The 143,515-nt window shown below is 43.7% G+C and overlaps 4 protein-coding genes and 1 non-coding gene across 15 annotated transcripts in view; 2 read left to right on the top strand and 3 right to left on the bottom strand.

Moving 5' to 3' along the window:
• Positions 1 to 1,669: 1,669 nt before the first annotated feature.
• Positions 1,670 to 49,861, bottom strand: STX12 (syntaxin 12). Of its 5 annotated transcripts, none has more exons than XM_036256306.1 (9): positions 25,499 to 25,555; positions 24,884 to 24,957; positions 23,672 to 23,771; positions 16,366 to 16,503; positions 12,548 to 12,591; positions 10,963 to 11,068; positions 7,333 to 7,405; positions 4,349 to 4,431; positions 1,670 to 3,209 (listed from the first exon to the last, which is right to left on the bottom strand). In XM_036256306.1, the coding sequence occupies exons 2-9, from the start codon at positions 24,937 to 24,939 to the stop codon at positions 3,114 to 3,116; spliced, it is 696 nt and encodes a 231-aa protein (XP_036112199.1). In that variant the 5' UTR covers positions 24,940 to 24,957; positions 25,499 to 25,555; the 3' UTR covers positions 1,670 to 3,113. The 5 variants fall into 5 exon arrangements, with proteins under 5 accessions (XP_036112199.1, XP_036112195.1, XP_036112197.1 ...); XM_036256302.1 differs by lacking the exon at positions 24,884 to 24,957 and adding an exon at positions 49,651 to 49,861 and having other exon boundaries at positions 1,672 to 3,209; positions 25,499 to 25,568; XM_036256304.1 differs by lacking the exon at positions 24,884 to 24,957 and adding an exon at positions 45,844 to 45,918 and having other exon boundaries at positions 1,672 to 3,209; positions 25,499 to 25,568.
• A 5,501-nt stretch (positions 49,862 to 55,362) lies between these two features.
• Positions 55,363 to 80,156, bottom strand: FAM76A (family with sequence similarity 76 member A). 2 transcript variants are annotated; one of them, XM_036256733.1, is made up of 9 exons: positions 79,965 to 80,156; positions 78,813 to 78,877; positions 75,108 to 75,162; positions 73,975 to 74,127; positions 67,744 to 67,898; positions 63,616 to 63,702; positions 60,408 to 60,543; positions 57,471 to 57,572; positions 55,363 to 56,461 (listed from the first exon to the last, which is right to left on the bottom strand). In XM_036256733.1, the coding sequence occupies exons 1-9, from the start codon at positions 80,043 to 80,045 to the stop codon at positions 56,375 to 56,377; spliced, it is 921 nt and encodes a 306-aa protein (XP_036112626.1). In that variant the 5' UTR covers positions 80,046 to 80,156; the 3' UTR covers positions 55,363 to 56,374. The 2 variants fall into 2 exon arrangements, 1 of the variants encoding a protein (XP_036112626.1); XR_004958933.1 differs by lacking the exon at positions 55,363 to 56,461 and adding an exon at positions 59,827 to 59,935 and having other exon boundaries at positions 57,477 to 57,572; positions 79,965 to 80,126.
• On the bottom strand, positions 59,636 to 59,741 carry LOC118627321. Its single transcript, XR_004959083.1, has one exon. It is a non-coding gene; the product is annotated as a U6 spliceosomal RNA (small nuclear RNA).
• Positions 80,157 to 95,332: 15,176 nt separating the features above from the next.
• On the top strand, positions 95,333 to 99,838 carry IFI6 (interferon alpha inducible protein 6). Its single transcript, XM_036256417.1, has 5 exons — positions 95,333 to 95,440; positions 97,281 to 97,381; positions 97,856 to 97,927; positions 98,011 to 98,160; positions 99,628 to 99,838. Exons 2-5 carry the CDS (start codon positions 97,312 to 97,314, stop codon positions 99,729 to 99,731), a joined length of 396 nt encoding a protein of 131 aa, XP_036112310.1. The 5' UTR covers positions 95,333 to 95,440; positions 97,281 to 97,311; the 3' UTR covers positions 99,732 to 99,838.
• Positions 99,839 to 131,357: 31,519 nt separating this feature from the next.
• Positions 131,358 to 143,515, top strand: part of FGR (FGR proto-oncogene, Src family tyrosine kinase) — a 20,243-nt gene continuing 8,085 nt past the window's right edge. Inside the window, exons 1-5 of one of the 6 annotated variants that reach the window (XM_036256295.1) lie at positions 131,358 to 131,533; positions 138,806 to 138,868; positions 139,927 to 140,156; positions 140,642 to 140,744; positions 141,551 to 141,649. In XM_036256295.1, the coding sequence (XP_036112188.1) occupies positions 139,937 to 140,156; positions 140,642 to 140,744; positions 141,551 to 141,649 (422 nt within the window). In that variant the 5' untranslated portion in view covers positions 131,358 to 131,533; positions 138,806 to 138,868; positions 139,927 to 139,936. Of the gene's footprint in view, positions 131,534 to 132,641; positions 134,472 to 137,529; positions 137,753 to 137,887; positions 138,152 to 138,805; positions 138,869 to 139,923; positions 140,157 to 140,641; positions 140,745 to 141,550; positions 141,650 to 143,515 lie in introns of those variants that run through there. The other 5 variants (XM_036256290.1, XM_036256294.1, XM_036256293.1 and 2 more) reach the window with 5 other exon arrangements.

A 143,515-nucleotide genomic window follows, 5' to 3' on the forward strand; every position in this document is an offset into this window, starting at 1 on the left:
TGACCGTGAACCAAAGGGTCAAGGGCTTGATTCCAGTCAAGGTCATGTACGTGGGTTGCAGGTTCGAGCCCCAGTCCAGGCAGGGATAGTACGAGAGGCAACCAATTGATGTGTCTCTTTCACATCAATGTCTCTCTCTCTCTCCCTCCCTCCCTTCCACTCCATCTAAAAATCAATGGAGCCCTGGCCAAATTGGCTCAGTGGTTAGAGCGTTGGCCTGCGGTCCAGAGAGACCCGGGTTCTGTTCCCGCTTTGGGCATGTACCTCGTTTGCAGTTTGTCCCTGGCCCTGGTTGGTCATGCGGGTGGCAACCACTCGATGTGTCCCTTTCACGTTGATGTTTCTTTCTCTCCCTCCCACTCTATCTGAACAAAAAATGGAAAAATTGTCCTCGGGTGAGGATAAAAAAAAATAAAAATCAATGGAAAAATACTCTCAGGTGAGGATGAACAACAACAAAATACTGAATGGAGGACACTCAGGGTGTTTTACTTTGCACTGACTGAACGATAATTTCATTTTGATATTTTTGCCCCATCGTAAGGCAGTGTATCACCACCCCTTAGCAAAACAAAACAAACCTACTCTAGAAGCATCAGTCTAGCACCTGGCAAATTCTTGTTCCAATACATTCCTAGAGAAAGTAGCCAGCCTGACATTTCTAATTTACCATATACAGTACTACAATTTTAATTCACTTGAACAGAGAATGCTAGATCTGTCTAGTACTTCTAGAACATTCCATATAGGAAAGAGAAGAGGAAAAGAAAAGGAATATAGAGGCAAACAGAATTTGCTTGTTTGGACCAAACTCCTGTGGTCCTTATAATCAGAGAATTTTGCAGCTAGAAGAGAGTTGAGAAAGCTTGGGATATATGGGTTAAACGACTTGTCCAAATACCTATGCAAGTTAATGGCAGAGCTAATCCAGGCCTTCAGTACCTTAGTCTAGTTTTTGACCTCCAAATCAATGGTTCTCATTAATTGTCTGGAGCTTTTAAAAGTCCCTATGCTTAGGCTATATTCCAAACTAAATTAGAATCTTGTGTCAGGGGCACCCAGGTATCAGTAATTTTCTAAGTTTCTAACGTGAAGCCATGGTTAAGAGCAATTTTCCTAGACCATGGTGTCCCACTGATGAACAAAACACAGTTAAAAATTCTATGAATAGCTTTTCAGGACCATCTAGCAGAACTCCTTGGCAACTGCCACAAATTCCAGGCCATTCAAATTCTAGGCCAAGAATTCCAGGCCATTCAAATTCTATTTGCTACCTCTGGCCACTATTACCACTACCTCTGGGTTACACAATATTATAGAACAGGACTATGGTGGCTTCATTTTACCCAACCTGAAAATAGTTTTTCACAATCAACACTTTTTCTTGCCTGGAATGTTACAAATGATGTACCCAAGTTCAGCTGGAATTTGGAGCTTAAGGGGCAGTGATCACAGAACCAAAATATGGGCTCTGAAGCAGCTACTTGGGTCACTGTGACACCCCAATAGCTCTATCTTGCTTTTCAAGGAAGGGACTGCAGCAGCATCCATTCCACCCCCAAACCAATCCTCCCCTGATCTCCAGTCTTCTTGCAGGACTCAATTTTTCTAACGGACGGCACATTATCTAATTGCTACAGCATTAGGATGTTAACTCATAATAACTTACTACAAAAGTTTTTTAAATGTTTATTTGAATTAGGTGGGTAGAATGGTGCAAGAGTGCAAAGAAACTTATGCATTTGGGCCCTTGTTTCCCTACTGTTCACATTAGTTTAGTAAAAGAAGATTAAGTAACATTAAAAAGAGTGGAAGAAACTGATATAAATATATCCAGGGTAGTCAAATTCTCTAATTCACTAACGGATGAACTAAAATTGTTGGCCCAATTCACATTTATGTGAGAGCCTAAAGAAATTACATTCTCTTTAACTATTCTAGACCTGTGAAAAAGGTAAGTGAACAATATTTATATTACAATACAACAATCTTTTATTGAAACTTTTTTTTTTGTCTAAAACTATGCATGGAGAGATTAATTTCTTGTTCATAAATTAAGATAAGTCTAACATCACTATTCCAAACTAGTATTGTTTACAAAAATGAACCTTTTCTTTGCTTTATCGCCAGGTTCACAGGACTAAATTTTAAAGCAACTTCAGTCTAGCTTTTAAAATCTTCCTGCCATCAAATGCCCAGCAAACCTTATTAAGGGCGGGACAGCATTTTGACAGCAACATTCATCATTCACCAGGAATGCAGAACCACAACTGAACAACAACAACAAAAGGATTAAATCATTCCAAACAACTCCTATTTGCTTTCCAAAAGCATGCTTTGTCTTATTATCCCTTTCTTTACAAGCAGGTGGGAGAGGAACTCCTTGGAGTACAGCAATGTTAATTAAATTAATCTATTCAAAAAGTGAACATAATGTTTTAGTGTGTATATAGATGAACTGCTGCAGATGACACTAGCAGATAATAAAAGAAACTTTAAATCCAGATTAACATGTACCTCCACAACTGGCCAGCTCAAATAGATACTTCTCATTCAATCTGGATCACGTGCAATGTTTACTTTCTAGTTAAATACATTACCAAAATCTTTCAAAGCAGATAAAGAATAGGATTCTTACAAATTTAAATTAAAATGTTAAACAATAAAAACTGCTGGCTTATTACACAGTTTCTGACAGATTCAAATATGCTGGGTGCCAAAAAGTAATTCTATATCAGTTGCTAGTAAAAAAGGCAAAGCTTATATACACATAAAAAGACAATTTACAAGACTGTAGTGTCACCTGTTAAAACAAGAATATCTAAAATGGAATTTTCAGTGAACCTTTGAAATGAAGGGTAATCAGAAGAGAAGAGAAAACAAAATCCACATAAATTAATTCCTAATTTGATAAATCAATAAAATGTATACATAAATTGATAAATACTATCTCCATAGGTCACTAATTCCAAGGACTGGTTAGTAGTTAGTTTCTAACTAAATTATTACAGGATGTTCTGATGGATGCTCTCTTCTGTGATCAGTTTGTTCTGGCAGACTCCAGCAAGCACTTGCCCTTGAAAACAGTTCCGTGGGAGAAGGCTCTGAGGCAATCACTTTCCATAAACTAGCCACATAATAAGTCCAAAGATAGCAGCGATCACTGACAGGACAAGCACAAGGATACAGATCTTCTTGCGAGATTTTTTCTGAGAAGAGAAATATGTACAGAAGACATTCATGAAACAAGTACAATTTTTTATTCCAAGAGTGCTTCATAAATCTGCTTCCTGGTAATTCAAAATCAACTCTATCCATGAATGAATACACAGAGACTTGCCCAAAACCTTAAGTTACCAGAGCTAGGTAGTAGCACAAATTTTAATTTCAAGCTCCCAAATTTAGCAAAAGAACTCTTATAGCAATACTGCTAGGTATTATGTGCAATAAGTTATTTGTGCATGTATATATTAATAAATATAATATATTTATACCTATTACAAAATTGTATGTTCAATGTAAAAAATGCAGACGAGCAGAAAGAAAACAATCACCCACAGATAAAACTGTTGACATTTTGATAGTTCCTCCTGATCATTTATCTATGCAAATTGTTACCTGATATAATTGGGATCAAACTGTATGATGTTCGCTGTTTTTCTCACTTAACACTTTAGCATAAAAACTTTGTTATTATAAACTCTTCATAAACATCTCCTTTAATTTCCACATAATATAACATTGAATGGATGTAAATAATTTACTTAATTATTCCTTTTTCTGTTGGATACTAAAGTCATCACTCAATTTAAAAAAGGAAACACAATTATTAAATACAGATTTCTTTAAGAACATTCCCAGCCCTGGCCAGTTTGGCTCAGCGGTTAGAGCGCCGGCCTGCTGTCCAGAGAGACCCGGGTTCAGTTCCCGCTAAAGGGATGTACCTCGGTTGCAGTTTGTCCCTGGCCCTGGTTGGGTCGTGCAGGTGGCAGCCACTCGATGTGTCCCTTTCACGTCGATGTTTTTCTCTCTCTCTCCCCCTCCCACTCTATCTGAACAAAAAATGGAAAAATGTCCTCAGGTGAGGATAAAAAAAAAAATGACTACAGCCAACACAACAAAAGCCATCCAGTGTGAATGAATAAAAATTAATACTATGTTTTGGTAAAAAAACAAAGGAAAAAAACCCACCTAAATTATACCTATTTTATATTTTTTGGTGCGCTGCACAATTTTAGTAATTAATTTATATGTGCCATGAGATGAAAAAGGTTGAAAATCACTGGTGTATTCTAATGGCCCATAAAGTCTGTAGCATGGAGTAACTTTCTCTGGTACCTGCTTTTACCTGATAGTAAGCAGCTCGCTGTAACTGGTCAGTGGCTCTTTCCACATGTACCTCTGAGCTTTCCACATTGGCTTCTATGCTATCTGCAAAAAAGAAAGGCAGTGGATGTTTTACAAAACTCAGATGTTTCAAAACTGAAAACTGAACAAACTTCTGATGTTATAGGTCCTGGTTTCACCATCACCATTCCAACTATCCAGCTATGAAATCAGAAGTTACTAACTCCAGCCCTGATGAGTGTGGGTCATTTGGTTGAGCACTGTCCCATGCACCGAAAGGTCACCAATTTGATTCGGGTTGCAGACCTGATCCCCAGTTGGGGTGCATATGGAAGGCAACCAATAGATGCTTCTCTCTCATTACAACAGTGTTTCTGTCTCTCCCTCCCTCTCCCTTCCTGTATCTTTAAAATCAATAATTTCAAAAAAGTTACCTTGGCCAGTGTTCTCAGTGGTTAGAGTATCAGGCCATTAAACAGAGGGTCTTGGGTTCAATTGCTGATCAAGAGTAAGTACCTGGTTTGCAGGTTCAATCCCTGGCCAGGTTGGGGCACATGTGGGAGGAAACCAATCCATGTGCCTCTCACATTGATGTCTTCCCCCACCCCCTGCCCGGCAATCCCTTGCTCCCTTCCACTCTCTCTAAAAATCAATGAAAAAAAATCCTTGGGTGAGGATAACAAAAACAAACAAAACAAAACAAAAAATTACTAATTCCATAAGAGAATAGCCCTATTCTTTGGAACTAAACACTGGAGTATTTATGGGAAAGGGTTATGAAGTATGCAACTCACCCACAAATAGTTCAGAAAAAATTATGTGTACACATATGACAAGAAAAAAATTTCTAAGATGTTCTAAATTAAAATTATAACAGTCACAGAGTAAGAGAAAGAGACACAACAGTTAACCTGTTGATAGCCATGGACCAGCTGACAAAAGACAGCTCACATTTGTGTATATCTGTTGGAATTTAGGATTAATTTCCAGATGGCTATTTCTACAATTATCTAAAAGAGAGAATAACCAGGTGCCATAGAACCCCAGAAGCCTCTGCATCTTATTTACACACAAACTTTCCAATCTAACGCCCATAGCTAATTCACAGGAGTGGATACTTCTTCCTTGGAGACTTTGTTGCACCTACTCCAGAACTAGCCCTGCGTCACCTTCTCCCACTCCTTTGCCTAAAGCTCATGTAAATTCTTTCAGAATACCTCTTTCTTCCCCTTCCCCCCTACATGATGTATAAAAATGCTTGCAAAACTCTGAAGCAATGCATAGGCTGTCTTTTCTACCTAGCCATGCTGCTGGTGGTTTAGACTCCATGCCCCAAGACCAGTCTTTTTTGCTAGCAATGGTCTAATAAACCCCCGCCCCCCCCTTTTTTTGTTAATCCTCATCCAAGTATATTCTTTCCATTGATTTTTAGATAGAGTGGGAGGGAGGGAGTGGGGGAGAGAGAGAGAGAGAGAGAGAGAAAAAGAGAGAGAGAGAGATGTGAGAGAGACACATAGATCAGCTGTCTTCCAAACGCACCTCAACTGCAGCTGGGGATTGAACCTGTAACCCAGGTATGTGCGTTTGACCTGGAATCGAACCTGTGAACCTTTGGTCTGTGGTATGACACTCTTAACTGCTGAGCCAACCTGGCCAGGGCTAAACTCTTTTCTTTTAAAAAGACATGCCCTGCCCTGGCCGGTTTGGCTCAGCGGTTAGAGTGTTGGCCCATGGGCCAGAGAGTCCTGGGTTCGGTTCCCGCTAGGGCCACGTACCTCAGTTACAGTTTGTCCCCAGCCCTGACTGGGGTCGTGTGGGTGGCAACCACTCGATGTGTCTCTTTCACATCGATGTTTCTCTCTCTTCCTCCCTCTCTCCCTCCCACTCTATCTGAAGATAAATGCAAAAAAAGTGTCCTCAGGTGAGGATAAAAAAAAAGACATGCCCTGGCCGGTTTGGCTCAGCAATTAGTGTGTATCTCAGTTGTGTTCGATCCCCAGCCCTGGTTGGGGTCGTGTGGGAGGCAACCAATGGGTGTGTCTCTCTCACACCGATGTTATATTCTCTCTCTCTCTCTCTCTCTCTCTCTCTCTCTCTCCCTCCCTCTCCCTCTCTCTCTCTCTCTCTCTCCCTCCCTCTCCCCTCTCCCTCTCCCTCTCTCTCTCTCTCTCTCTCTCTCTCTCTCTCTCTCTCTCTCCCCTTCCCACTGTATCTGAAAATCAGTGGAAAAATATCCTTGGGTGAGGATTAAAAAAACAAAAAAAGACTTTCAGCCATGGAAGTTAAACTTTTTTTTTGTTTAGCACATTATATAGAAAGAAAGAGTGAGAGTAAATTAAAAGCAAATGGGGTAGCCCGGTAGGTGTGGCTCAGTGGCTGAGTGTCAACCGATGCACCAAGAGGTCACCAGTTCGATTCCCAGTCAGGGCACATGCCCAGGTTGTGGGCCAAATCCCCAGTGGGGGACATGCAGGAGGCAGCCAATCGATGTTTCTGTCTCTCCCTCTGCCTTCCTCTTTCTCTAAAATCAATAAAGATTAAAAAATAAATTTAAAATAAATAAATAAAAGCAAATGGGGTAGAATGTTAGCAAGAGCTTATTCTGGGCAAAGGTTATAAGGGAATTCCTTGTAGTTACTTTCATTTTTGCAACTTTTTAGAAACGAGATTATTTCCAAATAAAAAGTTCTACAAAGGAGTTACTAATCCCATAATTGTACAAGTTTCTAGAAATAAAGCTGGGAAGCTGACGGCTATTCTCCTAAACAGCCATACTTACCAAGAGGCTATAGCAAGTGAATGGAGCTGAATATTCATTGAGGCCTTACTTTAACGTCTATATTTGACAACATAAGAAAATTGTAAGGAATTGAACTTAATGATTTTTAAATGGCATTCCTAAATTCCTAAGACACATTTTACTGACTTCTTTGCACACAAATACTATCAACTCACCTTTATGTTAAAGGGATTAATAATACGTACCAATCAGATCACCCTGGTCATGGATCATCATAGCCAAATCTTTAAATATCTGATTGACATCCAAAATGTCAGCCTAAGGGACACAAAAAACAATGAACTAACATTAAGCAATATGTTAGAGATTCATTTCCTCTACTTACCTAAAGTTAGTAAAATACCTAAAGCTATTAATATAACATGTGTTTTTAAGGCTTATAAATCATATATAAAGTTCTTAGACCTTTGCAATAAGCACTTTATAGTGTTAGCTATTATTTATTACTTAATTGGTTTTCATGACACCCAATGAGACATGTATTATCCCCATTCTATAGAAGAGAAAATTGGGGCTCAGAGAGGTTTATTGACTTGTTCCAAGGTCTTACCACTAACAAGTGGCCAAACTGAAAATTGAAAGTTCATGATGTTTTCATCATTATCCCTCCTTTATATTTAAATTAATTACTCAGTAACTCTATAAAGTAAGTATCTTTGAGGATAATGAGGCTCAGAGAGGTTATGTAACTTGTCTAGTCACACAGCTTATTAGTGAGAAAACTAAGTGTTGCAGCTACAATATCTCTAAACCCAATCTCTTTTGACTGCCTCTCAGAATGCTACAATAAAAACTGATACCTTGAAAGCAGTATTTCCTAATCATAACTTGGCTGGGACAGTTTGCTAGTTGCTGTAGATACAAAAGGGCTTAATAGCTAACTGGGAATTGAGGGGATCAACACACAAGATAAATAAAAAGGGATTTATATAGGAAATGACTAATAAATGGTACAGAACATTGTGCAGAGGAGAAAGCTTTTGCAGGAGAGATAGGACTTGAGTTGTGCCTTAAAGCAAAAGAGAAGCCATATGAACAGAAAGGTAACTGAGTTAAAGAGCAAATAGCCCAGCTTAGCTATAACATAGATGTGATATTGTGATTTATAATAAATATATATTTGGTCTTCATCCCATTCCCATCCAGAGTTCCTAAAACCCTTGGAATTTCCTAAGTGATAAAGATAAAGATGTCTTGTTATTCCAATAAGCCTCATTCAACCATACCAGAGTTTATGTTAAAGATGTGACTTTTGGATAACCCTTAAGAATGGGACATGGTTTCCAGGGAAACCAACCTTATGATTAGAGGGTTGGAACTTTCAGCCCCACTCTGGGGAGGTGAGGGGTACTGGAGGCTGAATCAATCCCCAAAGGCCAATAATTTAATCAGTCAAACCACAAAATGAAGTCTCCATAAAAATCCTAAATAACAGGTTCTAAAAGTTCTGGGTTGATGAACACATGCAGGCCCTGGGAGAATGGCATACCTGCAGAAGGGACGCTCTGCACCCCTTCCCACACACCTTGCCCTAAGCATCTCTTTCATTTGGCTATTCCTGAGTTGTATTCTTCTATAATAAATCAGTAATCTAGTTAAGTAAATTGTCTCCTTGAGTTCTGTGAGACACTCTAGCAAATCAATCAAAACCATGGAGGGGGCTATGGGAACCTCCAATTTAGAGCCTGTCAGTCAGAAGCACAGGTAACAACCAGGACTTGACGCTGGCATCTGAAGTGTGAGAATGAACCCAACCTGTGGGATCTGATGCTCACTCCAGGTAGACAGTATCAGAATTGAGTTAAATTGCAGGACACCCAGCTAGAGTGGCAGAATTACTTGATGTGAAAAAAATACCCACACATTTGGTGGCTAGAAGGGTCAGAAGTGTAGAATGAGAGTACAGGAGACACAGAAGAGTGTATTGTTTTCCATTTGAACAGGGTTTGCATGTTAAATGTAAGAAAAGACTGGACATGCCCTGGCTGGTTTGGCTCAGCAGTTAGAGCGTCAGCCCATGGACCAGAGAGTCCCGGGTTCAGTTCCCGCGAGGGGCACGTACCTCAGTTACAATTTATCCCCAGCCTAGTTGGGGTCGTGTGGGTGGCAACCACACGATGTGTCTCTCTCGCATAGATGTTTCTCTCTCCCTCTTCCTCCCTCTCTCCCTCCCACTCTATCTGAAGATAAATGCAAAAAAAGTGTCCTCAGGTGAGGATAAAAAAAAAAATGAAAAGACTGGACATGAAAATTGAGCCTGGCTAAGGAATCTGGACTTAATTCTGTTGAATGTGACGTGCCTATTACATTCCTGACATCCACTAAGTTACATTGCTTTCCTTAGCTCAATATGTCTCATTCCCTGCTATAATAGTATTTCTGTTAGAGAACCAAGTCAATGATTAGTAGCAGTATGTGAGAAAAAGAAAGATATAATATCTTTAAAGGAAATTAAATAATCAAACTTCAGGATGAACTGTCTCATCAGGGACCAGATACTGGTGGGATCCAGGTCAGTAGGTCTCAACCCTGATTATATATTATCATCTGGGAAATTAAAAAGAAAAAAATCCATGCCCAGGACTTCTTGTGGATATTTGCCCATTTTTAACCTACAAAAAATAGGAGTTTCACATAGTCCAAACTAACAAATGGTGTGTGGGGGAAGAGAGCTAGGGCATAAAAAAAAAAGTCCAGCCCTGGCCAGTGTTGGCTTAGTTGGTTTAGTGTTGTTCCATATAAGAGAGGTCATGGGTTTGATTACTGGTCAGGGCACATGCCCAGGTTGCAGCCCATTGATGTTTCTCTCTCTTTTGTTGTTCTCTCTCCCTCTCCCTTCCTCTCTAAAAAATCAATATAAACACACTTTTAAAAAAGGTCCAAGTGGTTCTAATGTACAGTCAAGATTTGGAACTACTGCTACAGATGAAGGTCAAGGAGGAGCTCAAAGTTTCTCTTCTCTATAACCCTCCTTTCCCCACTGCCCTCAGGGATGGCAGTCTTCTACCTTCATGGTGGAAAAAACTCAGGTTTAAGGATATTTAATTGGTCACTGTGCAAAATTAAAGTTGGAAACTCAGGTAATAAAGGCTTCAAGACCTCTCAACCCCCACTTAAAAAACTGTTCCAATTTCTCTGACCCACTGAAGTGATATCTACAACTTGAGATTAGACTTTGGGATGCACAAAAATGGAGCAAACCTTTTGGCCTGCCTTTTTTTTTTTTGTACAGATAGAGTGGGAGGGAGAGAGAGGAAGAGAGAGAGAGAGAGAAACATCGACGTGAAAGGGACACATCGAGTGGCTGTCACCCACACGACCAACCAGGGCCGGGGACAAACCGCAACCGAGGTACGTGCCCTCAGCGGGAACCGAACCCAGGTCTCTCCGGACCGCAGGCCGACGCTCTAACCGCTGAGCCAAACCGGCCAGGGCTGGCCTGCCTTTATTCTGGGCTATTCAGACTAAGTAAAGAGGCTCCCTGTAGAGCCCTGCCTAACCTAAGGATTGGTACTGAGGTTTGGGAGTAAAGTCTTAATGAGTGATACAATATTTGTTTGCCTTGTTCTGTTCTCCAAGCATATTCTTAGGGAGATCAGAGAAGATATGATGCTTGAGCAAAGGATTTGGGTGTTCTTGGGCACCAATAAATACCATCATAAACATAATGCAGATTCACCATGATTACATTGAAACTTAATATCCAAATCACATAATGACTCCTTTTGTTTTTTCATAATCACTGAGAGAAAATCAAAGTGCATTATACAGTGCAGCTATATTGAGTCAAACAAAAAACATGACCTGGCTCTCACCTCCAGCTGCCGAATCGCCGTTTCCCTCTCCTTAATAAGTTCCAGGTCCTGCTCGGTGATGGCCACCTCATCCTCCTGGCTCTGCATCTGGTTCCACTCCTCATGGCTGCAGGGAGACAAGCACTCTAGTTGATTCCTCCTCTCAAAGGTGTGCATGAGACATCTATAGCATCTCTACTGCCAGCGGAGCCTATTTGAGGACATCACGGGGCTCTAAGTCTTCTGCTATCAATCAAGACAAAGTCCCCGAGGGCTACAATCTTCATATGCAGAGGCAAAGTGCTGATAGCACCAAGAAAACCAAGTCCCAGCTTTCATGGGAAAGACTGAGATGAAGCAGAATTTTGAGGGATGGGACTCCTTGCTATTTCCATTTAGGGGTATACTCTGCAATCTTGCTAGGGTTTGCTAGACAAGGAAAGTAGGTAGAGATCTTAAGTCAATGAAGTACACCAACCCATTCTCTTCCAGGGTACTCTCAAGGTGCAAGCTGTGTTGGTATCCTGGGTAATGCATGAGTGGAGAAGAACAGGCTAAATGACCTGGCAGTCTAACAGAATAACATCTCCTGGTTTTCAGAAATCTTAAGATTATGCTTTGGGTTAAATACCTCTTAACAGAAAACTAAAGTAAAAAGTTAGTAAAATGTTATGTCCTCTTTCCAGGCACCATATTTAGAAGAATGGTAGGTATGTGATACATTATACTAGACAGGAAACACTTTGAAAATCCAGTATTAAGCATTTTCCCAACAGTATGTCTAAATCATATGTCATCTTCACATTATTTTAAAAATTTCCATGTGGAGATACAAAGCTGAATAATACAGCACTCCAGGCCTCTGAGGAGCTCACAATATAGCGGGGGTGGGGGAGGGAGATAGATATCTATCTATGACAAAACAGTTTAAATTCTAAACTAATACGGTGAATATATTTCTATGGAATTACAGCAAATCCTCAATGTTGATAGGTTCTGTGACTTTTAGCAAAATGATATATAATGAAACCAACTTGACCATAGGCTAATCAATTTAAACAAGAATTAAGTTCCTATGGCACCTCATCAAGGTTATAAGGAAATGACGAGCAAAACGGTGTCATTCGAGGACCTACTATAGTTGAAGAAGTTTGAGAAAGGAGACATCTTTCAAATATAAACTGTTTGCTTTCCCTTTTAATACTCCAGAAAAATGAACTGCCTCTATTTTAGAGGGGAATAAACAGAGACCCAATAACTTTGAAGAATTAGAGATAAAATGGTAAATCCTAATTAAAGATTAAAATATTTAGACCTCTTAATCTGTAGATTTGTGGCTTTAGTTATTCCTAGTGAGCCAGGTTCTCTATCCAACACAGAGTTTCCTGGAATTTTGAATTCACCTTGAAATTATTCCTTACATAATTCAAAGACCTTGGAAAAACACATGGTTTTAACATTTTTGTTTTACTTAGTGGATTATAAATTAACTACCTCAGGTCTCCCTTTATTTTTCCTTTTTTTCTCACTGATTTTTAAAATTAAAAACATAAACAACAGAATCCCATCTCAACTATTCAGAAGGTTGTCTGATCAATTCTTTTACCTGTCAAATGAGACGAGTTGCTCCTCTCTTTGCCTCTCTTCCGCCTAGAAAGCAGAGGATATTATTGCTGCTGTTATCCAGAAAAATGGCACAGACACACAAAACAACAGCTTCTCTTAGCTAGAGTATAAAGAAGCAATAGCCTTTTGCCTCAACAGAATCTGCTACAGAAAGGCACAGGACTGTGGGAATCTGCCTTGACTAGGAAATGGGTGAGAAAGAAAATCTTTCCAGTTTGGGCTCCGAAGAGAAATCATACTAAACAAGATGGAGAGAACATGGGCAGGAGAGAGGATTAAAAAGTAATAATGAATGATAACCTATTTTAAAATTTGGAGGGAGATGGATTAAGGGACATTTGAAAATTTGAAATACATTTTTAGAATATGTAGATATATTTTTTAAATGGACATTTGCAGCATCGTAGGCACTAAAGTGGCAAATTCACTTTAAAAATCAGTCAAGCCTTGGTCAGTTTTGCTCAGTGGTTAGAGCATCAGCCCGCAGACCAGAGTCCCGGGTTCAGTTCCCACTAAGGGCACGTACCTCGGTTGCAGTTTGTCCCCGCCCCGGTTGGTGTCGTGTGGGTGGCAACCACTCGATGTGTCTCTCTCACACTGATGTTTCTCTCTTTCTCTTTTCCCCTTCTCTCCTGCTCTATCTGAAGATAAATGCAAAAATGTCCTCTGGTGAGGTTAAAAAAAAAAAAAGTCTAATGGCTGGGGAGGGGAGGAAGAAACATCTGTAACAACAACAAAATAAAAATAAAAATAAAAAAATAAATAAATAAGGACATCCTGTAAAGTGGGCAAAAAAAAAAAATCAGTCTAATGGCCATGGCCAGTTTGCCTCAGCAGTTAGAGCATCAGCCCATGGACCAAAGGGTCGAGGGTTTGATCCCCAGTCAAGGGTACATACTTGGGTTGCAAGCTCGATCCCCAGCCCCAGTTGGGGTAGTGCAAGAGGCAACCAATAGATGTGCCTCTCTCACATCAATGTTTCTCTCTCTCTCCCACCACTCCCCCCTTTCCACGCTATCTAAAATTTAATGGATAAATATCCTTAGTTGAGGATTAACAAAAAATAAATACAGTAACCATTATCCTGACTTTGTGATAATCATTTTCTTGTATTTTATATATCTAGTGATATGTATTGTTATTTAATATCATTTCACCTGATTTTGAACTTTACATGAACGTGGTTACGTTGTTTGTATTCTTTCATGCTTTGACTGGATCACACCAGATTATGCTACATCATCCTGATGATGAAATGTAACTGTGGTTCCTTCATTTTCTTTGTGATATGATATTATAACATATGAATAAAACACAATGTATGGATCTATTCTACAGTTGCTGGACATGTGGATGTTCCCAAATTTGAGTACTATAAATTATGCTGCTACAAATGAACATTCCTATACACATATTTTGGTACCAACATACAGTTTTTTTTTCTCTAGGGTAGAACTACTGAGTCATAAGGTATGCATGTGTTCTGAAGTTACAGACAAAATGTTTTCCAGTGATTGTTCCAATTCATACTACCACCGTCCAGGTAGAAAGTTCCTGTTGCATCATAGCCGTAACAACCACCCTTGGTGTTTACAGAAATTACCATTTTTGACCTTCTTTTGGACATGAAATAGTACGTCATTGGGGTTTTAACCTGCAATTCCAAAAGAGATATTGTCCTTCATAACATTAAAGAGGGCACTCCACTGGCTTCCACTGTTGCTGTTGAGAAATCAACCCTCAATCTAACTATTGTGTCTTTAAAATATTCTATTATTTTTACCTTGCTAATTTTATGATTTTTGTCTTTGTCTTTGATGTTCTAAAGTATCTCTTTGTTGTAACTATATGAGAGTTTTTAATTTAGCCCTTCTGAGATTGGTTGGGCTTCCTGAAACTACAAATTAGTGTCTTTAATCAGTTCTGAAATATTACCACCCATTAACTCTTCAAATATCATCTGTTCTGTTTGCTCTGTAACTCCAATTAAAACTGTTAGATCCGTTCACTTTATCCTCCATTTCTCATTATCTTTCTTCCCTATTTAACTTCTTAACCCCCTGTCCTACATGTTGGATAATATCTTCTAACCTATATTCTAGGTAAACCACCTATCCATTAAGTTTTTAATTTCCATATATTTTCCAATTCTAGAAAATCTTTTGATGTTTTTCCAAAGCTCTGTGTAGTTTCCTGCTTCCTGCAGATGTTTCGATTTTTTCTTTTATTTCCTTAAACACAGTAAGTATAGTTATCTTGTAATTCTAATAATAAGAAGTCTCTGTAAGTCTGTTTCACCTTACTGTTGTTTCTATTTGTTCTCATTCAGGGTTATTTGTTTCTTTGTGTACCTGCTTATTTTTAACACTATGCTGTTCACAGAAACTGAAGGTATTATTTCAGGGCTAGGATAAAGATGTCTAATCAGAAACGATTTTTCTTTTTTTCTTTTTTTTTATCCTCACCCGAGGATATTTTTCCATTTTTTGTACAGATAGAGTGGGAGGGAGAGAGAGAGAGAGAAACATCGACGTGAAGGGACACATCGAGTGGCTGCCACCCGCACAACCAACCAGGGCTGGGGACAAACTGCAACCGAACTACGTGCCCTTAGCGGGAACCGAACCCAGGTCTCTCCGGACCGCAGGCCGACGCTCTAACCGCTGAGCCAAACTGGCCAGGGCAGAAAGGATTTTTCTATTTGCTTCTTCCTGGCACCTGAGTATACTCTACCAGTTCTGGACTACTTGAAGCTTAAGGTTTTTGCACCATTCAAGTAGTATGAATTTGTGAAATCTGCTTAAAGGTTACTCTGTGGTATAGCTTGTCTGGATTTCTCCTCCCTTCTGCTGTCCTCTACCTGCTCAGCTCAGTGCTAATGTAATTTTTTTGCAGTCCATTTGGGGATATATTTTTCTAGGGGCCTAGTTTAATTTGAGGAGCATCTTCCTTTAGATCTCCACCTTACATGGACCTTGGGCTTCGACTTTAGTCCACCCTCATGCAATGAGAACATTAAAAATGAAGCTCAAATTTGTCTTAGTAAATGTACTCAGTACAAAAGCAGTTTCAGTGCTCTGCACACCACTATAGCTTCTTCTCACGTTCTCTTAGATTTTGACCTTAATATTTCCATGGCTCTTAAGTACTTTTGAGAAGCTGGGTTGTTAAAATCTAGTGTTTGGACCTGGCCGGTTTGGCTCCGTGGTTAGAGCGTCGGCCTGCGGTCCAGAGAGACGCGGGTTCGGTTCCCGCTAAGGGCATGTACCTCGGTTGCAGTTTGTCCCCGGCCATGGTTGGGTCGTGTGGGTGGCAACCACTCGATGTGTTCCTTTCATGTCGATGTTTCTCTCTCTCTCTCCCCCTCCCACTCTATCTGAACAAAATACCGAAAAATGTCCTCGGGTGAGGATAAAAAAAAAAAAATCTAGTGTTTGGTGATTCTTTTCAAAGAGAAGATGAATCCAAATAAACTAGCCTACTATACTCTAAGAAACAGATTCATTCTTTCTTCTTTTTTAAAGTTTTTAACAGAAGACCAATATAACAATAAAAAGAAAATACACATAAATCTACCTGTCACTTTTTAAAACCTTTGTATACATTCCTTTTTAGTCTTTGACCATATGCACAAATTTTTTTTTTTACATAGGTTATACCAATCTGGCATTCTCATATCAGCTAATGTCTATATTATTTGTGGGGATAGCAAACAAAGGCTAATGGTCAGAGGGGAAAAAAACCCTAGGAAACGACATCCTGAAATTTGCAAAGGTCTTCTTTAGGGAATAAACTTACAGAAAGTCGAGATCCAGCTCTTGCTCTGGCAATACTCTCCTTTTCCTTTTCAGACACCCTTCTCTGCACAGCCTGGAAATTGTTTAATGCTGCAGAGAAATCGTTCATGAGGCGTTCTTTTTGAAGTCTCTGCTGGCGCTAAAGGAATTAAACAAAAATGTGAAAGTTCATTTAACTAGTCCCATCATTTGGTTTTAATACCCATTAAAAGCAATATTATACCCCCTAAAGATTCCCTATTAGAAAAATTATTATGGCCTGGCCAGTGTGGTTCAATTGATTGAGCGTCATCCCATGTACCAGGAGGTCACCCATTTAATTCCTAGTCAGGGCACATGCCTGGGCTGTGAGCTTAATTCCCAGTAGGCGGCATGCAGGGGGCAGCTGATCAATGTTTCTCTCTCACCAATGTTTCTATCTCTTTCTCCCTCTCCCTTCTTCTTTCTGAAACCAATAAAAACATATTTAAAAAATAAATAAATAAAATTACTATGAAATAGGAACTTCCTTAAATTAATAAATATGCTCTTTGCTAACTCAAATCCCTGGTTAATACTATAGGCCACATCAGAATTTTCATTCTGACAAATCTGGGAACTGGATGTCATTTACCTTATAAGGTAATCTCAGAGGGAATTGCAATTCAGAATTTTGGTTCCCTAAAGGATCAAAAACCAAATAATTACTGTTGAACTCAGAATGGACCCAGAGATTGTTTTTATTAAAATGTTAAAACTGGCTCAGCCAGTGTGGCTCACTGGTTGAGCATCAACCCATGCACCAAGTGGTTGCCGGTTCGATTCCTGGTCAGGGCACATGCCCAGGTTGTGGGCCCGCCTCAGTGGGGGGCATGCAGGAGGCGGCCAATCAATGTTCTTGCTTATCGATGTTTCTATCTCCCTCTCCCTTTAAAAATCAATAAAGAAAAAAATATTTAAAAAATAATAACCCTAAGAAGCCTGAAACACCAATCAGAAAGAATAGATGTACCCCCATGTTCGTAGCAGCACTATTTACAATAGCTAAGATCTAGAAACAGCCCAAATGTCCATCAGTAGACGAATGAATAAAAAAGATGTGGTACAAAAAAAAAAAAAAAAAAAAAAAAAAGCCCTGGCCGGTTTGGTTCAGCGGTTAGAGCATCCGCCTGCGCTCCGGAGAGACCTGGGTTCGGTTCCCGCTAAGGGCGTGTACCTCGGTTGCAGTTTGTCCCCGGCCCTGGTTGGTCGTGCGGGTGGCGGCCACTCGATGTGTCCCTTTCACATCGATGTTTCCCTCTCTCTCTCTTCCTCTCTCTCCCTCCCACTCTATCTGTGCAAAAAATGGAAAAATGTCCTCGGGTGAGGATTAAAAAAAAAAAAGAAAAAGGTGTGGTACATATACACAATGGAATACTATGCAGCTGTAAGAAAGAAAGCTCTCTTATCCTTTGAGACGACATAGAGGGACCTGGAAAGTATTATCCTAAGCGAAACAAGCCAAATAGAGAAAGACAAGTATCATATGATCTCACTTATTTCTGGAATATAATGAACATAACAGTCTGAGGAATGGGGTAGTCCCAGAGACGTGGAAGTGGGGTACAGACTGACAATTCCCAGAAGAGGGGGTGGTGGGGAGAGATAAACCACAGAATTTATATGCATGTATGCATGAACAATGGACATAGACAACAAAGCTGGGGACAGGGCGGGGAGGAGGGGAAGGGAGAATCAGTGGGGGGGGGGGGGAGAGAAACATCTGTAACAAAAATAAATTAATTCATTAATTAAAAAAATAATAAAAATAAATAAAATGTTAAAACTGCATTCACCTATGCCTAGTTCACAGCTTCCCTAAAACCACAGGGTAATTTTCCTTTACACTATGGTGAGGTTTTAAATCTTTGAGAACCTGAAAATTAGTTTCTATAGTTACAGGCCACCTTAACTAAGCTTACTAAGTCTATGTCTCAAAAAACACATAATTAGCCCTGGCCGGTTTGGCTCAGCGGTTAGAGGATCGGCCTGCGGTTCGGAGAGACCCGGGTTCGGTTCCCGCTAAGGGCATGTACCTCGGTTGCAGTTTGTCCCCGGCCCTGGTTGGTTGTGCGGGTGGCGACCACTCGATGTGTCCCTTTCACATCGATGTTTCTCTCTTTCTCTGTTCCTCTCTCTCCCTCCCACTCTACCTGAACAACAATAACAAAAAAAAAAAAAAAAAAAGGAAAAAAAGGTCCTCGGGTGAGGATGATAAAAAAATTTAAAAAAAACAACACATAATTAGAGCACTTGCTGTATGCTGAGAATATAGAAATAAAATCTCATCCCTGACCTCAAACAGTTTACCATGTATATTTATAGATAAAGGATATAGACATACAAGTAACAAATTATTATAAAAAATTGCTATATCCAATCAGTACTATAAGTGTTCTTAGGTAGATATAATCAGTAAGAACTCAAGGGATCAAAAAGGTCTCAAGAGGAGGTGGTCACTAAAGAAAAAGTAAGGCATGAGAGAAGGGGTTAGGCAAATTCAGGCAGGAGAACAGTGTGAGCAAAGGCAAGGTGGTAGAAATTTGAAGAGGATCTATAAGGGGATATTTTGGATGGAACCAAAGGTGTGTTTTTTTGTTTTAATTTTTTTTCTTTATTGACTTTAGAGAGAGAGGAAGGGAGAGGGAGAGAGAGATAGAGGCATCGATGAGAGAGAACATCGATTGGCCACCTCCTGCATGCCCTCAACTGGGGATCAGGTCTACAACCTGGGCATGTGCCCTGACCGGGAATCGAACCGGTGACCTCTTGGTGCATGGGTCGATACTCACCCTCTGAGCCACAGAAGCCACGCTGGAACCAAAGGTGTTTTCACAAGAATAGCTAAAAGATGAAATTGGAAAGGGGAAGGCTCAGACCACAGCAGGTTTTAAGTGCCAAGCTAAAGACTTTGGGACCTAATCTCTAAAGAACAAAGAACAATGAAGATTTTTGTGCAGGGAACATGATGGGAACAAAATGATAACTTAGAAAAATTAGTCTGTGATGGTGTAGAAGATAGAATGGAAAAAAGAAACGCGTCAGAAAGATTACTGCAATAGTCTAGGTTTAAGGTTAGGAGAATATAGTATCTGTCAGTAATGGGAACAGAAAGAAATTAATTTAAGAAACATTATGACTTAGTGAGTGGCTACAGGGGAAGGGGGTAATGTCAAGAATGACTCAAATTTCACTCCTAAGAGAGTGATGGTAATACTGAAAGCAAATTTAGATGAGGAACTTTTTTTCCCTTTTCTGAGATTTTTTTTATTTTTTTATCCTCACCCGAGGACATTTTCCCATTTTTTGTACAGATAGAGTGGGAGGGAGAGAGAGGAAGAGACAGAGAGAGAGAAACATCGATGTGAAAGGGACACATTGAGTGGCTGCCACCACACGACCAACCAGGGCCAGGGACAAACTGCAACCGAAGTACGTGCCCTTAGCGGGAACCAAACCCGGGTCTCTCCGACCGCAGGCCGATGCTCTAACCGCTGAGCCAAACCGGCCAGGGCCCTTTTCTGAGATTTTTATTTGTTCACAAATATTGCAACAATTAGAAAGAAAAAAAAATCATCCCCTAATCTCACTATCCAAAAAATACTATCTTTTAAGTACATCATAAATGTTTTCCATGTTATCATCCTCTTCACAATTACTATCCTTGTTACATAATATTCCATCAAACTGATCTAGTAAATTTATTTTTCTTTATTGATTTTAGAGAGAGACAAGGGAGAGGGAGAGTGATAGAAACATCAATAAGAGAGAATATTGACTGGTCGCCTCCTGTATGCCCCCCACTGGAGATTTGGCCCACAACCTGGGCATGTGCCCTGACTGAGAATCAAACTAGCAACATCTTGGTGCATGGGTCGACACTCAACCAGTGAGCCACACTGGCTGAGCCAGTTTTAACATTTTAATAAAAAACAATCTCTGGGTCCATTCTGAGTTCAACAGTAATTATTTGGTTTTTGATCCTTTAGGGAACCAAAATTCTGAATTGCAATTCCCTCTGAGATTACCACTGGCCGGACTGATGTAGTAAATTTTATGTAAACATTCCTTCTAGATTGTTCCCACTTTTTAACTATTATAAATAAAGCTAAAGTGAGCCCCAGTGATAGCTAATATTTATATAGTGCTTACCACGTGCGTGTACTATGATATAAGTACTTCATATAATAATCTATTTAATCTATACAAGAACCTATATTAGTTAGATACTATTATAGTTCCTATTTTACAGATCAGAAAACCGAGGCACAGAGATTGGTTAAGTAATTTGCCAGGGTGCCCTGGCTGGTCTGGCTCAGAGGTTAGAGTGTTGGCCCGCAGACTAGAGAGTCCCGGGTTTGGTTCCCGCTAGGGGCACATACCTTGGTTGCAGTTTGTCCCCGACCCCGGCTGGGTTGTGTGGGAGGCAGCCACTCGATGTGTCCCTTTCACGTAGATGTTTCTCTCTCTCTCTCTTCCTCCCACTCTATCTGAACAAAAAATGGAAAAATGTCCTCTGGTGAAGATTTTTTTTATCCTCACCTAAGGACATTTTTACATTCATCTTGAGATGGGGGGAGGGGAGAAACATTGATGTGAGAGAGACACATCGACTGGCTGCCACCCGCACGACCCCAACTGGGGCAGGGGACAAGCTGCAACCGAGGTACGTGCCCTTAGTGGGAACCCGGGACTCTTTGGACCACAGGCCGATGCTCTAACCACTGAGCCAAACCGGCCAGGGCAACACACTAAATTTTAAATGAGGGTATTATATTCAAAAGGAAAGTTCAGAACAGGAATTGGCAGTAGAGGTTTAGAGTCTTAGCAGCTAGGGCTAGAAAAAGATCTGGGCATCATGTTCATAAAGGCAGGGAGCCTATAAAAATAGATAGGACTCCTGAGGGAGAAAGCATAGAGTGAGAAAATTACAGAATCAATGGCAGAGCCTTAGGGCATGCCCACTTCTAGGAAATTAGAGTCAGAGAAGGAGGCTGAGACTCAACCTGGGATAAGAAAAACAGGCCAGAAAGGGATCACCAGAATTGGGGGACAGAATGAAAGGGAATCATGGAAAGAAAAGTTTCAGTGGAGACAGGATGGGCAAGATCAAATGTATCAGAGAAGTGAGTAAAAACCAAAAAATGCCACTGGATTTAGCAGCTAGAAGATCACTAATGATAGTACAAGTATGAAAAAATACTGAAAGTAGAATATATGGCATGATGTATAGGACAGTAGCAAAAGATGAGTGATGTGGCAAAGATTAATTAGATGAAGAAAGATTTGAAAGGAAAAGAGTATTTAGCGCTACAGGAGGAAGGGAATCACCAGAGAAAGTATGTCTGTAGATCTATTTCGTGTTCTTTATGATCCAAGATAATGGAAGGAAAAAATAGCATGCATAATCCAAAAATAACTTCCATCTGATTTTAGAATACATTAGATCCATTTTTTTTTTGTAGATTTAACTTTCTACTTATATTTTGCTTAGGCTACTATTTAACTCTTAAGTACTTTCAATACTCTGGATCAGACCTTTAGACTCCTTTTTTACTAGTACTATTACAAGTGTGTATTCCCTAAATGCACACCTGGGAGGAAGAGAAGGGTAGTTTGTCCATAATTAAAGATCAGCATGAGTAACAACTAAAACAGACAGCACATATGGATAACCAAAAGGTGAGTACATAAAGATTACTTTTTATTTTAACTACTTTGTAGCAGGATGAGAAAGCATCTAGCCCTGGATCCTCTTGTGCAAGGGGTGCCAAAACACCTAAGACTGAACATATACTTCATTAAATAGCTTGCCAGGTGTAGGTTAAACTAATGATCTTCAAACTTTTTCGATGGATACACAGCAAGAATATGACATCTTGATCCAGTATCATATACATGATATATACATGATATCATATACAAGTTTCATGTAATAATCACACACTCCATTTCTACTCAATGTCAAAATGATGGTCATAACATACTAATATTATTTTATGTTCCAATAGCCACAATTCACAGATAACCCCTGGACAGGGAAATTGTAACTTCATCTTTGGAGCCATTCATCAGAGATAGGACATCACCATTTAAAAAGTTCAATAATAGGCCCTGGCCAGGTAGCTCAGTTGGTTAGAGCATTGTCACAATACACCAAGGTTGTAGGTTTGATCCCTAGTCAGGGCACATATACAAAACAACCAATGAATGCATAAATAAGTAGAACAACAAATTGATATTTCTCTCTCTCTTCCCCTTTCTCTATCTAAAATAAAAAAAAGTAATATGGCCCTGGCCGGTTTTGCTCAGTGGTTAGAACATCAGCCCATGGACCAAAGAGTCTCGGGTTTGATTCTGGTCAAAGGCACGTACCTCAGTTGTGGTTTGGTCCCCGGCCCTGGTCAGGTCGTACGGGAGGCAACCAGCTGATGTGTCTCTCTCACATTGATGTTTCTCTCTCATTCTCTCTCTTTCTTCCTCCCACTCTATCTGAAGATAAATGAAAAAATATCCTCAGGTGAGGAGTAAAAAGAATTTAAAAAGTAATATAAGTTAAGTGCCCCCCATGAATGGTGTAGAAGCTAAAAGCAAAAAGAAGTCACAACAGGCTTAGGTAGATAAAGTTTTTTTTCCCTGGAAGAGAGAGGAATTGAAGTAGACCATGAATGACAGGTAAAAGAGTCAAGCCACAGAGGAGGGACACAGCTGACTTCATGAATGTGTGAAAAAAAGGCAGGTCATATCAAGGGAACAATGAATCCCTATAAAAAGTGTGTTTTTAAAGGATTTAAATGGCCACTGAATAAAATTACTTAAAAAGAGAAGTCTTTTTTCCCTGAGCATTTCCCCAACCAGAGACCTATGAATGACTCACAATGGGAAATGAAAGTGACTGCAAAATATAAAAGACATATGATTGAAATTTATAGATACTGGATCAAGCCTGAAAACATAAAACTGCTAGCTAAAACACAAAAAGATATAAATACTAAGATTCTTTTTTAGTTAAACCTATTTTATTAATATATTAGTATGTTATTACTAATAATGGCAGCAGCCACCACATACTGAGTACCTACTAAGTGCCAGACACTTTGTAAGATCTGGTGCATACATTCTTTCTCTTGTCACAGTGGCCACTTACCCCATTTTACTGATAATGATGCTGAGGTTTAGAGAAGGTCTATCTAGCATCAAAGGCCAAGTTACTTTTATTTCATATACTGTGTTTCCATTCAAACAAAGTCCTTTCTTATTAAAAAACAAAATAATCAGAAAATACCTACCTGTTCTGAAGTAGATAAGGGAAGGGGCAAGGATCCTAATTCCTTCAGTAATTCATTTGTTTCCTTGGCAAGTTGATTTGTAGAGTGTTGTAACTGCTGCCTAAGAGAGAAAAGACATGTTTCAGGATATTCTCATTTTCTGAGAACTGTTATAATTAGTATCAGCTTGTTCTCAAAGTGTCTCACAATACAGGGAATGAAGGGGCACTTGAAGAAACAGGTTTCTAGATGCCCAGGTTCACAACAAACCCACTTCAAGGCTTCTTCATATTACTGAGTAGAAAGAACCTGCCTCAGTGTAATCTGATGATCTGGTATTTTAACTCTTTGGAAGAAAAGAAAAGCATATCAGCAGTTTTGATAGAAATATAAGAACAATTGCCCCCACAGCTAAATCTAATAGTTTTAACACACTGAAATAAACTCTCTCACAAAACTCTCACACTGAGTTGCCCAGGAGTCCTGCATAGTTACTGTCACAGTTCACTGCCTAAAGACAGAATACTGGTGGTTCAATGAAATGTGCATTAAAGCTCAGCTCCCGCCTGGCCAGTATGGCTCAGTGGTCAACCCATGCACCAAGAGATCACTAGTTCGATTCCCAGTCAGGGCACATGCCCAGGTTGTGGGCCAAACCCCAGTGGGGGGCATGCAGGAGGCAGCCAATCAATGTTCTCTCTCATCGATGTTTGTATCTCTCTCTCCCTCTCCCTTCCTCTCTCTCTAAAAAAAAAAAAAAAAATCAATAAAAAAATAATAAAAATTAAAAAATAAATAAATAAAAACTCAGCTCCTACCCCTTGGAACAACCTTCAAAGATCTACTCCCAAGTTCTTGCTTAAAGCTGGTGCTTTTTTAGCTTTAGCTTTGACTCCTTACCAGTCCTGTATGCTTGACTTTCTGCTTCTTCCCTCTAAAACAAAAAAACCCTATAGTGTGTGAACATATATGAGGAGTAAAAAGAGAAGCACATGAAAGAGGAAAGAATATGCAATATATTAGGTAGGATTGAAAAGTAGTGGAAATACAAAAAGAGTCATGATTTCCTCTGCTATCTGGACATTTCTACAAAGGTCTTAAGGGAGGACAGAGAAACCACACTACTAATTATTAATGTTTTTTTCACTGCAAAGGGGCCTCCAAGATAAAAACAAGGGAGTCAGAAACAAGAGGGAGTCAATGAGGAGTCTGAACATCCCAGAAAATACTAACATATCCAGAGATATTTCACATCTCCCTGGAAAAAGCTCCAAGTAGTAGTAGGTCATTCTCTTACTTCACAATGTCTAGGACAGGAAACAAAGAACACTGTTCAGGATATTTTAAAGAGAAAGAATAGAACTTCTAAAAGCAGAAATGTACTCAAGAAGAATGTGATAAAAAAATCACGTATCCCTACTACCAGTCTACTATTCTCTCAGACTCCCCTGGGGTCATTCAGAATAAATGTTTCTAATAATGTATGTAGTTGAAAATCCAACTAGATGAGATGAGCTCTGCAGATCATCGAGTCCTCTACAAACAGGGAGGTTCATTTAGGCAAAATATAGCTTAAGAAGTAGGGGTTCCCTTTTCTATTTCCCTCAACTGTTCTATTAAACTGCCCAAGGGAAGAAAGAACCAGAGATCAAGGACTTTAAGAGGCAGGGAAGATCATAATCCCTTAATAAATTTTGTTGCCCCCCCTTCTAGATCCAGCTATTACCTCAAGTCCCACTGCCTCTCATTCTGACTTCACAGGCCTGACACCTAAGGTGCCATGCAGCAATGACAAGTGTGTCCTCAAAGGGCCCTCACAAAACCCAGCCTTGTTAGGAAGCTACTCACAGATTTTCCTGTAGCTTGGTGGAGTCCTGCTTAGTTCCTAGTTGGCTCATCAAATTCTTCATCTGAGCAGCTGAGGAGAAGTGGGGGGTGAGGGGAGAGATTTGTTAAAAGAAAAACAGATTCATCATGAACACCCTATGTCTAAGATCACCAGTTTCTTTCCACATCCTGAACAAGTACATGCAACTAATAGAAAGCTTGCTATGAACAAACCCTTGGCACATACATTCTCTTACAACTAATTCCAGGGTTTGCCTTTGTTCTATAGAGTAACTACATCTCTAAGTGGAGGATGGTGGTTTTGTTCATCTCCCCCAAAGAACTTCAGAATTTTTCCAGATTCCCCATGGCACTGGATAAATAATCACCTTTAGAAGGGCCTTAATACTAAATAGCAATTCACAGTAAAAACTACAATCCATCAGTACACAATAATCTTTTTTCTTGTTAATCTTCACCCAAGGATATTTTTTCCATTGATCTTCAGAGAGAGCAATATCGATGTGAGAGACACATTGATTGGTTGCCTCCCGCACACACCCCAACCAGAGCCAGGGATCAAACCTGCAACCCAGGTACATGCCCTTGACAGGAATCAAACCATCAACCCTTCAGTGTGCAGGCTGGTGCTCTAACCACCGAGCCACATGGGCCAGGACTACAATAATTATGTTTGTTGTTGTTCAGATAGAGTGGGAGGGAGAGAGAGAGAGAGAGAAATATCGACATGAAAGGGACACATCGAGTGGTTGCCACCCGCACGACCCAACCAGGGCCGGGGACAAACTTCAACCAAGGTACGTGCCCTTAGCGGGAACTGAACCCGGGTCTCTCTGGACCACAGGCTGACACTCTAACCGCTGAGCCAAATCGACCAGGGCTAATTATGTTTGTTTTTGCATTTATCTTTATAGAGCGGGAGGGAGAGAGGGAGGAAGAGAGAGAAACATCAATGTGAGAGAGACACATCGACTGGCTGCCACCCACACAACCCCAGGAACTAGGGACAAACTGCAACTGAAGAACGTGCCCTTAATGAGAACTGAACCCGGGACTCTCTGGACCACGGGCTGACACTAACCACTGAGGAAAACCTGTCAGGGCCACAATAAATTTTTATAGTAAACATTTTTGGAAAAACAATGTATATTTACTATTAAAAAAAAGTTACTGCCCTGGCCGGTTTGGCTCAGTGGTTAGAGCGCCGGCCTGCGGTCCCGAGAGACCCGGGTTCGGTTCCTGCTAAGGGCATGTACCTCAGTTGCAGTTTGTCCCCGGCCCTGGTAGGTCGTGTGGGTGGCGGCTACTCGATGTGTCCCTTTCACATCGATGTTTCTCTCTCTCTTCCTCTCTCCCCCTCCCACTCTACCTGAATAAAAAATAGAAAAATGTCCTCAGGTGAGGATAAAAAAAAAAAAAGTTACTGCCCTGGCCGGTTTGGCTCAGCAGTTAGAGCGTCGGCCTGCGGTCCGGAGAGACCCGGGTTCGGTTCCCGCTAAGGGCACGTACCTCGGTTGCAGTTTGTCCCCGGCCCTGATTGGGTTGTGCGGGTGGCAGCCACTCGATGTGTCCCTTTCACGTCGATGTTTCTCTCTCTCTCTCTCTCTCTCTCTCTCTCTCTCCCCCCACTTCCACTCTATCTGAACAACAAAATGGAAAGGTGTCCTCAGGTGAAGAGAAAAAAAAAAAAAGTTACCGCCTGGCCAGTGTGGCACAGTGGTTGAGCGTTGACCCATGCACCAAGAGGTCACCAGTTCAGTTCCTGGCCAGCGCACATGCCCAGGTTGTGGGCCAAATCCCCAGTGGGAGGCATGCAGGTAGCAGCCAACCAATGTTCTCTCTCATTGCTGTTTCTTTCTCCCTCTCCTTTCCCCTCTCTCTAAAAATCAATAAAGAAAAAAAAAAGTTACCACTGACTGAGCACCTCTATGTGCCAGGCACTTTGGATATATTACCTTATTAATTTTCACAGCAACAATCTGAAGTAGATATATCTTCATTTTGCAGGTGAGGAAATGTATTTAAAGCAGTATCTTACATAAGGGTACACAATAAGTAGAAGGTCAAAAAGTCAACCACAGGGACATACCTATGTTCTTTCAACTATGCTGTCTATAGTCAAATACAAAGTGTTGTTCAGATAATTCTACTTTTTCCTAGATATTTTGCTAAGACTAGGAATGATCATGTTTGAATCCTGGATGTGTAAGTCCCTACCCTAGACCAGCAGCGATCCAAAGGAACTGATTATCAGTAAGGAGGAGCACTCCTAACACCAGCCTGCCTGAGAATCTGAACACCTCACCTGTCCTCACTGATTTCTGCAACAGGAATAAAGCCCTCGATTTCTTTTGTGTCCTGCTTTCTATTTTCTCTTTCTGTTTGGCAAGGAAGGTAAGGGAGAGTTATTCATTCACTCATCATTCATTTGTAGAGGCTTCAATTTTATTGTATAATTTCCTTCTTTGTTGGCTTGCTTGCTTTTTGGGGGGCATTCACTGTTTTTTATTACAAATAGCTAGAGAACTGAACACAATAATAGAGTACTCTTTGCCCAGAGGAAACACAATTATCTTCAAGCTTCATTAGAACTTCAACATAATATAACACAATAGGTATATGTGTTGGTAGTGATAATGGTGCCATATGTTAGACAAGTGAAGTCACACTGGACCTTGGTTCAGCAGTCTCAGTACTTAAGTTCTGGCTAAGAAAGAATTCAGAACCAAGACTGAATGTATGTAAGACAGTTTATTTAGAAAGTCACAGAGCCTGGCCGGAGTGGCTCACTGGACTGAGCGACCTCCCAAAGACTGAGAGGTCCCCAGTTCGATTCCCAGTAGGGAGCATGCAGAAGGCATCCAATCAATGTTTCTCTCATATCAATGTTTCTATCTCTCCCTCTCTCTCTAAAAACAAAACAAAACAAAAAAATCAATAAAAACATATTTAAAACAAAAAAAGAAAGTCACAGAGGTAGGATTAGGCTCAGGAAACAAGCTATAGAGGCTAAAAAAGGGCCCTTAGAGCCTTAGAGAAAGACAAGGAAAACAGGCCTGGGAGAAGCGGGTGGGGGAAGGCACAGACTGCTCCTATAGAGAGAGCTGCGATGGGTTCTCTGTCTTGAGGGTATTCATCTGGAGGTCTAGAGAGGAGGGGAGAGGATCCCAAGAGAATATTCATCATCTTTCTTCCCCTTTGTGTCCTTTCAAGGTTGTGGTCTCTACTGATTAGTCAGCACCAGGGTAGGGGATCATTAGTCAACACAGCTGAACTTTTTTAATCCTCATCCAATGACACAGAGAGAGACAGAGAAATAGAGACATCTATGTGAGAGAGAAACATGAATAGGCTGTGCTCCACAGGTGCCTGAACTGGAGACCAAACCCAAAACCCAGGTAGGCACCCTGACCAGGAATCAAACTGGCAACATTTCAGGGCAAAGGACGACTCAACCAACTGAGCCACCCAACCAGGGCCCGTCATTATTTTTCAAATAGGTTTTCAATTTCTTGCTCTTTCTCTTATCCTTCTGGCACCCCCATGTTGGCATGCTTGAAGTTGTCCCATAGGCTCCTTACACTATCCTCATTTTTGTGGATTCTATTTTCTTTTTGATTGGGTATTTTTTGCTTCCTTATATTCCAAATCACTGATTTGATTCTTGGATTCATCTAATTGTACTCTGTAAATTATTCTTCGTTTCAGTTAGTGTATCCTTCATTTCTGACTCGTTCTTTTTTATGGTTCCCATGTCCTTTTTATGCTGTTGAAGTTCTCACTAAATTCCCTGAGCATCCTTATAACCAGTGTTTTGAACTCTAAATCTAGTAGATTGCATGTCTCATTTTATTTATTTGTTTCTTGAGTTTGGTTCTGTTGTTTCATTTGAGACATGTTTCTTTGTCTCCTCATCTTGACAGCCTCTCTCTGTTTGTTTCTATGTATTAGGTACAGCTGCTATGTCTCCTGGGCTTGGAATAGTACCTAATGCAGTAGGTGTTCTGTAGGGTTCAGTGCTACAGCCTTCTCCATCACCCAAGCTGGGCACCCCAACGTGAACTGTACACCTTCCTGTTGTAGTTGAGCCTTGATTGCTGTTGGCATGTCAATGGAAGGGACCCCCAGGCCAAAAGACTGCAAGGACTGGCGGCAACCACTGATTACCAATCACCAACCACCATGCAGGATCGACTGTGCACGGTCCCACCCCATGGAGCAAGATTTACTTCATGGGGGTTTGGTGCCTACTGAGTACGCCCCTGCTGTGTTGCTTGCTTGGGTGGTGCTTCAAAGTGGTCTGAAACTGTCCACCGGGTGTGCTAGGGCCTCCGAAAGGTGCAGGCCAAGGTCAGCCACTGCCTATGTTCTGCCTGGGGCCACCCAGCATGAGCTATAAAGTGATCTACAGATGGCTACTACTTGTGCTGGGCTTAGAGGTGCCCAGGAAAGGTCCAGCTGTGAACCAAGACTGGCTGCCGCTACTGCCTGGCCTGGGGCCGCTTATCCTGAGGTATAGGGCATGCTGAGGCCAGATGCTACCCTTTTGAGAGATTTTAGGAAAGTCTGAAGCATAAACCAAGACAAGCCATTCATATAAAAAGCCACTGGAGCGTATCTCAGTGGTTGAGCATCAGCCCACACACCAAGAGGTCGCCGGTTCAATTCCTGGTGAGGGCAACATGCCCAGGTTGTGGGCCAAATCCCTAGTGGGGGGCATGCAGGAGGCAGCCTTTCTCATCAATGTTTCTCTCTCTCTCTCCCTAAAAAAAAAAATCAGTAATAGAAAAAAAAAAGCCACTGGTAACAGAATGGGTGGGCCCCAACTGGATGGGTGGGGTAGGGTCTTAGGGAATCACCAGGGCAGGGCAAACAGTATGAGCCTGGTTGATAGAGACTCAGATGTGGTGCCCCCTTGCCAGCTCTATCTGTGTGTTTGCAGCGGGGGAGTCTCAGAAAAGGAACAATGGCCTCTGCCAGCACTTTTTTCTGGCAGAAAGCTCCCACCCTCACCCTGATGACAGACAATTCAGTTCCTCCCTGTATGTCCTTGCTGCCTTTTAAGCTGCTGCCCCAGTGCTGGAACTCAGAGGGAGTGAGTCTGATAAAGTCCATGTGTGATCCCTTTAAGAGGAACTGCTTGAGACTCCATCAGCCTTCCATCTCACTCAGACACAACCCTCTCTGGTTTTTACAGCCAGAAGTTATAAGGATTTCTCTTCCTGACACTGGATCCCTGAGATCAGGGGCTGGTGTGAGGTTGGGACCCATCACTCCTCAGGAAGAACCTCCACAGCCAAAATATCCCTTCCTATTTTTATCTGCCACACATGGGTGTAGAAACAGTCTGACCTCTTTGTCCATCCTACCAGACTCGATGTAGCTTCTTTAAATCTCTAGTTGTAGGACTTCCATTCAGCTAGATTTCAGGTGTTCTAAATGATGGTTGTTCTGTAGTTTAGTTGTAATTTTGGTGTGGTTGTGGGAGGGTGAGTACTGCATTTACCTTCACTATCATGTTGACCAGTAGTCTCCTATCTACTGTCTTTTTGTATCTACAATAACATACCTTTGGAATGTCCAAGTAATCTCCTTTTCCAGACCTCTCAGGACACAGCCATTACACCAGAGCATGAAACTACAGAATCCCTCCTTATTGTCTTATTGTCCACATACCATCTCTATGTTGTAACTGATAACTGTCCTGTATATGTGTCTCTGTTTTATTTTTTATCCAATCTCAGAGATTTCCCTTTGCTTTCTCCCACATCTCTAATCTACCACCAATGAACTTCACATAACCTGCCTAAAGTCTCCTCCTTTGATTCGTTTGTTATTGTTGTTGTTAATCCTTACCCGAGGATATTTTTATTTATTTATTTTTTTACCTGAGGATATTTTTACATTGATTTTGTTTAGATAGAGTATAAGGGAGAGGGAGAGAGAGGGAGAGAGAGGGAAGAGAGAGGGAGGGAGGGAGGGAGGGAGGGAGGGAGGGAGAGAGAGAGAGAGAGAGAGAGAGAGAGAGAGAGAAACATCATGTGACAGAAACACATCGATTGGTTGCCTCCTACACAACTTCAACAGGGGCTGGGATCAAACCTGCAACCTAGGTACATGCCCTTGACTGGGAATTGAACCCTTGACTCTTCAGTCTACAGGTCAGTGCTCTAACTGCTGCGCCAAAATGGCCAGAGCATCTCCTTTGACTGTAATGTATAAAATAAGCTGTAAAAAACTGCCATTCTCTGGAGCATTTTCTCAATCCACTGAAATTTTGCTTCCAGCAACTTCATCAGTTTGGCTTAAATAAACTCTTCTAAGACTTTTTTTCATGGACAGCCTCTAAGTCTAATAAGAAACAATGATTAAGCAAAATCTTCTAATTGATTGGTGGGTGACTGTACTCCTGAGTGGAAATTGAACAACTAGTCCTTAGCAATGTGCACAAGTTATTTCTCCCTAGCCAAAACAATCACTATATCATGGATGTTTCGACCCAAATTTTCTAAAGTCAAGAATATATAGGTTTATAGCACTTTTAATTATGATTTAATCTTATTTTGAGACCATGTTTTTCTAGCAAAAATGTAACTCCTAGTTTATAATGGAAATACAAGATTCACTTGATTATAGAAAGCGGTAACCACTATAATTACTGCATTCTGTTAAGATAGCATTATATAAGCTATAAATAATTTTTCACAACTAACATGTGGAATTTCCTTCTTATCTAAGTCAAATGAGAATCACCGTATTACTAAAGCTATCAACTGGCTAGCCATACAACTAATTTATGAAAGAGGGCAGACATTCAAATTTACTAAGCATTTACTATGTGCCATTGGGCTATATACTTGATATGGTATAATAAAAAGTATATTTGGTCTTTGTCCCTGATTCCTGGCACAAAGCTCCTAAAACCCTTGGGATTTCCTGGTAGGGGTGTCTTTTGTTATTCATAAAGAGCCCCTTTTGAGCACAGTCAAGTTTATGCTAAGAGGTGACTTGGGTGGGGCCTCTAGTTAACCTTAGATTGGGTGGGGCAGGTCACCAGAACGACCAAGTGATAAGAAGGTTGGAACTTTCAGCCAGACCCAGGGACTTCAAAAAGGAGAAATGGTGGGGGGAGGGGTATAACTTAAGCTCTATATAAAGTCTTAAACTAGCCCTGGCTGGTTTGGCTTTGTGGTAGAGTGTCAGCCAGCGAACCAATGAGTCGTGGGTTCAATTCCAGCAAAGGGCACGTACCTCAATTACAGCCGGACCAAGGCTGGGGATGTGCAGGAGGCAACAAGTCCACATGTCTCTTTCACATCGATGTTTCTCCCTCTCTCTTTCCATCTCTCCCTCCCTCCTACTCTATCTGAAGATAAATGAAAAAATATCCTCAAGTGAGGATTAAAAAAAAAAAGGTCTTGAACTAGATTTGATAAACTTATGGTAAGTAGAAAGGGTGCCTTGAGCTCTGAGGTGGCAAGGTAGCTCATAACCCTTTCTTAGATACCTTGCCTGCGGCATCTCTTCCATCTGGCTCTTTCTGAATTAAATCCTTTTATAATAAACTGGTAACTTAGTGTTTTCCTGAGTTCTGTGAGCCACTCTAGCAAGTTAATAGAACCTGAGGAGGTGGTTATGGGAACTTGTTTCTGATTTGCAATTGGTGTGGAATGGGTGGGAGGCAGTCTTGTGGGAGTGAGCCCTTACTTAACCTGTGGAATCTGATGCTAACTCCAGGTAGTCAATGTAGGAATTGAGTTAAATTGTAGGACACCTAAATGGTGTCTGGAGAAGATGATTATTGCTTGGTGTGTGGAAAACTCACACATCTAATGTCAGAAGTAATTTATTGAGTAGAGGAAACAGGAGGAGTTTCCTTCCGTTACACTTGATAAGCATGACTTTATTTGATCCAACAATCCTTTAAATGAGCATTACTATCCCAATATTACAGATGGACATACTGAAGACCATGAAAGTGTTGACCAAAATTAATTTTAGACTGTAATAAGGAATAAAAGCATTTACTTGAGCAAAAAGAGCTGCAGCCCAGGAGACACAGATTCAGACTGCAACTAAATTGTGCTCCCACAAGACAAAAGAGAGGTCATCTTTTATAAAACATTCTCCTGCCCATGCCTGGCCAGTGTGCCTCAGTGGCTGAGTGTTGACCCATGCACCAAGAGGTCACCAGTTCAATTCCTAGTCAGGGCATATGCCTCGGTTGCGGGTCCGATCCCCAGTGGGGGGCCTACAGAAGGCAGTCAATTGATGTTCTCTCTCATCAATGCTTCTATCTGTCTCTTCCTCTCTCGCTAAAAAAAAAATTAAATTAAAAAAAAAAAGAATCTGCCCAGGCCAGTTTGGTTTAGCAGTTAGAGCGTCGGCCTGTGGTTCAGAGAGAACAGGGTTCGGTTCCCACTAAGGGCGCATATCTCGGTTGCAGTTTGTCCCCAGCCCTGGTTGGGTTGTGCGGGTGGCAGCCACTCGATGTGTCCCTTTCACATCGATCTTCCTCTCTCTCCCTCCCACGCTATCTGAACAAAAAATGGGAAAATGTCCTCAGGTGAGGATAAAAAAATAAATAAAACAAAGAATTTTCCTGCCCACAGTTCCTATTTTGGCCTATTTCATGTAAATGAGGTTTCCAAATTATATAGTTCTGATTGGTGTAAATCATGCAGTTATGATTGGTTGGTATAGATGCAAATGAGGATATTATTTGCATAGTTCTGATTGAACAGGGCAGGTCCCAGTCCCTTGGTAGAAAGACTAAAACCATGCCCTGGCCGGTTTGGCTCAGCAGTTAGAAAGTTGGCCTGCAGTCCAGAGACACCCGGGTTAGGTTCCTTCTAAGGGCATGTACCTCGGTTGCAGTTTGTCACCGGCCTTGGTTGGGCGTGTGGGTGGCAGCCACTCAATGCATCCCTTTCATGTCGATGTTTCTCTCTCACTCCCTCTCTCCCCCTCCTACTCTATCTGAACAAAAAATGAAAAAATGTCCTCAGGTGAGGATAAAAAAAAATTTCTTTTAATTAATTAATAAAAAAAAAAAGACTAAAGCTAGGGCTTCCCTGCAGTAGTTGACTCAGGCAGCACAAACAAATGGGGGGCATAGTGCAGAGAGTTCAGTCTGAGGTTTGTCCCAGTATTGAGTACATAAGGAGCTCTTGTCAGCAAATGGCTGTTAGATAATTCTTATTCATAAATTTTGGGCCATCAGTTGACCATGGGAGTCCATCTCAGCAGATAAATTACTTCTCAGGGTTCACAAGAGCTACAGAATTCATTCATTCAGAGTAGCTACTCTACCCTGTTCTATCTATGCTCTAGGAGACATCTGCTCTCAATAAGCTTACATTTTAAGGAAAAGAATAAAGAATAGCATATATCAGGTAGTGATAAGTACTATAAAGAAAAATTCACATAAGGGCTGGAATGACAGGGTATGGGGAGTGGGTACTAGTTTATATAGGGTGGCCAGAGACTTCTGCCAAGGTGACACTGAGTAGAGATCTTAGAGGAAGTGAAAGATCAAGACACATAAATATCTGGGGGAGAAGCTTTCTAGCAGAGAGTATTAAGTACAAAGTCCCCAAGGCAAGAGCACTTGGTGTGATGGAGGAACAGAGAGGAGGCCAGTGTGACTAGAACAGAGAGAGACAACAGAAGTAGCCAAAGAGAGGGAGGGGAGGGCAGACTGTATAGGGCCTTATAAACTAGTGCAAGGACTTTGGATTTTACTGAAATGGGAAGCCACTGATGAGTTTTGAGCAGAGTGTCATAATAACCAGAATTCAAACCCAGGGCTATTTTCAATGGCTATATTCTTTGTGCCATGTTATGTTCTCTCAAAAGGCTGACGCTTAAAGGAAATAGAATGTAGTAACACAGGGCAGGCCTCCAATAGTTCCCAGTGTTCCACTTAACCCCACCCCTGACTGTCTGATACCTCTTTAACTTAATAGCTCTCTGCTCTAGATAGGCTAATGTCCTTGCTCTAACCTGCTCCTTCCCCAGCTTCCTCCCACCTTGGAGAATATTCTTGTGTACTCAACAGAGTTCAGCATAGTACCAGGCACTTAGTGGGTATATAAATAATTACTGATTAATTGAGTTAGCCTCCCTTTTATACCATGACACTTTAAGACAGAAGATATGAATGAACATGAGCTAGCAATAATGAGATCTGAACTCTAAACCAGACTTGACCACTAACTAGGTGTGTGGCATCACTCATGTCATTTCATGTGCTGAGCCTCTTTCACCAACTGTATATGATATTCAGGTTGAACTACCATATACTGAGTACTTACTATTTGTCATAGTATCTTCTATTTGTGTGGGTGGATTTGTTTTTCTCATTAAAACTTTACAACTCTGTTAGGACTAAATGATCTCTAAGTACACCCACCGCTGCTCAAAGCTAAAATTCAGTAATAACAAAAAAGCTCCAGTCCCAGAATGATGCTGTGTAACCAAGGAATGTTTTTGTAAGCCAGAGTTTGGCTTAGAGAGGCTCCACCTGTGTACAAATGGACTGGACTGATTATATGCCTCTGAAGATCAGGGACCACATTCTACTCATTTTTGTATTTGCATAACCACATACTCATACACACACACCTCTAGATGACACATAAAGGTAGATCTTACAAAAGTTCAAGGAAACAGATCTCATTTTATTGAAGGTCTTTATAAAGTAGAGCATTTTCCTTAGAAACTATAGTGATATATCAAAGTATCAAGTTATTAATCATCTATCAAAACTTTTTTTAAAAAATAGAGGTCCTTTTATTTATTTTTTTATTTATTTATCCTCACCCAAGGACACTTTTCCATTTTTTCATTTTTTGTTCAGATAGAGTGGGAGGGAGAGAAGGGGGGGGGAGAGAGAGAGAGAGAGAGAGAGAGAAACAAACATCGACGTGTAAGGGACACATCGAGTGGCTGCCACCGCATGACCAACCAGGGCCAGGCACAAACTGCAACCGAGGTACACGCCCTTAGCAGAAACTGAACCCGGGTCTCTCTGGACCTCAGACCGACGCTCTAACCGCTGAGCCAAACCAGCCAGGGCTATCAAAACTTTTTAAAAAATTTTTTTCTTCATTGTTTAGAGAGAGAGGAAGAGAGAGAGAGAGAGAGAGATGGAAACATCAATTAGAGAGAAGATTGGCCGCCTCCTGCATACCCTCCACTGGGGATTTGGCCCACAACCTGGGCATGTGCCCTGACCGGGAATCGAACTGGCAACCTCTTGGTGCATAGGTCAATGCTCAACCACTGAGTCACAACAGCCAGGCCTATCAAAACTTATTAAATATTAGCCCTGGTCAGTTTGTCTCAGCGGTTAGAGTGTTGGCCTGCAGTCCAGAGAGACTCGGGTTCGGTTCCCGCTAAGGGCGCATGCCTCGGTTGCAGTTTGTCCCCGGCCCTGGATGGGTCGTATGGGTGGCAACCACTCGATGTGTCCCTTTCACGTCGATGTTTCTCTCTCTCTCTTCCTCTCTCTCCCACTCTATCTGAACAAAAAATGGAAAAATGTCCTCGGGTGAGGATAAAAAAAAAACACCTTATTAAATATGCCCTGGCTGGTATTGTTCAGTGGTTAGAGTGTCGGCCACATACCAAAGGGTCTTGGGTTTGATTCCCAGTCAAAGGCACATACCTGGGTTGCAGGTTCAATCCCCAGTCCCAGTAGGGGCACATGTGGGAAGGATGGAAGGAAGGAAGGAAGGAAGGAAGGAAGGAAGGAAGGAAGGAAGGAAGGAAGGAAGGAAGGAAGGAAGGAAGGAAGGAAGGAAGGAAGGAAGGAAGGAAGTCTGTCTGCCTGCCTGCCTTGCTGGGCCAGTGTGGCTCACAGTAGATTGAGCATTGCCCCATAGACGGAGGTCCTGGTTTGATTCCCAGTCAGGGCACATGCCTGGGTTTCAGGCTCGATCCCCAGTAGGGGGCATGCAGGATGCAGCCCATCAGTGTTTCTCTCTCACATAGATATTTCTATCTCTCTCACCCTTTTCGCTAAAAAATCAATAAAACATGTATTTTTTAAAAAGTGTCTCAACGACCCTTTTATTTTACATTTAAGAATTGTGTCCCTTAATAAACCTAAAGCCCAAAAAGAAACAGAATGTTTACATATATACTTATTTTTACTAGAGTGTATTTAAAATGTCAAAAAGTAAAGTGATACTCTTAGGAGAGATTTTTTATCAAAATAAATTGAGTCTAAAGGGTTTTCTAGTCAACTTGGTTAATAAGAAAACTCTTTTCTAAGTATTCTAGTAAATAAAAATTTTACTTTGGGTTAATTTGCTGCAACATTTTGGATGAAAATAATTGGGTATCTTCTCTGAAATGCTACATAATCCTGGAAACCACATAACTGGGTGAAATATAAAGACAATCAGTCAGTTCCATGAAGGCAATTTTGTTATTTTTAAAACTAGGTTTTGATTTTTCCTATTAATGACTTCATTTTTTAAAGGATGTCCTGGCTAAAATTTTTAAAAGACTACAAAGCAAATAAATTTATTTTACATTACAGCTAACATCCATACTAGGAACTACTCTAAATTGAACACTCTTTATGTGCTTTTAGCTGATATCAGCTGTAAGCAGAATCTGAATCTCCAAATGAACATTACTCCAAATCAAAGTCTAGTCATATCAAAATCAAGTGTCGCCTTAGCTGGTTTAGCTCAGCAGTTAGAGCGTCGACCCTCAACCAAAGAGTGGAGGGTTCCATTCTGGTCAAGGGCACGTGCCTCGGTTGTGGTTTGGTCCCTGGCCCTCGTTGGGGTCATGTGGGAAGCAACCAATCGATGTTTCTCTCTTTCTCTCTCTCCTTCCCACTCTGTCTGAAAATAAAGAGAAAAATATCCTTAGGTAAGGATTAAAAAAAAAAAAAAGCAAGTGTCATCAGAGGTGGGAAAAAAGATGTATCATCATTTGACAGACTCTAATGCTCTAATTCAGTATTTAAAACAAACAGCCCAGTCCAGCTGGTGTGGCTCAGTGGTTGAGCATCGACCCATGCACCAAGAGGTTGCCAGTTTAATTCCCAGTCAGGACACATGCCCAGGTTGTGGGCCTAATCCCCAGTGTGGGGCATGCAGGAGGTGGCCAACCAATGTTCTCTCTCATTGATGTTTCCATCTCTCTCTCCGTCTCACTTCCTCTCTCTCTAAAGTCAATAAAGAAAAAAAATTTTTTTTAATAAATAAATAAGTAAGTAAATAAAACAGCCCAGCCAGTGTGGCTCAGTGAATTGAGCATCATCCCAAGGGACTGAGAAGTCCCAGTTCAATTCCTGGTCAGAGCACATGCCTGGGTTGTGGGCTCAATCTCCCATGGAGGGTGTGTGGGAGGCAGCCAATCAATGTGTCTCTCATATCAGTTTCTATCTCTTTTTCCCTTTCTCGTTCTATCTAAAAAATTAATAAAAATATATTTAAAAAACAAACAAATATAACTTCAACAATAAAACATTATTTACAAAAAATTAGCCCTGGCCAGTTTAGTTCAGCGGTTAAAGCATCGGCCCGTGGACCAGACAGTCCCTGGTTTGGTTCCTGCTAAGGGCACGTACTTTGGTTGCAGTTTGTCCCCGGCCCTGGTTGGGGTCGTATGGGTGGCAACCAGTCGATGTGTCTCTCTCACGTGGATGTTTCTTCCTCTTTCCCTCCCGCTCTATCTGAAGATAAATGCAAAAATGTCCTCAGGTGAGGATAAAAAAAAAAAAAAAGAGAAAATGATGGCCTATGAGGTGATTATGACAACATTATCATTTCAAATCTTATTCTGAAAATTAGGTTTACATTGTTTTTATATAGCTTCAGTGTAAATGACCTCACTTTTAAATATATATATTTTTTCTTTACTGATTTTAGAGAGGAAGGGAGAGGGAGAGAGAGATAGAAACAATTGATGAGAGAGAAACATTGATCAACTGCCCAGTCATGCCCCCACTTGGGATCAGCCTGCAACCTGGGCATGTGCTCTGACTGGTAATCAAACACGTGACCTCCCAGAGCATGGGTCTATGTTCAACCACTGAGCCACACTGGCTGGGCAAAATGACCTGACTTTTAAAAATTAACCACCATTGGCCCTGGCAGGGTAGCTCAATTGGTTAGAGCATCATCCCATATGCCAAGATTGTGGGTTTGATCTCCAGTCAGGGTACATACAAGAATCAACCAGTGAATGCATTAATAAGTGCAACAACAAATTGATGTTTTTCTCTCTCAAATCAACAAATAAACATTTTTAAAAGTAACCACTGCATTACAATAGCAGAGCTACAAACTAAACTGAACATGAGTACTAAATATCAAAGGTATAATCTTTCATTTATCATACCAGTGACAGAATTGTAACGGTTAAGAGCACAGACTTTGAATTACAACTGCTTATGTGTTATTCCTGGTTCCACCACTTCCTAGCTTCATGATCTTGAGCAATTCCTCTGTGCCTCAGTTTCCTCACCTTAAAATGAGACTAACAAGAGAACTCTCATGTGGTTGTTGTGAGGATGAGATGAGATAATATGAAGCTAAATTTAGAATAGTGTCTAGCACATAAAAGAAGTCAATTAAGGACAGCTATTATTATCAAACTCAAGACCAAGAAAAATGTATTAAGCAATGATAAAACCAATTAAGTACATATTGACTGCCAACTACATATCCATTGCTGTGCATGGCACAGTAGCTAACTAAAGAGAAATGTACAATGCATGGTCTCTCTATTCCCACAAAACTAATAATGATCTCTCTGGTTGGAATGACAAGGTCAAAAAGCATAGATTAGCCCTGGCCAGTTTTCAGTTTTGCTCAGTGGTTGGAGCGTTGGCCTGCGAACCAGAGAGTCCTGGGTTTGGTTCCCAATAGGGGCACATACCAAAAAAAAAAAAGAAAAGCATAAATTAATTAAAGAATTCAGAATACAGTATTAAACTGTGAAAAGAAATTGCCTGCAAATTCAAAGAAAAAGATAGCTAACATTTCATAAACACTATGTTGTAGGCACTATTTAAATACATTACATAAATTACTTCATTTAATCCCCACAATCCTATGAAGTAGACATTATTACTAACTCTATTTAATAGATAAGAAAATTGATAAATAGAGAGCTAAACTAATATATCACAAAGCTAGTAAGAAGCAGATCTAGGATTCAAACCCAGGCAGCCTGACTCCTGAGCCTGTTCATCTAACTACTAAACTATAGTGGGGCAGAGAACTAAACTAATTAATACCATCATTTACTGAATGGCTACTATGTACCAGACACTATACTAGGTACTTTCAAACATCCCATTTTTATTTATTTATTTATTATGTTTTAATCCTCACCAGAGGACACTTTTTGCGTTCACAGAGCAAGAGGGAGAGAGAGAGAGAGAAACATCGATGTGAGAGAGATACATCAAGTGGTTGCCACCCACACAACCCCAACTGGGGCTGGGGACAAACCGCAACCAAGGTATGTGCCCTTAGCGGGAACTGAACCTGGGTCTCTCCCGACCCTGGGCTGACACTCTAATCATTGAGCCAAACCGGCCAGGGCCAAACATCCCATTTTAACAATACTATGCATTTTACAGATAACAGACAAAAAGAGGAAATAACCTGTTCAAGGTTAACAGTACCAGAGGAGCTGGGACTCAGTCACAGATCTACTGACCCTAAAGCTCATGCTTTCTGACTTCACTGTCAAAAGCAAAGGAAGGCTTAGTGCTTAGTTGTAATTAGCAGGACTTGAGTACAACCAAAAGAATTTGTATAATTTGGTTAGATAGTGAGGTCAGGAAAGATATTAAAGAAAGAAGGAACAGAGACTTCCGGTCAAGATGGTGGGTAGGTAAACGCGGTATCGCGTCCTCCCACAACCACATCAAAGTTACAACTAAACTACAGAACTACCATCATTCAAAACCGCCTGAAATCAAGCTGAATGGAAGTCCTACAACTACGGAATTAAAGCAGCAGCCACATCCAGACTAAAAGAGGGGTGGCGGCGCGACGGGCTGGTCCCACACCCACATGTGGCGGATAAAAATCAGGAGGATACCTCGGTTGGGAAGGTCCTTCCTGAAGACTGAGGGGGTCCCTGCCCCATACCAGGTGCCCCGCTCAAGGTTCCAGTGCCAGGAAGAGAATCCCCATAACTTCTGGCTGGAAAAACCAGCGGGAACTGAGGCTCAGGGAAGCTGACGCGGCTGGAGCCCCAGGTAGCTCCCTAAAGGGCCCGCGCACGGACTTATCGGACTCTCTCCCTCTAAGCTCGGAGGGGAGGCAGCTCGAGGGGCACCAGAGACATACAGGGAAGAACTGAGCTGTTTGGCACTGGAGAGAGGGCTGGAGAGGGGGCTTTCTCCGGGACAAACGTGCTGTCAGAGGCCTTTGTTCCTTTGGTGAGCCCTTCCCTGGGGCGGCAGACAGAAGCCATATCTGGGACTCCAGCAACCTGGCTCACACTGGTAGCCCCGCCCTGGTGACTCCCTGAGGCCCCACCCCACCCCACCCAACTCACCCAACTTTCAAGCCCACCCAACTTTCAAGTGCACCCAAGCTGTTGCCACTTGCTTAACCATAGGATTGGCCTGTCTTGGATCCTGCTTCAGGTTTTTCCTAAATTCTTTCAAACGAGCAGCATCTGGTCTCAGCGAGCCCCATACCTCTCGTTAAGTAATACACTGAAACAAATACAGGGAGGCAGCCAAAATGAGGAGACAAAGAAACAGGTCCCAAATGAAAGAACAGAACAAAACCCCAATAAAAGAACTAAGCAAAATGGAATTAAGCAACCTAACAGATACTGAGTTCAAAATACTGCTTATAAGGATGCTCAATGAACTTAGTGAGAACCTCAGTGAACTTAGGGAGGGCCTCAAGAGCATAAAAAAGGACCAGTCAGAAATCATGGATACACAGAATTGAAGGAGGTATTAACTGAAATAAAGAATAATTTACACAGCTTCAATAATAGAGTACGTAAATCCAAGGAGCAAACCATCAATTTGGAATATAAGGAAGCAAAAAATGCCCAATCAGAACAGCAAAAAGAAAAAAGAATCCAAAAAAATGAGGATAATGTAAGGAGCCTCTGGGACAACTTCATGCGTGCCAACATTCGCATCTTGGGGGTTCCAGAAGGAGAAGAGCGAGAACAAGAAATCGAAAACCTGTTTGAAACAATAATGGCAGAAAACTTTCCTAACTTGGTGAAGGAAACAGACATACAAGTCCAGGAAGCACAGAGAGTCCCAAACAAGATGAACCCCAAGAGGCTCACACCAAGACACATCATCATCAAAATGCAAAAGGTTCAAGACAAAGAGAGAATCTTAAAAGCAGCAAGAGAAAGGCAGCTAGTTACCTACAAGGGAGTTCCCATTAGGCTGTCAGCTGATTTCTCAAAAGAAACTCTGCAGGCCAGAAGGGAGTGGCAAGAAATATTCAGAGTGATGAAAAGCAAGAACCTACAACCAAGATTACTCTATCCTGCAAAGCTGTCATTTAGAATCGATGGACATATAAAAACTTTCCCAGACAAGAAAAAGTTAAAGGAGTTCTTCACCACCAAACCGTTATTATATGAAATGATGAAGGGTCTTTTTGAAGAAAAAGATAAAATATATGAACAAACAAAATGGCAATGAATGCATATCTATCAACAATGGAATCTACAAACAAAATGAACAGGTAGAACAGAAACATTCTCATAGATACAGAGAACATTTTGTTGGTTGCCAGTTGGGAGGGGAGTTGGGGGAATGGGTGAAAAAGGTGAAGGGATTAAGAAGTACAAATTCATTGCTAGACTGACAAACCTCAAAGGGAAAGGGGTTGGGGAGGTGGGAAGAAATAAACCAAAGAACTTATATGCATAACCAATGGACACAGACAATAGTGTGGGAAAAGGTGGGAGGGGGGCGGGAGAGGGGAGGAGGGGGTCAATGGGGGAAAAATGTGGAACATCTGTAATACATTTTATATCCAACAATAAAGATTTAAAAAAAGAGCCCTGGCCGGTTTGGCTCAGCGGTTAGAGCGTCGGCCTGCGGTCCGGAGAGACCCGGGTTCGGTTCCCGCTAAGGGCACGTACTTCGGTTGCAGTTTGTCCCCGGTCCTGGTTGGTCGTGCGGGTGGCAGCCACTCGATGTGTCCCTTCACGTCGATGTTTCTCTCTCTCTCTCCCTTCCTCTCTCTCTCCCTCCCACTCTATCTGTACAAAAAAAAAAAAAAAGGAAAATATCCTCGGGTGAGGATAAAAAAAAAAAAAAAAAGATTTAAAAAAAGAAAGAAAGACAGAAAGAAGGAACAGAATGAACAAAAGCCTGGAGCAAAAGCCAGTGTTTAGAGATGTTAAGAAAGAAAACATGCCTGTAGCAAAAGGTGAAGAGAAGTAGATGATATGGCTAATTTGGGTTAAGATGACAGAGAGGTAAAAGCAAAGTGGAATGTAAAGATTTGATGTAGCAACAACACAGAACCACTGTATGTTCTTGAGGATGTGAGTGGTACAATGAAAACAGAATTTTAGACACACTGCTGATAGTATTATCAAATGGATGAACTAGAATGGGAATAGAGACACTGAGAGAATGCTACTGGAATACAGATGTTGAGGCCATGAAAACTTAAGAGGATGGCAATAAAATAAAAAGCAATGGGCAAATATGAAAAAAAACTTCTAAAAAAAAAACCTACAGAATTTCATGATAATCAATTTTAAAAGTTCAACTGCTTTTTATTTTTTTTAGTAAACAAAATAGTATCAATAAATAAGCAACATTTAAAAACAGAAATACATTTTGCCCTGGCCGGTTTGGCTCAGCGGTTGGAGGGTCGGCCTGCAGACCAGAGAGTCCCGGGTTCGGTTCCTGCTAGGGGCACATACCAAAAACAAAATAAAACACGAAAACAAAAAAAAAACACAGAAATACTTTTCTTTAATTTCTTCAGAGATAACTTGGAGGCTATTAGGTTTTTTCCTGTACTTGCCTTAGCAGTACCTGCTCAGACCCTTCATTCCACAACAGGCAGAGTCAAGTATTTTTCTTCTGTACCCCACACATACTGACAACAACCCTCTGTACCAGGCAGTCAACCTTAGCTGTACCTGTAACAACCCACACAATGGCCTCACAGTGGCCTGCCATATTTCAGGCTGATATGCTCAGCTATTCCAAACCCACGTCTGTTGGCTGGACAAGAAAGAAAAAGAAGAGTTATTCTCTCATACTTTCAATGGGTACAGGTGCTTCCGGTGTTGGAAAGATGTGGGTATATGTATGAGCTCACGTTCAGAGTGTATACTTACATATGATGGCCATGTTTTGAGAGGTTTGGGGAACAGGTACTAGCCTGATAGCACTAACTGGATAGAAGCAATGTCAACCTACCAATTTCAAATTCCCAGTTCCTCACCAAACAACCCCAAGGAAGAATTCTAACTCATATGGCCTAGGGTAAATAAGATGTGGCATGTACCACACAGTACAAGGAGAATGCAGCAAGAAGAGTTCCAAGGTGATAGAAAAACTTCATTCATTCATTCAAACCTACTAAACACAATTTATTAAGCATCAAGACTATATGATATGATCCCTGGCTACCTTCCTGACCTCTTCCTACCATGCTCTTCTCTAACCTGCAGTGAAACCACACTAGCCTCCCTGCTATTCTTTGAACATACCAAGATCTTTGCTCTTGCTATTCCTTCTGCCTAGAATGCCTTCCCCCAGCTACTCACATGGCTCTCTCCCTCACTTCATTCTACTCAATGTCACCTTCTCAGAGAGGCCTTCCTTGACCAACTTATCTCAAATAGCACTTCCACCCTTTTTCTCCTCACTCTCCATCTATCCCCTTATCCTGCTTTTCCTTCAGAGCATTTATTATTCAATATTATTTATATGTGTGTAGGTATGCATTTGTACACACACACACACACACACACACACACATATAATATCAGGGAAGGGATTTTGTCTGTCTTATTTATCATTCCATCCCCAGCACAGAGCAAGTGCTCAAAGAATATTTGTTGAGCAGTAAATGAATGAAACTATCATATGCTTGGGACTGAGATAAGTACTAGAAATGTAAAGATGAATTAAGTCATGTCCCATGTTTCTAAGTAGCTAACAATCTAGCAAGGGAGGTAGACACACCACAAGACAAAGTTTGACAGCCTCAGCTATTCTCCATAGTTTCCTATGGAGGGTAAAAAAAAAGTCACTTGTAACTTGAAGTGTTAACTGCAACAAAACTGTAATATTAATTAAAAATTATAAAAAGGCTAATTGCTCATTATAAGAGACAGACCTGGTTTCAAATTCAGGTATTGCCATGTTAGCTGGGTAATTATTTAATCTTTCTCAGCCTGTTTCCTAATCTGCAAAATAAAAATAATATTGGTAATTACTTTACAGGGTTGTTATAAAATTAAGTAACATAATGCATGTAAAGAATTTTTCATACCACCTGGCATATACTATGTACCTAAAGGTTAGGTTTTTCTTTGTTTTTTTTATCCTCACCCGAGGACACTTTTGCATTCATCTTCAGATCGAGCGAGAGGAAGAGAGGGAGAGAAACATTGATGTGAGAGAGACACATCAAATGACCCCAACCGGGGCCGGGGACAAACTACAACCGAAGTGGTGCCCTTGGCGGAACCGAACCTGGGTCTCTCTGGACCACAAGCAGATGCTCTAACCGCTGAGCCAAACCAGCCAGGGCTAAATGCTAGTTATTAATGTTATTAATGGTTGGCTCCAATGTCCCTTGGGCCCAATTCCCAACCAACAGTTAAATCTTATCAATTATATCACCAAAACCTCTTCTATCCTTCCCTTCCATTCTTTTTTGGTACGTGCCCCTAGCAAGAACCGAACCCAGGACTTTCTGGTCCGCAGGCCGATGCTGCAACTGCTGAGCCAAATCGGCCAGAGTTTTTCCTTCCTTTTTATTTTCACAGTCCCTAACTGGTGTCTTTGATTCCAGTATCTCCCTTCTAATTTTATATATAAATGCCTAAAGAATTAAATCCACCCCTCCCTCAGTTTAGCATGTAAAGCCCTTCTTGTTTGGTCCGAACTTACCTTTCTCACCCTATTTTCCACTACTTTCTAGAGTCTACCACTCTAGTCAAATTAAATCATTCTACTTTTCTTTTTTTTTTTATCCTCACCCGAGGACATTTTTTGATATTTTGTTCAGATAGAGTGGGAGGAAGAGAGAGACATCGGCGTGAAAGGGACACATCGAGTGGCCGCCACCCACACGACCTAACCAGGGCCAGGGACAAATTGCAACCGAGGTATGTGCCCTTAGCGGGAACCGAACCCAGATCTCTCTGGACCACAGGCCAACGCTCAACCGCTGAGCCAAACCAGCCAGGGCATAAATCATTCTACTTTTCTATACATACCCCATGTTTTCTCATTACCATGTGTAGTTCATTTTATTCCTTCCTGAAATACTCTACCATTCCTTACTGTCAAAAGTTCAAATCCTTGCTGGCAGGTGTAGCTCAGTGGATTGAGTGTTGTCCCACGGACTGAGAAGTCCCAGTTCGATTCTGGGTCAGGGCACATGCCTGGGTTGCGGGCTCCATCCCCAGTAGGGGGTGTGCAAGAGGCAGCCAATCGATATTTCTATCTCTTTCTCCCTTCCTCTCTCTCTAACAATTCAATAAAAATGTATCTTTTAAAAAAAGTTCAAATCCGCCCTGGCCGGTTTGGCGTAGCGGTTGGAGCGTCGGCCTACGGTACTGAGAGACCCGGGTTCGGTTCCCACTAAGGGCACGTACCTCGGTTGCAGTTTGTCCCCGGCCCTGGTTGGTCGTGCGGGTGGCAACCACTCGATGTGTCCCTTCACGTCGATGTTTCTCTCTCTCTCTCTTCCTCTCTCTTCCTCCCGCTCTATCTGAACAAAAAATGGAAAAATGTCCTCGGGTGAGGATAAAAAAAAAAAAAAAAAAGTTCAAATCCTTTCCACCATCTTTCCAGACCTAGCTCAAATGCCCTAATGCCTTTCCTGATCCTTCCCAATTGAAAATGATCTCTCTCTTCCCTAAATACCTACATAATGTTTATACCTCTTCTATAACACTGATCTCTTTAAACTTTGTATTTTGGTTATACACTCCACAGAAACCTTTTAAAAGAACTGGTGCCGCCCTGGCTGGTTTGGCTCAACGGTTGGAGCATTGGCCTGCGGACCAGAGAGTCCAGGTTTGGTTCCCGCAATGGGCACATACCAAAAAAACAAAAACAAAAACAAGAGAACTGGTGCCAGTTCCTATGGTACTCACTACATAGACTGATATGTAGAATGATTTCACAGACATTAAAATTAGATTTTGCTGCCCTGGACGATTGCTCAATGGTTAGAGCATTGGCCCGAGCACAGAAGGGTCTCAGGTTCGAGTCCGGGTCAAGGGCATGTACCTGGGATGCAGGTTTAATCCCCAGCCCAGTTGGGTCACATGAGAAAGGACGCTAATCAGTATGTCTCTCTCAGATAATGTGTTTTTTTTCTCTCTCCCCCTCCCTTCCTTCCTCCATTCCACTCTAGTTGAAAAAAATATTCTCAGGTGAGAATTAACAACAAAAAATAAAAAATTAGATTTAGCCCCAGCAGAAAACTTTAAGCCTTGAGCCAGAATTTTGTGATCTAACCTGTATTACAGCTCCCTCACAAAGAGAAATTGGAACACAAAGTACTATATTTCTAGCCAGTCTCAATCCCTTCAGAGCAGAAATGTCCCACCTCTCACATTCTACACTGTGTATTTAAATTTAAAAGCAAAGTGATAGACTGTTCTTTAAAATGCCAAAAATAATTGTAATTCAGGATCAGCTAGTTCTGCCTACTAACAGAGTACAGCCAAGCTCACAAAAACACAATAACAACAAGAATGATGATCACCATTTTTCCAAGTAAAGTTGCTGTTGCTGACCTCCTGTTTATAAGACTCTGAGCTGATCTCCAGGCACAAGAAATAGCCTGTATTTGACTCATTCATCTAGTCTCACTCAGACCCTACTTGTGGTGACAGTTTTAAGACAAACAATGACATTCTGAAATCCACCACCAGCTCTACCATGTCTTACTTGTTATGTGATTGTGGCCAAGTCCCTGAGTTTCTCTGTGTATCAGATTTGTTAAGAGTAGCTAAATAGGGCCCAGCTGGTGTGGCTCAGTGGCTGAGCTTTGACCCATGCACCAAGAGGTTGCTGGTTGGATACCCCATCAGGGCACATGCCCAGGTTGTGGGCCAAATCTCCAATGGGGGGCATGAAGGAGGTGGCCAATCGATGTTCTTTCTCATCAATGTTTCTGTCTCTCTCTTCCTCTTCCTTCCTCTCTCTAGAGTCAAGAAAGAAAAAAAAAATTTTTTTAAAGAGTAGCTAAATAGGGAAGGAAAACAAAAGCCTCATCGATTTGAAATACAAAAATATATGTAAATCTTTTGCTACAAAGGCAGAATTATGTCTTTCGTTTCCAGTGAATTCTCTTCGTTAAGACAAGTCATCTCACCCCTCAAATACAAGTCACTGTATCTGATTTCCGAATACATTTAAAGGAAGAACTCTGTTTTAAGTCACCCAAACACATTCACCCACCACTTCCCTTCATTGAAAGCTGCTGATTTCCAAGGAGCCAGAGCTGAGCAGAAAGTAAACTTTAAGTCTAAATCAGTAAACAACCACCGACACAAACTGGCCAAAGAGGAAAGAGAGTTGGGGGGCGGGGAGTTAGGGGGCGGATGACAGGAAATTTTCGGCTGACCACTGCGCCAACTCAACTCACTCACGGATCTCCAGGTGACACACACACACACCTTCCCATCCTGGGACTGTCAGACTGCTGTTTTGGTCCCAACACCAGGAGGGCATAACTCTTAAGAGACTCGAGCTTCCTTATAGCTAGGGATCAGGACTCTACGGGAGTCTGGGCCTGGCAAGACTGGGGGATGACAGCTCGCCGCCCCCAGAGTGGAAGCCCGACACGGTTTCAGGTGTGGCCTTGGCCGCAGCCCCAGCCTGGCTCCGTGTGCCAGCAGCCTCACCAAGACCTGTCCCCGGGAGGCCCCCGCCCCCTCAGCTCTGTCCCCCGACTCACTGGCTTGGCTGATTCGCTGGATATTGCCGCTGCATGTCTGGATGATGCTGCTGAAGTCCCGAAGCTGGGGCCCCGAGGGCCCTGGGTTCCGGTACATGTCTAAGGGACCGTAGGACATGACGAGAAGCTGAGACCGACTCGCCCTGCACGGAGGTCCAACCGGAAGCAGCTACCAAACCAGACCGCAGGCTGACGGGGAAACCGGGAAGAGAAAGGGCGGAGAAGGGGCTGAGGCTGCGTGCGCACTAACCCCGCCCTCCACATTGCGCACGCGTCGGCCCCGCCCTACCCGACAGTGCGCCTGCGCCCCTGAAATTAGTGCGGTGGATAGAGGCTTAGAGACTGGACTCCCTGAGCCTGGGGATACGGGGCGGGGCTATGACGTCACACCGTTGGACCTGTGATTGGAGTAGCTGCGGTGGTGGTGGTGGTGGTTCTCACCAGGGCACGGTGACAGAAGGCAAGAGTTTTCAATTAGCATAAAATTGTACCAGATGATCTCAGCCCTAACATCCTATTCTGTTCTGTTACAAGGATTCAGACCCAAATACAGGAGTATTCGACAACGTTGAAACTCAGATCCTTAACCAAATTCCTGAAATACCTCATTCTACTTCCATCCTCTATGGCTTTGTTAGTATTTGGGGAGTACTTTTATGTTTTATAAACCACTTTCATTTCTCCTTCCACCCCTCTTTTAATCAAAACAATAAAATAATATTTATTGAGCACGTAATATGTGTGAATCATCACTGCAATTCAATTGTTCATAAGCTTTTTCACCTCGAGAGACCATGTTTTAACTATATTTCTGCCTTCAGAATAGATAATGAACAATTGATTTTTGAAATATTAAGGTAAAGTAACTTTTGCAATTGAGAAAATTAAGATCACAGAGGTTAATTTGCTTTTCTGAGATTTGACTGCTAATCCCAAACACTACGCTAACTCCATTGTCATCTCACTACTTTCCTAAAATGCATTCTCATATTCCCAAATTCATTCTTCATCTAAATCTCTCCCAAGTTGCCTCTTCATCTATAGCCCAAATCAGTATTTCTTGGAGAACTGGACCCTCAAAAAATTTAACCCATTTCCTTAAGTAATTTGGAATGTATAACTTCAATGTTCCTGTAGAAGACTGCATTTTGTAGCTTATGGTAAATGGAAAGACATGGGTAGAATTTTGGTTTGAAAGATCAAGATAGGGAGACTTGAAGGGGAACTGGCAGTGTTTGTTTCCTATGTTCACCCCACCCCACCTCAGCCTGCTTTGCAATCTCTAGAGAATGACAAAAAGAAGCTGCTGCTTGCCTGTGCCAGAGGGGACCCCAAATGGGTGAATGAACCTGCATTCAGCCTAAGAACTTTTGTAAGCTAGTCTATCTTTACTTTTTGTTGGAGCATGTCTTTCTCTATGGAAAGGGACAGATAATTTGGGGGGTTCTCACTCTGGTTAAAATCCTACCATTTCTTAGAATCTATCGCTTTATGTCATCTTGTAGTAAATTGTACTTTTTTAAACTATAAAATAGTCTTTAGAATGTTTTCATTTACATTTGACTCTCTGTAAAGTGAAGTTCAATAAAGATATTTTTTTTCCTAGTAACTGAAGACAGAGTGGTTGTTGTTACTGTTTTCTTTCTCCATCTAAAATAAAAAGTGGTTGCCCTGGCCGGTTTGGCTCAGCGGTTAGAGCGTCGGCCTGCGGTCCACAGAGACCGGGGTTCGGTTCCCGCTAAGGGCACGTACCTCGGTTGCAGTTTGTCCCCGGCCCTGCTTGGTCGTGCGGGTGGCAGCCACTCGATGTGTCCCTTTCACATCGATGTTTCTCTCTCTCTCTCTCTCTCTCTCTCTCTCTTCCTCTCTCTCCCTCCCACTCTACCTGAACAAAAAATGGAAAAATGTCCTCGGGTGAGGATAAAAAAAAGTGGTTATTTGCCCTGGCATGATAGCTCAATTGGTTGGAGCATTGTTCCCCTATGCCAAGGTTGTGGGCTTGATCCGGAGTTAGCGACATATAATAAGCGACCAATGAATGCATAAATACATGGAACAACAAATCAGTGTCTTTCTCTCTCTCTCAAATCAATTTAAAAAGAAAGGCTAGCCCTGGCCGGTTTGGCTCAGCGGTTAGAGCGTCGACCTGCGGTCCTGAGAGACCCGGGTTCGGTTCCCGCTATGGGCGCGTATCTCGGTTGCAGTTTGTCCCCGGCCCTGGTCGGTCGTGCGGGTGGCGGCCACTCGATGTGTCCCTTTCACATCGATGTTTTTCTCTCTCTCTCTCTGTTCCTCTCTCTCCCTCCCACTCTGAACAAATAAAAAAATAAAAAGAAAGGCTAGCACAGGACACGGATAACTACTTTTATTTGATTTGGTTTTTTGTTTTGTCTTGTTTTGTTTTTATCCTCACCCGAGGATGTTTTTCCATTTTTTGTTCAGATAGAGTGGGAGGGAGAGAGGAAGATAGAGAAAAATCAACGTGAAAGGGACACATCAAGTGGCTGCCACCTGCACAACCAACCAGGGCCGGGGACAAACTGCAACTGAGATACGCGCTCTTAGTGGGAACCGAACCCGGGTCTCTCTGGACTGCAGGCTGACACTCTAACCGCTGAGCCAAAACGGCCAGGGCTGATTTTGTATATACATGCTACCACCACCCAAAACAAGATATAGAGCATTTTCATCATCCCAGAAAGTTTTCTTAAGCTATGCTCCTTTCTAATCAATTCCACTTATCCCCAGAAATCAGTTTCTGATTTTTATCACTACAAATTAGTTTTACCTGTTCTTGGACTTCATAGTGATGAAATCATATCTCATGTATTTTTAGTGTTTGGTTTGTTTCAATTAACGTGATATTTTTTAGATTTATCTATCATGTTGCATGTGTATATATATATATATATATACACACACACACACACACACACACACACACACATACATATTTATCACTCCAGGATATATTTTTTTAATTGATTTGAAAGAGAGAGGGTAAGTGAAACATCAATATGAAATATCAATTGGTTGCCTCCTACACGTGATCGAATGGCAACCTGGGTATGTGTCCTGACCAGGGATCAAACCCATGCTCCTTTGGTGCATAGGACCACACTCCAACCAACTGAGCCACACCAGCCAGGGCTTTGGTCTTTTTTATTGCTAAATAAATGTATAAGGCTGAATAAATGTATAAATTAATATAAATTTACACAATAAAGGTGGTCATAAACATAGTCTTAGTCTGTTTGGGATGCTCTAATAAAAATCACAGACTAGGTGGCTTATAAACAACAGAAATTTCTCCCAGTTCTGGAGGCTGGAAAGTCCAAGATCAAGATGCCAGCATGTTTGTCTTAATAATAAGGGCCCTCTTTCTAGTTCACAGCCAACTCCCTCTGGCTGTGTTAGAAGGTACAAGGGAACCTATCTCAGGAACCTCCTTTATAAAGGGTTATAAAGGCATTAATTCTATTCACGAGGACGGAGACTAAGCACCTCCCAAAGGCCGCAACTCCTAATACTATCATGTTTGGAGATTTGGATTTTAACATATGAATTTTGGGGAGAACATAAACATTCAGATCATAGCACCTACAAAATGAAACTGTCTTCAATATTTTTAGAGAAAATAAGTTGTCACTGAGTCTATAAAATAGAATGACAAGGATGTGATGATAATACCTGAAAGGTACGTTATTAATTTAAACTGCTAATACCAAGGTTTCAAATTAACACATTCTTCTCCTTCTTGAGATGGTTTCTCAAAAATCTTTCACTCGTACCTTAAGATTCATCCTATATATTTTGAATAATAATGATAAATATAAAATCAAGGAACAATGGTGTTATTCAATATTCTAAAAGGAAGCCCCATGAGATCACTGTTTTCTTCACTGCTGTATCCTCATTGCCTAGCACAGTGCTTATAACCAAGCAAGCACTTAAACTGGATAAATAAAATCACAGAAGAAAAAGAATGAGCTATTCTCTGATGGACATGAAACTCCCTATTACCACAGTTATGCTTTTTAATTAAAAAAAATGTCTTTTATTGATTTTTTTAGAGAGGGGAAGGGAAAAGGAGAAAGAGAGAGAGAAACATCGATGTGAGAGCGGAACACCAATTTGGATGATCCCTGTACACCGCCTTCCAACCCGGGGAACAAGCTAGAAACCCACACATATGCCCTGATAGGGAATCAAACCAGCAACCACTAGTGCATGGGATGCTGCCCATCCAACTGAGCCAAACCAGCCAGGGCAGGCCTTTAACTTTTTAAGTCAACAGCAAAAGAAACTGACTGTGCCCTGGCCAGTTTGGCTCAGCGGTTGAGTGTTGGCCTGTGGACCAGAGAGTCCCAGGTTCAGTTCCCACTAGGGGCACATACCACAAAAAAAAAAGAAAGAAAGAAACTGCTTTCTAGGTTGTAGGGGATAATAGGATTTATTGGTGAACCAGCAAGAAACAAATGAGAAAAAAAACACAAACAAGTATACTTGAGTCAATATGAATTTTTATTAACACATTTGTCAAAGTCTGTACAAACCAAAACATTCCTATGTTTTAAAATGTCCATTATTACAAACATACAAATAAACAAAAGGTGTTACCAAAAGTTAGCTACTCAATTTCATGGTAAAACAGTGTTGTGATTTTAAAAAAACAAAATTGTAAGACTGAGGTTTCTTCCTCCCCGTTTTTAGAACTTGTGGAAAGTTAGAAAATGCATGAATTTGCTTTATATTAAGTGCCAATATCTTAAAAAAAGATTCAGTATAAAACTAAATATATTTTATATTGTCATGTCATGTAACAGAATTTCTCAAGTCTTTAAAATTAAAAAACAAACAAAACCACAACTGTAACTTTTTTTTGTAATCTTTTCCCCACATTAAATGTATATGCATTTGAAAAATATTATCTGACGGTTTGTCTTTACCTAAAAGTTTCTCATTCAAAAAGTTATAAAACTATTTAGCACTGCCTTTTCCCTTGCTTGGAAGGAAAAATTATATCCCCTACTACAGTGATATAGAAACAACATGGCCCATTGTTTCTCTTATCAGAAGGAAGCCACCCATTTCCACATCTTTGTTCCATTATAAACATGGCTCCACTTGTGAGAATGCTATCACAACTTGTAAGTGTCTGCTTCTAGGAAATGCCTAGTAAGTTAAACTTACTGCTACAATTTTGGTAGACTGAGGTACAAATGTCATCTGCCCTCATGATCACCTCTAACTCAAGTATCCCCCTGCATTAATGATTCCAAGGTAGTTGGTTTTACTGTTTCATGGCACAATACACATCTGTAATTTCTTTCACAAATATATAGAGGACCTGAGAGTATGGCTAGACATGCAAACTTATCCCCTCTCCTAGAAAATTAAATCCATGTGCCCTCTTTACTGGGTTAAGAAAGGAAAACACGACATGAACAATTCTGGCTAAGACCAAGCTGCTTCTGAGAAGCAACTGTTTTCAATACATTTCTGTTAAAAGCAGGGAGTGTATAGGCTGGGGTAGGTGAGGAGGAGTGGGGAGAAGTTACAGTGATATCATTGCTTTCAGCCACTCAGTCCATATTTGAGCAGCTTGTACTGACTTCCAAAATGTTTGTGATTTAAATATTATCCCATTTTGAATCTGCTCATGTAAAAAAAAAAATGTTTTCTGACAAAGGTCAAGTGTGACAACTGATATAAGCAAGTAAGGGTTTTTTTGTTTTTTTTTTAAAGAAGTGGCAGTGTGAGAATTCAAAATCAGTCACATAAAAACAATCAGGAAAGGTGTGGGGAAGGGAAGTGTCCAGTACAACCTGGACAACCTTTCTCTCTGCCCTTACTTATAAAGACAGACCACTCAATCTTTGCTACCTCCCTAAGTATCTTCTTAAATCTTCTTCCAAGAAACTCTCCAAAAGGCACTTAACTCCATACTTATGCATTGAATTATTTCACCTTAACAATCAGTTTTTAAGACTCCAAGGTAACAAGAAAGAAAAGATTTGATTTTTTTTTTTTTTTTTTTTACTAAAAGCTAGAGTAGGACTTTTTAAAAAAGAGGCATCACTTTTACAAGAACAACAAGCTAGGCTACCATTATTCCTTTATCAAGAAAATTTCTTTTTTTTAAAAATAAATAAAACTCTGGCTATACATAGTACAAAGTTCATACATAATATACCTGGAAATAAACCCAAGAGTATACCCTGAAGCAAAAGTTTTATTGGAGAGAGAAAGCCTCGTCCATTGTACCAAGTCTTAAGGTGGCAGTTTTCAAAGTTCAGAGGATGGCAGTGATATAAAATTAATGCCAAACTGTTTGCTCATGGGTATGGCAGGATGCAACGGTGGACAAAAAAAATCATTCTGCACATAACACTGAGCAGTAACCATCACAAAAATAAAAAAAGAAGAAAAAGAAAAGAGTAGTATCAGGAGAAAGACAGTTGGTAGTACTGAGAGAAGGTGAGGGAAAGGGGAAAGAGAGACGATTGAGAGTGTGAGAGTGAGAGAAAAAGAGCTTGAAATCCCAAACATTCAAGCATGCAGTCATAACACAGCACAAACCAGGTGTTTCCATTCAGCCCACTGCAACCACACAAAGGATAACTAATAAAATAGAGATTTCTTAAGAAGGCTTGCCGTTCCCAAGTCACCAACCCTAGCCTAGGAATCCATTTGCTGTTGCTGGGAACCTTCTTGTGGTCTCTCACGGAGAGGTTATAGCTCCTGACTTCTCCGACTTCTTGCTCTTGGACAAGGCAGCTGCTTGCTTCAGGAGCTCTCTGTTTTTGGCCTTAAAAAAAAAAAATCAGTGTAAGAAGGATGTTTTAGCAGGATAGGATATGTTTTTAAGGCAGATGCTAAGGCAGATGTAGAGGGTCATGAAGAGAACAAATCTTAGAGAAAATAACAGAAAGCTCTAGAGCAATGGTTCGTGGATCGTGACCCCTTTGGGGGTTAAACGACCCTTTCACAGGAGTCGCCTAAGACCATTGGAAAACACGTATTTCCAATGGTCTCAGGAACCAAGACACCGCTCCTCTATCCATCTCCAGCCAGGTCCGCCCACATGTCGATAAGCCCACATACAACATGAGGAACTGTATTAAAGGGTGGCAGCATTAGGAAGGTTGAGAACCAATCCTCTAGAGTTTGGTTCAGGGGAAAAGAAGGTATTTGCTGGAGGTTAATCAGTATTCGTCAATCGCCTGGGAGCCATTACAAAAGGATGCTTTATGCAACACAAACAAACCATGGAGTGCCTAATGTGCTGGATAAACAGAACTTATAATTCAGAAATCTGGAATCACATCTGGTTTATCCCAAATTCAAAAAACACCTTTAATTAATTCCACTGTTTTGAGGGGAAAAGATCAGAACACATCTAAGAGTGAAACAATAAAATAGATGTATAAGGTGGATTAAAGTGATTTGTCAATACATGGAGAAAAAAATAAACCTAAGAGATGATGATTTAAAATATCATCATTATGCCCTGACCGGTTTTGCTCAGTGGTGAGAGCGTTGGCCCGTGGTCCAGAGAGACCCGTGTTCGGTGTCCGCTAAGGGCACGTACCTCGGTTGCAGTTTGTCCCTGGCCCTGGTTGGGGTCGTGCGGTGGCAACCACTCCATGTGTCCCTTTCACATTGATCTTTCTTTCTTTCTCTCTCTTCCTCTCTCTCCCTCCCACTCTAATCTGAACAAAAAATGGAAAAAATGTCCTTGGGTGAGGATAAAAATAAATAAATAAAATATAATCAGCTAAATACATGAGTTACCACATAAAATAAGCAGTCATCACCTGCAATTGTTCTGTGACCTCTTTGTGGGTTTTCTCCATTTGGTTCATTTTGGCTCTCATCTGAGATTCTTGGTATTGAAAATCAGCCTTCAACTCTGTGATCTGAGGGAAAAAGGCAGAGTAACCAGAAGAAATTTCTGTGCAATGAAAATTTTTTTTGTACCAGAGAGCTAAATGGTCCAAATTAATAAAATCCAAGGCTTTCCTGAAGATCCATACCTAAATTAAAGCCAAGGAATTCCATATCCTATTTTTCCTAAAGATTTCCTGAAAATTACACAAAATCCTGAAGTAGTATTTGTGATATTTAACCACTAGCAGATTTAAAAAATTTCATGTATACTTGAAATAGTGATTATAATGCATTATGACTGATGGTTTCAGAGAAGCCATGAGAATAGCTGTTTCTGTGTACTGAATTTTTACCATTCCAAGAAAACTGATTACTTCAATTCATGCAATACTATGATAATCCTGTGGGGGATAATATTCTTCTCCCCATTTTATAGGTAGGAAAACTAAGTTTTAGGAAGGGTTAAGTAATGTAGCCAAGATCGTACATGTTAGCAAGAGGCAGAGCTGGAATTCAAACCAAAGCCACCTTCTGTTGACTATGCTTGCTATTCAAGGAGCACAGAGAAGAGATACTTAAACCAGAGAAATGAGGTGTGAGCTTAGTTTTGACGTACAAGCAGCAACTGGAACATGAAAGAAGGAGAAGGGCATCTAAGCAAAGGGAAAAGTAAAAGCAAAGGCAGAGTGTGAGGTAACAGAGAGCTTGTTCTAATGACTGATGAGCATGGGGAATGACAGGAGATGAGGCTAGAGATAGACAGGCAGAGCATTCCAAGTCAACGATCCTCACAAGTTATAGGGAGCATTCTACTATTTGTTTTTTCTCCTTTTGAAACCCTAACTTTGCAAAGCAGTAGAAACAAGTGTTTGTTTTGTCTCTATCTTGCAAAAATCCATTCTAATCTAGTCCACAAAGAAAATACTATTGGGTCTACTTTCATCTGACAGTAATGTGGTCAAGTGGGAAGAATACTGTTCTCTTCCCATGCATCTCCATCTTATTGGAAGAAGAAAGCACAGCACAGTAGAAAGAACAGTACAGTGGGAAAGATTTGAGTTCATTCCTTTGTCCTGCCATTTACTCAGTTGTGTGAATTGGACATATCATTTACTTTCTTTGGGTCCATGTTCTCATCTATAAAATGAGGTAGAGCTCTGGCCAGTTTGGCTCAGCGGTTAGAGCATTGGCCTGCAGTCGAGAGAGACCCGGGTTCGGTTCCCACTAAGGGCATGTACCTCGGTTGCAGTTTGTCCCCAGCCCTGGTTGGGTCGTGCAGGTGGCAGCCACGCGATGTGTTCCTTTCACGTCGATGTTTCTCTCTCTCTCTCTCCCTCCCACTCTATCTGAACAAAAAAATGGAAAAATGTCCTCAGGTGAGGACAAAAAAAATAAAAAATAAAATAAAATAAAATGAGGTAGAAATTAGATTGAAAGACTTTTGAAGGTTTTAATGTTATAAATGTTTCTGTTAGCCAATGGAATAAATAATAGCATTCCAAACTTGGCACAAGACAACATACAGACTCAGGGAAAAACAGCTAGTTGAAGGAATTAGAACCCTAAAAGAAAAAATATTGGAGGCACTCTTCATCTATAAAATGATGATGATAGCTCAGTTGGTTAGAGCATTGGTCAAATTAGCCGAAGTTGCAGGTTCAATCCCTTGATAGAGCACATACAAGAATCAACCAATGAATGCATAAATAAGTAGAACAACAAATTGATGTTTCTCTCTCTCAAATCAATTAATAAAATAAATAAAAATTTTAAAAGACTTCATTAAAAAATAAAATGATAATAATAATTCCTACTTCAAAGTGTTATTATAAGGATTGAGGATAAATTAGTTAATACATACAAAGTACTTAGACTAGAATCAGGCCCATAGTAAGCATCTAACAGAAGTTAGCTATTACTATTTTAATTAATATATTAAGGCAAAAGTGAGATACTCTCTAAGAAAGTGAAAATAAGAAATACTAGGCATAAATTATGAAGCAGAACAAGGATGTAAAAAGTTCCCTTAAAAAGGGAGGATGACTCATAGAACGAAGTAAGACTCTACTGAAGATATTCACGTGTTGTTTTTTAAGATATGGAACGCTTCATGAATTTGCATGTCATCCTTATGTGGGGCCATGCTAATTTTCTCTGTATTGTTCCAATTTTAGTACATGTGCTGCCAAAGTGAGCACAACATGTTTAAAGAGTTGGTCACTCAGGAACGGAGTTGTCAGCAATGGAAGCAAAGTGACAAAAGAGTCATAAAGGAAGGCCTACCTGAACACTGTCCAGGGAGGAGGAAGACCTCGCCCACATATTTTGAGTATTACTGTCCCACGGACATGCCATCCCAATAACAGAAATGGAGGCATCAGGTTCTCTTAGCCTGAGAGCATTGAAAATTCCAATTACATAACTATCTCCTCCTATCCCAACTCCATGCTCATTTAGCACTTTCTGATTATAACCTTCCAAAGAAGCTTATGTTGAGAAAAATGGTACTCAGTTACATACCTCACTGTGAATTAAGAGGGAGCATTGTGGTTTTATACATTTCTGTACACTTGGTTAACACAAGTTCTCCCTGAGAAATGGATGCTCTCTCCAAATGCTGAGAAAATCAACTTTCTAAACCCACTTGAATGAAGTGGATTCATTATGGTAATACCACACCATGAGTCACTTTGGCAGACAGCAAGCCTCTCCCCAGGGTATCCCAACCTTGCCACTGGATCTCTCTCAAAGCATTAATGGTAAGTAACAAACTAATATCAGTTAAATAGATTTAGCATCACACCCTATTTCACATAGCTTACCCTGGCAGCATTTTGGCCTGAGAAGCATTAACTAAACCGTACCTTCTTCTCTTTCTCTAAAATCATTTGATCCTTTTGATGCAGCATCTTCTTCAGAGTGGCCACTTCTTCCTTCAGTTGGGCAATGATGACAAAGTGGTCAGTGCCTGGTGAGTCCAGTGCCAGGTCTGGGGAAAAGCTGAATAGAAAAATGGAGAGGAAAAAAATAATAACTTGGATGGATAACATTTTTTTATCTCCTCCACCCCCAAATTTTATGAGTTTATTTGAGCCAAAATGAAGATACACCTGGAAGCAGGATCCCAAAGGACTAAGATAAATGCTCAACAAACATTTTTTTCTACCTGAGGACACACTGTAGGCCACTTGACTGCAAGCTCAAGGGCAGAAACAAACTATTTGAATTCCCAGCATTAAGCACAATGCTCCATACACATCAGACTCAACAGCATTTGCTAAACTGCACAGGCAAGGTGGTCTTCAGATAACTACACCAACCAAAGCCACAATCCGCAGCATTCCCGCAGCATCTTCTCTCACATTCAGGACTAAAATAAATCCCATTTCACAAGAGCCAAGGTATTCAGTTTCAGGTTCATTCAAGATCCCCCATTATTTATGGGTGAAGCAGTCATTTTTTTGTGATTAGATAATTTCCCTAGAATGTGGACCAATGATCAAGTGTAAGTACATTTTTCAATGCTTCCCATAGAGCTTCTATTTTTTTTTGTTTTTTTGGTCAATCCTCACCGGAGGGTATTTTTTCCACTGATTTTTTTTTTTTTAATCCTCACCCGAGGACATTTTTTCCATTTTTTGTTCAGATAGAGTGGGAGGGAGAGAAAGAGAGAGAAACATCAACATAAAAGGGACACATCAAGTGGTTGCCACCTGCATGACCCCAACCAGGGCTGGGGACAAACTGCAATCGAGGTATGTGCCCTTAGCGGGAACCGAACCCGGGTCTCTCTGGACCGCAGGCCAATGCTTTAACCACTAAGCCAAACTGGCCAGGGCTCCACTGATTTTTTGAGAGAGTGGAAGGGAGGGAGGGGAAGAGAGAAAGAGAAACATTGATGTAAGAGAGACACATCAATCAGCTGCCTCTGGCATGTACCCAAACCAGGAACCAAACCTGCAACCTGGGTATATGCCCTGACCAGGAATAGAATCAGCAACCGTTTGGTGCACAGGACGATGCTCAACCAACTGAGCCACACTGGCCAGCTGGGAGTAAATGAATTTTTAAAATCAGTATATACATTTCAAGGGGAAAAAATGACCTTTTAAGATCATTTGCAGAGGACATTATAAAAAACTGTGTACCTAAGTATTAAGGATCAGCATCCTACTGGAGAAAACAATCTCCGCTGGTGACCAGATGCTCTGAACAGAAAGCTTAAGTTTTTCACTTGGTGTATCCATAGCAATGGACAGCAAGAATAGTGAGTGGCAATATCTAAAGAACATAATAAGCTAAAAGAAGGTAAATTTTAAGAACTGGTTGGTTAGCTTTGGCTGGTGTAGCTCAGTGGTTAGAGTGTCAGCTGGGACACCAAAGGGTTGAGGGTGCAATTCCTGGTCACAGGCACATACCTGGGTCAAGGCATGTGCAGGAGGCAACCAATTGATGTCTCTCTCACATTGATGTTTCTGTCTCTCCCCTTCCCTACCTCCCTTCTACTCTCTCTAAAAATCAATAGAAAAAAACAAAACAAAACAAAAAAGGAACTAAACTAAAAGATATGAATGAGCCCTGGCCGGTTTGGCTCAGCGGTTAGAGCGTCGGTCTGCGGTCCAGAGAGACCCAAGTTCGGTTCCCGCTAAGGGCACGTACCTCAGTTGCAGTTTGTCCCCAGCCCTGGTTGGGTCGTACGGGTGGCAACCACTTGATGTGTCCCTTTCACGTCGATGTTTCTTTCTCTCTCTCTCTCTTCCTCCCACTCTATCTGAACAAACAATGGAAAAATGTCCTCGGGTGAGGATAAAAAAATAATATTAATAAAAGATATGAATGAGCTTTTTCTAGCTCATTCAAAAACAGCCTGGGTCATAAGTGAACACAAAACACAAATAATGACTCTAAAGGCTGTGGGTCTTGGTTTAGGCCTTTATAAAGCAGGACATTCAGAAAGGTTCATTCCATTTTTGCAGGGTCTTGTACCTGGCAGAGGTGACGGGACAATCTATGCCACATCTACTTTCTTCAGAACGGCCAGACTAGTTAGCTGTTCAAAGAACAGTAAAGCTGACCAGAAAGATGGGCTTTATAGTTCCTTCCCCATGTAATTTGAATATCTAAGGTAAGCATTTCAAAAGGTTCAACTCAAGAAGTTTAAAATCATTGATGCTAGTTGTTAAAAAGACACTTTGCAGAGTCTGAAATAAAGTTAATGAAGAAGGTAATAAGAAAGAGTAAACTTCACAGACACTTTTTACTTCCTTAAATACACAAAATTCAGCCCTGGTAAACCTATATGCTTATCTGCTCCCAAATCCACCACTGTCTGGAAGGGAGAACTGAGATTGAGAGAAGTCTTCAGAATGATTCCAAGGATTTAGGGAACAGTATGTTAGGTGGTCTCATTCAGGATCCTGGACCCTGGAGAAACAAAAAAATGGTTGGGCCCAAGACTGTTGGGAGGCAATCCACTGTACCAACACGGATAGGACATTCCAGGTATCAGGACAATGAAGCTCATTAGAGGAAGCATTGTTGAGAAGGAGGGATAAAAGGCATAAAAATGTACATTTAGACAGGCTTAAAATGAAACAAAAATATTTAAATGCATCTCATTCTTTCCTGAGCTAGATTCTGCATCGGACTGTCTTTCTGTAGGCTAAGGAAGCACGGATCCTGAACAGCACTGCCTTAACTCCAAATTGTCTCTGCTCTGCCTCTCCAGACTGACTTCTATCCTGCCTGCAGGAGGCCACAGGCACAGATCATAATGAAAGGCATCCACCTGTTGAATTCTTAGAATTAGCGTGGAGTTATTTGTGGATTGCAAAATTTGACAGCTATTAAATCCAGTTATATGTTCCTGTCTATTATTTAATAACAAGATTAGATTTATAAACAAATATCAGTAATGCTTGTTTATAAGATATCAAGTGGTTAGTATAGTGACCCTAATAGGTTCACTGACAATCATACAGTAGCTCCAAGCATACCCTAAAATGTATTTTTATTTCAGGAACTGTATGTGCATTTCAAACGAAGCATGCACACACACTCCAATTGGCTCACCTGTCTCCATTGGTTGTGATTGACTCAAACTTGGATTTTTTCTTTGGGATTTCATTTTGAATTGAAGATGTAGAAAGTGTTTTCTGGCTTTTAATGGCAAAAATAGAGAGACACACATTAGAAATAAAAAATTAGTAACGCATCACAATTAAAGTACCCAATGAGACCAATGTAATATAGCTCTTCTATGCAAGAGCTATTTATTGTTGATTATTAAAATTCACCAAGGTGTTGATTTCCTGGATGTATGGGTGGCTCATTTCCATAGGCCTCCAAAATTCTTAGCCTTAATTAAATAATACCTGCCTTATTAATAACTATGAGAACAGTCGATAAAATTTCAAGAAGTATAATCTACCTTACAGTTTAAAAAGTACTTTTACATTCAATGTTTCACATGCATTTTATCAATCTATGAGGTATATACAAGATATTATTTCTACTTTGCAGAAACTGAGGCTCATCAATGTTAATTGACCTACCTAAGAATATACAGCTAGTTAATAGTAAAGCTGGGACTAGACACCAGGTTGACATATTTGAACTCCTAGTCCAGTTTTTCTTTACTATGTCCTGTGAATCTACTGGTATGTGAGTCCCACAACAATGCTAAAAATCAGTTTTAGCCCTAATAAGTTCATCCTCTAAAACTGGTCTGCAACACTTTTGCTTTAATGGATGTACAATTGCTAAGCCTTAAAAGTGCTTCAGATCCTTTCTTACTTGACCTCTTTTCAATATTTGATACCACTGACCATGCCATCATTTTATCCCAACTTTATTAAGGAATAATTGACAAACATAAATGTAGATACATAAAATGTACAATGTGATGTTTTGATATACATTATGGAATGATTACCAAGATAAAGATAATTAATACATCCATAACCTCACACAGTTAACTTTTTTTTCATGGTGAAAATGCTTAAGATCTACTCTCAGCAACTTTCAAGTATATACCACCATGTTAATTATTGTCACTGCTGTATATCAGATCCTCAGAACTTATTCTCCTTATAACTGAAAGTTTGTACCCTTTGACCTACATCTCCTCATTTCCCCCTCCTCAAACCCCTAGCAAACACCATTCCATTGTTTCTATGAAATCAGTTTTTTAAAAAAGATTCTGCATAAAAGTGATACAACACAGTCTTTGTCTTTCTCTTTTTTCACTTAGCACTATGCCCTCCAGCTTCATCCATGCTGTCACAAATGGCAGGATTTCCTTCCTTTTTACAACTGAATAATGTTCCATGGTGTGTGTGTGTGTGTGTGTGTGTGTGTGTGTGAATCACATCACATTTTCTTTATCCATTAATCTGTCAAAGAACATTTAACTTGATTGCCTATTGTGTATAATGCGGCAATGAACGTGGAGGTGCAGATATCTCTTTGAGATAACGATTTCATTTCCTTTGGAAGTGATTGCTGGATCATCAGTAGTTCTATTTTTAATCTGTTGAAGAACGACAATACTTTTTTCCACAATGGCTGTACCAATTTACATTCCCACCAACAGTGTATAAGGGTTCCCTTTTCTCTGTAACTCAGCCAACATTTATCTCTTGTATTTTTTATAACCATCCTAACAGGTGTGAGGTGATATCTCATTGCAGTTTTGATTTGCACTGCCCTTACAATTAGTGATATTTAGCACCTTTTCATGTATTTATTGGCCATTTGTATATCTGCATTGGAAAAATGTCTGTCTGGGTCCTCTTACCCATTTTTTAAAAATTTTGTTTATCCTCACCCGAGGACTTTTTTTTTTGCATTTATCTTCAGATAGAGCGGGAGGGAGAGAGAGGAAAAGAGAGAGAGAGAAACATCAATGCAAGAGAGACACACCGACTGGTCGCCACCCACACGACCCCAACCAGGGCTGGGGACAAACTGCAACTGAGGTACGTGCCCTTAGTGGGAACCAAACCCGGGACTCTCTGGTCTGCAGGCCGACGCTCTTACCGCTGAGCCAAACCAGCCCGGGCCTTTTATCCATTTTTAATTGTATTTACTTTTTGCTATTGAGTTGTATGACTTCTTTATACATTTTGGATATTAACCCCTTATCAGATATATGGCTTGCAGATATTCATTCCATCCTTGAATGCTTCTAAAGTTCTGGTCTCAGCCTCCAACCTGAGTTATATCAACAACTACTTATCACAGTGTTTGGAAATAGTGTTCCTCAGATCACCTACATCAGAATCATCTGGGATATTTATAAAACAATGCAGATTCCTGGACTCTATCCTAGATCCTACTAAATTAAACTCTGGGGTGGGGCCACAGGAATCTGCATTTTTAAATAATCTCTATTAAGTGTAACTACTCTTATGTATAACCAATGCCCCATATCTAAAACCTCTCTTCTGAGTTCTAGGCTAAGCTTTCACTTAAAAATTATTTTTGATGCTTCAAACTCAACTTTTCAAAACTGAACTTCTCTTCTACCCTTCCTACATTCTCTGTAAGTTAAGGATCTAAGAAAACTGAGAATTATCCTTTATTCACCCAGCTCCTGCCCATCTATCTATATGTTCATCAAATTATCTAATTCTCCCTTTAAAGTATCTTCCTGGATCTGCCTCTTTGATCTTTGGTTCTATTGGCTCCGTGAGGTTCTTGTTTTGTTTTTCAAAAAATATGTTTTTACTGATTTTAGAGAGAGAGAGGAAGGGGGAGAGAGAGAGAGAGAGAAACCAAAGAGCAGAGGAGGCACCTGAGCAGCTCTTCCCGTAGCCACCAGGAGAAGGAGCAGTACAATCGACTCAGTGGTGAGACAATCATGAAAGAGAAACATCGATCGCCTGCCTCCTGCACACCCTCTACTGGGGATAAAGCCTGCAACTGGGGCATGTGCCCTGACCGTGAATCGAACCAGCGACCTGTTGGTACATGGGATGACACTGGACTTTACAAACAATAGCTTCTTAACTAGCCTCCCCCCATCTCCCGACTCCTTTTTCTACAATGCATTCTCCATAATAATCAGGGTTAATTTTTTTTATTGACCCCATGAACAATTTCATGTGCCTTACCAGATCTGCAGAAAACCTTTTCCTCCCATTTCCCAGCTCCCAATCATAAGCTCCAATAACATAAAAGATTTGCAATTCCCCAGAGTTCCATGTGGTCTCATATCCTCCATATATTTGTGTACGTGTTATTCCCTCAGCCTAGGATGCCTCTGCCTATTCCTTATCTGATGATCCAACTCATCCTAAAATACAGCTCCAACACCAGCTCCTCTCTGAGCCTTTCTTACCTGACTTCCTAAGGCAGTTAATTACTACTGCCTCTCATGCCTGTATCTTGACGTCTCCACTGTGGAATTAACGTTTCCATGCTTCCATAGAAATATACTGCAGTGATTCGATTACAGGTCTGTCTTCCCTACCAGACTGCATACTCTTGGTGAGCAGCATGATTCTTTTATTCATCTCAGCATTCCTAGCAGTGCCTGGCCCATGAGAGTACTTAATGTTAGCTAGATGAATAAAGAAAATCATAATGGTAATAATAACCAAGAGTAACTAAAATGTATAGAATGTTTCCTATATGCCAGTTATAAAACTAATCACTCTGCATGAGTTATATAATTTATCTTTACAACTCCATGAGGCAATAGTATTATTTCTCTCATTTTACAGATGAAAAAACTTGTCCAAGATCTCATGCAGAGAACCTGGAAAAGCCGGATTCAGTCCAGAGCCAGAACTCTTAACAACACTATCAGGAAAAACCTAAAACATCTATCAACCTCCTGGCCAAATATACATTAAAAAGCTATATCCCTCAGAAAGTGAAATGTCCAGTCTTCCAGGGAGATAACCCACTTTAAGAGCAAGGAGAACATTACATGTGAAAGTAGAGTAAGTTCCACAAACTTTAGACACAACACAAATCAAGCCAGGAAATTCTGACACCTTATGGAAGTCTCTGTGGCTCTTGGAAAACAAATGAGTTGTAAAATATGACAAAGGAGATTTCTCCTATAGGCTAATAACTAGAGAAAAAAAATAGAAAAATTTTTACAAAATGGTATCTTCTATGGCTAATTGTGTAAACATTACATCTGGCCTTCTGGCACCTCTAGTCCTATCTTATGTATCTGGGGGTTACCTGTTATAATGGCTGCCACCACTCAGTCGATTGTACTGCTCCTTCTCCTGATGGCTACGGGAAGAGCTGCTCAGGTGCCTCCTCTGCTCTTTGGTCTTCTGAAGGACTCGTTTGTATGAAAGCGTGCACAGCCAGCATAGCAACTTCCCATCTACCTGAAAGACAAGGCGACAAAGATAAAGAAGAGGGAACAAGATACAAGGGTACTAGAGAACATGAGTATAGGGAGCTAGAACCTCTGGGCTGAGTCCCAGCTCTGCCACTTATGAACTGCATGAACTTAGGCAAATCATTTGAGCTCCCTTGGGCTCAATTTCTTCATCTGTAAAATGGGGTATAATAGTACCCATTTCAGAGGGCTGTTGGATTTAGTGGCAGAATATGGGTAAAGCATGGTGCCAGGCACATAAAAAGTGCTTAATAAGTATGAGTTGCTAATTTCATGTACCTTTTTGTTTAGTTTTTCTTCAATTTAACAGATATTAGAGCAAAGTTCCAAGAATTTCAAGACGCAAATATCTCCATGGTGCTTGTTAGGAAAATTCAGCAGAGAGAAGACAGAAGATAAAATATCAAATTTATACTTCAGTTTTAATACCTTATAAATGGCTTACAAAATGGTATGCTGGATATCTTTTCTCAGATAGAATATCTCCCAAAAAAGACCGATGAGTGAGTAGTTTTCAGGTCCCAGTCCCTGGTAATAGCCTGGCATGGCACTCTGAATAAGAAAAAGTTAGTCCCTTTGGGCAGAAGCAGTGCTGCACCAGGGAGCAGGACACAGGGATAGGAAAGCAGAATGGGGGTTCCCAAATCCTCTGAAGCTGGGGTGCCTCAGTGCAGCACTGACCGTAAAATCGTTTGTGGGACAGCCTGGTGCAGGAGGCAGGGTGACGGAGCCGGTTGGAATGACTTAGGGTGGGTAGGAAGTGTGCTGATATTTTATGGAATTTTAATGTTCATGTCTTATTCCTGAAATTAGATCTTGTGCTCCATCTTGAACATGGGTAGGTCATACCATCATTTATCTAAAGTATTTTTATCTTGTTAGCAAAATCCAATTTGTAACCCAGGAGAAACTTTTTTCTGCCAACAAACATTTGGATATTTATAACATAATTCGTGGTCCATACAAAATTATCAACTTAAAAATTAGCCTGCTCAGTTCATATCTGGGTGCCGCCTCCAAAAAAAAAAAAAAAAAAATTAGCCTGCTGTCCTGGCCAGTTTGGCTCTAGAGCGTTGGCCTGCAGACCAAAGAGTTACGAGATTAATTCCATTCAAGGGCATGTACCTCAGTTGTGGTTTGGTCCCTGGCCCTGGGCGGGGTCGTGCAGAAGGCAACCAGTCAATGTGTCTCTCTCGCTTTGATGTTTCTCCCCCGCCCCCCACTTTATCTGAAGATAAATGGGGAAAAAAGTATCTTCGGGTGAGGTTTTAAAAAAAAAATTAGCCTTCTATATATTTAGTCAGGCTAATTTGGTGAGGCTGCCTGGCCGCTGTGGCTCAGTGGACTAAGTGTCGTCCCATGAACTAAGAGGTCCCCGGTTCGATTCCCAGTCAGGGCACATGCCCGGGTTGCAAGCTCAATTCCCAGGAGACAGCCGATGGATGTATCTCTCTCACATTAATGTTCCTATCTTTCTCTCCCTTCCTCTCTCTCTAAAAAAAAATCAATTAAAAAACCCACATTTGATGAGGAAGGTGATGTTAACTGGTATTGATTTAGCCACCCGGACATTCCCCAACCCTGCAACCCATTAGCAAGTCCATCAATCTGAATCTATCCCACTCCACTGCCTCCACACAAGTAAAGCCATTCTTCTCTCTCACAACTGCAAGAGCCACCCAAATGATCCTAATTCCACTCATAGGTTCTTATATACCATTTCCACCTAGCTTCCAAAGAGGGCTTCTTAAATGTAAATCTGATTATATCTCTCATCTTTTTGAAATCCAATGGTTTCTCATTGTATCTAGTATAAAATTTAAACTTTTTTGCCCTGGCTGGTCTGGCTCAGCGCTTAGAGCATTGGTCTGTGGACCAGAGTCTCAGGTTTGATTCTGGTCAAGGGCAGGTACCTGGTCCTTCTTCCTGGAATCTTTTCCCTCTAGAAACATCATGGCTGCTATTTTCTCATTCCAGTTTTAGCTCAAATGTTATCTTCTTGGAGGTCCTCCTGATTGCTCAATCTAAACTGGCCTCCCGTCTTGGCCAGTGTTGCCCCACAAACCGAAGGGTCACAGGTTCAATTCCTGGCCAAGGGCAGGTACCTGGGTTGTAGGTTCAATCCCTGGCCCTTGCTGGAGCACATGCGGGAAGTAATCAATTGATGTGTCTCTCTCACATCGATGTTTCTCCCTCTTTCTCTCTCCCTTCCTTCCCTCCCTCTCACTCTCTTTTATCTAAAAACCAATGGAAAAAATATCCTCAGGTGAGGATTACCCAAAAAATAAAATAAAATAAAATAATCTCCCTAGTCACTCTCTACCATGTACTGTTTCTTTATAGCACTAACATCTACAATTTGTGTTCATTTATTTCTTTGTTCGCACCCATCTCTTTTTCTGTTTAGTTCATTAGTGTATTTCTACTACCTAGAATAAGCATTTATTATTGGTTAATGAACATATAAATGAATTTTGAACCAAACTTCAATCTGGTTCATTTCATGTTATGGATATGGCCTGAAGGCCTGACTTTAAAACACTTTGGAAGACCTTGCTTAGGAAAGAGCTTTCACTAAAGAAGGGTTTGAAAACAAGGTAACTCCAGTGAAAGAGAGCCAACTTTAAACACAAAAATAACACACCACACCACAGGGCACTTTATTTCAGATCTCTCCTTTAACAATAAACTTGAAAAATATAAAATTAACCCTGAGAATTAAAGTATCATAAAGAAAGCATCACAGATAACATCGACTGAGTCCTTATCATATTCCAGATTCCTTTCCAAGGGCTTTACACATAATAACTCAAACTTCATAACAATGATGAGGTCTGATCTACCTCATTCACAGATGAGGAAACTGAGGCAATGATAGATTAACTTGCCCAAAGTCACAGAGCAGTAAGTGACAGCACCAAGATTTCAACTCAGGCTTTCTGAATTCAGATCACTCACCCTCAACCCCTAAGCTTAGTTCTCCTTAAGTTTATGAACATGTTATTGAGGATGCCTAAAAATATCCATACTCTTAAGGTAGGGTTGTAACTTAGAAAGTAGAAATTTAATGAATTCTAGTGTAATCTAATTAATAATAATATAAATACCTTTAACTGAGTTATATTATATGTCAAAATTAAGTGCTTATATTATATACCTGTCTTGATTAAATTCCCTATGTCCTTGTGAACTAGCTATTGTTACTCCCACTGGAGAGATGATTAAATTGATATATAACAAGAGTAACTTGCCCAGACCATTCAGCTAGACCAGATGGGAGGGACTGCAAAGCTTATGTTCCAACTATTACTGCATGCTACTTCCCGATTACTAATTCAGCTTCTTCAGTATCTTGATTCAGGGAAGAGGTGCCCTGGCTGGCAGGCAGGTGTATTCTGGTCATTGGAAAGTTATATCCTCCCATTGAAAATTAATGAATTTGGTTAGCAAGAGTCAGCTCTTGAGAGCCTAAGCATCTTTGAAAAGCACCTATGGCTACTAAAAAAGTTTCTGTACTAAATTTTTTCATTCAAAAAATATTTATGGAAGAAAACCGATTGGTGGTTGCCGGAAGTAGGGGTGAGAGGTAGGCATAATGGGTAGTCAAAAGGTACAAACAGTTATAAAATAAGTAAGTCCAAAAAAAACAGCTCTAAGAGAAAGTTTCATATTAATAAAAGCTGAAAGAAATTGCAAAAATAAATAAATAAATAAAATAAAAAAGTAAGTCCTGGGAATATAACATACAGCAATGGGGACTATAGCTAATACTATATTGTATATATTAAAGTTGCTAAGAAAGTAGATCTTAAAAGTCCTCATCATAAGAAAAAAAATTCTGTAACTATGGTGATGAATGTTAACTAGACTCACTGTGATTATTTCGCAATATATATAAATTTCAAATCATTGTTATACACCTGAAATTCATATAATGTTGTATGTCAATTACACCTTAGTAAAAAATAAAAAGCCAATTTAGTCAGTTTTTAAGAAGTAGAAAATGAGAATCATAGTTTTTTCTCAACAAATAACAGCTGGAAGATCTAGTTCAGATCAATATTTTGGCCATATCAGACAAGACAGCTAAAAGGGAGAGAAAATCATTTTCAATAAAGTATGGTTCTTATCCATCTAAAATCTATCGTATGGCTGGTGTGGTTGAGAGTCGACCCATGCACCAAGAGGAAGCCAGTTCAATTCCCAGTCAGGACACATGCCCAGGTTGTGGGCCCAATCCCCAGTTGGAAGCATGCAGGAGGCGGCCAATTGATGTTCTCTCTCATCGATGTTTCTATCTCTCTCTCCCTCTCCCTTCCTCTCTCTCTAAAATCAATAAAAAGAAAAAAAAATTTAAAAAGGAAAAAGACAGCCCAAGGGCAATTATATTAATGTTCTCATTTTAAAAATAAATAAAAATAAAATCTATCTATATCTATATACACGTAGATAGATGGGTATATGTATCTATCTATCTATCTACTATCTATCTATTATCTATCTATCTGGGGAGAGAGAAGTGGCGGGGGGGAGGGGAGATCAAGCAAGCACACATATACTATGTGCCAGACTGCTGGAAATATAGCAGAGAACAAGATGGACAAAGACCTCACATTCTAGTGGGTATGGATAAACTTTTAAGCTTATGAGATAATTTTTCATAATGCTACATGCTGTGAAGACAATAAAACGGTAATAGGATAAAGAGTGACTGAGGAAGTTAGTAAAATGTATTTGTAAGGAGGTGGCTGGCATTGGAGCTGAGATGTGACATGAGAAACAAGTTAAGAAATTTTGGAGAAGGGGTATCAGGCAAAAGGAAAGCCAGTAAAAAGGTGGAAATTTGAAGGACTGAAAGGTGGCCAATGTGGCTGGAACAGGTAAGAAGTGGGAAATTTGATGGCAGATGAGACTCAGAGTTGGGTATGGGCCTTGTAAGCATGGACGGAGTTTGGGTTTTCTTCTAAGTGCGACTGGAACTCACTGCAGGGCTTTAAACAGAAAAAAAGCTAAACCACTGTGATTCCACCAAAGTACCATCATTTCACACAGTTTCCCCTCTATGTCATCATCTTATGTTCTTTAACTTCAACAGATAAAAACATTTAATCAGCCAGACAGTAAGCCATGGCCAGTGTGGTTCAGTTGGTTGGAGAGTCATCCCATACACCAAAGATGGCAGGTTCAATTCTTAGTCAGGGCACGTACCCAGGTTGTGGGTTTGATCTCCAGTCAAGGAACATAAGAGACGCAACCCATCAATATTTCTCTCTCACATCAATGTTTCGTTTTGTTTTTTTTTAATCCTCACCTGAGGATATTTTTCCATTTATCTTCAGATACAGTGGGAGGGAGAGAAAGGGAAAGAGAGAGAAACATTGATGTGAGAGGGACATACCTACTTGACTGCCTGCCGCACAACCCCAACCAGGGCCAGGGATGAACTGCAACCAAGATATGTGCCCTTGACCGGAATCGAACCTGCGACTCATTGGTCCACAGGCCGACGCTCTTCTGCTGAGCCAAACCGGCCAGGGCTCACATCGTTCTTTTTTTCCTCTCTCTCTCTTTCTCTCTCTCAAATCAATAATAATTTTTAAAAAAATTTATCCTCAGGTGGAGTAATAAAATATGAAAGAACCAGACAGTAAAACTGTTTGTACAACTCTTGCTTGAGTCACAATCTCTCCTTTACAGAGTTCTATAGAATTCTGCTAATCACCACTTCACTTATGTGGATATTGATCACTATAATTCAGATTCTCATGAAATACTAACTCATGAGATGTTAGATTAAGAGTCCACATTTGATAATGAAGAAAACAAAGGCTGAGTATCATCTTTGAGGTCAATAACAGAAGTAGCAGTGAAAGTGAGAAACCTTTTTCTGTTATATGTCTTTTTTTAATAGAATTTATTGGAATGATGTTGGTTTACAAAATTATACAGATTTCAGGTGTACAATTCTATAATACATTATCTCTGTTATATGTCTTTTTAACACAACTGGCCCACTTTAATTGCTCTGAAAGAAAAAAAAATCAAGAAAAACAGTGATTTACCTTCTTTCTGTCATCTTTCCTGTCAAATGCACACTGCTGCTTGCACTGTTCACAAGAATATGGTGGTCCATACTTCTTCTCTGAATTTGTGCAGCGCTGGCATTTATTGCCAATAAATGCTGCAATTATATTGCAATACTGACAAGGTTTGGGCTTAAAGAGAAAAAAGGGGTCAAGTAAGTATATTATAAAATACCAATGCCTTTTTGAAAGCAATGATTCGTATTACATAGTCCATTCATCATGATAAAAACGTATTCCCAACTTCGTAAGTTTCCTTTTACATTGATTGATCAAGTGAAGCCAATTCCTAACACCATGTAAAGTGTTTTTATGGAGAGGACTATTGATTTTAAAATAAATAAATGAACAAATAACAAAAACCCATTAGTGTATATGCTGGGACTTCTATGAGAAATTGAACAGAACCAGCTCATTGGAGAAACCATCAAGTGCTTCCAAATTTCTGAAAAAGGCCTCTTTGCCATTATCATTATATAAACATGTTAGGAGAAATGGTTGCTAGGACATAGTATTCTGAATCCTAACCCTGAAAGAAAAAAAAATCATTCATCAAATGAATAGTGAACTGCTACCAAACAAAGAGATCAAGTCATAAAATCCCTCTTTCTCCTCCTCTTTCCATATTGGTTACTGAAGCCTCTCAGGAAAATTATAATTACAATCCTGACTTAGTGATTATAAATACAGAACTCCTCAAAACTAAGTATTAGCTGAGCTTGAAAACTCAAACACTAAAGAAATTTTTATGAGGAAGTATTTACATATAACTAGTTCTTCTAATAAAAATATGCTAATTACAGCCCGGCCAGTGTGGCTCAGTGGTTGAGCATCAACCCATGCACCAAGAGGTCACCAGTTCGATTCTTGGTCAGGGTACATGCCCAGGTTGTGGGCCCAATCCCCAGTGCGGGGCATTCGGAAAGCAGCCAATTGATGTTCTTTTCTCATCAATGTTTCTATCTCTCTTTCCTCACCCTTCCTCTCTCTCTCTAAAAATCAAAAAAGAAAAAAAAAATTGTTTGTTAATGCTAATTACATTAATAGTCTACAGAATATAAGGTCCCAAGAGACCTAAACACTCACTGTTAGGTACAGAGAAAACTACTTACCGTTCCATACAACTGCACATTCTGAGCACATTTCTTACATATTGTACTGGTTTTACTGTACAGGAAGAAAGAGACAAAAGACTTCTATAAGAAAAACATTGTTTTACTTAGAATATCTAAACATTGATTCCTCCTTAAGCCCAAGGAATTTGCTCATTGCTAAGTGCCAAGGAGAAATATAGTCCGGACATTTGGTTAACTGAAGGTTGAATATTTGGCCATTAGCTCTTTTAATTTTTTTTCTTGGTCAATCGCTCTTTTAATTATTTTGTAGTTATTTTTTTATTCTTTTTCTTTTTTTAAGTATATGTGCCCTTTGCAGGAATCGAACCCAGGAGACTCTGGTCTGGGGGCCAATGCTTTATCTGCTGAGCCAAACCAGCCAGGGCTTATTTTGTAGTTATTAATTTTATTAACTCACATAAAACAAGGCTTTGATTTAAAATAGTGTTATTTATGCCTGGCTGGTGTGGCTCAGTGGTTGAGCATCGACCCATGCACCAAGAGGTTGTCGGTTCCATTGCTGGTACGATTGCCAGTCACGGCACATGCACAGGTCGTGGGCCCAGTCCCCAGTTGCGGGCATGCAGGTGGCGGCCAATCAATGTTCTCTCTCATCATCGACATTTCTGTCTCTCTCTCCCTTCCTCTCTCTCTAAAAATCAATTAAAAAAAATTTTTAAAAAAAGTCCTGGCCGGTTTGGCTCAGCTGTTGGAGCGTTGGCCTGTGGACCAGAGAGAGTCCCAGGTTTGGTTCCTACTAGGGGCACATACCAAAAAAAAAAAAAAAAATGAAAATCCTAGATGTGAGGTTATAAATGTTATGACCAAATATTTTGTCAGTATTTCCAATTTCTATAAGAACCAAGAACTGACAGAAATAAAAATGTCTTTTGCCAGAGGTCATATTATTACCTAAATGCCTGAACTGATAAACTGCTTTATGGAGAAAAAATCATCTTCAAAGAAAGTCTAGCCCTTCACAAATGAGGGTACAAACAAGTGCCTGATGTGCAAGAACAGTTTAAATAATATTCTGGAGATAAAAATAAAATTACACAAAATCACAATATAGTGAATGTAGCCTATTCACTTATGATTATTTTACCATACAACTCCTATGAAAGTCACCATAAAGTTAAAACAGACAAAAGAAAAACCTCAAAGTAGGTTTTTAAACATTTAAATTAAAATGAGATATTCAAAGAAAATATTTTCCAGGTCAACTTTCTGCAAGTTTAAAAACGCAGTACAAGAAGTTAAGTACATTGAGAGACTTTTAGAAAGAGGATTAGTATCAATGATTCTGTGATACTGAACATTTTGGTTTATACTTAGATTTATTATTGAAGGAGTGGGATATATATAATATATACAAATGGTCCTAACATCATAGAAAACATGCAAAGTAAAACCATTTCCTTGATCCATCTTGAATTAATGTTTATGTATGGTATGAATTAAGGGTCAAACTTCATATCTCACCCCACACACAAAAATAAAAGATGGATCCTAAACCTAAATATAAAAGCTAAAAAACAAAGCTTCTATAGTATATTCTGTGTTTCCACATGTGAGCTAGCAAACAGACCTCACTGTGCTTACAGGTGCAGCTCCACAAAGAATGAACTTAAATAAACCACTTTTTGCTGCTATAGAAAAGCCTCCCACCACCCCAAAGATGTGTGTTCACTCACACCTAAGTATTTTTCACTCTTTTTAAAATGAGAAAATAAGCCCTGGCCGGTTTGGCTTAGCGGTTAGAGCGTCGGCCTGCAGTACAGAGAGACCCAGGTTCGGTTCCCGCTAAGGGTGCGTACCTTGGTTGCAGTGTGTACCTTGGTTGCAGTTTGTCCCCGGCCCTGGTTGGGTAGTGAGGGTGGCGACCACTCGATGTGTCCCTTTCACGTCGATGTTTCTCTCTCCCCCTCTCCCTCCCACTCTATCTGAACAAAATATTTTTAAAAAATGTCCTCAGGTGAGGGAAAAAAAAAAAAGAAACTTAAAAAATTTAAGCCATTGCCCTGGCCAGTGTGGTTCAACTGGTTGGATGTTGTCCTGTGCACCAAAGGTTGCAGGTTCCCTTCCCAGTCAGGGCACATGCTGGGGTTGTGAACTGACCTCCAGTAGATGGCACCAAGGAGGCAGCCAATCGATGTTTTGCTCTCATATCTCTCTCCCTCTCTCTAAAAATCGATAAAAATATTTTTAAATTAAGCCATTAATGCATAATTAGGGAACATGTGTATTTTATACCCATCAATGTGTTATAAAAAAAATGCAGAATCGCCCACCTGGTGTGGCTCAGTGGTTGAGCATCGACCCATGCACCAAGAGGTCACTGGTTTGATTCCTAGTCAGGGCACGTGCCCAGGTTGTAGGCCCGATCCCCAGTGAGCGGCATGCAGGAGGCAGCCAACTGATGTTCTCTCTCATTGATATTTCCATCTCTCTCTCCCTCTCCCTTCCTCTCTCTCTAAAATCAATAAAGAGAAACATTTTTTTAAAAAATGCAGAATCGCCCTGGCCAGTTTGGCTCAGTGGTTAGAGCGTCGGCCTGCGGTCCGGAGAGACCCGGGTTCGGTTCCCGCTAAGGGCACGTACTTCGGTTGCAGTTTGTCCCTGGCCCTGGTTGGTCGTGCGGGTGGCGGCCACTCGATGTGTCCCTTCACGTCGATGTTTCTCTCTCTCTCCCTTCCTCTCTCTCCCTCCCACTCCATCTGTACAAAAAATGGAAAAATGTCCTCGGGTGAGGAAAAAAAAAAAAAAATGCAGAATCATACTCTAGTTTCTCTTCAGATCACATAAATCGTTTGCCTTTTTTTTTTTTAATTCTCATTTGTTTTATGTTTCTCACTGATTTTTAGAGAGAGAGGAAGGGAGAAAGAGAAACATCAATGTGAGAGAAACATTGACCCACTGCCTTCAGCTGCTTCCCATAGGCACCTGGACAGTGGATCAAACCCAAAATTTAGCTATGTGCCCTGACCAGGAATCAAATCCTCAACCTTTTGGTGTATGGGACAACACTCCAACCAACTGATCCACCTGGTCAGGGCTAATTCTTTCACCTTTTACTAAAGATTTCTGTGGAGAAGAACAAAAACTGCAGAATCTGTGTAAAATGCAATTGATTACAGATCTGTACATTGAAATGCAATCGATTACAGATTTTTTAAAACATGTTTTTATTGATTTTTTGGAGAGAGGAAGAGAGAGATAGAAACATCAATGTGAGAAACATCGACCAGCTGCCTCCTGCACACCCCCTACTGGGGATCCAGCAGGAAACCCAGGCATGTGCCCTGACTGGGAATGGAACCTGGACCTCTCAGTCCACTGAATGACACTCAATTCACTGAGCCACACCAGCTAAGCTCGATTACAGATTTTTTTTTTTTTTATCCTCACCCAAGAACATTTTTCCATTTTTTGTTCAGGTAGAGTGGGAGGGAGAGAGAGGAACGGAGAGAGAGAGAAACATCGACGTGAAAGGAACACATCGAGTGGCTGCCACCCGCACGACCGACCAGGGCCGGGGACAAACTGCAACCGAGGTACATGCCCTTAGCGGGAATCGAACCCGGGTCTCTCTGGGCCGCAGGCCAACGCTCTAACCGCTGAGCCAAACCGGCCAGGGCTCGATTACAGATTTTTAACAGGAAAAAGCCTATTAACATTTTTCATGGTCAACATAAACTGTACCTCTCCTGCTGGTACTCAGTTCTACAGTAGGTGCACTTCACAACAGGGTGTGCAATCCGACATTCCTGAAATGAAATGAGGATATAATTTTAAAAGGCAGTCAGAAATGGAAACAGCCTTCAGTACTTAATGGCCCTGGGTACTATTCCCAGCACAGCCACTGTGCTTGAGTCATTTAAAACTTTCTGGGCCTTCTTTTTTTTTTCTCTGTGACACTGGCATTACTATCCTACACTGATATGGGAAATAAGTCATAATGTATATGGAACTACTCTGTAGTCATAAATTGTAAAACAAAGGTATGTATGAATAAGCCTCCAGACTGGGAGTCAGAAGTCCTGGATTCTAGTCCAGTTCTGGCACTGGTACTGCCACTGTGTGAGTTTTGAGCAGGCTCACTTGTGAAATGAAAGTGCTGGATTAAAATAATCATTGCTTACATATATAAAGCTACTGTAGTGTCTTTTTTTAAGGCTGGCTTGGTAACTTTTAACTGCAGCCTCACAGCTCTTCTATTCACTTAAATGGGCAAACCAAGATGAAGCAACTTAAACGAAAGAGACAACTTAAACCTTCAGGGGTAAAAACTGAACAGCTGCTTAGGATGAGGACCAAAGGTCACCAACTGGATGGTGAAAAATCATCTTTTTGCTCCGTGCGCTTGTTTGTGGGCCTTTTCTAAAAAGCTTCTCCATCTCCGACTCTGAGCCTGGCTGAAAAGTGTATGTAAGGCGCCCCAGTTCCAGACACTCCTCTCAGGCAGCACCCAACTCTGGCGGGGCAGGGGGTCCCTCAGTCTGCAACCAGGCATTCCCCGGCGGCGGGGAAGCCAGCCAGCCTAAGAAGGATCTCTAGCGCGGCTGGTTGGGGCCAAGCAGGGGACCTGCTGTCCCCTCCCCCGACCTCCCCGGGTCCGAGAACAATTCCTCGCCGTTGCTAAGCAGCCGGACACGCCGGCCAAGGGGCCCTGGACCTGGTCCGGGACTCCCCCAGTAGCCCCACCGGCCCCCAGCGGGGCGAGTGCGGCTCCTCAGCTAAGCGAGCCTGCCACGCCCTGCGCAGGGGTCCCCCGCCGGGCGTCCCCACAGAACAGCGAGCTCTGGGCCGCGCCTCCAGCGTCCCAGTTCCCGGCCGCCGCCCCAGCCCGCGCACCTTGCACAGCTGCTGCCCCTGAGACAGCGCCTCGAAGGGGAAGCGCTGGTGGCACTTGGTGCAGGCGTAGAGCGCCGCCATGTCCGGCCCGGGCCGTGCTCGCCGCCCCGCCGGCTCAGCCAGCCGCTTTATCTGACAGTCTGATGCACAACCCGGCAGAAGCAGCGGCGGCGGCGGCGGCAGGCTGCGGGCTGCGGCAGGCTGACGGGCGGGCGGGTGAGGCCGGACCTGGGCGGGCGCGGCGGCGCTGAGCGCCCGTTCACTGGTCATTTCGACATCCATCAAGCACGAAGGGACAGAACACGGAGCTTCCGACGACTCTGATTCGGTCTGAACTGGAGTACGCCACTTATGACGCGCGCGGCCTCGATTATGTAAAAGCACAGTCACGCGGGGGCGCTGCTGGGAGGGACGGTCTACCGCCTCGACCTCCGAAGCGCCTAGGCCCCTCCCACTTCGCTCTTTGTTCCCGCCCTCGTCCCTCCTCTCCCAGCCCGCGGTAGCCTCCGAACCTCTCGCGATACCTCCGCGGAATTGTGATGTTTTGGTTTCCATGGAGCTGCCCTCTGGGAGCGGAAGAGGCGCAGTTGAACCGAATACCGCGCATTGTTGTAGTAGAACTCGGGCACCGCCTGGAGGTTGAAGGTGGGGGCTTGTGAGAGAACCCCTCCAACCCCCAAGCAGGAGGGGCCCGTAGAATCCAGTCACTCGAGGGATAAGGGGAAACCATGAGAGGCAACTTAGTGGGATGCTATCGTCTGAGACCCCTAAAAAGGGAAGAAATCTGGGGTCGTTGACTTGGAGACAGAGCACCCCTATGTTGAGGAAGAGGGTTGCTAGAGTGATGACAGCCCTTCCAGGAAGGGGAAGACAAATAAATACTAAAGCGAGGCCTTCCTGAGAATCCTCTTGCCCTGGAGGACCCCTCAAGAGTGGGATATAATTGGCCTGATGAAGCATGATCCTAATTTGTGTTTTCCAGTTGCACCCCAGCTTCTCTCGAAAACCTCCTGGAGTTTCTTGGCTGGGGCTGGCAAGCCTGCCTAAGGAAATAAGCCACACCCTCCTGGCTACTCTGCTTCTCTTCAGGCCCAGCTTGGCCCATAAAGGGTCTGCCCCAGGAATTAACCAACTTATTGTTCTTGAGGTTTTGGCGAAGCTTCCTGCAGGGCTGACCTTTCCAAGTCCCTGCCCTGTAGTTGCTCTTGGGCTTACATTATTTTTGGCTCTGCTGATCACTTGTGCAGTACTAGTTGCAAGTTTTACTTCAATGTGCATTTAAAACAATTTTTTTTTCTTTATTGATTTTAGAAAGCGAGATAGAAACATCTATGAGAGAGAACATCAATTGCTTGCCTCCTGCATGCCCTCCACTGGGGATCTGGCCCACAACCTGGGCATGTGCCCTGACCAGTAATTGAACAGGCGACCTCTTGGTGCATGGGTCAGCGCTCAACCACTAAGCCACACCGGCAGGGCATTTTTTTTGTTTGTTAGTTTTTTTACTTATAACTCCAGAACATTTTAATTCTAAAGAGCTTTAATAAATAAAAAGCCCCAAGTTTCCAAAGTCCATCAAAAAAGTAAATGCATAATCAGTCCCAACAGAGCTGGGGAAATTTTTTTTAAAGATGGGGGAGAGATAAAGGTTGATTTTTTACAATTGAGTGTGAACTTACAGCTTCTAAATCCAACAAAATTTACTCTCTTTAAAACCCTTGCCCAGCCCCCTCCTTGTGGGTTTGCCTAAAGATGTGTATTAATCAAAGGTTTAGGCTCTGGAGTCAGAAAATTAAGGTTCAAAATCACTACTCCACTTTTACTGCTATGTGACATTGGACCTATCATTAAACTTCTCAGAGCCTCACTTTCTTCAATTTTACAATTGGGTCAAAAATAGTACATGGACGGTAATGGGTAAACTGATTAATGGGTAACGGATTCTATTTTGGAGTGATGGAAATGTTTTAGAACTAGGTAGAGGTGGTGGTTGCACAACATTGTGAATGTACTAACTGTCACTGAATTGTTTACTTCAAAATGGTTTTACTTTATGTTATGTGAATTTCACCTCAAATTAGTGAATATAGGCTGGGGAGGCAGACTGCCTGGCTTTGAATTCCACCTCTATCTCTTAGCTCTATAACTGTGAGCACATTAAAAACAAACAAACAAACAAGAAACAATACATGGAGCTTGGTAACTAGATAAATCTTCTGGGGAGATGCTGGTACCCTGGATCATGAAAACACAGCCTCCCTTCTAATCACATACATACCCTACACTGGGGTATGGGCCTCTCTGAGTTCCTACTGCCTCCAGTTTTGATCTTCACTGTATTACTTACCAGTTTTGCAATTGTCTATTTACTTGTTTTTTGTGTTTTTTTAATCCTCATTCAAGGATACTTTTACACTAATCTTCAGATAGAGCTAGAGGGAGAGAGAGAGAGAAACATCAATGTGAGAGAGACATATTGATTGGTTGCCATCCACACAACCCAAACCGGGGCTGGGAACAAACCACAACAGAGGTACATGCCCTTGGCAGGAATCAAACCTGGGACTTTTTGGTTCACTGGCGACGCTCTTACTGCTGAGCCATACTGGCCAGGGCTATTTACTTGTTTTTTATAAATCAGATTATGGCATCATGGAATAGAAGGCCATAACTGGGTCATCATCCTCTGTATCCTCTCACAAGCTCCCCGCCTCCACCTTCTTCAGGCTCAGGGTGGTGACAGTGAATTAATTGCTAATTAATCTATTCTTTCAACAAAACTATACTGAGTATTTACTCTATACCAGGCTCTAACTTAGGCACTGGGGATACCCTGGTGTGTGAAACAGATATGATCCTTGCCCTTGTGAAACCAACGGCCTGGTGTCAAAGACAGCCAAATAGCAAGGACTGTGAATGAAAAGACATGCCACAGGGACAGAGAACAATGTTGGGATGGGGCAGAGGGAGTTACTTGGGTAGAGAAGGCCTTAGCTTCTCCAGCAGCAACCCAGTGGAATGAGTTAACACAATTCCAAAGTTGAGAACGTTAAGACCCCACTGGTGACCATGAGACCAGACAATGAAAAATTGCTAACAGATAAATTCCTCACCTTTCTGAGATATAGTGGTTCCATATGCCCTCTGTGAAGAAAGCCCATGTAACTGAACCATTGGCTTTGGGTCAGTGAAATAATGTACCAGCTTGCATTTCTTTCCTTCCTTCTGTTTCATTTCTCTTTTCCCCTTTTACTTCCTTAAGATTGCAACCTCCAAGAAAGCATCAGCATATAACCTTTGATTCAGATTCTGTTTTCTAGGGAACATAGGCTGACATTTAGTACCAGAAGAGGTCCTAAAAAACAGACTTTTAGGGTGTGATTTTGTGGTTAGATTTTTCACCAATATAAAGGCAATAGGGCCCTGGCTGGTTTGGCTCAATGATTAGAGCATCAGCCGGCGGACCAATGAGTTGTGGGTTCGATTCCAGTCAAGGGCATGTACCTCGTTTACAATTCGTCCCCAGCCCTGGTTGAGGTCATGCAGGAGGCAGCCACTCGATGTGTCCCTTTCACCTCCATGTTTCTCTTTCTCTCTCTCTCTCTTCCTCTCCCTCCCTCCCATTCTATCTGAACAAAAATGAAAAAATGTCCTTGGGCGAGGATTAAATAAATAAATAAAGGCAATAGGAACCTCATTGTTGGTAGGAAGTAAAGTGATAATAACCTTGGCCTTCATTTGGCATCACCATGATTAAATCTTTCGCATGTGGTAAAGGGAAGACCATGTGGAGGCCCTGGCCAGTTTGGCTCAGCAGTTAGTTAGAGCGTCAGCCTGAGGTCCAGAGAGACCCGGGTTCGGTTCCCGCTAAGGGCACGTACCTCAATTGCAGTTTGTCCCTGGCCCTGGTAGGTCGTGCGGGTGGCAGCCACTTGATGTGTCCCTTTCACGTCGATGTTTCTCTCTCTCTCCCTCCCACTCTATCTGAACAAAAAATGGAAAAATGTCCTTGGGTGAGGATAAAAAAAAAAAAAAAGACCATGTGGAAAATCACATCCAGGATCAGGTAGGTTATAAGCTGCAGAGTTTGCAAAGGACTCTAAATGCACAGCTTTAGTAGGTCTCCTATGTCAAAGTCAAGGCCCTGATAGGGAAAGGATAGGACCCTGAGAACTTGGATAAGGACATTAGGCAAACCTAAGAATCTTTTCTTTATAAATGTTTTTTCTTTATTAATTTTAGAGAGAGATGAAGGGAAAAGGAGAGAGAGATAGAAATATCAATGAGAGAGAACATCGATTGGCTACCTCCTGCATACTCCCCACTGGGGATTTGGCCCACAGCCTGGGCATGTGCCATGACCGGGAATCGAACTGGCAACCTCTTGGTGCATGGGTCGACGCTCAACTACTGAGCCACAACAGCGGGACCAAACCTAAGAATTTTTATCTCAAAAATTCTCCTGAGTTCTCCTAGGTGAAAGGAGAAGCAAGCCCCGCCCTCTTGCCAAGGCAGAACAAGAAAGTTTCCCCTTTCCTCAAGACTATGCAATGACCTCACATGAAGCAAGTGCCTTATAAGATAACATTTGTTCTTCTCAAGACCTGCTCCCATCACATCCTGAAATAACCAGGATCAATTCCTAGCAAATCATGGGTGGGTGGGAAAACTTAAGTCCTGACTTGGGGAAAATAAGCTACACATCAAAGGAATAGAAAAACCTGGTTAATATATGTGGGAGTGATCTTAGGAGGAACCAGAACCCCTGACATGGCAGCGAGGGGGCAGTCATGGCAGAATATAAGACTGGCTAATGGGGAATACATGGTCATGGACCATTCCAATAACAGAGGCTTCAATATTCTTGCAAGGATGCCTGCAGTTAGTCTCTGGTTTATAATTCCCAGAGATGGTCACCATCAATTGCTCCCCTCCCTCTATACCACTGCTCACATCAAGAGATGGAGTCTATTTTGCTCCCTCCTTGGATCTGGACTGGTTATGTGATTTGCCTTAATCAATGGAATAAGGCAGAAGTGACACTATTTCAGTTCCATACCTAGCCTTTAAGAAGACTTGCAGCTTCTATTTCCTCTCTTAGATGTCAACCACCATGTAAGAAATACAACCACACTGAGAGCCTCATACTGCGAGGAAGTGTGAGCTAGCTGTGTGGAGACACCACAATGAGAAGGAATCATGCCTGGCCAGTCCTCAGGTGTTTCATCCATCCCAGCTGAGGTACTATTTATGTAAGTGAAAAATTCATCTTGGACATTTTAGTTCCTGCAAACACCACATGAAGCAGATGAACACCCAGCTGAACCTAACCCAGATTGTAGAATTGTGAGAAGTAATAAATTGCTGTTGTTTTATGCCTTTATGTTTTGGGTGGTTTGTTATTCAGTAACAGATTATTGAAATACAGTCAATAGTTTGCAAGGAGGGTTTCTTAAGGCCTGGGAAAGATAATGACCTATAATAAATGAGGTCAAGGTGCTAGAACTTCCATAGTAAAGTAATTAAGAAGCAGTCAGAAAGTTCAGAGAGATAGGAATGTTGGATACAAGAACTCAGCACTTGACTATTTTCTCTAGGAGGGTCCAAAGGATACTCTCTTCACTAAGGCAATAAAGAGTTCACAAACGGGACACCAGAATCTCTGAGTAGCTCTGCATCTTTGTCTGTCTTTGGTAGGCTGGGATTAAGAGTAAGAGATGCTGCTTTGGAACTGGGATCCCTAATATCAACAGTAATGTTGAGATTCCAGAATGGGAGAGGTGGTATCCAAGGCTGGGTGAATATAATTACTGTCAGGTGCAGCTGGCCAGAATGCCAGTAAGGGTGCCTTGATCTGCAGGGATCTATGTCAAGTTGATTATGGGATGGGATGAATGGACAGATGACTGGATAGTCCTTGATTTTTATATTTGATTTAATTTTTTTAAATTTGTTTTTAATGATTTTTTTTGAGATTGAAACATGGATGTGAGAGAAAAACATCAATCGGCTGCCTCCTGCATGCCCCTATTGGGGATTGAGCCTACAACCTAAGCATGTGCCCTGACCGGGAATCAAACCGGGACCTCTCAATCCATAGGACAACACTCAATCCATTGAGCCACTTGGCCGGGCGATTTTTATATTTTATATATTGGCTGCCACAATGGAAAATCATGGTCCTTCATCCAGATTTTAAATCTAAATTCACAGAACTAGAATCCCTTAACCATAAGAAGGCCATGTCTGCCTAAGGAACAACTCTGCCATGACACCACAATTATATATAGTAAATATTCCTCCAATCCTTCCCCAAAGGGATCTACTGCCAGGGTAACTGCATTGAAAAAAGGAGGATATTCAGAATTTTCAAAGATCATTAATGATATAGAGTCTGAGCTGACATAGAAGCTAGAAGACACAGCCTTGGTTGGGTAGCTCAGTTGGTTAGAGTGTTGTCCCGATATGCTAAGGTTGTAGGTTAGATCCCTTGTCAGGGCACATGCAAGAAGCAACCAATGAATGCATAAGTAAGTGGAATAGCAAATTGATGTTTCTCTCTCTCTCTCTAGAAGTCAATTTTTAAATTATTTTTTTAAAAAAGAAGAAGAAACTAGGTGATACAAAACATCATCACAGTTCACTGGTTAGAGTAGGGACTAACGGAGACCAGGTAATAGATGGAGATGGAGTTTACTCTAACTCCAATGGGGTCTGTAGAAGCTGATAGATCCTCTCATTGATTCCATGAACTCTGGAATAAAGGCTATTATGATAGGAAGAGCCAAGTGGAAGCCCCTTGAACTGCCTGTATTAGTCAGGGTTCTCCAAAGAAACAGAATCAATTGGATATAAATATATAAAGGGGTTAGCTCATGAAGTCCACAATCTGCAGTATAGGCTGGCAGCCTGGATACCCAGGAAAGAATTACTGTTACAGTTCAAGTCTAAAAGCAGACTGCAGGGAGAATTCCCTCTTCTAAATGGAAGTCAATCTTTTTTCTCCTAAGGCCTTCAACTGTTTGGATGCAGCCCACCACACTATAGAGGGTAATCTGCTTTTCTCAAAGTATACTGATTTAAATGTAAATCTCATGTTAAAACTACCTTTACAGCTCTGGCTGGTGTGGCTCAGTTAGAGCATTATCCTGTGCACCAAAAGCTGGCAGTTTTTTTTTTTTTTTTTTTTTTTTTTTATTTATTTTTTTTATCATAACCCGAGGACATTTTTCCATTTTTTGTTCAGGTAGAGTGGGAGGGAGAGAGAGGAACCGAGAGAGAGAGAGAAACATCGATGTGAAGGGACACATCGAGTGGCTGCCACCCGCACAACCGACCAGGGCCGGGGACAAACTGCAACCGAGGTACGCGCCCTTAGCGGGAACCGAACCCAGGTCTCTCAGGACCGCAGGTGGACGCTCTAACCGCTGAGCCAAACAGGCCAGGGCAAGCTGGCAGTTTTAATTCCAGGTCAGGGCACATACCCAGGTTGTGGGTTCAATCCCCAGTTGGGGTGTGTACAGAAAGCAACTGATTGATGTTTCTCTAGCACATGAATGTTTCTTTCTCCCTTCCTTTCTCTAAAATCAATTTTAAAAAATTTGTTTTCCTTTATTGATTTTACAGAGAGAGGAAGTGAGAGGGAGAGAGAGATAGAAACATCAATGAGAGAGAACATTGAATGGTCGCCTCCTGCATGCCCCCCACCAGGGATTGGGCCCACAACCTGGGCATGTGTCCTGACCAGGAATTGAAAAGGCAACCTCTTGGTGCATGGGTCGACGCTCAACCACTGAGCCATGCCGGTCGGACTAAAATCAATTTTTAAAAAACCACAAAACTGTTTAAAAAAATTAAAACTACCTTCACAGCAACATCTAGACTAATGTTTGACCAAATATCTGGGTGTCATGGCCTAGCCAAGTTAACATAAAATTAACCATTACACTGCCCTACAGTTTATTTCTACAGTATTATTTCTGACCTAATACTTTTGATTGAGGTTGTGTTCCCCATCATATCTCCATTCAATTCACCTGTCTGACTTCCAGGAAAACAGATGTATCATAGTGGATAATGCATGAACTACTGTAAATGAAACCACATGATAACCCCAATCAGAGCTGTTCTACTGAATGTGGTATCTTTACTGGAGCATATCAGCACAAGCTCTAGCACTTGTGTATGGTTATTAATTTAGTAAATACTTTTCTCCTTTTTATTTTTATTTATTATTATTATTATTATTTTCTAATCCTCACTCGAGGATATTTTTTTATTTAACATCAGATAGATTGGGAGGGAGGGAGAGAGAGAAACATCAATGTGAGAGAGACACATCGAATGATTGCCTCCTGCACAACCCAACCAGAGCCGGGGATGAACCGCAACCGAGACTGGAATTGAACCTGCGACTCATTGGTCCACGGGCTGATGCTCTAACCACTTAGCCAAACCAGCTAAGACTCTTTTCTCTTTTTTATTTTTATTTTTTTATCCTCACTCGAGGACATTTTTCCATTTTTGGTTCAGATAGAGTGGGAGGGAGAGAGCGGAAGATAGAGAAACATCGACATGAAAGGGACACATCGAGTGGCTGTCTCCCGCACGACCCAACCAGGGCCGGAGACAAATTGCAACTGAGGTACATGCCCTTAGCAGGAACCCAACCCGTGTCTCTCTGGACCGCAGGTCGATGCTCTAACCGCTGAGCCAAACCGGCCAGGGCTCTTTTCTCTTTTCTAAATGTATTTTTAAGTATAGTTGGCATACAATATTATATTCATTTCAGGTGTATACATATTGATAAGATATTTACATACCTGACACAGTGATTGCCACAGTAAGTCTAGTAAACATCTCTCACCATACATAGTTATTACAATTAAAAAAATTTTTTTCTTTATTGTTTTTAGAAAAAGAGGAAGGGAGAGGGAGATACATAGAAACATCAATGAGCAAGAATATCAATCGGCTGCCTCCTACATGCCCCCCACTGGGGATCAGGCCCACAACCTGGACATGTGCCCTGACCGGGAATCATACTGGCAACCTCTTGGTGCATGGGTCGAGGCTCAACCACTGAACCACACCGGCTGGGCAACTATTACAATATTATTGACTATATTCCCTAAGCTGTACATTATATCCCATGACTTATTTTATAACTGACAATTTGTACTTCTTTTATTTATTTATTTTTTCTCCAGAAAAATGAATTTATTCCGGAACAACAAGGAACTGTGGTTGGATGCATGTGATGATGGCCAACCACTTTCAAGTCCACTGAAACAAAGGAGAGGAAGCTCTTTCATCCAGCAGAAAAGGAAGTTGCCAGGGGTTATTTCAAGGAGTTTCCCCGTTGTGCTTTGCAATTGTCATGGGGTGTGAGTGCTCCCATTTCTGCCTTTCCCACTTCACTTTATTTATTTATATTTTATTTTTTTATCTTTATTGTTGTATTACAGATGTTCCCCCCACACACATTGTTCCCCTCCTCCCCGCTCCTGTCTCCTCCACACTCTCCTTTCTCCCCAACACTACTGTCTGTGTCTATGGGTTATGCATATATGTATATAAGTTCTTTAGTTTATCTCTTCCCTCCAGCCCCCCTCCTCCTTCCTTCTGAGGTTTTTCAATCTGTTCCCTTCTTCCACACCTCTGGATTTTTTATTTTTAAAATTGATTTCAGAGAGAGAGGGAGGAAGGGAGAAAGGGCGGGGGGGAGAGAGAGAGAGAGAGAGAGAAAAGAGATACATTGATTTGTTGCCTCCTGTATGCATCCCTGAACTTGCAACCTGGGTACGTGCCGTGACCAGGAATCAAACCCACCTTTTGGTGTATAGAACAGATGATGCTCCAACCAACTGAGCCACACTGGCCAGGGCAGCAGTTTGAACTTCTTAACCCCCTTCACCTTTTCACTCATCCCCCCACCAAATTCTTCCTTCCTTCCTTCCTTCCTTCCTTCCTTCCTTCCTTCCTTCCTTCCTTCCTTCCTTCCTTCCTTCCTTTCTTTCTTTCTTTCTTTCTTTCTCCTCACCTGAGGACATTTTTCTATTTTTTGTTCAGGTAGAGTGGGAGGGGGAGAGAGGAAGAGAGAGAGAAACATCGATGTGAAAGGGACACATCGAGTGGCTGCCACCCGCACGACCAACCAGGGCCGGGGACAAACTGCAACCGAGGTACATGCCCTTAGCGGGAACCGAACCCGAGTCTCTCTGGACCGCAGGCCGACGCTCTAACTGCTGAGCCAAACCAGCCAGGGCTAATTTGTTTTTTCTTTATTGATTTTAGAGAGAGGAAAGGAGAGGGAGAGAGAGATAGAAACATTGATGAGAAAGAACATCGATTGGCCACATTCAGTATGCCCCTCACTGGGGATTTGGCCCACAACCTGGGGATGTGCCCTGACCGGGAATCAAACAGGCAACCTCTTGATGCATGGGTCGAAGCTCAACCATTAAGCCACACCAGCTTTCTTTCTTTTTTTAATCCTCACCTGAGGACATGTTCATTGATTTTTAGAAAGAAGGGGGTGTGGACATCCATCAGCTGCCTCTCATATGCACCCTGACCAAGGATCAAACCCCCAACCCAGGTATCGAACCCACAACCTTCCAATGTATGGGACAACACTCCAACCAACTGAGCCACACCGGCAGGGCCACAAATGATTTCTTTTTAATGCCCATGAGAAGGGAAGATGAAAGGCAGTTTGCTTTTACTTCACAATGTCACAATGATAGCACCTTCATTCTCTCCCCTCAGGGCTGTTAACTTTCCAGCTCTCTGTCATAACGTTGTCTTCAGGGACCTTGATCACCTTGACATTCCACAGAACAACATGCTGGTCCACTACATTAATGATACCCTGCTCATTGTACATGAACAGGAAGTGGTAAAAGCACCATGTTTGCCAGAGAGTAAAAGATAAATTACATGAAGATTTGTGGTCCTGCCACATTGGGAACATTTTTAGGAGTTCAGTGGTTTGGGGCACATCAGGACAAGTTGTCTCTCTCCACACAACCCACAACTTAAAGAGAGGCACAGTGTTTGGTAGGCCTCTTTGGATTTTGGAGGCAGAATATACACATTCAGGACTACTTCTCCAACCCTTCATTGGGTGAGCAGGAAGGCTGCCAATTGTGAATAGTGTCCAGAGCAAGAAAGGGCTGTACAGCAGGTTCAAACATAAAACAGGCTATGCTGACACTTTGGATTATATGATCCTACAGATACAAAGTTGCTGGAGGAATCCATCTAGGATAAACATTCTGTAGGGAGTCTCTGAAGGCTCAAATAGAAAGGTTGCAGTGAGGACCCCTAGGATTCTGTAGTAAGGCCATACTCACCATGGTCCATCTGTTTGTTTTTTGTCCTTTTCCAATTTTTATTAATTTATTTTTGTACAAATGTTTCTCCTTTTCCCCCTCTAGACACCCTCCTCCCCACCCCCCACCCCCACCCTCACCCTCCAGCATTGTTGTCTATGTCCATTGGTTATGCATAGATGCATATAAGTTCTTCGGTTCATCTCACCATGGTCCATTTGAACATGAAGGTCCTGATGTGTCACTGGGCCCAGTAGTGACTGAGCATCTGACCACTGGATGCCAGGTGGCTATATGTCTTAAGCCAGATGTTATCAGACAGGTGCAGCAGCAATCCAATATGATGGAAGTGGTACTTTCAGAACTCGGCTCAAAGAGCCCAGAGGCATGAGTAAATCAAATGAACAGGTAGCTCAGACTCCTGTGGCACCTAGATTTAAATCTGTTGATCTGACACCTCTCCTTTAACCCATACCTATGGCCTCATGGAGGGTTCCCTGCAACCAACTGATAAAGAAGGAAAGAAGTTGATCTCGTTTCACAGATAGGTCAGTGAGATATTTTGGTACCATCTGGAAATGGACCACTCTGTTATGGCCCTAGCTGGAGATAGCCCTGAAGGAGAGTGGTTAGTCCTCACAGGGGAGCAAGTATACTTTGTCATATCTTTTGTATAGAGGAAGAGATGGACTGAGGTTCAGATATACACTAATTTGTGATAAGTGGTAAATGGCTTGGCTAGTTGGTCAAGGGCATGGAAAGAGCAAGATTGGAATTTTGGAGATAAGCAGGTCTGGGTAAGGGGCATATGGATGGAGTTATAGGAGTGGGCACGAAGCATGCAGATCTTTGTGTCTCACATTAGTGCTCACCAGAGACCATCCACTGGAGGAAGAAGCTCTCCAGCCACGTGGTCAGATGTCCCATCATGTGGATGTCAGCCAGCCTCTAAACTTTGTCACTCTATTTTTTTGCAAAAGATTCATAAAAAAGTGGTCATGGTGGCAAGGAGGCTATGGATGGATCCAACAACTTGAGCTCCCTCTTACCAAGGCTGGTCTAGCAACTGCCAACAAATAGCTAACTGGCCAGCAGCAGGCAGCAGTTTAACAACATTGGTCAGGGAGAACAGCCAGCCACCTCGTGACAGCTCCCTTCCACATTGGAGAAGGCAATGATTCATCCTTGTTGGAACTTACATTTCTTACCCATAGTGCTCCTGCAAGCATCACCATCCAAAGATTTAAAGAGCATTCAATCTATTACCTAGAGCCAGAAGACCCATTTTATGGCAAAGGATGTAAGGCCACAGGAACATAGACTTCACTGGTCTTACCATATGCCCATCACCCAGAAGCAGCTAGCTTGAGAGAACAATGGTATGGAATGACTTAATTTCACAAGCTTTAATCTCCTCTGCAAAATGAGGATTATATACAATATGGTAGGGGAGAGAACACATGGCCAATTGGAGAAGGCACGAGGGTAGATGAGAAAACCAAGGCTCACAGAGACTGCTGAAGACCACACAGCTAATAAATGGCAGAATCAGGACTGGAATTTGCCAACAGGAAACTGACTACATTTAGAGGTGTTTTGGAAACTGCCTTGCCCAGGCACTGGCAGAAATGATAAAGGTTCAGCCCAGTGACCTCATAGAGTACCTGGCTCACTGGCTTTATCATTACAGGAAAATCACTAAAGCATAAGAAGAGCTGTTGATATCTGTGGCTAGTTCCACGAAGAAGACCATAGTCATGCAGGAGAACACAAAACCCCTTGAAAAGGAAGCCTTGAAGCAGCAATCCCTGCCAGGTACTTCCAGTATGATTCCAAGAATGCCTCAACAGATTCCTTCTGACTCATCTGGCCAGCCTGACTGGAATGTCAGAACTACACAGGAGCCCGGCTGGTGTGGCTCAGTAAATTGAGCATCGTCCCATGGACTGAGAGGTCCCAGTCCGATTCCTGGTCAGGGCACATGCCCAGGTTTCGGGCTTGATCCCCAGTAGGAGGCATGCAGGAGACAGCTGATCGATGTTTCTCTCTCACATTGATTAAAAGGTCTGAGCTGGCAGGAGATCACATCCACAATGCAAGGCCAGTGTAGAGCAAAATGGCTTTATTGCACGTGCCTGGGTGCAAGTGGGCTGAGCCAAGAAGGGTTCAGCCTCAAATCAGGGTTGGGGTGTTGGTTATATACCCTACTTTTAGCTTTCGGCAGTTTCTGCTAATGTACTTTATCTGGCCCATTGTCCACCTTGCAGTAGGGCTGGTCTGGTATCTTGTCCGGCATCTGCTGGGTTATCCATTGCCTTGCGGACAATCCAGATAAACCTTCTCCTTACTCAACAGAAGGCTGAGCAAAGGTCATGCAAGCAACACAATTTCCACAGTTTCCACCTTTTGCAAACTTTTACCTTTACCCTTTAAAACATTACTGACCCTTTCATTAATGTTTCTATCTCTCTAAAAAAACCAATAAAACTTTTTTTTTTCTTTGTTGATTTGAGACAGAGAGGATGGGAGAGGGAGAGAGAGATGGAAACATCGATGAGAGAGAACATCGATTGGCCTCCTCCTGCATGCCCCCCACGGGAGATTTGGCCCACAACCTGGGCATGTGCACTGACCAGGAATCGAACCAGCGACCTCTTGGTGCATGGGTCAACACTCAACCTCTGAGCCACAGATTATAAAACATATTTTAAAACAAAAACAAAACTCCACAAGAAATAAATTACTCTTAGCATTAAAGTGCTCCTGAAATCCATACTGGCTCCAAGGGGCAGGAAAGAATATTAGAATAGAAAATATTAGAAGAATATGAAAGCTAATCATAGTGGGGCACTAGCCGTTAGAAAAATCCTTAATCATTCTTTACAATGTTAATCATGATTGCTTTGTTCTGATTAAAGAAAAGCCCATTCTGACCTGGTTGGGAGGTGTACATACGCCTTGGGAATTTATCTTAGGAATGCTGTCCATTCTCCTAATCTGAGGACAAGGGGGACTACCTGACATCATGGAAAGATTAACAACCTGATTATTGGAACACTGGACTTGTGACTGCAACTCACTGGCAACAAGCCCCTGAGGCCCCCGGCCCACATTCCTTCTCCCTTCCTTGCCTGTAACCAATTTACCCATTTTTTTCTTTTTGCCTATCTGCCCTTTCTCACGTAGTCATCGTTTCTCTACCTTTTAAAAGCAGCTGGCAAGTGGGGGTTCTGGGGGGCAGAGCAGATTTTACAGGATGACCCATGTTCTCCCATACTGCCAGCAAATATTGGAATAAACGCTCATATACGATTCAACCTTCTCTCTGCTTAATTGGCTCAAGTAGCGACAGGTGGCCGGGACCTATTTGTTGTCTGGTTTCATTAGGTTATCCGAAGGTGAATGATTTTCATGATGCTTCTCCCAAAGCTGCAAGCCGAGAAAATGGCCATCTAGAAGAGCTCTTAACTATGTGGATTAAACCAAGATTTGAGGGGCTTTGGAAGGAGTTGTCTGCAGGGATTCTGCAGCCCACATCCTGTTCTGGTAGCCATAAAAAAGCCTTAATCATGTGAAAATTTGAACTCGTTATAGGATAAAATAAACTCATAGTAAGGATTTAAAATAATTAATTAAAAAAAACACAGTATATGGTACTTTGCGAAACTATTGTGGGATTGGAAAGATCGTGTACATAGAGCACTCTGCACAGGTCCTGGCATGCAGCAAGTGCTCAATAAATGGTAGGCATTATTATTCATTGAACTGAATTGTGAAAGGCCTCTGGGCCTCAAGAGGAACTAGTGGTCAGGCTTTACTAAGTCCAGCAGGGCTGTGCATCGCACTGTAGCATGGCCTGCTTTGAATACTCTACTCTGTTCAAAGCTTCTGGTAAGAATCACATTTTGCTGCCAGCAGGGGGAACAGAGAGGAGAAGGAGGAGAAAAGGAAACTGCAGAGTGTAGGAAATGGAAACTCTGACAGGGATTGGCCATCAGAAATGGGGGTGAGAGGCGATGGGAATGTGATTATAAAAAGCCAGCCTGCAGCCTGCAGCCTGCAGCCTGCAGCCTGAGAGAGCTGTACCTCACTGCTGCTCGCATCTATCAGCAGGCAGGAAGATTTCTTCTCTTCTCCAAGGTAAACCCAGAAAGTATGAGGCATGGGTATCACCATCTGCCAGGCTGCCTACCTGTGAGCTACAAGCCCAGAAAGCCAGGATGCCTATTTCTCAGGGAGGCTACATCCAATTCCCTTTTAGTGCTCTGGGCTAAGACTGGTCTGAGGGGATAGTTGGGGCTTTTTTTGTGTGCAATTTTTATTAATTTATTTTTGTTACAGATGTTTCTCCGATAATTGGGCCTTTTAGGTGCAAAACCCCAAAAGGCATAAGACTTAGGTCACAGATGCCATATTAACCATCTGTGGCCTTAACTCTGTCATTTCACCTTTTTGAGCTTTAGTTCCTCACCTGCAAAATGATAAGCCACATTACCTGACTGGATGATTTCTGAAACTCATTTATTGTAGAATCTAATGTGACAGTGAGTTTATCTTGGATGATAAATGGAGTTATCTGGAATGATTGTAAAAAAGGTGGGTTTGTATATCAGTAACTGAGGGTTTAAATCTTTCTTTTTTTATCCTCACCGGAGGACTTTTTTCCATTCTTTATTCGGACAGAGCAGGACAGAGAGAGAGGAAGAGAGAGAGAGAGAAACATCGATGTGAAAGGGACACATCGAGTGGCTGCCACCCCCACGAGCAATGAGGGCCGGGGACAAACTGCAACCGAGGTACATGCCCTTAGCGGGAACCGAACCCAGGTCTCTCTGGACCGCAGGCTGGCGCTCTAACCACGGAGTCAAACCGGCCAGGGTGAGGGTTTAAATCTTGATTTTGCCACTTCCTGGCTGGGCGGGCGTGGTAATATACTCTCTGAGCTTCAGTTTCCTTATCGATATAACACATGATTGAGAATAACGGTACCTACTTCATGTGGTTGTTACAGGTATAAATGACCTTGTGCCATGAAGTGCTGAGTAAGTGCTCAGTACAAGAAGGGTGGGGTTTGTTTTTAATTCAAGAAAATTGTATTGAGCTGACTAAAATCACATTAGAGGTGAATTTGGGGGCATATGCGTTTTCCTATTTTGTGGTATAATGGAAAGAACATGGGTTTTGAATTCCGATAGTCGTGAGTGTGTGTCTAGGCTGCACAATTTACTGTTTGGCATTGGGCAAGCTCCTTAATCCCTCTGTGCTTTCTTTCTGAAAAATGAAGTTGGTATGAGGACAATGTTTGGTGCCTATAAATATTCAATGCATTGGAAGAATAAGCTGATCAAACAACCATTTTTTAGAAAATTCTATGTGACAGGTACTGTTCTAAGTGCTAGTGACACAGTGGTGAATAGTTTCAAAACTCACAGCCACCCTCTGAAATAGGCTCTATTAATACCAGTATCTTAGGGATAAGTAAATCGAGGCCCAAAGAAGGCCCTAGTATCCTGCCCAAGGTCACGCAGGCAGCAACGACAAAATCAAGAACAGAAACCACAGTAATGATACTAGCTGACATCACTGAGCACGCGCCAAGTGCCAGGCACCTTGCCAGAAGAGGATTCCCTCACTGATTCTCACGACCACCGGGCGAGGCAGGAACATCACCGCCGTTGTTGCCGCGGGGAAACGGAAATCTCACAACTCCTTAAAGGGTTCCTGGAGCCATGGCCAGTTTGGCTCAGTGGTTGGAGCATCGGTCTGCGGATCAAAGAGTCCGGAGTTCGGCCCCCGCTAGGGGCGTGGACAAAATAAGATATTTAAAAAAAAACAAACAAACCTATTAAAGGGGTCCTGGGCTCAGTCCAGAGCACTTCGCTGCTTTTTATTGACTCATCCTCCAATTGGAAACGAAAACAGCTTGAGCAGGGTGGCTCAAAATGGTTCTAGATTCTCTCTTTCCTCTCCCCCTTCCCAGGTCCAGCTACAAACCTGCGCGCGGCGCCACCATGCGGCAGAAGGCGGTATCACTCTTCTTGTGCTACCTGCTACTCTACACCTGCAGCGGCGTGGAGGCAGGTAAGGATCCTGGGGCAAAGGGAAGACTTGGGGGAAAAGAAGTGGAAAGTTTCTGTCCGGTGTGGCTCAGTGGTTGAGCGTCGGCCCGTGCACCAAGAGGTCACTGGTTCAATTCCCAGCCAGGACACATGCCCATGTTGTGGGCCCGATCCCCAGTGGGGAGCATGCAGGAGGCAGCCAATCGATGTTTCTATCTCCCTCTCTCTCTAAAATCAATAAGGAATGGGGGGGGGGGGAAGAGTGGGAAATTTCATAATATTTGGTTTAGTCTTAGAGATTCCAGAGTGCCCCTGAACGAGAGGAACGATTGGCATCTCTGCTCTGTCAATTCCATTCTACGTGCCAGGCAGGACGCAGCTCTCGGAAATAGGAGGATGGTGGCCCCCAGCTCCCTAGGCATCTGGCACAGAGTAGGGGACTCTGCTCCCCACCTCTGCTCCCCAATGTACTCTACTTTGTCCTCTCTTCCAACAGGCAAAAGGGAAGACTCGGAAGACAGCGGCTCCGGATTCTGGGGCCAGCTGGCCTACATGGCTGTCGGAGGAGGTGGGTGGTGGGTCTGGACGGCGAGAGCTGGGGAAGGTGGGCCCGGGCGGTGGACGCTCACTCACCGCCTCCTCTTCCTCCAGGGGTCCTGGCCATGGGGCTGCCCGCTCTGGGCTTCACTGGCGCCGGCATCGCTGCCAATTCGCTGGCAGCCTCGCTGATGAGCTGGTCGGCCTTGTTGAATGGGGGCGGCGTACCCGCCGGAGGGGTGGTGGCCACGCTGCAGAGCTTGGGTGAGTCGGGGCTGGATCCTGGAGCTTAAAAAAAAAAATCCTCACCGGAGGGTACTTTTCCATTTATCTTCAGATGGGGGGGGGGGGGGGAGACAACGACGTGAGAGAGACACATCGATTGGTTGCCTCGGACCAAACCCCAACTGAGGTAAGTTCCCTTGATCAGAATCAAACCCCCCGACTGTGGTCGCTGGCCGTTGCTCTAACCGCTGAGCCAAACCGGCCAGGGCAGAGGTGGGTATTCTTATAAATCCTGTCATACAGTGAGTGAACTGAGGACCGTGGGATTCAGTAATTTACTCAAATTCTGTCAACTGGCTTGCACTAGAGCCAGGATTCAAACCCAGTCAGCCTGATTCCTTGCTTTTAGCTGGGCGCCTCACTGATGTTTTGGCCGTCACAAGTCTAAGTTTTCTCATCTTTAACCAGAATAATAATCCTCAATTTAACATTTTATGAATCTGCTCAGTCTCAGAGAACCAGAGTGGCAAAAACACGTGGTGGGACAACCCAATTCAATCTTATACCAATCCTGCTTTTTTTTTTTTAATTGATATTTAGAGGGAGAGGAAAGGAGAAGGAGAGAGACAGAAATACCGATGAGAGAGAACATCGATTGGCCGCCTCCTGCATGCCCCCCACTGGGGATTGGTCCCACAACCTGGGCATGTGTCCTGACTAGGAATCCAACCGGAGACCTCTTGGTGCATGGCTCCATGCTCAACCACTGAGCCACACCAGCTGGGCTCAATCCTGGTCTTGACTTGCCTTCTTTGAACACCGTGAAGGAGATAGATACAGAGCTCAGAATGATCCTTCTATAAAATGTGCACTCGTATCTATTTATCTCTCTCTCTCTTTCTCTGTCTCTCCCTTGATCTCTCCTCCACCTCTTTCTCTTTCTCTAAGGCCTCAAAATCTTAGAGAAAAATCACTTCTGACTAACTGTCTCTCTGCCTCTGTGAACCCTCCATCATCTCTCAGTTCTGAGTGGCAAAACCCAAAGAACCAGCCCAAAAGAACAGAACCCTTCTTAGAGAGGGCAGAGGGAAAGACAGACCAGGTCATACCCCAGTGGGAAGTAAGGGATTTGGGCAGGGCTAGGAACAGTCCTGTGTTATAAGATGGTTGTCCTCCCTTACATGTGAACCCCCCAGTACCCACAGAAATGTCTCCACAAAGGTGGCTGTTATTAGCATTATTAATAATATGTGTTCATTGCAGACATGAAGAGAATGAGTTGTTATTTTGTCTTTTTCATCCCTGAAACACAGCTCTGATTTGAAGTGGTGAGTTGGAGGGAGTGGGGGAAATAGGATTCATTTTGCAGAAGTCCTGTCCCCTCGCTGGACCTCTGTTTCTCCATCTGAAAATGAAGAGGTTGGACTGGACCAATGGTTTCCAGACTTTTGGATTCTCAGGCCCAATGTCTGAGCTGCAAGTCACCTGGCTATACTTTCTTTACAGGGGCTACTGGTGGTAATACCCTCATGGCCAAGATTGGTGCCTTTCTAGGCTATACTGTCCACAAGCACCTAAAAAACGAGAAGTCAAAGGAAGAGGATGAGTAGTCAGCAGCTCCCAGGACACTGTGCCCCCACTTCTTCCAGCTGAAGTCTACAGCTTTCTCTGTGACACTCGCCAGTGACCTAGGTGAAAAGAGAATAAAGTTATCTCAGAAAACCCGTTGTCCTGTGAGTTGTCCTTGCTGTAAGAAGCCCAAGATCTGGGTCTGGTCTGTCTCATCCACATGCCCCCACCCTCACTTCCCCCTGAAGCTAATCACAGCTCCTGGAACACAACCAGCTGATTTTGTCCCTGGGTCTTGGCATGTGCTGTCCCTTTCTGCCTAAAATGTCCTTCTGAAGCTCCTAACCTGGCTCAGACATCCCTTCCTCTCGGATTCCATCCCTAGCAGAGCTTCCTACTGCCCCTGTCACACTATGAATGCTCAGGCTGGATTTCACAGGGACCTGGGGAGGCAGAGCTCAGTTTGGTCTCAGTGAGAGAAGCTTCCAGCTACTTCTCTGATTAGGCAGAACCGTAGACACCAGATCGCCATTCTCTGAAGAAGTACCAGTGGTCTCCCTCAGATGGAGAATAGAAGGCCAGACTTTTGCCTTGAGGAAAGTGTGTTAACAGCAGTGTTTGGAGGGCTCACCAAGGCCTCCCTTCCCACAGAGAACTCTGGGATAGGTGGACAGTTTGCATCCAGAGCATGTGCCTTCTGGATGGGAAGGGAAGGCCAACCCAAATCCTTGGAGAGATTTGAAGTTTGAGAGGCCTGTCCAGGTGAAGCAGAATGCCAGGACCGAGGCAGAGGGAGGGCAAAGAGACCTTAGAAATCAAATGTCAGTAAAGGTAAGGCTGGTTCCATCACTAGTAGAAAGAGAGAGAGAATCATGCCAACGCTCTGGTCTGTGAGTGGGCACCAGCCTCAATGCCAGCCCAGCCTCTGGGGAGATCTGCACCCCTGGGAAGTAGCCACATGTGAATCACAAAATCTGGTCACAAAAGGGCCAAGCCAGCTGTCCTCACTTATAATCCAGAAATTCGTCCATTACAAGTGTGCATGGATGGATAGGGAAGAGGATCATCCTGCTTGCTCCTGTCCTCAGGTCCAATGCCACCTCTGCAGATGGCAATTGGTTACTTCAGCTGATTTGCCCCAGGTCACCAGGGAAATACTGTTTGTAGAAGAGGTGCATAGGTGGGACAGGTCCTATTTTGCACCTCAAATATTCTCTCCATGGCTTATATCCAAGAGCAGAAGCTGGGCTGAGTCCCCTGACCTGATACTCACCATACATGCCTGAGCGGAGTTCTGCCTTGGCTAGAGCCATCCATGGGGCTCTAGTGATAGAGTGGACTTCTGCCCTTGGAGGGAGGTAGTGTCTCAAGCATCATACTCTGCTCCAGAAACATAAGTGTATGTCCTTTAGCATCTTCAGAGAGGGCACTATGTTAAAGTTCTTTTTTCTCTAGTGTCCATAATAGGCCTGGCACAGAGTAGGTGCTCAATATACATCGGCGGAATTGAACCTGAGGTTAGTCTCCTCCACTTTCATCTACCTGTCCCTATACCTTCCCCAATCTTCATGGGAAGGAATGACTGGAATTCTTTTTTTTTTTTTATCCTCACCTGAGGACATTTTTCCATTTTTTGTTCAGATAGAGTGGGAGGGAGAGAGAGGAAGAGAGAGAGAGGGAAACATCGATGTGAAAGGGACACATCGAGTGGCTGCCTCTTGCACGACCAACCAGGGCTGGGGACCAACTGCAATCGAGGTACGTGCCCTCAGCGGGAACCAAACCCAGGTCTCTCTGGACTGCAGGCCTACGCTCTAACCACTGAGCCAAACTGGCCAGGGCATGACTGGAATTTCCTTGGGGTTCCCTTGATAATGCCCACTGTCACCACCATGCAGGCCTAGGGGAAGGGGTTCTGCACCCCCTTTAACACTGTGGTCCAAGTAAACATAAGCCCCTTACCTTTTACTCAATATTCTCTAGTATAGATGAGTTTTCAAATGCAGCAGTGGAGCACGGTACTTAGGAAAGTTCCTCTGGAATCCTGCAGACCTTGGTTCGGTTCCTGCCCTGTGTGCCCCAGCACAAGTTTCTTCACCTCTATGACTCAGTTTCCTCCTGTATAAACTGAGAATGATAATATCACCTACCTTATGCGTCTTTTGTTATGAAATCAGATGAACTAATGAACAGAGAAAGTCTAGCATGATGCCTGGCACATAGCAAGCCCTCTATTAACGTCAGTGACTATTATGATTAGGAACTTGCATAAAGCAAAGAGGAAATAGCCAAATACAAACCAGGAATTAGATAATCTAACTTTGGAGTCAGGATTTATTCTCTGGGGCTCACAGACTCTGTTCTGCCTTTCTCCCAAGGTTGAGCATCCTCTACTTATTTCCTTGAATAGCATCAAGGCCAAAGAGATGGACAGCTCTGCCTCCCGATTTTAGATCTGAGGCCTCAGTTCTCAGGCTGAATAACATTGAAATGACCCATCTTTAAGGGGAGATTCCACCAACCAGAGGGTCCCTTTGGGCCTGTGCAGGATAATTCCTTGTTTTCATTCAGCAGACATTTACTGGGCACTTGGTCTATGCCAGGCTCTGTGCCAAGTGCTGAGGACACCACAGTGGAAAAGACCAAGTTCCTACCTACTTGAAGCCCACAGTGCACAAACTGGGAGCCCCTAAAAGCATCTATGACCCCCTTCTCCCTCCCTGTCACCACCTCCTAATCCCCATCTCCTTTTACCCACCCTGGCCCTTGTCAGCCTTCACAGACCACAATCACCTTGTCTACAAAGTATGAGGCAGAGTGATGAACACAGACCAGAATTCACTAATGCAACAAGTCAAGAGATGCTAATGCACTTTTAGACTCCTCCTTGGCAGTAGCCTTCAGAAAGACACAGAGCTGAGTCTTGGCCCAGCTCCAGGGCGGGGTGCCTCAGGCATATTGCTTGTCCTCCCTGAGTCCCAGCTTCCTCATTTTGTTTGCTGTTTTTTGTTTGTTTTTTTATCCTCACCCGAGGACATTTTTTTTTTTTTTTTTTTTGCATTTATCTATCAGATAGAGAGGGAGAAAGAGAGGGAGGAAGAGAGAGAAACATCCACGTGAGAGAGACACACTGAGTGGCTCCCACCCACATGACCCCAACCGGGGCCGGGGATAACCCGCAACCGAGGTACATGCCCTTAGCGGAACCGAACCCGGGCCTCTCTGGTCCTCGGGCTGCCGCTCCAACCGCTGAGCCAAACCGGCCAGGGCTGTTGTTGTTTTTTTAAACAGAGGGATTGGATATCATATTCTCCAGGACAATTCCTACTCTAAAACTGCTGAGCCTGAAGCACATGCTTCTGAGTCCCCCTGGCCCTGTCAGATCCTGGCCTTCTGAAAGTGAATTTTATTTTTGAAGCTGACAAAAGCCATCTTGTTGCCAACTTTGGTACTAAGGTGAATGATGGTGCTGAGAGATGCCATGTTTGGTCACAAATGAGGGTGACTAGAAACTAACAAGGCAGTTCCTCACTCTGGTACCACACCCTAAGACAAGTCTGAAAATAGATCCCATCTGTGAGGCTGACTTGATAGAAAACAATGCTGAGGTCCTCTGTCCTCATCATTTCTCCCTGGACCTCAGTGTTCTAGACCAGCAATTTTTAGCCTGTGTGCCATGGCACACAGATGTGCTGCAAGAAGATTTTTTTCTTTTTTTTATCCTCACCCGAGGACACCTTTCCATTTTTGTTCAGATAGAGTGGGAGGGAGAGAGAGAGAGAGAAACATCGACGTGAAAGGGACACATTGAGTGGCTGCCTCCTGCACAACCCCAACCAGGGTCAGGTACAAATCGCAACCGAGGTACGTGCCCTTGACCAGAATCGAACCCGCAACTCATTGGTCCACGGGCCAATGCTTTAACCACTGAGCCAAACCAGCCAGAGCTGTGCTGCAAGAATTTTTAAAGCATGCAATACCTGACTAGTCAGGAGCACTAACTTCTTTTTCTTTACAGTGAGAAAGAAAGAAAGAAAGAAAGAAAGAAAGAAAGAAAGAAAGAAAGAAAGAAAGAAAGAAAGAAAGAAAGAAAGAAAGAAAGAAAGAAAGAAAGAAAGAAAGGAAGAAAGGAAGAAAGAAGGAAGAAAGGAAGAAAGGAAGAAAGGAAGAAAGGAAGAAAGGAAGAAAGGAAGAAAGGAAGAAAGGAAGAAAGGAAGAAAGGAAGAAAGGAAGAAAGGAAGAAAGGAAGAAAGGAAGAAAGGAAGAAAGGCAACAGCCTACACAACAATAGCCATCCAAGGTGAATGAATTAAAATTATACCTATTTTTTTGGTCAGATCGGCAAAAAGTATATTTTTTAGTATGCTGCAGAATATTAGTAATTAGTTTATGTGTGCCATGAGATGAAAAAGGTTGAAAATTGCTGTTCTAGGCTATAAAATGGAGGAGGGGAGAAGTTGGACTCTCATCTAGACCTAAGATGCCTTTCCTAAGTGCTCGAGTCAAAGTTGTCATTCTCCTTTTCAAATTTTTTATTCCTCACCCAAGGACATGCTCCAGAGAGAGGGAGAGAGAGAGAGAGGAAACATCTATGTGAGAGAGAACATCGACTGGCCAACTTCCACATGTACCCTGACCATGGGACAAAATCCAAAACCCTTCGGTATACGGGACGACACCCCAACCAACTTAGCCACACGAGCCAGGGCTAGAGTTGTCATATATATTTTTTTTCATTTTTGATTTTAGAGAAAGGAAGGGAGAAGGAGAGAGAGAGAGATAGAAACATCGATGAGAGAGAACATCGATTGGCCATCTCCTGCATGCCCCCCCATGGGGATTTGGCCCACAACCTGGGCATGTGCTCTGATCAGGAATGGAACCAGTGACCTCTTGATGCATGGATCGACGCTCAACTGCTGAGCCACACTGGCTGGGCTAGAGCTGTTATACTTTTTAATAAGATCCCTTTATCGAGGGTTTCTTTTATTTTTTTAAGGGCATCTATGGTGCCTAGACCATTGAAAGTCAGCTCACTCTGGGTCCTGGCAGGCCTCCCGTGGTGCTATGTGCTGGTGTGGCCGCCAGGTGACAGTGCAGTCCCATCCTGGAATCCTCATCAGCCTGCAACATCCTTGAGCAGCTCCACAATTACCAACAGTCCTCCCTGGGTCAGGCCCCATCATGGATGTTAGAGACTGAAATGAATCCAACCTTGCCCCTGTCTGTGCAGGATCTCCTGAAGCTCATAAGAGTGGTCAATCCTGAGGAACCCTGCAGGGCTTGCCTCTCCTCTCTCTGGCATCACCAAACTACTGAGCACAGCATTCTGGACCCTCTGAAATCAAGCCTCACCTCCAGGGGCCACAACCTGTACTCCTAGACCTGAGCCACAGGGATAAAAAGAAAATGAGAGGAGCACTTTGCATGCATACTTCACTTGGCTGAGCAGCAGAGCGTGATGCCAGGAGCAGGGCATCCCTGGACCCAGCCTCGAAGGGAGCATGGGCCAGCAGAGGGCATGGTCAGCAGTAGCCAGAGAGAGCTGAAGCAGAGGAGGCCTGTGGCTTCCTGTGAAGAACTGAAGAGCCACTTCCTTTCAGCAGATGGCTTTGGGGGAGGGGTGAAGATTAGGAAGCATGGGCTTTCTGGCTCAGGGGGAAAGGAAGGGGACCCCAGGAAGCCCCTAGGAAGATACCCAGAGAGCCTTCTAGTTCCCTTCCCTCTGGAGTCCCCATGGAGCAGACAACCTTCTTATGTGCTGTGAAGCCACAGAAAGGAGAGTCAAGTTAGGGGCGGGCTCATTTGTATAAGGCCAGTAAAGAAATGGAGCCATGCCCTGGCCAGGTAGCTCAGTGGTTGGAGCATTGTCCTGCTACACCAAGGGATCCCTGGTCAGGGCACATACAAGAATCAACAAATGCATGCAGAGATAAGTGGAAGAACAAACTGATCTCTCTCTCTCAACATCAATTATTTTTTAAACAGTTTTTTTTATTTTTATTGATTTTAGAGAGAGAGGGAGAGGGAGAAAGAGATAGAAACATCGATGAGAGGGAACATCGATTAGCCGCCTCCTGCATGCCCTCCACTGGGAATTGGGCCCACAACTTGGGCATGGGCCCTGACCAAGAATCAAACTGGCAACCTCTTGGTGCATGGGTTGATGATGCTCAACCACTGAGCCACACTGTGAGCCACACTGGTGGAGCTCAACATCAATTTTTTTTTTTTTTCCCTCACTGGAGAACATTTTCCCATTTTTTGTACAGATAGAGTGGGAGGGAGAGAGAGGAAGAGAGAGAGAGAGAGAAAGAAAGAGAGAGAGAGAGAGAGAAACATCGACGTGAAAGGCACACATCGAGTGGCTGCCACCCGCACGACCAACCAGGGCCGGGGACAAACTGCAACCGAAGTACATGGCCTTAGCGGGAACTGAACCCGGGTCTGTCTGGACCACAGGCTGACGCTCTAACCGCTGAGCCAAACTGGCCAGGGGCTTAATTTTTTTTATTATTATTATTTTTTTTATTTTATCCTCACCCGAGGACATTTTTGTTCAGGTAGAGTGGGAGGGAGAGAGAGGAAGAGAGAGAGAGAGAGAGAAACATCGATGTGAAAGGGACACATCGAGTGGCTGCCACCTGCACGACCAGGGCCGGGGACAAACTGCAACCGAGGTACATGCCCTTAGCGGGAACCGAACCCAGGTCTCTCGGGACAGCAGGCTGATGTTCTAACCGCTGAGCCAAACCGGCCAGGGCAACATCAATTTTTTAAAGAAAAGGAAATAAAGAAGAAATAGAGCCTTGATTACCCCAACAAGCAAGCCCAAGCACCTAGCCCCAAATACCTAACTCCAAGTTCCCATCCATTCTCAGAACCCAGCCCCAGAAACCCAGTCCCAAGTTACCAGCTCCAAGCACCAGCTCCCAGTGGGGTGCCCAGTGCCCACACAGAGGTTGGGAGGGGCCCAGAGGCTCTTTCACTGCATGAGGGAGTGACCTTGTAGGAGAGCTTGTCCCAAATTATTCTCCCAGGAGCTATTTATTGGACTCTCTTTCCCTATAACCAACACTAAGGGAAATGCCAGCCCAACCATAATAAATAATCACAAAACCCAAATTGGTACAATTTTACTGCTTTTGTTCTTTTTTCTTAATTTTTTTTTCTTTATTGATTTTAGAGAGAGGAAGGGAGAGGGAGAGAGAGATAGAAACATCGATGAGATAGAATATCGATCGGCCACCTCCTGCATGCCCCCACCTGTGGACTGGGCCCACAACCTGGGCATGTGTCCTGATTTGAGATCGAACCAGCGACCTCTTGGTGCATGGGCCAACGCTCAGCCACTGAGCCACACCAGCTGGGCACTGCTTTTATTCTATTTGCACCTACTTGCTTGTCCAGGGTGGTACCCAGCCCCTATTCCCCCAAAGCCCCATCTGAGGGAAAACCAGATCTCCCCAACAGGGACAGAAGCAGATCAATCCCAGGGAGGCCTCTAGAAACCAGCTCTAGGCAGAGAGAGCCGGGGCTTGATTTGGGGCTCACTACCCTTTAGCCTTTATGCATGACTCTGTCTGGGCCTCTGCCTAGCCTCTGTCTGGCCAGAGAACAGCCCTTATCTGCCTCCTTTAAGGGGTGGGTGTGAGGAAAAGGGCAGAGAACACATACCTACCAGGAACAATGGCATGGTTCAGTGGCTCCAGGTGCCAACCTGTGGAAGAGGCAGAGGGTCTTCACTCAGCCCTGATTACTCACCCATTTCTCTTGGAACCCATCAACTCAAGCCCATTACTCCCTCAATTTTCCCCACTTCAGGCAAAGGCACCTTCTGGCATGCAGGTACCTAGGCAAGGCATTTCCTCAAAGGCTTTCCTCCATGACCCTCTAATAATGGCTCCTACTTCACTTTTTGGTTTTCATTCATATGTCACCTCATCAGAGAAGTCCTTCTTGACTACCTACTTTAAAGTAGCCTCCGGGTTGCTCTTTGCCTCAGTGGTTTCCAAACTTATCTGCACCTTTAAATTACCTGGAGGCTTCGAAACATATTGAAGATTTTAAACCTGTGTTTCACTCACAGAGATTGTGATTTAACTGGTTTGGGGTGCAGCATGGGCTTTGAAATCTAAAAAAAATCTCCAGGTAATTCTAATGTGCAGACAGATGAGTGTGGGAACCACTGCTCTACCATATCACCCTGTTTTTATTTTTCTGTGAAAGGCTAGCAGAGAAATGGAGCTTGGTTACTCCAAGAAGCAGACCCAAGCACCAAGCCCCAAGTAACCAAGCCCAAGTACTCAACCTAAGAACTCAACTCTAAGCACTGAGATCCAAGGTTTTACATGTATTAACTAATTTAATCCTGACAACAATCTTCTCAATCTTCTTGTGTGTTCTTTTTTTAAAAAATATTGATTGATTTTTAGAGAAAGAGAGATTGATTTGTTGTTTCACTTATTTATGCATTAATTGGTTGATTCTTGTATGTGTCCTGACCAGGGATCCAACCTACAATCTTGGCATATCAGATTGATGTTCCAACCAGCTGAGCTACCCAACCAGGGCTTCTTCGGTGTTTTTAGGATCCTCGTGTCACAGATGAAGAGATAAGGACATAGAGAGGCTAAATAACTTCCTTAAGGCAAACAGCTAGCAGTTGATGGCCAGGATTTGAACCCAGATAATCTCTCTAGAACATTGTCTAGAACCCACTGTAGCTCTATAAATAATTGTTCAATAAATGAATGACTTGCCCTGGCTGGTTTGGCTCAGTGGTTAGAGTGTTGGCCTCAGGACCAACGAGTCTCAGGTTTGGTTCTGATCAAGCATACATACCTCGGTTGTGGTTCGGTCCCCGGTACTGTTCCGGGTCCTGCAGGAGGCAACCAATCGATGTGTCTCTCTCACATCAATGTTTCTCTCCCCCCTCCCACTCTATCTGAAGATAAATGAGAAAATATCCTTGGGTGAGGATTTTAAATGAATAAGTAAATAAAAGAATGACTTTATCTTAACCTCTCTCTACCTCACCCACCTCCCATGTTCAACCCAGCAACTTGCCAGCCAGTAGATTCTATTTTCTAATTTAGTCTGTTCATGACTGTCTCCCCACAGGGCCTCCCTCTCCTCATCTAGTTTCTTCATCTAGTTTGCTACCCTCAGGCTGGAGGGCACTGCAAGATCCTCCTAATGGGTCTCCCTGTGTCCACTCCTACCACCTGTGTTCACTCTTGTCTATTCTCCACACAGAACCAAGGAAGATCTTAAAACAAAGTAGATCAAGTGACACTCCCCCTTACCCCAGTGGTTGCCCATCACACTTAGAATAAAATTTTACTTGCTCACTCTGGCCTTCAAGGTCTTGAATAATCTACTTAAACCTCCAGAGCCTTATTTCACCTTGCTTCCCCTCCCCAGCCCTTATTCCAGGCGTTCTGGCTGGCCTCTTTTTCCTTCCCAGAACTCTCCAAGTTCCTGCCAATCTCAATGCCTTTCCACAGCTCTTCCCTCTGGCTGGAACACGCTTGTTTTAGGAGTCAGCTTGCATGTAACTTCTCCAGAGACCTGAGCACCCAGTCTAAATTAAACACTCCGTGTGTGCTGGACCAGAAGTTCATTTGGTTAGGGCGTTGTCCTGATATGCCAAGATTGCAGGTTCCATTCAGGGCACATACAAGAATCAATGAAGGCATAAGTAACTAGAACAAAATGATCTCTCTCTCTCTCTCTCTCTCATCAATTAAAAAAAAATTAATTAATTAAACATTCTGTTATTCCAGCAACCTGTACCTTATGTTCCTAGAATTGATCACAAATATAATGTAAGTATGATTGGTGCGAGCATTTGTTACTGTTAGACTTCCTCACTAGACTACTCAGGGTTCACCGTGCGGCACCCAGCAGAGTGCCAGGCACGCAGAAGGAGTCTAATAACTTTGGATAAGAGGACGAACAGATAGATGGACATTTGGTGGATGAGAAATGACTGAGTTAATACATACATTTAAAATCAGAAATCTATTTCAGTCTGCAAGTATTTCTTGGGTCAGTTATATGTGTGATTCACGGGTATTTTCACCCTTCGAGAGCCCCCCACTCCCTGGCTCCCTCTTTAGCTTTTTCCATACAAGGCCATTGGGTGGGGCTTCCGGGACCAGTTGCGTGACGTTACAAAGGGAGGCGTGCCCGAAGTCAGCTCTGCTTCCCGATTGGCGGGCGCGGGGCGACTACACTAGTCTTACTGCTGTCCTAACAGACGCCGAGGGAGTCGGGGAGGAACGCAGCAGGGTGTCTCCAAAGCCGGCCTCCAGGCTGTGCTGCAGCAGTGCCGGCTTCAGCGCGTTGTGGGCTCCTGAGGGCACGTTCATGTAACCGGAGAGGCGAGACTGGGCGCCGAGTGTGGCGAGGTTCACCCCGTTCTTCTGGGAGATGGGACAACGGAGGGGACGCTCGCTGCTGCTAGACCGATCCCCGCAGCGGGTGGGGAAGAGAGTGTGACCAAGCCTGGGGTATTCACCGGAGTGCGGCTATTTCGGGCCTCTGACCTCATCGAGGAAAGTCCCAGAAATACAGCCCCACCCTCCCCATCACTCTCCTGGACACGCTCCGCCTCTTACCCACGCCCCGAACTCAGACCCAAAAGAAGTTGCAGGGCGAGGAGTGTGCAGATCTGGTGTCTAGACCTAGCTCTGTATGACCGTGTAAAAGAAGCATGCCTTCTGGACCTCAGTCTGCAAAATTAAGTGGTACCTCTATTAAATGATGTGATATATAAAGTGTCCAGCACTGGACTGGCACATACTGGGTGCTCAGTAGATATTAGCTTCTTTCTTTCTGACCCTGCCACTGATTTGTTGTGTGGCCTGGAACAGTTTTCACTTAACCTCATTTACTGAGCCCTGGGATGAGAGGATTGTCCTTTCAGCACCAAAGTCCTTGGAACTAAGTAAGACTTCATGGGTTACTGAGTCAGTGATGAGCTGGGACCAGCCCCTACCTGCTGGTGTCCCTTCTGTGAGGTTCCTCTGAATCCTCCCTGAGATGGTTCTGATGAGGTTATGCCTCGAATGGCTGGGCTCCCCAGAGGTTCTGCAGGGTCTTATGGTCTGCAAAGTATTACCTTAAAGAATGTCCCAGACAACTTTCCTTGATGTTCCTACCAAGGTTTGGTCACTCTCCTGTGTAAAATCCCTCTGTGTCTCCTAAAGGCCTTCAGGCTACTCAGCAAGACTCACAGGGTCTCTAGTCAGCCAAGCCCCTTCCCCTCTCTCCCAGCCAGGCTATGTCTAGCCACACTGAGCTGCTTCAACTTGCTTTCCTCTCCACCAGGTGTTTGCACACACTTCCCTCCCTGCCCCAATCTCTTTCACCTGACTAACTCCTCATCTTTGACCATGATGGGGCAGAGTTGATCCTGACCCTTAAGATGGGTCACTGTTCAGGTGAGGACTTGTGACTCTCCACCTCGCCCACTCAGCTCAACCATTGTCCTTCCAGCTTCCTACCCTCCAGCCACGCTGACCTTTCAACTACTTGAAAATGCAGGGCTCTTTTGTGCCACTGGGCTTTTGTACCTGTTGTTCAAAAGACCTAAACACTCTTTTCTTCTCTATTTAACTCATACTTGTCCTTCAAATCTCACTTTAGAAATCACTTCCTTGCAGAGGTGGGAGGAAGGAATTCCTTGACTGGCCCTTCCTATATCAAGTACACACTTTCTTACCACTATTTAATGTCTCTCGCCCCTATTAGAATGTAAGTTAGGAGACAATGAGGAGGCCTTGTCACTATATCCCCCAGTGATGAGCACAGGGCCTGGCTCAACGTATGTTCTCAATAGGACTTTATCTAGTGAGTGAGTGAGTGAGTCCTTGCCCCCTGCTTGCCAGTCTCTGCTTACTTACCTCAGATGCAGGGAGCTTACTACTTTTGAAGGAGGTTGTTCCATCTGCCCTTTAGAAAGCCTCCAATTTCTGATCACCTGCAACCAATGCTCAGGAGATTTCCTGGAACTGACACCCAGAGTGAGGTAGTACTTTGAGGTCTTGGTACAGAGCCAAGCTCACCTATCTGTCCTGAGGGCTCATGCAGACTCACCTGGCCCTGATAGGGCCCATAAGGTGACAGCACTGGCCAGATCCCCCACAGCCTGGACTGACTTGTATGTCTGGCACTTAAGACTTCATCATAGGTCATATACTTCTTCACCTAGGAGCAGCCAGTCACTTCTGCTGGGGACAGGGACACCAGCAACCTAGTCTAGATTGGGAGAAGCCAGGAAGGAAGCACTAGATTCCTACTGCCTCATTCAACCTCCATGCTAGCCCTCTGAAATGAAAGACGCTGTTCCCATTTTACAGATTCACAAACCGAGGCTTCTAGATGGATGCTATTTACCTAAGATCACACAGTGGGATAGTGGTAAAGTCAGGCTGAACTTCAAAACCCAACCTCTTTCCTCTGCCCCTTAGCTTGGTGCCTCTTTTCTACCTGCCCTGCTCCAGGTTCATTCTGCCCAAAGCATCATGAGGTCCAGAAGGGTCCCATGGCTCCTGTTCCCCATATCTGGATCTTACCCCCACCGGGGCCTCAGCAGCTGACCTGGTAAGCAGCTAAGGACTGGCTGAATGCCAGGAGTCATCCCTTCCTTCTGCTCTTGGTCACTCCCCAAAACTGCAGAGGGACCCAGACCAAAATTAGGTCATGGCCAAGGAGCTGTCTTACAAATAGCAAGCTCCTGAGACAGGTTGGCCACTTATTTACTGTATGACCTTGGCTAGGTTCTTTCCCTTCTTGGGGCTTCAATTTATCATCTGTAAAGAGGGAATATTATCCCTTCCCAGGGCCTCAGTGTGCCAGAATTCAGGAACACTGCTCACTCCCCCAGGCCGCCTCACCCTTGAACCTCCCACCTTGAAGAAAAGAAGCCCCCACCAGGGTTCCTGTGGTGGCAGAACTCCAGTGTAAACTACACATAGCCTAGTCCTTGGTGGGGATCACAGATCCCGAGAAGGGTGGCACTGGGTTGGGGGGCCTAATTTCCCCTGATTCGGCCCCTCTCCACCTCCATTCCTGCTTTCTCATCACGTCTGGTCTGTTCCCTCTACTATCTGTGGCCTTTGCAGAGCCATTCCCCAGGGAACTCTGCCTCTCCTGCCTCTTCCTGTCTGCTCTCCCTCCCTTTTTCTCCCACAAATGTTTATCCATGCCTACTCTGTGCATATATCACCAAATAAGCTCAGTGCCTGTCCTTGCAAAGATCACAGTTTAGCAGGGAGATGGACAAAGAAACCAAGTTACAATTCATTCACCCACCCCAAATCCTGTGGCCCTCCCTGCCACTGCCCTCACGGTACAGTCTGCTCTCCACACTGCAGCCTGAACCATCTTGTTAAAACAGAGGTCAGAACATGTCACTCTTCTGCTCAACCCCCTCCCAAGGCTCCCTGTCTCAAAGGAAAAGCCAGCGTCCTTGCTGTGACCTGCAAGGCCTGCGTGATCTACCTCATCGCCTCCCACTCTCCCCTCTGAACACACCATTCCAGCTGCATGGGCTGCCTTGCTGTTTTTCAACATGCCAAGCATGTTCCTTCCTCAGGCCTTTGCATTTGCCCTTGGTGCTGCTAGGATGTCTTCCTCCAAGTATCCATGTGGCCTCCCTCCCTTCACTCAGGTGTCTCTACCTTATCCAGGGACCTTCCCATCTAAATGCTACTCCCTTCTTGTCTTCTGTCCTTTTATCTGCTTTAGTGTTTTTTTCTTGACATTACCAAGTGACATACTTGTTTGCCTGTTTCCTACAGTGGTATAAATCCCATGAGATCTCCTGAGGTTCCCCACCCTTCCGGGAAAGAGAGAGAGAGAGAGAGAGAGGAATACAAGGAAACTGAAAAAAAGAAAAGGCAACACTAATAACCTTACTACTGTAGATAATCATACTTAAAGCTTCAGTCATTAAAACAACTTGATTTAGGTGCAGGAAGGGACAAACAGATCAATGGACTGGAACAGAATTCCAGAAACAGACCCAATTGTACAGAGATTTAGTATTTGATAGATTTGATTAAAGTGGCATCTCAAAGTGGAGAATAGACTCTCTAATAAACAGTGTAGGACAACAAGTAGCCAACTGGGGGGAAAAATTAGACCTGTACTTCACATTGAGTACCAGGATAAGCTCCAAAGGGATCAAAGACTTAAATGTTAAAAATAAATAAATAAAATCCTAAAAGCAATAGAAAAAAAAAAAGGGGGGGGGGGAATCTATACTCTCATAGTGGGAAAAGTTTAACCATGACTCAAAAGCCTAAATGCCATTTTAAAAGATTGATAAAGTCAATTACATACAAATCAAAAGCTTTTGCATGGGAAAACACTATAAATCAAATGACAAATGACAAACTAGAGGAAAATATTGGCAACTCAGATCACTGATAAGTGGTCATCATCTATAAAGAAATTATTAAAAAAGACCTGGAAATTCATTCAAAGGACCTACAATCTAGTAGAAATGAACATAGGATATGAACTGACAAGTCTCCAGAAAACTAAGTACAAATGTCTTCTAAGCATATTTCTAAAAAGCTTAAAGTCACTCAAAAGAAATGAAAACCAGCCCTGGCTGGTTTGGCTCAGCGGTGGGAGCATTGGCTTGCAGATCAGAGAGTCCCAGGTTCGGTTCCCGCTAGGGGCACGTAGCAAAAAAAAAAAAAAAAGAAGAAGAAGAAAGAAAGAAAGAAAAGTCAGAAAAACCACTCTGGGATACCATTTCTTACCCGTCTGGCAAAGAATCCAAAAGTTTAATAGTATACTCTGTGAGCATTTCTGTAAGGAAACATTATTCTCACAGAGTACTCTCGCATACGAATATAAATTGGTATAGGTCCCCAAAAGGGCATTTTGGCAAAATCTATCAAAATTATAAAAGCATCCAGATATTCTAGTTCTGGGAATTTAGTCTTCATGTATTCAAGTAAGGAATGAAGGATGTATAAAGTTTTTCTCTGCAGCACTGTTTGCAATAGCAAAAGACTGGAAACAACTCAACTGTCCATTAGTAAGGGGTTAGGTTAGGTAGAGCACAGTTCAGATATTAAATGGAATACTATGCAACTGTGAAAAGAATGGGGGAGGTCTGTGTGTCCTGACTGGGAAAGTTCTGTAAATATTAAGTTTCAAAGTAAGGTGCAGACAGCATATATGATATTTCACCTTTGGTAGGAAAAAGGGGATATATGTATATATTCATAATACATTCATATATTCATAACCTTATGGGTGGTAACATGATCAGTGATTAAGAGCACAAACTCAAAAGCCAGATTGCCTAAGTTCAAATATACATTCTGGTACTATACTGAGTTGACTAGTGTCCCATCAAAATCCATGTCTACGTGGAACCTGTGAATGTGACCTTATTTGGAAATAGGGTCTTTGGAGATGCAATTAAGTTTATATGAGATCATATCTGATTAGGTGGGCCCTAAGTCCAATATGACTGCTGTCCTTACAAGAAGAGGAAAAGTTAATCAGAGACAGACATATAGTAGAGAGTGCCACAGGAAGACAGTCAGAGATTGGAGTGGTGCATCTGCAAGCCAAGGAATGCCAAGGATTGCTGGTAACCACCTGAATCTAGGACAGAGGCATGGAACAGATTCTCCCAGGAGTCTCTTAAAGGAACAAACCCTGCCCACACTTCAATTTTGGACTTCTCCAGAACTGTGAAAGCATATATTTCTGTTGTTTGAAACTACCCGGGTTGTGGTAATTTGTTATGGCAGCCCTAGGAAATGAATACAGCTATTTAGAAGCTGTGCAGTCTTGGCCCCTTATTTGGCCCCTAGTTTTCTCATCCATAAAATAAGGATAATAGTACTTATCTCGGTAGAGTTAAGGTTATAAGGATTAAATGGGTTAAACTTTTCAATAATTTGGAATAAGGCCTGATACATAGTAAGTGCTATATAAATGTTAACGAAATATATGCTAGTGTTTGCATAAAGAAATCTTAGGACAACCAAGAAACTAATACATGTGGTTGCTAAAAGGGTGGGGATAAGGAGTTGAGGGATAGATGGAAGCAAGACCTTACAGAGGCTTTGCAATTTTCAGGTTTTTTATATCTTTTTCTTTCTGAACCATATAAATGTATTATCTATTTAAAAATTAAATAAAATTATTTAAAAACAATATTACCGTCCTGCTCAAAACCCTCGAGTGGTTTCCCATCACATTTATAACAAAATCAAATATTCTTTTTTTTTTTTATCCTCACCAGAGGACATTTTTCCATTTTTTGTTCAGATAGAGTGGGGGGGGGGGGAGAGAGAAACATGGATGTGAAAGGGACACATCGAGTGGCTGCCACCCGCACGACCCAACCAAGGCCAGGGACAAACTGCAACAGAGGTACGTGCCCTTAGCGGGAACCGAACCCAGGTCTCTCAGGACCTCAGGCCGACACTCCAAGCGCTGAGCCAAACCAGCCAGGGCCAAAATCAAATATTCTTACTGTGGCCAATAAACACCCACCAGAAGGTGAGCATCCCTCTCGTCATTTCCCAGTCCATTTCACCTCATTCACTCTTCTCTAGCCTCACAGGTGGCCTTGCTGTTCCTAGAGCCTGCCAGGCACACTCCCACCTCAGGGTCTTTGCACTGGCTGTTCCCTCACTCCATTCAGGTCTCTGCTAAATGTCACTGCTGCAGAGCCATCTCTCACTTGAAGAAAAAAAAAAAAGCAATCTCAATTCCCAACTGCCACAGGCTCCCTACCCTTCCCTGCTTTACTTTTCTTCAAAACATGTATCCCCTTGACATATCTGTTGTCTCCTCCCACTTCTGAGTTCCAAAGGGGGAGGGACTGTGTCTGTCTTTTTCACAGCTGTATCCTTAGCACAGAGCTTGGCACATTCAATAAATATCTCTTGAATGAATGGATAAAATGAGACATTATAGCTAAGGTGTTTAGCATGGTGCCAGGCACACAGGAGAAGGGCCCCTTCCTTTCTTTTCCCTTCCTTTCCCTTAGACATCATTCCTCTCTTCTTACCCTACCCCAACCAGGAGTACCATGTGACCATATGGGTACCTTCTCTCAGGACCCCCTTCTCACCCAATTCTACTCTTTCCTGTCCAAGTGACCTTTATATTCAGCTGTTGACCTGGGATGTGACATGTCTCCTCAATTAGACAATGGTTCCTCTGTGCAGGAACTGTGAGATCTGCAGTTCTGCATTGCTCTGGCTCCCTCCTCCTTTCTGAGAGCTCAGCCTGTAGAGCTACCTACAAGGATAACTGTGTCATTTCCTGACTCTGGTAAAGAATTTCAGGCTTGTTCCCCCTCTCTGTCAGTAAGTCCCTTCTTCAGTCTAACTGAAATCATTCTTGCTACAATAAAGAATGAGTTTCCTCTTAGTCCCCTAGGGCTGTTGAAAGAGTGGTTGGCCAATTCTTTCTATCAGCTTTTGTTGGTTGCCAGGGACTTGGGGATGGGCCCTCACCATGGAGTCTCCAGTCCAGGCCCTCAGGAAGAGCCATGCTGGCCAACTGCTTGGCAGGAAAGATTTCTCCTTTATTTTTTCTTTCTTTATTTTTTTTATCCTAACCCAAAGACAATTTTGCATTTATCTTCAGATAGAGCAGGAGAGAGAGGGAGGAAGAGAGAGGGAGGAAGAGAGAGAGAGAAACATCGATGTGAGAGAGACACATCGAATGATTGCCACCTACACGACCCCAACTGGGCCAGGGACAAACTGCGACCGAGGTACATGCCCTTAGCGGGAACTGAACCCGCTGGTCCGCAGGCCAAAGCTCTAACCACTGAGCCAAACCGGCCAGGGCAGATTTCTCTTTTATTTAGCTCAGAGGATCTCAGCAGGTCCCACAGGGCTGCCAGTACTCTAGGACTGTGGTACATCTGGTTGTTAGGGTCAGGCACAAGGTGTGGCGGGAACGATTGTGGTAGTTAATGAACATGGATGAGGAAAAAGATTGACACCTGTGACCTTGACCACCTCACCCCCACCTCTCCCTTCTTAATTCATCCATCCATTCACTCAGCTTTTCAGAGTAAGAGTTAGGAGCACCTACTATGTGCCAGTACCTACTATGTGCTCTTACATTCTCTAATCTCGTTTTCCTTGTCTATAAAATGGGACTAATAATATCCTACTTATATTGTCATTGTGCAAATTAAATGAGTTTATTGTATATAAAACTCTTGGCATAATACTTGGCTCATTGTAATTACTCAATAAACATGTTGTTTCAACTTAACATCGAGAGATGCCAGCTCTGGGCCAGGCTCTAAAGGGTGCACTGGAAAAGACAGTTATAAAAACTGGTGTTAGCCCAGCCGGTGTGGCTCAGTGGATTGAGCATTGTCCCATGGACTGAGAGGCCTTGGTTGGATTCCCCATCAGGGCACATGCCAGGGTTGCAAGCTCCGATCCCCAGTAGGGGGCATGCAGGAGGTAGCTGACTGATGTTTCTCTCACATTGATGTTTCTATCCCTCTCTCCATTCCTCTCTCTCTAAAAATTCAATACAAAATATAAAAACAAAAAATAGATGTTTATAAAATAAAATCCAAACTACAATTGGGAACAAGGTGGACCTGGGACTCCTCCTGCTTGCTGCTCTGTTTTTTGGTTTTTTTTTATCCTCACCCAAGGACATTTTTGCATTTATCTTCAGACAGAGCTGGAGCAAGAGGGAGGAAGAGAGAGAGAGAAACATGGATGTGAGAGAGACACATCAAGTGGTTGCCACCCATACAACCCCAACCGGGGCCAGGGACAAACTGCAACCAAAGCACGCGCCCTTAGCGAGTGAACCCACGACTCTTGGGTCCACAGGCCAACGCTTTAACTGCTGAGCCAAACTGGCCAGGGTCTGCTGCTCTGTTTGGTGGCCTTGGGGAAGGCACACACTTTCTGGTCCTGCCAGGGAGAAGACAGGAGTTAGGATGGGGACTGATGCCGAAAAATAAGGCAGGACAGGGGTAAGGACTTGGGATTGAGCCAGCAGGCCCTGCCTTCCTATCTGTCCTCTGCCAGGTCCTTCCAGCATGGGCAAGCCCTCCCCACTGCAAACCTCAGTTTCCTCCCCCGAACAGTGGGGATCATCACATGAGGAGGCAGGGTGGTTGTGAGCAAGCAGGAAGAGAACAGATGGCAAACTGGAGGTGCTGAACCCTTGCATGGGGGCAGTGGTAGTCTAGCCTACCTGGAGAGGAATGGAGAGGAATTTTATCCATAGCAAAGGGAACCTGAAGCTGGAAGCTGGAAGGTCCTCCTTGCTATTGAGGCAATGGCTATACTGCTTAAAGGGCTGGAGACCCAGTCTTTGCCAGGCCTCAAGAAGTCTGCCATGGGGTTCACCAGATGCGGTGCTGCACCTCGGGCTGAGGTCCTGTATGCAAGCACATCGGAGGGTGGGGGGTACAGGGCCCCCTGGAATATCACATCTGCCCGCACCCTGGGCCAGAGGGGACTGGATAGACAGTGCAGGGCCTCGGTCCTGCTCAGTAATTGAGCCACTATGTTCTTGGACAAGTAACTCAGGCTCCCTGGGCCTCACTTTCCCTAAAATAGGGACAATGAGCTTGACCTGGGGGGTCTTTCAGAATTAACCTGTCCCATTCTCTAGCTTGTGGTCCATTCCTTAATGCTCGCTCCCCTCCTCTGGCCCTGGTGAAGTTATAAGTGAGGTGATTTCTGCCACTTTGCTTAGTCTCGGGCGTCCTGAGGGCAGAGCTTTGTCTCTTCCTTCATACTGGGGGCAGGGCTATGCCTCTTCCATATGTTCCTAATATGGGTATTATCTAATGTACTGTGTGCTTCAAACACATCATCTCAGTTTATCATATAATGTCAATTATATTAATATACCCATTTTATAGATGAAGAGACTGAGGTTTATTATTAATTTTTTATCCTCACCTGAGGACATTTTTTGTGCTTTTTTTTTGTTCAGATAGAGTGGAAGGGAGAAAGAGAGAGAGAAACATCGACGTGAAAGGGACACATCGAGTGGTTGCCACCCGCACGACCCAACCAAGGCCAGGGACATACTGCAGCTGAGGTACATGCCCTTAGCGGGAACCGAACCTGGGTCTCTCTGGACCGCAGGCTGATGCTCTAACCGCTAAGCCAAACCGGCCAGGACCTGAGGCTTATTATTTGTCCAAGGTCACCCAGCCAGTAGAAGAAGGAGTCAGGAGTTGCCCAGAGGCCCATGTCAGGGTTATGAAGAGAAGGTGGTGGTAGTCAGTTCAGGTAGAAGCTAGTTCAAACTCCAGCTTTTTTTTTTTTTCTTTATTGATTTTTTTAGAGAGAGAGGGAGATAGAAATAGAAACATTGATGAGAGAGAACACTGATTGGTCGCCTCCTGCATGCCACCCACAACCTGGGCATGTGCCCTGACCGGGAATCGAACCGGCAACCTCTTGGTACACGGGTCAACGCTCAACCACTGAGCCACACTGGCTGGGCAAACAAACCCCAGCTTTTTAACTCATTCACTAGCCGTGTGAAGTTGGGCAAACCTGGAGTTCTCTGGCCTGTTTCTCCATCTCTGTAACAGGAAGAATTACTTTACTTCATAGGGAAATAATACATGTCGAATGTCTAGATTAGGGCCTGGCACACAATAAGTGCTCAGTGAAGGATGTTCCCTTCTCCCTTCTTTCATTCCCTTCTCTGGTAGGGCCTCCAGGCCTGGGCATATGCTGGGCCAGGCCAGCCCTGCTGTCTCAGAGACAACATTTGTGTTTCCTCCTCCATACTGATAAGGCCTGGGGGACTGCTGCCCCACCCAGGGTCTCTCCATTCCCAGGAAGCCCCGGGCTGCTGGGGGAGGGAGGTAAGGGGATAACCTCCAGTCTGATGGAGACACAGTCTTATCAGAGAGGGGAGACTGGCCCCAGACCTGACACTGAGTGAGAAACCACAGCATTGTGCCACCTCATTGCACAGGGTGTGTAGGTGGGGTGTGGACACCGGAGGCAGAAGTGTTGGTGTTCTGGCAGGGAGGGTGTCTGGGGCTCTGTCCTATGTAGAGTGAGCTGCTGGGGTCACATGCCGTGTGGACAGCAGCTGGAGAAGCTGGCATAGTTCAACTGGTACTTGTTGAAGTGACAGCCCCGTAGGTAGCTAAAACTATGCTTGGTGGAACAAAACCGGAATTGTCCCCTGGGGTCCTGAGGCCACCCAGAGTCAGCACATGCTCTTCCACCCACCACCTACTGACACCTTCTCCAACACTGAGCACTCCTGGCCCCCAAGGGCCTCAGATCACACAGACTGCAGGAGACACCAGGGACCACTGAGGCACAATAGGTTCCCCCTTCCCAACAGGGCTCCCATACTCAGGAATACGCAAGCCCTCCCACCAAAGCAGGAGGAAATGCAGGTAGACGGCAAAAAGACCCGTGGAAGCAGAGGGTTCTGTGTCCAGCAATGCTCCCTACTTTAACCGGGCGTCCCATTCTTGGGAGAGGGTTGCTGAGGAAGGAAAGAGAGTCCTACCCAGAATCAAGGGGATAGCCAATTGACCTGACCCTTATCAGAACCCAGGCAGGATGCTTCACCGGGACTGGCTTCTCCCTGGTAGCAACAGAAGTCATTGATCCCCAAGGCCATGGTCACCAGCATCACCTTGTAGTCTATAGTGAGGGACTGCTTATGGCTCACCTGGAGGGTGATGATCTGCCCTGGGGGCAGGAGAGAGAATGGGACTGGACTCCCAGAGACACCCCCAGAATCCTTGGACTGCAGATTCAAGGTTAAAGGGGGTTCTCTGGGAAGCCTCCAAGGCCACACACCATCCCAGCACCATTCTCACTCACCTCTGAAATATTTCAGCCCACCCTGTAAAAGACTCCAGCCCCCTCTGAAGTAATCCTGTTCCTTCTGAAATAATCCAGCCTCCCCCAGAAGACTTTACCTCCGTAATACTCCAGCCTCCCTTTGAAATTTTCTAGATCCTCCTCACTCAATCATGTAGCACCTTCTGGAATAACCAGGCCCCCAGTGAATGCTGTAGCCCCCACTGTACTACTCCAGTCATTTCTGAAGCACTCCAGCCCCTGCTGTGAAACTCCACTCCACTATTAAACTCCAGCTCAACTTTAAAATGTGTGCTCTGACTTTAACACACCAGGCTCCTTGATATATGCCAACATCTATAACACTCTGCACCCCATTTTAATACTCCAGCCCGCACTTTCATGATAGTTCTCCACCCCCAGTGAAAATCCTCCAGCCCCTTCAGTAAGCCTCCAGCCCCACACTGATGCCCCAGCACCTCTGCGATACTCTGTCCTTCCCTGAGGGGAAGAGGGACTCCTAGGCCTGCCCAGAGCATACTGTGGCAGCACTTAATTCAGCTCCCATGTCTCCCTGGGCCTCAACAGCTCCTGGACATCAATGTAGGGGAGCATCAACAGCCCTGGTGGAAGGAGGCTGTGAGATGACCCCACTGGCTTTCTCACAGTACTCCCAGAGTTCCCTGCTAGAAACCTTCTCCCTGCCCCTAGGATAAGAGCCCCGCTAACCAGAAACGTGGTAGTAGTACCCAAAGTTTGGAGGCACCCAAGCCTTGAGGGATGGCATACCCCTGATCTGCCAGGTGGACTTGTCATGAACCCTCTGACAGGGTCAGCCACCCAGAGGCTCAATCAGCCGCCAGCACTCAGCCAGTTTCCCCACTGTCCTGGTCTGAGACGCTTGTCCTCTGGTGCCATGGGTCTACTGATAAAAGTGTAGGTAGGCCAAGGCCAAGCTGCCTCTGCTCAAAGAACTTGGTGACCCAACAGAGCCTCTGGGTCATTAGGGAGCAGAGCTGGGCCCCTGGGAATGGCTTTTGTGTTGGGGTTAACCTGCCTTGCTTTGTGCTTGTCCAAGAGCCACCCACCAGGTCACACTTACATGAGGGTGAGTGCAGGCAGAGCCCAGCAAGTCCCTGACCACAAGGTAGCTTCACGGGAAGGGATCTTAATTATGAGTTCTGCCAGGGAAAGAGACTAGGTTCCAAGCCCAGCTCTGCTGTGTTACTTTTATTTTATATTTTTTGGCACGTGCCCCTAGCGAGAATCAAACCCTGGACTCTCTGGTCCGCAGGCCGACACTCCAACCACTGAGCCAAACCAGCCAGGGCTGCTGTGTTACTTTTAGGAAAATCACTTTCCCTCTCTGAGCTGCATTGTCTTGGCCTTTGAAACAGAGAATAGTCCTTATCTTGCCTCTTACCTGGTTTCTTCAAGGCTCAAAAGAGAGAGTGATTATAAAATGAATCTTTCATTTGACAAGTAGTTAGAGTGCCTACTATATGCCAGGTCTGCTTTGGAGGTAAGACATAAAGTAGTTTATTATTTCTCCCTGCATCAGTCAGCTTATAAGAAGAAACAGGGTGTGGAGTGGTGGTGGGAAAGAGTTGAAAACCCCCTCCCTGGCTCCTGACAATTTTTGTACACCTGCTATGTGCAAGGTACTTTCAAAGCCAATGTTTCTTTTATTTCTCATTCTGGGAGACAAATATTACTGTTCTGGTTTTACTGATGTGGAAACTAAAGCCTGGAGTTGTTAAGTCACTTGCCTAAGATAACAGAGTTAGGTAACTTGTGGGGGCCTAAACTTAAACCATGCTGCGTTTGACAAGGAGAGATGTCAGAGTATCACTACAATCCTCTTCCACCTTCACTTCCGGCCTTCTAGGTCCTGTGCTGTGGGTAGATGAGCCAGGTCTGTTTTTAGGGGTCTGGTGGGGGTGGGGGCTCAGCCTGTATCAACCCTGTACTCCAGGAATCCCCAGTCTGACAGAGGACAAGAGAACTGGACTTCAAGCAAGACATCTGGGGGTTGAACGGGCCTCATAGGGCATCTTATTCTACCCTGTCCTTATACAGATCAGGGAACAGAGGCCCAGACATGAGCAGACATCTGTTTAAGGTCCCATCAGAGGCCCTGCCTCTTAAACAGGTGAAGTCTTGCCTGCCCATACATAATAGGCAGTGCCTGACAAAGACCTCCTCATGATGTAGACAAGAAGTGCTCAAGGTTTGAAGAAAATACTAACGGTCTAGAAGGTTGAGCTTAGGCAAAGAAGAAAAAGAGGCCACCAGGTGGGGAAATCTCTAGGCAAAGGCTTGGCGATGGGATTTGTGATGTACATCACCAAGAAGGCCCATCCCCTGCCCATACATGACGTCAGTCCCCATGGCTCTCTGCTTGCTCACCCCAGCACCTCCTGAGACCAACCATTCTGCTGCTGAGTTGTTCTGTTAATTGTAGTTCTTCCTGCTCCTGAGCTGAAGTTCTGCTTGCCTGAGCTTTGCCTAGAGGAGTTGAAAGTCTAGGAGAGAAAGAGAAAAACACATTGACTAATACACCCAATAATAGCTGGGGTTTTTTTTTGTTTGTTTTTTTTTAATCCTCACCAGAGGACATTTTTCCATTTTTTGTACAGATAGAGTGGGAGGGAGAGAGAGGAAGAGAGAGAGAGGGAAACATCGACGTGAAAGGGACACATCGAGTGGCTGCCACCCGCACGACCAACCAGGGCCGGGGACAAACTGCAACCGAGGTACATGCCCTAAGTGGGAACCGAACCCGGGTCTCTCCAGACCGCAGGCGGTCGCTCCAACCGCTGAGCCAAACCGGCCAGGGCAATAGCTGGGTTTTTCCCCAAAAAAAATATCTAACCAAGGTTTTCGCAGTACATTTCACAGTGATGTGTCTTTTTTCTCTTTTAATATAGCAGAGTCACTCCCATTTTGCCTTTTATTTTTTAAATGACAGCAACTTTTTATTTTATTTTAAAATGTTTTTATTGATATTTTGGAGAGAGAGATAGAAACATTGACATGAGAGAGAAACATTGATCGACCACCTCCTGCATGCCCCTCACTGGGGATCAAGCCTGCACCTGACTGGGAATGGAACTGGGAGCTTTCCATTGGACGATGCTCAATCCACTGAGCCACACCGGCAAGGTGACAACAACTTTCTTTTTTCTTTAAAAAAATTTTTCTTTCGCCCTGGCCAGTTTGGCTCAGCGGTTAGAGCATTGGCCTGCGGTCCAGAGAGACCCGGGTTCGGTTCCCGCTAAGGGCATGTACCTCGGTTGCAGTTTGTCCCCAGCCCTGGTTGGGTCGTGCGGGTGGCAACCACTCGATGTGTCCCTTTCACATCGATGTTTCTCTCTCTCTCTCTCTCTCCCTCCCACTCTATCTGAACAAAGGATGGAAAAAAAATGTCCTTGGGTGAGGATAAAAAAAAGAAAATTAAAAAAAAAATTTTTTTCTTTCTTTTCCTTTATTGATTTTTTAGAGAGAGAAGAAGTGGGAGGGAGAGAGAGATAGAAACATCGATGAGAGAGAACACTGACTGGCTACCTCCTGCATGCCCCGCGCTGGGGATCCGGTCCACAAGCTGGGCATTTATCCTGGCCGGGAATCGAACCGGCAACCTCTTAGTGCTTGGGTCGATGCTCAACCACTGAGCCACACTGGCCGGATGACAACAACTTTTTTAAAATGATGTGGTCTTGCCTGGCCAGTGTGGCTCAGTAGTTGAGCGTTGACCTGTGCACGAAGAGGTCGCTGGTTCGATTCCCGGTCAGGGCACATGCCCATGTTGTGGGCCCAATCCCCAGCAGGGGGCATGTAGGAGGTGACCAATTGATGTTCTCTCTCATCCATGTTTCTGTATCTCTCTCTCTCTCTCTCTCTCTCTCTCTCTCTCCCCTTTCCTTTCTTTAAAAATCAATAAAAACATTTTAAAATAAATAAATAAAATAATAAAGTGACATGGCCAATTGTCTTTTATAATATTCCACATTAGAAATGAGTCTGAAGTTTCCCTCATAGTATCATTTATCTCACTTCTCCAAACCCAGTATCTTTAGTCACTGGAAGTTAGGTCGAGAGCAAGAGTTGGCAAACTTTTTCTGTAAAGGGCCAGAGAATAAATATTTTTAGCTTTGCAGATCATATGGTCTGTGTTGCAACTACTTGGTTGGGTCATTGTAGCATGACAGCAGCCATATGTAAATGAGCATGGCTGTGTTTCGATATAGCTTTATTTATGGACACTGAAATTTGGATTTAATGTAATTTTCATATGTCACTCAATATTACTCTTCCTTTGATTCTTTGAACCATTTAAAAAATGTAAAAACCTTTCTGGCTCACAGGCTGCACAAAAATAGGCAGAGGGCCATTGTTGACCCATAGTTTGCTGACACCAGTTATGGGGTGCCCACCAGATCTTTCTGTTGAAAAGGAGAGATTAGGCCTGGCTGGTTTGGCTCAGTGGTTGGAGCGTCGGCCTGAGGACCAAAGAGTCTCGGGTTTGATTCCGATCAAGGGCACGTACTTCGGTTGCAGTTTGGTTCAGGGGCCTTAGTTGGGGTCGTGCAGAAGACAACCAATCGATGTGTCTCTCTCACGTGGATATTTCTCTCTCTCGCTCTTCCTCCCAGTCTATCTGAAGATAAATGGAAAAAAATCCTCAGGTGAGGATTTAAAAAGAAAAGGAGAGATCAGAGATCCTCTTTGCAAATAACAGATCAGCTGTGCTGGGCTCCTTCAGCACTCGGTGAACATTCAGTTCTTTAAAACCTTTCACCTAGTGTTTTTGGCATCTGCTGTGCACTGAATTGTATCACCCCCCCAAAATTTCATATGTTGAAGCCCTAACTCTCGATGTGACTATAGTTGGAAATAGGGCCCTTATGGAAGTAATTAAGGTTAAATAAGGTCATAAGGGTGAGGTTCTAATCTATTCAAACAGGTGTCTTTATAAGAAGAGACATCAGAGCCTGGCCGGTTGAGCGTTGATAGTCAGTAGTTGAGTGTCGACCATAGACTGAGAGGTCCCAGATCAATTCCGGTCAAGGCAAATGCCTGGGGTGCAGGCTTGATCCCCAGTCGGGGACATGAGGGAGGCAGCTGATTGATGTTTCTCTCTCATATTGATGTTTCTATCTCTCTCTCCCTTCCTCTCTCTAAAAAATCAATAAAAATATATATTTAAAATGAAGAGATGTGCCCTGGTCAGTCTGGCTCAGCGGTTAGAGCGTCGGCCTGCGGTCCAGAGAGACCTGGGTTCGGTTCCTGCTAAGGGCATGTACCTCGGTTGCAGTTTGTCCCCAGCCCCGGTTGGGTCGTGCAGGAGGCAGCCACTTGATGTGTTCCTTTCACATCGATGTTTCCCTCTCTCTCTCTCTCTCTCCCTCCCACTCTATCTGAACAAAAAATAGAAAAATGTCCTGGGGTGAGGATAAAAAAAAAAAAAGAAGAGACGCCTGGCCAGTTTGGCTCAGTAATTAGAGCGTCGAACTGCGGACCAGACAGTCCTGGGTTCAGTTCCCGCTAAGGGCACGTACCCCAGTTGCAGTTTTCCCCGGCCCCATGTGGGTGGCAACCACTTGATGTGTCTCTCTCACATCGATGTTTCTCTCTCCCCCCCATCTCCCCTCCTGCTCTACCTGAAGATAAATGCAAAAATGTCCTCGGGTGAAGATTAAAAAAAAAAGAAGAGACATCAGAGAGTTGGTCTTTCTGCCATCAAGAAGGTGTGTTCTACAAACCAGGAAGAGAACTCTCACCACAAACCAAACTGGCCAGACCTTGATCTGGGACTTCTAGCCTCCAGAACTGAGGAATAAATGTTTGTTGTTTGAACCACTGAATCTATGATATTTTGTTATGGCAGCCCAGGCTGACAAACACATTGATGATTCTTGCCTAAATCCATTATCTAATTGGGGCTGCATAATGGAGTTTTTCTAGTTCTCACATTCCTGCTCGTGGGTTAGCTGGCATTTTTCTACAATACAAAAACCAAACAAACAAACAAGAAAACCTTCCCCGATCAACTAGAAATGAACTAAACTGCATTTCCTCCCCGCCAAAAAAGCAGGATAAAGGCTTCATTCTCTAAGCCTTAGGGAAGGTTTTTGTCTTTTCTTTGTAAATAAAAATTTCTAGAATCTGTTTGTATGCTGAGAGGATAATTCTATGGAGAGGGAGAGGTGGATGGTACAGGAAAGGGGGTTACAGAAGGTGTGAAGTCCTCAAAAGGTGAGAGGATTTGGAGTGCAAGTAGGGAAGAGGGAGAAGAGGTGGAAAGTTGGAGGACAGAAAAAAGGGTGTGAACTGGTCATCTGGGCAGACAGAGAGGGCCAGCTTACCAAGAAACTGCCCTGAAAAGTTGCTGGGCCTGGTTAGTGTCCTTTTTTTAAATCCTCATCCAAGGATATGTTATACTAATTTTAGAGAGAGGGGAAGGGAGGAAGGGAGCGAGAGAGAAAGAGAGAGAGACAGAGAGAGATGAGAAATATCAATCAGTTGCCTTCCTTATGTGCCCCCAGCAAGGATCAAACTCGCAACCTAGGTATGTGCCCTGAACAGGAATCGAACTGGCAACCTTTTGGTGCACGGGACGGCGCTCCAACCAACTGAGCCAAACCGGCTAGGGCATGGCTAGTGTCCTTTTGAGGCTTGGAGTTATGATCCTGTCTGCATTGCAGTTAGTTTTCTCCTGCATGCCCAGAGAAGGTGGCTGGTTGGACTGCTGCAGACCTGGGGCTTTCCAGGCAAGTACAACAGAGGGAGAGGGATGCAAGCAGTGCAGGGTCTTTGCAAAGGAGGACTACAAGGAGTGACAACAGAATCTAAACTGATTAAAAACAGAAGTGAGAGCAGGAGAGTGATGGTTAGGTGGGAAATAGATGGTCTCAGCTGGCTTGCTGGGCTTTGGTTTTTGGTTTTGGTATCAGTTTTCAAAATTGATTTTAAAAAGCATGTAAGCACGGAGGCTGAAAGGATAGTGGGGGATTTTAGCAGGCCAGTCCTGTGGCCTCTTTGCTCTGTGCCCACCATCACCTGTACCATATAAGGAGTGAGTGCCACATAGAGGACAAGGACTGGACCTGATTCCAATCTGAGCTCCCAGCCCCCAGCCTGGCTCAGAGTAGTAACAGGAAAGGCTTGAAGTTTGATCAAATGAATGAATGATAGCAAACACTTATATGTCACTTCACAGGTGCCAAGCACTAGTCAAACAGCTCATTGACTTCTCCCAAGACTCCTGTGAAGTGGGGTCTACTATTAATCCTATTCGAAAGATGAGGAAACTGAGGCACAAAAAGGTAAAATCATTTGTCCAAGGTCATGGAGCTAGGAAGAGGCTGAGTCCATATTTCTAACCACTAGGCTATTCTAAATGGATAAATAAGAGTCAGAATCTCTGTCCTGAGTGATGGAAGGGATCTCTTGAGGTCAGAGTGCTGGTCTGGTCAAGAGAGATCCAGAGACAACAATGAACTGAGAAACACACAATTCTAGATTGTGACAACTGCCATGAAGGAGACAAACTATGTGCCAAGAGCAAGATGAGCAGACTTCCTTAGATGAGGTGGTCAGAGAAGAGTTCTTGGAGGAGGTGGCACTTCATGTAAAGGATAGAAAGGAGCCAGTACTGTGAAGAGCGGGGAAAAGAGTATATTAGGATGAGGGAACAGCATGTGAGGCAAAGTATTCTAAGAACTGAGAAGGGTTCCAATGGCTGAAGAGGAAGATGGTTCAACTGGAGTGGTGGGCAAGGCCAGGTACACAAGGCTTGAGAGGCCATGGCAAGGTGTTTGGATTTTATTATTCTTTGTTATTATTTTATTTATTGTATTTTTATTAGGCAAGCAAAGTGGGAGGTAAGCCATTAGAGGGTTTTAAGCAATTTGTTCCAATTAAAACTTTTTTTTTATTGATTTGAGAGAGAGAGAAAGGGGGAGAGAGAGAGAGATAGAGAGAGAGAGAGAGATAGAGAGAGAGAGAGAAACATTGATTTTTTGTTGTTCCACTTATTGATGTACTCATGGCCCAGGATTAAATCCCAACCTTGGTGCATCAAGACGACACTCCAAACGTGCTACCAGGCCAGCGCCAATTTGGTCCAATTTTTTTTTTTTTCCTTAATCTTCACCCGAGGATATTTTTACATTTATCTTCAGACAGAGCAGGAGGGAGAGAGAGAAAGAAACATCGATGTGAGAGAGGCATATCGATTGGTTGCCAACTGCATGGTCTCAGAGGGGTCGAAGGTGAACTGCAACCGAGGTACGTGCCCTTGGCTGGAATCGAACCCGCGACTCTTTGGTCCACAGGCCAACGCTCTAACCGCTGAGCAAAACCGGCCAGGGCCCAATTTGTATTTCAGAAGCAGAAGCAGTTTTGTTTCTCTGTCTATTTGCTTATTTAGTCATTGATTTTTTAAAAATTTTATTCATTTTTAATTATTACTGATTTATTTATTATTATTTATCCTCACCCGAGGACATTTTTCCATTTTTTGTTCAGATAGAGCGGGAGGGAGAGAGAGGAAGAGAGAGAGAGAAACATCGATGTGAAGGGACACATCGAGTGGCTGCCACCTGCACGACCAACCAGGGCCGGGGACAAACTGCAACCGAGGTACGTGCCCTTAGCGGGAACCAAACCCGGGTCTCTCTGGACCGCAGGCCGACGCTCCAATCGCTGAGCCAAACCGGCCAGGGCTGATTTATTTATTATTGATTTGAGGGAGAGAGAGAGGGAAACATTGATTTGTGTTCCACTTATTTATGCATTCATTGATTGCTTCTTTTTTTTTTTTTTCTTTTTATCTTCACCCGAGGACATTTTTCCATTTTTGGTCAGTTAGAGTGGGAGGGAGAGAGAAGAAGAGAGAGAGAGAGAAACATCGACATGAAAGGGACACATAGAGTGGCTGCCTCCCACACAACCCCCAACCAGAGCCGGGGACAAATCTCAAATTGGTTGCTTCTTGTGTGTGCCCTAACCAGAGATAACCCACAAACTTGGCTTATCAGGACAGTGCTCTAACCAATTGAGCTACTTGGCCAGGGCTAGTTCATTCTTTAATTCTTACCTTCAGTTATTTATTCTTTCATTGGGCTTTCATTTGTTCACCTGTGAATTCCTTTGTTCCTGAATAATTCATGTATTTCTATGCCCAGAGAGCCTGTGACCCTGTGCCAGACTCTGCATGGGCACTAGGGGCATTGATAAGAGCCAGACCCAGTCCTTGCTCTTGAGGAAAACATCCCATACCATACATCCTGAAAACCGTGTTCACCAGGGGGAAGGTGTTAAGTATGCTGTTGGGGATGGGGGTGGTGAGGGAAGGCCTCCTGAGGAGGATGGCAAGACTTGGTGACTGGATCTGCGGTGGCTCTGCTGACAGCAGCCTCAGGTCAACTGGCTGTGAGAATTTGGGTAAGGCCTTTTCCCATCTGGTCCTCAGTTTTCCCAGCTGCAAAATGGGGAGAGGCCTTCAGTGACAAAGAACAGTTTCTCTTAACCTCAAATGCAGTGATTCTAAAAGAGCAGGTGCTTCTGGAAGAAAGGAACCTGCTCCTTTCGAAGGGGCCCTTCGGGAAGGCTGTGCTGTAGTTTCAGGTCTGCGGAGAGGAGCTGGGGTGCAGGGACAGGGCTGGGACAGCCGACCCTCGGTAAAGCAGGGTAGGCGGGAAGTGGGGGCGGGCGGGCCTGGGATTTGAGGGCCCCTCCCCACTGCGGGCAGCTGGCTTGGGGCTGGGGCGTGACTGTGAGTTTTCCCCGCCGCCGCCGCCGCCGCCGCCGTCGCGCCGCTGCGGCTGCAAAAGAGAAGTCCGAGACGGCTTCTTCCTCCCTGCCCAGAGGGGACGGCGGTCAGAGGCGGCCAGCACCCCAGTTTTCTCCCCCCACCCCACGTAGGCACCTGTGGCTGCTGGGAGCCCCAGTGACTCACCCTGGGGTCCGTCAGAAGCGACCTCCGCTGGGACCAGGTAGGCCTGGGAGGAAGGGCTGGGGGCGGGAGGGGTAAGGGAATTTAGGGAGGGCAGCAGAGGAAATTGAAGGCCAGGAGTTGAGGGCCAGGGGGTAGCACCCCGAAAAGGCTCTAAGGAGGAAAACCGAGGTCATCTAGAGAGTAAGACCGATAACACTTGGGGAGAAAGCTGAGGGAATACGGGGAAAGCAGATTCCCTAAAAAGGTCTGGTGGAAAAAGCGGAGGGAACCTGTAGAGTGAGATTAATAGAATTTGGGAAGGGGGCTGAGTCGGGGTAGAGGGACTAAGCGGACCTCCGAAAGGGGCTGGGAGAGAAACTGAGGGGACCTTGAAGTGAGAGTTTGGGGACAAGTGCGAGGTCTGGGTGAGGGGAACCAGGTGGGGGGTCTGGGAGGATCAGGTGAGTGAGTTTGCAGGAAGGGGATCAAGAAGAACCATTTCTGGAGGATGCAGAATGTGGGGCGCAATTCCGGGGGTCCATATCTGGAATCGGCAGAAGTCGGAGGCGAAGCCCACAGCCTAGAGGGGAGTGAGTGAAGGCTGTCGCGAATCAACCCCTTAGACCCTCCGCCCCCACACTGGTGGGCGGGTCGCGCAATCCGAGGGGACTCCTTCAAGGAGCTAGAGGTGTGGGTCCCGGCTTCCTGGGGAAGTCCCCGCCCTCGGCAGGGATGGGCCTCTCTGGGTGCCCCCTCCCTGTCCGCAGTGGCGGTCTCGGTCCACGTTCTTCTCGGGATCCGGGAATTGCTGGCCGCCCCGACGGAAATCCTGCCTTTGACCGCGATTGCGGGGAGGGGCTGTCTCCATGGCAACAAAAGGGTGGGGAAGCAGAGCCCAGCCGCTTGGCTGCTGTAGCGCGATGCCTTTGCAGCCCACTTTGGTCCTCGCTTGGCTCCCTTTTTCTTGTTTGTTTGTTTTTCATTGATTTTAGAGAGAGAAAGGGAGGGAGGGGGGGAGGGAGAGAGAGAGAGAGAGAGAGAGAGAGAGAGAGAGAGAGAGAGAGAGAGAGAGAGAGAGAGAGAGAGAGAGAGAGAGAAAGAGACATCTGTTGGTTGCCTCCCGTATGCCACCCCGACCAAGGATTGAACCCTAGCCCTAACCTGGGTATGTGCCCTGACCGGGAATCTGGGAATACAACCCGCCACCTTTTGGTGTATGGGAGGACGCTCCAACCAACTGAGCCACTCTGGCCAGGGATTCACCCCCATGTTGGGTCCTCAGTCCGGGGAGTGCTGCGGGACAGTGGAGTAAGGCAATGATGATCCGTGTTCAAGGATCCTGCGGTCAGCTATCTGCAGTTTCTGGGACTTGATCAGACTGGGCCCTTGATTGCTGTGTGACTTTAAGCTAGTTATGGGGCTTCTCCAGGCCTCATTTTCCTCATTTGAATTATGCTGGGAAGTCATCTCTGCCCCTACCCAGCCCCCACCTGAAATTCCATCCCCAGTCATGAGAATCGGGTTCAGGAAACAGTTTTTGCTAAGTGTCCTGGAGGGGTTAAGAGTTATTTACCCCTTCACCTTCTCAAAAGCATGTGGGGGCTCCAGAAAGCCTGACAGGGCCTCCAGGGCCCAGCACATAGTTGATGTCTAATGAATAAATACATGTGATCTGTTGAGAGCCCATATTGGGAAAGTCAACAAGTTTGAGATCTGTCCCCAACACCCATGGTACCACACCCAGTGATCCTGGGTCCTTTGGCCTTCCGTTTGTGGTGGTGGTGGGAGAGCCCACCTCTGTTTCCACTTCACAGATAAGAAAATGGAGGTTTGGGAATCAATGACTGACAGTGCCAGTGGTAGACACCCAGAGTCCAGGGCATCTTGTTTCTGATATGGTGAAGGTAGTAGCAAGAGCTGAGGCCTGAGTTCCCCCTCATCCCCACCAAATCCCAGATAGCTCTCTGGAATGTGTGAAGGGGAAGCAGTGGAAGAAGGCTTGGGTTTCATGGGCTTCATGGCTGGCTCCTGATCCTCAGTGGGCATGAGGGTGTGAGAGTGTTTGTGAGTAGGGTTTGGCTTTGAGTGAATGAGCATCAGCATGTAAGTATAGGTGTGGGCATTTGGGTATTCTCTCTAGCCACCTGGGGCTGATGTGGAAAAGGATGTGGCTAGATCTTGAAAGGCTGGGTAGGGGGGCTGCAGAGCCAGGACCCTTCTGGCTGGCCTAAGGTGGGACCTGGAGAGGGGGCTTCCTGTCTGACCATACTGTGGAATGTAGGCTCCTGTTCCTTCAGTTCCCCCTGGAACACCCATGCCTCACATCTCCCAAGAATCCGGAATCCTTAAAGACCCCTGCTTTAGAGGCTGATAAGTATGTTTTCATCAACAGATGAAAAACCACTTTTACCCACAAGAAATGGAAAAAATTTCAGCTGACACCCTCAGGACCATATGGAGACTAAAGCTAATGTGGCAAAGATAGGTCTCCTCCCCCTCCCCAGCCCCATCCTTCCCCCACCATACCCCCCACACTGGGGTAGTAACCTCAGATTGGGATATGTCTTCTGTGCCCCTGGGTGTTCAGGGGTGGAGGATGGTAAGGCCTCAAGAAAGGCTGGTGTGAGATGGTTGGAGGTTCAATGAGAGGTGGGGGCCTCAGTGGAGGAGATCAGGGCTCAGTAAGGGCACTGGAGATTGGTGAGGGGTGGAGGGTCTCAGTGAGGGATGAAAACCTTCAGTCAAAGGGAGCAGGTCTTGGTGACTGGTGACAGATGGGGTGCCATGGGGCTGATACCTGCCCCCTGTACCTCCAGCCCTGGCCTGCCCCTGGACAGCCCAGAGCCTTGAGGAGAAGCCGGAACTCTTGCAGGATGGTGGTTTCCTGCCCCCAGTTCTCTTTTGGTGAAATCTCCCGGGCAGCTGTGCCGGCTCAGCCCTCCCATCTCACCCTGGGAACTTCTCTTTCGTCTCAGCCCTACCACTCAGCCTTGGAGGTACTTTCAGTGGCTTGACCGCATTTGGTAGAAGCAACCTCTTGAGGTAGCGATTTCTATTCCTATTTTCTAGGCAAAGAAACTGCAGCTCAGGAAGGTGAACTGACTTACTCAATGTCTCAAGCTAGTTGTCAGATTGGGTAGAATTTGCCCCAAAACTTGTCTCCAGACCCAACAGATACAGTACTTGGCAGAGGTTAGGGGAGAACAGGATATCCTGGGTCTACATCAAAGCCCTGACAAGGCTTTGGGAAGTGTGACCCTTAAGAAAGGATGTATGGGCCTGGGGCTCCTATGTCCAGGAGTAGGAGTGGGAGGGAGGGAGGCTCCCTGCTGGGCGGCCTGCTGCCATAAGGTACTGCAAGGGTGGTGTGTTCAGCTGGCCAGGAGCTGGGTAGGAAGTATGATGTTCCCCTGCTCAGTCTTTGGAGAATACAGCCATGGTGCTGAGAACAGAACTCTGGGCCTGAATTAATAGTCCTGGCTTTGAATACCCTATCTGGCTGTATGATCTCCAGCTAGTCAGTTACCCCCTACACACAAAATTGGGGAGGGGTGACTGATTAATGGTCCCTGGGAGCCATTCTAGCCTTGATGCTTGTGGTTCTCAGCCTCACTTAGCCACTGCACACTGGGCAAGAGCCACATCTCTTCAAGCCTTCTCAACAACTGCACAGAAGGTACAGGTGCAAAAATTGAGGTTCAGAGGGTTTATGTCATTCACCCAAGGTTCCAGAGTTGGGTACGGCCACACAGAAGAAATGTTGAAGGCACCATGGTTAGACCTCAGCTCTGACATCTACAACCTGATTTTGACCCAGATGAGTCTCTGGTAGCTGACTCTTGTCAACCAGATGTTCAAGAGGCATATATATGAACAAAGTCAAGTCCCAATCTGTAAAATAGGGGTAATAATAAAACCCATTTTATAGGGTCACTAAGTGAGATCATGCATGAGAATTGCTTGGATCAACACCAGGCCCTGAATAGGTGTTCAGTAGATTAGCATCTTAAAACTAATAGTTATTGCCTCTCAGACTTCTAGGAAGTAAAAAAATTACTTTCCTAAGATCCCTCTCTCTTTTCTGCTTTTTTTTTTTTAGTTCTGTTTCTGACTCTTTCTCTTCACCTCTACCTTTCTCTTTTTCTGTCTCTCTCTCTACTTCTCATTTCTGTGTCTCTCTTTCTCTTTGTTTCTTTCTGGCAGTGAATTGCTGGAGCCAGCTAGGGCTGGCTCTGGGGAGCTGATTCTGCGAATCTCTTTCCAGCCCAGTGTTCAGGAAGTTAGTTACGTGAAATCAACAGTGGTGGGAATATTTACACCATGGAAATCAGTAAATGTTACAAATCAGGGCCTTTTTTTTTTCTTTTAAGAGTCAGTATACCAGCATATCACACTGGGATTCTCTTTGTCTCTCTGTCTGCATTTATGTCTTCCTGTATCTCTCAATCTCTATCTTTGCCTTTTCATTTTTTATCTCTCCCCATCTCTTTCCTCTGAGAAAGCCATTATGAGCTTGGTCACATTCAGTGTGACCCCCTCACTGCCTTGGGCCATGCCGACACCACACCCTGTGCCCCATACCCTCACCCCACATTCCCCAACCCCCTCAGAGGGCCAAGGCCTAGACATGGACTCTGGTCCCCATCAGGCCGGGAGTGCAAAGCCCAGAGAGCTGACCCTGCTGCCTACTACTCGTGGTGTGGGACCTGCTATGGCTCTTCCCCAGCCCACAGAGCCCTCTGACTCCTTCTCAATGGCTTACAGTTTCTGAACCTCACCCCATTCCAGACATACAGAATTTGGGGCTCCCCTTTGGCTGATTTTAAAACATTGTGGTAATATGTACCCAAGTGGCAACAGTGTATCTATGAGGGGACTCAAAAGGTTGTATAAGTTTGTGTCTTTTATAGAGGGGAGCTCGCCCAGGCTGATTTTGCTCAGTGGTTAGAGCGTCGACCTATGGACCAAAGAGTCTTGGGTTCGAATTCAGTCAAGGGCACATACCTTGGTTGTGGTTCATCCTCGGCCCTGGTTGGGGTCATGCAGGAGGCAACCAGTCGATGTGTCTCTCTCACATCGATGTTTCTCTCTCTCTCTCTCACCCTCTGTCTCTCTCTCTCCCTCTCCCTCCCTCCCACTCTATCTGAAAAAGCAATGGAAAAATATCCTTGGATGAGGATTAAAAAAAAATTAATATAGAAGGGAGCTCTGTGTGGGTCCGCCATCTGGGAGCACTGTATGTCCCTATGGGGGTTCCATGTATCTGCGCATACTTGTAGAAATGGCTGTCAGTATCCATGTCTATGAACAGGCAATGGAAAGAAGTGGCTCTGGTTCTGGAGCCAAATGCCGGGATATATCAACTGTGTGATCTTGGGCAAGTTTCTAAACCTCTCTGTGCCTCTGTTGCCTTATGAATAATAATAACACTTACCTCATAGGGTTGTTATGAGAATAAAATGAGATAATAAATGTGAAGTGTTTAATGCAAGTGGCTGGCACATCGTAAATACTATAAAGTCTGTATATGCTTCGGTTGCAGTTTGTCCCCGGCCCTGGTTGGTCGTGCGGGTGGCAGCCACTCGATGTGTCCCTTCACGTCGATGTTTCTCTCTCTCTCTCCCTTCCTCTCTCTCCCTCCCATTCTATCTGTACAAAAAATGGAAAAATATCCTCAGGTGAGGATAAAAAAAAAAAAAAAAAGTCTGTATATGCTATTCTTGTGGAGAGGGTATGTGTGTGTGTGTAAATCTGTACAGAGGAGCTCAGAGTCTCTGCATGAGGTGCCATGTGTGTGTGTGAAAGTGTGTCAGGAGAGCTATGTGGTTCTGGTTATAGGCCGTGTGTGCCGTTTGAGATATGCATGTGTCTTCCTGTGTGAAGACTTTTATTCTTATCCTGTAACCCTTGTTTTCCTCTTACCCCCATGGTTCCCTCAGTGTCTGAAACCCCTGGATGCCACTCCCACCTCCATTCTCTCCCTGGCCCTCACCAGCCCTGCAACATCCTAGAGCCTTTTAGACACTGGTTTTGCCCCAGGGGAAGGGTCCTGAGGTGAAGATCTCTGCAATGGCTTGGCAAAAGGCCTATTTTAGGTTTCTTACCACAGCCAGCTTCACAGTTCACCACATGGGTGTCAGCCCTGCCTTCCACAGGAGAACAATTACAGTGAAGGGTGAGAGTGGTAGTAGGGCTAGGGTGGATCAGGGTACTGATGTGACAGAGTCATCGGCTAGGCAGCTGGACTTGGTGGATCCAGGAAAGCTTCCCGGAAGAGGTGAGTGGTGATTGGTAGGAGGGGCGGGACCCAGAGAGAAGAGGAGGAAGATATCCATAATGGGAACTGGACTTAGGGGTCAAGAAAGGCAAGGCGAGGGCCCGAGGGCCCCTCTGGGGAAATCAGTGTTCACTGGGTTGAACCCACTTGCAACTCTCCATTCCTCTTACGTCTTAGGAAACTGAGCTCCTTCCCCAGCAGTTCCTCTTTGAGTGTTGCAATGCCAGAGTTTCTGGCGGGGTGTGGGGAGCTTTTGCTCAATGACCTGCTAGCCTGTTGCTCAGGGGACACAGTTACCGGGAAAGGCTGGGCACATTGGTGGGTTCCCCAAGGGATCCTGGTGGCCCTGGCTTCTGACCTGGGCCTTTCCCTGATGTGAGGATAGGACAAGCACTGGAGGTAGGTGTCCAATTTTTACTCTGCCACCAGATGTAGCCGTGGGCTGCCGGGGTTTACCAGCCCAGACTGGGAGCAGAGGCAGCTTCCAAAGGAAGGAGACAGTGTTTTTAGGAGACAGTGACTGGCAATCCAAGGATGAGCTGAGCATGGCTTGATAGAAATCCAATTAGAGAAATGGATCTAACACTAAAATATGAGTGTCCAAGTGTTCAAGTCTGTTTACTTGAGAGGCAGCCTCTGTGTGTGTGTGTGTGTGTGTGTGTGTGTGTGTGCGCGCACGCGCTCATATTACTATGCATCAGAGTTTAGGCTTGTGTGAGAGTTGGTGTTGGTATGCAGTGGTGTTGTTTAGCACACTAATGCAAGTGTGTGCTGTGTTGGTGTGTGACTGTTGCTGGTGTGTGTTACTATATGTAGTAGTGTGTTGGTGTGTCAGGTGGATATGAGTGTGAGGGAGTCAGTGTGGGGGGTATATCCTGTGTGAGGGTGAATGTGTCAGTGTGCCAGGGGCGGCGGGAAGGGAAATGAAGGCAGAAGTCATGCTGGGGCAGAGCCCAGGCCTTCTAGCTTCCTGAAGAGTGCAGGAGCCAGCAACTGGCTTTCAAGAACATTGGCAGAACCTTCATCTTCTATGTCCTTCTGTCTCCCCCTCAGGTCTCTGGCCCCTCCCAAGGACCATGCTGCAGCCCAATTGACCAAGGAGTAGGGGCCTGAGGGGTGAGTGAGGCGAGTGGGAATGGAGGGCTTTCTGTACTCAGGAGCCCTTCCCCAAAAGTCATCGGCTTTGAGGGTTGGGAACTCGTGTTGGGGTGGCCTTTTAGGGCCCCACAACTCCTCATAGCCCCCTCCTCCTTCAAGGGCCTTGTTGCTAGGTAACAGATAGGGGAGCCAGAATGAGGCAGCTTGAGAGGCCAGAGGCTGGACCCACAACAGGAAATGGCCTTGATCACCCTCTGTTGGGAATCTCCAGATACAGGCACACAGCCCTCACACACATTCACTCACACACACACACATGCATAACATGCACATATAAAGAAAGACACACACATATGCACAGAGACAGTCACACATATTTCCACAGAGCTACAGACACAGACAGGCATAGATACTCCCACACAGGGCTATGCACATGGTGATAACACACACAGAGGCACCTACTCACACAGACCTGCGTGCACAGGAATCCACACACATAGGCACACACAGGCACACACAGGCACACTCATTCACACTCTCACAGAAACACGTACATATGTACACAATCATAAGACATGAGCACACACAGGGCCATCCCATACACAGATATGTACATGCACTTACATACACAGACACTCACATGCACATACACACACAGACACATACCCATACACAAACTCACAAATACTTAGAGACACACAAAAGATACACACACAAGCACTGTGAAGGAGTCACAGAAAGACAACATATTGAAGCAATAAGTGGCAAAAATATATAAATAAGCACAGCAACATTTGGGAGCAGAAAACCAGCCCCAGTGAGGATACACATACTCCCTCCAAATACACTAAAGCAGCTGGTAGGTAGATCCAAGGGTAGCCCTGCCCAGCTTTACCCCTCACCAGGGAGGACCCCTTATTCCAGACTTGAGAGGGAAAGCTGCATGCTGTGACAGAGTCATTGGCTAGACAGCTGGACCTGGCGTTGTGTATGTGTGTGTGCCCCTGTGCATATGTGCACAGGGTGGCATATCTGGCAGAAGCCCCCGAATGAGGCATGCCCCCATTTTTTAGCAGGACACCTGGAATGGGCTGTGTGTTCTGCAAGAAGTTGGAGCCGGGGCACAAGGACGAAGTTGGCCTGGAAGGGGACTTCAGGAGCTATGGGGCTGCAGACCGCTATGGCCCTGACCCTACTCAGGCCCAGCCTGTGTCCTCCTTTGCCCATATCCCCAACTACAACAACTTCTGCCCTCAGCCCACCAGCCCTGCCTTCTTTGATGGGAGCACCATCAGGGGAATCTCAGGTGAGTCCAGGAGGCTGGAGGCAGGAACTGCCTGGGCCCTGGGAAAAGGGGAGATGTGGACTTGTCCTTAGGAGCCTCCAGTGTGACATGGGAAACACAGCCCGGCTTTCAGCGTGCACCCTGAGCAGATACAGACAGCCCTACCCTCAGAAACCCATCTGTGGGCAAATAGCTCTGTCCCAGTTTGAGAGAGGGACCCTTATGACAGATACAGTTGGGAAGTCTTCTTGGAGGGGAAGAGGAGTTGGTGACCTGGCAACTCCCCAGGTTGGGAGGGATGGTCTTGAAGGTGTGTGTCTTGAATCCAACGGAGGCCAAGCTGTGAAGCCCAAATTGGAAATCCATGGGACTCTAGAGGCCTTTGGGAAGCAGGACACAGTGGCGGGAAGGCACAGCGCCTGGCGGGGGAATAGGGCTCTACAAGTGCAGTCCCCTTGGTGCCCCCATCCTGCGTCCTACTCTGCTAAGTAGCCCTCACTCTGCAGGGACTGGGGTGACCTTGTTCATCGCCCTGTACGACTATGAGGCCCGGACAGAAGATGACCTCACTTTCACCAAAGGCGAGAAGTTCCACATCCTGAACAATACGTAAGTACCAGGCCACTCAGCTCTGGGCATGGTCTGGATTGAGAGCAGGACCCAAAGAGGAATTCTTCCTGGTCCCTATCCCCAGAAAGCTCCAGCTTAGTTGGAGACACAGATACTTGACAATAACAACACTGGGTGATTGCCACTATGTAAGGGGAGCATGAGGAACTATGGGCACAGAAAGAACACCAAACATGGGATCCAGGGTGGTGGTGATCAGGGCAGGCCTTCTGGAGGAGTAATTTCTAAGCTGAGAGTAGAGAAATGAATAGACATGAAAGGAAGAGGTGAGAAAAGAGGGAGAGAGAGTCAGAGAGAATGAGACTAAATGATGACTTATGGAAACCACAAAGTGGTTCAGTCCAGGTGGGTCATAAAGTATGAGGTGCTGAACAGAGAGAGCGGAGGCTGGAGAGGTGGGTGTGAGCATATCCGCAGGGCTTCATAAGCCATGTTGAGGAGTCTGGATATTATCCAGAAGGAAATATGTAGCCACTGAGGGTGGGGTTCAGTGGGGAAGTGATCTAGTTAGCTGTCCATTGCCTACCCAAACCCAGCCCAGTGCTGGAGCCAGAGGAGAAAGTCAGAAGGCCCAGGTGTTCCCAAATATATTTCTTCTGCAAGGAACAGTCTCCTGGGGCAGCAGTAGAGGCTGGGGTCAGAACAGACAAAAGCCCTGGGGTGTGTGTCCAAGGTCAGGCATTGGCAGGACCAGTCTCTACCTGATCCTTTGTGTGGCCCTGCCTGGCCCCACGGTATCCCAGGGGGCTAGGTTGCTGCTGATACCCCTTGTTCTGTGCCTGCAGTGAAGGTGACTGGTGGGAGGTTCGTTCCCTCAGCTCTGGACGAACTGGCTACATTCCCAGCAACTATGTGGCCCCTGTGGACTCCATCCAGGCTGAAGAGTGAGTAGAGGTTGAGGGGAGACCAGCCCTATGAACAGTATTCTGGAGTCCAGACTCAAGGTTATCTCTTGGGCAAGTCACAGCTCCATTCTATCTCCTATCGATAATTCTGTAAGGTAATTGTGGGAATAAAAGAAGATCATGATAGTAATAGTAGATGATACTTACCTAGCATGTACTATGATCTGGGCACTATTCAAGTGATTTCTGTGTATTAATGGAGTTAGGAACTAATATTATTCTGTTTTACAAATGAGGAAATAAGGCACAGAGAAATTAAATATCCTACCCAAGTTCACAAAGCTAGTAAGTAGGTAGAGCTGGTATTTGAACCCAGATCATCTGGCTGCATTTGCTCAGCATCATACATATTTTCTCTCAGTGATAACAACAGTGCATGAGTTTTTTTTTTTTTTTTTTTAATTAAATGTATTGGGGTGACATTGATTAATATGATTATATAGTTTTCAGGTGGTTTCTATGTTACAAGATCTGTATATTGCTCTGTGCGCCCACCAACCAAAGTTAAATCACCTTCCTTCACCATATAATTAGGCCCCCGTCTCCCTCCCCACCCCTTCCCTTTCGTTCTGGAAACCACCAAACTGCTATTTGTGTTCACGTTTCAGTTTTATATCCCATATATGAGGGAAATCCTATGATTCTTAGCTTTTTCTGCCTTACTTTACGTAGCATAATATTCTCAAGATCCACCCATGTTGTTGCAAATGGCAGTATTTCATCCTTTCTTATGACTGAGTAGTATTCCATTGTGTATATGTCCCACATCTTCTTTTTCCAATCCTCTATCGCAGAACACTTTGGTTGTTTCTTTGTCTTGGCCACCGTGAATAATGCTGCAATGAACAACAGGGGTGCATATATCTTTGTGAATACATGTTTTAGAGTTTTTCAGGTATATACCCAAGAGAGGGGTTGCTGGGTCATATGGCAGCTCTATTCTTAAATTTTTAAGGAATTGCCAGTCTACTTGGTTGTACCAGTCTACATTCCCAACAGCAGTGAATGAGGATTCCCTTTTCTCCACAACCTCTCCAACACGTATTGTCTTGTTAATAATGGCAATTCTAACAGGTGTGAAGTGGTATCTCATGGTAGTTTTGATTTGCATTTCCCTAATTGCTAGTGAGGTTGAACATCTTTTCATATATCTGTTGGCTGTTTGTCTTCTTGGGAGAGGTGTCTGATCAGGTCCTCTGCCCATTTTTTTATTGGGTTCTTTATATATTTTGGATATTAAATCTTTGTTGGAGCTATTGTTTGCAAATATCATCTCCCATTTGGTCAGCTGCCTCTTTATTTTGTTGTTGGTTTCTTTTGCTATGCAGCTTTTTAGTTTGATATAGCCCCATTCATTTCTTTTGCTTTTACTTCCCTTGCCTTTGGGGTCAAGTTCATAAAATGTTCTCTATGGCCAAGGTCCATAAGTGTGGTACCTATGTTTTCTTCTATGTAATTTATTATTTCAGGTCTTATATTTAGGTCTTTGAACCAGTTTGAATTAATTTTTGTACATGGTGACAAACTATAATCTAGTTTTATTCTTTTGCATATGGTTTTCCAATTTTCCCAGCACCATTTATTGAAGAAGCTATCTTTACTCCATTGTGTGTTTCTGACTCCTTTGTCAAAAATTATATGTCCATGTACATGTGGTTTTATATCTGGGCTCTCAGTTCTGTTCCACCGAGTTGTCTGTTTCTCTAACAATATGATGCTGTTGCGTGGGCTTTAAAAAAAATTGTAAAGTGCTAAACAAATGCAAGGGGATATTACTTAGAATTAAATCTATTAAGAAGGCAGGGATTATTCATGGAGTACCTTTACATACTTGAGATACTGCTA

This window comes from Molossus molossus, unplaced genomic scaffold (genome assembly GCF_014108415.1).
Source record: "Molossus molossus isolate mMolMol1 unplaced genomic scaffold, mMolMol1.p scaffold_m16_p_12, whole genome shotgun sequence".
Classification (NCBI taxonomy): Eukaryota; Metazoa; Chordata; class Mammalia; order Chiroptera; family Molossidae; genus Molossus; species Molossus molossus.

Coding starts and splice junctions, on each gene's coding strand:
- STX12 (XM_036256302.1), bottom strand. CDS start 49,768: ATGTCCTACGGTCCCTTAGACATGTACCGGAACCCAGGGCCCTCGGGG. Junction 12,592..16,365: donor GAGCTGGATCTCGACTTTCT/GTAAGTTTATTC, acceptor TCTGCTTTCTAG/GCGGAAGAGAGGCAAAGAGA. Junction 7,406..10,962: donor CGGCGATTCGGCAGCTGGAG/GTGAGAGCCAGG, acceptor TGTGTCCCTTAG/GCTGACATTTTGGATGTCAA.
- FAM76A (XM_036256733.1), bottom strand. CDS start 80,045: ATGGCGGCGCTCTACGCCTGCACCAAGTGCCACCAGCGCTTCCCCTTC. Junction 78,878..79,964: donor AGGGGCAGCAGCTGTGCAAG/GTGCGCGGGCTG, acceptor ATTTCATTTCAG/GAATGTCGGATTGCACACCC. Junction 63,703..67,743: donor GGTGGCAGCCATTATAACAG/GTAACCCCCAGA, acceptor TGCCATTAAAAG/CCAGAAAACACTTTCTACAT.
- IFI6 (XM_036256417.1), top strand. CDS start 97,312: ATGCGGCAGAAGGCGGTATCACTCTTCTTGTGCTACCTGCTACTCTAC. Junction 97,382..97,855: donor CTGCAGCGGCGTGGAGGCAG/GTAAGGATCCTG, acceptor CTCTTCCAACAG/GCAAAAGGGAAGACTCGGAA. Junction 97,928..98,010: donor CTACATGGCTGTCGGAGGAG/GTGGGTGGTGGG, acceptor CTCTTCCTCCAG/GGGTCCTGGCCATGGGGCTG.